Source organism: Hyla sarda, chromosome 10 (assembly GCF_029499605.1).
Source record: "Hyla sarda isolate aHylSar1 chromosome 10, aHylSar1.hap1, whole genome shotgun sequence".
NCBI classification, from domain to species: domain Eukaryota; kingdom Metazoa; phylum Chordata; class Amphibia; order Anura; family Hylidae; genus Hyla; species Hyla sarda.
In genome coordinates, this window is record NC_079198.1 from 57,057,561 (window position 1) to 57,201,739 (window position 144,179).

Genomic DNA, 144,179 nt, shown 5'->3' on the forward strand with positions numbered 1-144,179 from the left:
TTGGCCCATCTAGTCTGCCCAATAACCTGAATCCTATGAATAGTCTCAGGCCCTATCTTATATGAAGGATAGCCTTATGCTTAGTAGTGTTGAGCGGCATAGGCCATATTCGAATTCGCGAATATTCGCGAATATATGGACGAATATTCGTCATATATTCGCGAATATTCGCATATTCGTTATATTCCCGTTTTATTTTCGCATATGCGAAAATCCGCGTATGCGAAAATTAACATATGTGAAAATTAGCATATACAAAATTAACATACGCAAAAATTCGCATATGCGAAAATTCACATATGCTAATTTTCGTGTATGCAAATTTTTGCACGCCAGTCTCACACAGTAGTATTACAGCCTTCTTTACACCACACAAGCTGGAAGCAGAGAGGGATGATCACTGCGATGTGTACTGTGAAGAAGAAAAAAAAATACGAATATTCGTAATTACGAATATATAGCGCTATATTCGCGAAATTCGCGAATTCGCGAATATCGCATATTCGCGAATAATATTCGAATTGCGAATATTCGCGAGCAACACTAATGCTTAGCCCATGCATGTTTAAACTCCTTCACTGTTTTAGCAGCAACCACTTCTGCAGGAAGGATATTCCATGCATCCACTACTCTCTTAGTAAAGTAATACTTCCTGATATTACTTTTAAACCTTTGCCCCTCTAATTTAAAACCATGTCCTCTTGTGGTAGTTTTTCTTCTTTTTAAATATGCTCTCCTCCTTCTTTACTGTGTTGATTCCCTTTATGTATTTAAAAGTTTCTATCATATCCTCTCTGTCTCTTCTTTCTTCCAAGCTATACATGTTAAGGTCCTTTAACCTTTCCTGGTAAGTTTTACCCTGCAATCCATGTACTAGTTTAGTAGCTCTTCTCTGAACTCTCTCTAGAGTATCTATATCCTTTTGAAGATGCGGCCTTCAGTACTGAGCACAATACTCCAAGTCAGGCCTCACCAGTGTTCTGTACATTGGCATGAGCATTTCTCTCTTTCTACTGCTTATACCTCTCCCTATACTCCCAAGCATTCTGCTAGCGTTTCCTGCTGCTCTATTACATTGTCTTCCTACCTTTAAGTCTTCTGAAATAATTACTCTTAAATCCCTTTCTTCAGATACTGTGGTCAGGACTGTGTCAAATATTCTATATTCTGTCCTAGGGTTTTTATGCCCCAGGTGCATTATCTTGCACTTATCCTCATTAAATTTCAGTTGCCAAAGTTCTGACCATTCTTCTAGTTTGCCTAAATCCTTTTCCATTTGGCGTATCCCTCCAGGAACATCAACCCTGTTACATATCTTTGTGTCATAAGCAAAAAGACACACCTTACCATCGAGACCTTTTGCAATATCACTACTAAAATTGATAGGGATGACCCTTATGTTTCTAATGAATGATCAATATACTAATACTAAAATTCCATTGCAGCTGGAAAAATATATCTGTTACCTACCCTTTAACTCATATACATCAGAATGCTATCTGCTCGTGACTCTGAATATAGGCCTTGAAAATGACTCCATGCGGGAATAGAAAGACTAAACATCTGACGAACAGAGAACTTCTGCTAAGAAATTAATGGACACTAGATATGCTAATATATACGAACACAATAATCGAACAATCAATCAAAATGTAACATGCTAATTGTGATGTCATAACCAACAGGTTACTTCCTGTAATAAAGCAGAACTCCCTGGAGTCAACACCGAGGAGGGAACTCATACCAACCTGGCCTGGTGTGAATTTTTCTTACGTCGACACTCTGAAAAATAGTACAGCGGTAGTCAATCACAGATTAAGGCCGCACATTAACCTATCCTTAACAGTTGGTGGCAGCGGTGGGATCGGCCAGAACCACACTCGAGGGAAGATACGAATCCAGTGGAGCGACACTTTGAGTCGCACAAGGCAACCCATTATTACTCAAACTAGGGGCCTGATCAACCCAGCGAAAACACGGTAAGTCTGCTGATTTTATGAATCTGTAGTCTTAATTGTGTTTTTTCGGTAGTTTTGTGGGAGTCTGGACAGCCTAAGTTGACCCTCTAACATTTAACTCTTAGCGACAGAGATATTCCTGCTGTGTTGTTCCCTTGTTCTGTTTTTTTTTTTTTTTTTTTAGTGATTGACTGCCGCTTTAAATAGGTTCGGAAGGCAAAAGCAGAGATTTTTTTTCCTCCCGTTTGCCTGTCAGAAACTTGCAGGCTTATAAAAACAATTTTTTTTCTCTTTAAGTAGCTGTGAGTCTCTTATCAGCTAATGCTCTAAACAGTGTTCCGAAGCAAGGTCAGATTCGGCTCCTAATGCAAGGAGGATTTCATTTAATTTTGAGAGACTCAGTGGGTTTTTTGAGTCTTTAAAAATCCTTTTTTTTCCAGATTATTAGGATTTAATTTAATTTTTGACTTTTTAATCTAGTGGATTGGGTCAAGGAAGCAAAGTGACGTAGATTTTTGAGTTCTAGGTTCTCTAATAACTTCTTTGGGGTGTACTTGGGCTCGATAACTTTTCTGGATGTCAGACAAGCTTCAGATAGTATCAGCCAGTAACTTTTTCCAGATTAGAGGACTGCATTACTAATAGCTTCTGTGGTACTGGAGCAAAGACGGCTCTCGTAACTTTTGTATTGGATTAGTAATGCATAAGAGTAGCAGATTATAGTAGCATCATACACACTGTGGTTGTCACTCCGACACCCCCTTTTTGTTTAATGTTTAGTATCAATTGTTTGGCCAATCCACTGTGAGTTTTTGTTAATAGGGGTAATTTGCAACCCTCTCTCTACCTGAGACTTTAAAAGAGCTTTGAAATTGTTCAGTTTTTGCCCTTGATACTCAAATAAATACTAATACAAAGTAATCATCAAGAATTAATAATCTTTATTGCACAAAGAATAATACAAATACTGAAAACCCCATTTTCCCATAAAAACATAGACACATAAGACAATGCTAAAATAATGGATGGGGGAACATCCCGGCAAATATTGTATCACAATGATTATAAAATACACACCCTTAAAAGGTTTTGAGGGTGTGTATTTTATAATAATTGTGATACAATATTTGCCAGGATGTTCCCCCATCCATTGTTTACAAGATGACTTGGATAGACTAAATGTCTGGGCATCCACTTGGCAAATGAGGTTCAATGTGGATAAATGTAAAGTTATGCATCTAGGTTCTAATAACATGCATGCATCGTATGTCTTAGGGGGGACTAAACTGGCAGAGTCACTGGTAGAGAAGGATCTGGGTGTACTTGTAGATCACAGACTACAGAATAGGATGCAATGTCAGGCTGCTGCTTCCAAAGCCGGCAGGATATTGTCATGTATAAAAAGAGGCATGGACTCAAGGGACAGGGACATAATACTCCCCCTTTATAAAGCATTGGTACGGCCTCACCTGGAATATGCTGTTCAGTTTTGGTCGCCTGTTCATAAAAGGGACACTGCGGAGTTGGAAAGGGTGCAGAGACGCGCGACTAAACTAATATGGGGCATGGAACATCTTAGCTATGAGGAGCGATTAAAGGAGTTACAATTGTTTAGTCTTGAGAAGAGACGTTTAAGGGGGGATTTGATAAACGTATATAAGTATATAAATGGCCCATACAAAGAATATGGAGAAAAACTGTTCCAGTTTAAACCCCCCCAAAGGACGAGGGGGCACTCCCTCCGTCTGGAGAAGAAAAGGTTTAGTCTAAAGGGGCGACACGCCTTCTTTACCGTGAGGACTGTGAATTTATGGAACGGTCTACCTCAGGATCTGGTCACAACAGGAACAATTAACACCTTTAAAACAGGGTTAGATACATTCCTGGAACAAAATAACATTAATGCTTATGCAGAATTGTAAAACTACATCCCTTTCCCTTATCTTCTTACATCCTTCACTTCAATTCCCTGGTTGGACTTGATGGACGTATGTCTTTTTTCAACCATACTAACTGTGACTATGTGTATGTGTTTTTATGGGAAAATGGGGTTTGTATCATTATTTGTGCAATAAAGATTTTAAATTTTTGATGATTACTTTGTATTAGTATTTATTTGTATAATCAAGGGCAGATTGTTTTGTAGGTTTATATATTTGGTAGTATTCTGCCGTTTGCTATTTGGGGTCATTTCTATGTATCCCCATATATGCAGTGGTCCTATTTTGTAGGTTGTATGATTTTGGACTCTTGTCTGTTCCGCCTGGTAAGGTCTTCTTAAAACCCGGAGCCAAGATACCTAGAGTACCCCAGTATCCGCTCAAAGCAAACCAATAAACTTCTCTTTCTGAACAAATTGCAACTCTTCTCAAGAATGGAGCCTTAATCAAATGTGTTTCCCCAGCAAACACTCCTTTGTTTCCAGTAAAGAAGATGCAAAAAGGACAACCTGAGAAGTTCCGCATGGTACATGACCTTTGTGCCATTAATGCTGCCACAGTTCTGGATATTACCATTGTTCCCAACCCACATACTCTGCTCAGCTCAATACCACCAGATGCAAAGTTTTTTTTTACTGTTCTGGACTGCCAATACCTCTTTGCCTTTACTCACCAAGGAGGACAATACACCTGGACATGCTTGCCACAGGGAGCTCAAAACTCCCCCAATCACTTTTCTCAAGCCTTATCCCCTGTCTGCATTCATGGCTATGTGCCCATCCTAATGTGACTTTACTTCAATATGTGGATGACCTTCTACTCTGTGCCACATCACAAGATGAGTGTGCCACCATTTCGATTGATCTGCTATCTTTTCTTTCTTCAATCAACTGCAAGGTGACACTTGGAAAAGTTTAATGGGCATAACAAAAAGTTGTCTTCTTAGGACATTGTATCTCTCATGGTACTGAAAACCTCACGGAAGACAGGAAGCAAGCCATACAAGAGATTCCTGTACCTACAACTGTCAAGCAATGGGTGAAGAGGAGAGACAGCACCGGTCCAATCAGCATGTGCAGGTGATCATCCGGGAATGCAAACCCGGAAAGGCATACAGAAATTCAGGGTGGATACAGCACCAAATAGCTGAGGACTCAGGTTGGTAGATGGAATAAGACTTTATTTGCCATGGATGGCAAATAAAGTCTTGTTCCATCTACCAACCTGAGTCCTCAGCTATTTGGTGCTGTATCCACCCTGAATTTCTACAACTGTCAAGCAACTACAGGCTTTCCTTGGTATGACCACTTACTGCCGACAATGGATTCCGGATGCCTCAGCACTGATGCAACATCTATATGATGCCATTCCAGCTATGACTCAGAAGCAACCACTTCCATGGGAAGCCATACAGTGTTTGAACCGCCTAGAAGACCGTATCATGTCCGCTCCTGCACTTGACATCCCGAACTATGAACTACCGTTTTATCTGTTTGTCTCTGAAACAAAGGGCCATGCCTCTGGAGTCCGTGCACAAAAACATGGAGACAAATTGAGACCTTTGGACCCACCTGACTTTGAACTGTAATAGCTGCTAAATACATTTTGGACAAGACTTTGGACATCATTCTTAGCCATTCTATCATTATCCTCGCTTCATATGATCTGAAAGTTATTTTGACTCAATGCCAAAGAAATTCCCTTTCTCTACAAACACAAGTGAGGCTTCAATGTTCTCTCTCCTACTTCCGGATAAAGTCACTTTTCAAAGATGCGCAAGAAACACCATTGGACAATACAACCTTTACTCTCTATGCAGACGGGTCTAGATATACTGATGAAAGTGGCAACTTCCACACAGGATACTCAGTGGTCAGCCCATTAGAAGTTCTGCGAGCAAGACTAGTCTCTTCCCGTGTTTCAGCACGAGAGGCGAAACTCATTGCCTTAGCTGAAGCCTGCCGCATCTCGGGAGGACAAACCGCCAACATCTACACGGACTCTGCCTATGGGCATGGAGTGGCGCTGGACTTCAGAATAAAATGGGCCCTAAGGGGGTACATGACTTGAAAATCCAATCCCACAGTGGAAAAGAAAGTTATTGCAAATATCACAAGAGAATTTACAATGTCGGAGCAATGAGAAGAACTGGTTACATCTATTTCCTTATATTTGTGTTATCTTAGGTAGCAGGAAACTTCCCATAATAGATAAGATGACCAATGTACCTGTGGGGTCAGTAATTATGTATATGTTGAAATTATTCACATACTCTAATGTTATGTAACATTAATTAACAGTTACTATGAGTAATGTGTAATTATAGCATTTTTTCTCCGAGGTGGTTTCAAAATACACATCATTGAAGAACAAACTGGGCGTAGGTCATGTCTAATCAACAAAACTATTCAATAAATATGACTTTAGCTTCATCAGACTGTCTTATGGTTCAACTGGTCTTATTAAACAGCCAGGAAGAGTAACATATCAGTCTGACATTTACGTAGTCATGAGAACAGTACACAACATATGGCGAACATTCTATGACATGAAATCATTAACCTGCCATTTTTAGAATTTTAGTTGAAGACTGGTAAGTCGAGTCTGAAAAAGCCATATCTTTACATAATGTATTTTCAGAAGAAATATCAGCCTGTAGGCAAACCCTAGGGAGCTGAGTTATTCAAGTTGTATTTGTGTCTTATAAAATAAAGAAAAGGTGGAAAACTGACCATTTATTCATCTGCGAGGGCAGGAATAGGTTACCTGAAAGGCAATATATAAGTCTTTGGCTCTAGAAATGGTGGATCAGGGAGAGGAATTCTCCCAAATAAAATAGGTGTCTTTAGTGGCGCTCTCCTCCGGAGGGTAGGCGTCTGGATTGGGGCAATTAAACCGACCAAAGTGGACTTAAAAATAAAAAATATTTATTTGGGAGCATGCAGGGGAAACAACGCGTTTCAAAGGGTGGGACCCCCTCTTCGTCAGGCTTTCTGATTGGAAGTAAAAAAAATGATGTGCCTTATATATCCGGCAAGCCCGCGAAAAACATGTTTAAATGTTACATAATACATTACATGAAATCTATATAATATAAAATCATAAAATAATCATAACAATGGAAACACTGTTTGTCTGTATAGCTGAGTGTAATTTGGAATATTTTACACAATGTTCACAACTTTGCAGATGACACCAAGCTTTGTAGCACGGTACAGTCTATAGAGGATGTGTATAGGTTACAAGACTAAGTGTCTGGGCATCCACTTGCATCTGGGTACTAATAACATGCATGCGTCGTATGTCTTAGGGGGGATTAAACTGGCAGAGTCACTGGTAGAGAAGGATCTGGGTGTACTTGTAGATCACAGACTTCAGAATAACATGCAATGTCAGGCTGCTGCTTCCAAGTCCGGCAGGATATTGTCATGTATAAAAAGAGGCATGGACTCGAGGGACAGGGACGTAATACTCCCCCTTTATAAAACATTGGTACGGCCTCACCTGGAATATGCTGTTCAGTTTTGGGCACCAGTCCATAAAAGGGACACTGTGGAGCTGGAAAGGGTGCAGAGACGCACGACTAAACTAATATGGGGCATGGAACATCTTAGCTATGAGGAGCGATTAAAGGAGTTACAATTGTTTAGTCTTGAGAAGAGACGTTTAAGGGGGGATATGATAAATGTATATAAGTATATTAATGGGCCATACAAAAAATATGGAGAAAAACTGTTCCAGGTTAAACCCTCCCAAAGGACAAGGGGGCACTCCCTCCGTCTGGAGAAGAAAAGGTTTAGTCTCAAGGGGCGACACGCCTTCTTTACCATAAGAACTGTGAACTTATGGAACAGTCTACCTCAGGAACTGGTCCCAACAGGAAATATTAACAGCTTTAAAACAGGGTGAGATACATTCCTGTAACAAAATAACATTAATGCTTATGAAGAAATATAAAATTCCATCCCTTCCCCAATATCGCGCCACACCCCTACCCTTCAATTCCCTGGTTGAACTTGATGGATGTATGTCTTTTTTCATCCGTACTAACTATGTAACTATGTAACTGGTATCTGTGAAGGGTCAGTGTATTATTGAATTGCGGTATTCACCGGAGTGATTTATTTGATAGTAAAAACCAGCACACTCTGTTGGAGGCATCCTATTGTTGCATAGGTGACTCTACATTGCTAAACAGGTTAAGATCCGGTCATAAAGGTAATGGGTGACTCTTTTACAAAATTTGAATAGTCGGAAGGCTGAAAAAAGGAATAATCCCAGAGTGCTTCATATATATAATCCATAGGTTATTTTAAAGGGTAGCTCCCACCATTCTATTTTTTTTCTGTCCCTGCCTATTGCCAATCTATCCCTAACCCCCTCCCTGCTTTTCATTTTTATTTTTACTATATTAAAAATAACTTTTTGTCTGCCTTGTAGTGTGCTCGCTACCAGGCAGACTTCCCCAGCAGGCACCACGTCACTGATGCCTGCTGGGGACAACACTTCCGCCCTTAGTTTATCTACACAGGCTGCCTCCAGCTGTTTCACCACTACAACTCCCAGCTTGCCCTGACATCTATTGGCTGTCAGGGCATACTGGGAGTTGTAGTAGTGAAACAGCTGGAGGCATCCTGTGTAGATAAACTATAAGTTAGTGCCATGAGGCGCTAAGGCTCTAGCCTGTTCCCTCCATCATAACCCCCCCGCCCGCATACCCCATTCCCTCCATCACAAACCCCCCGCCTACATACCCCGTTCCCTCCGTATGCCGAGTCCGGCAGCGGGCATGCAGGGACAGCGGCGGCGACGACATGTGCGGGAGGAGTGGCCTCCCAGCCAGTGGCCGGGGAGCCAATGCGCTCGCTCCCGCCTGTCTGATTGACAGGCAGGGAGCGAGAGCAGCCTAAATGAAAAAGGACTGATTGCCAGTCCAAAACAGTCCTTTTTCAGGCGTGACGTCACGCCAGGCTGCAGCCGGCCACTAGGAGGGTGACCCCTAGTGGCCGGTTTTTAAATGTAAATTTCACCCTGATAATACAAAAAAAAATAATGACAATATATTAGAGAAATGTTGTAGTACATAAGTACTACAACATATCAAAAAATAAAGTTGGTGACAGTGCCCATTTAAGGAAATATTACATGAACAGCTAGAGAAAGTGCAGATGGGAAAAGAGGATTTCAATTCCATTTTGGTGATGCACTGTTGTAAGCCACGGAATGGTTCCGTTAGATGGGTGTGGGCTTATTTGGACTTAACGAGTTGGCCCCAGTAGATCAAGGCCGGCGCATTGCCATTGAATGAGATTTGCCATAGAATGAGATGGTCCGCTTCCATCACATCCTATTGGCTCACACTTGTCACGTGACATATTTAAACGTTACACATCGACGCGCACAGCAGTCTCAGTTTGGCTATCACAGGGAGAGGATCTCCTCTCCCTGTGATAGCTGAAGCTGCACGACGCTCTCATGGCCTCTGTGGCCCGACAGAAGCTCACACATTTACGCAGCTCATATGGCTGGCTCATATACATTTACTCTCTTATTACATGTACTGTTGATCCACAGCGCTATCGGGATCCCTATGCCCGATGGCGCTGTCATCAGTGTGCCTCCCCGCGAGCGCCCCACGCCCTCAGCTCTACTCCCCGTCCCCCATAGCTCTACTCCCCATCCCCCGTAGCTCTACTCCCCGTCCCCCGTTAATGCTCAGGGAGCGGGGAACAGAAAGTAGAGCATCGGGCGCAGGTAAAGTTATTTGCGTAGTGCTGCGCATACGTAGTGCTGCGCATGCGCAGTACTACTTTACCTGCGCCCGATGCTCTACTTACTGTTCCCCGCTCCCTGAGCATTAACGGGGGACGGGGAGTAGCGCTGCTGGCGTGGGGCGCTCGCGGGGATGCACACTGATGACAGCGCCATCGGGCATAGGGATCCCGATAGCGCTGTGGATCAACAGTACATGTAATAATAGAGTAAATGTATATGAGCCAGCCGTATGAGCTGCGTAAATGTGTGAGCTTCTGTCGGGCCACAGAGGCCATGAGAGCTACGTGCAGCTTCAGCTATCACAGGAAGAGGAGATCCTCTCCCTGTGATAGCCAAACTGAGACTGCTATGTGCGTCGATGCGTGACGTTTAAATATGTCATGTGACAAGTGTGAGCCAATAGGATGTGATGGAGGCGGACCATCTCATTCTGTGGCAAATCTCATTCTATAGCAATGCACCGGCGTGTATTGGATAACTAGATATTATACAGGGAAAGAACTGCTGTCAGCACCTTGCGCATCGATCCTGTAGTTATCATAGGTGAGTGGCTTTTGTGTTATTCGTCATGGTAAAGAAGAAGGATGAAAAATATAAATATGAACATTGCAGGAAACCTGCTAGAGGAGTTCAAGCTTAGATGGTGGGCAAGCATGATGCTCCTGCAGCGGTCCCCTCGACAAAGTTTCATTACTAGTCACTGCTATTAATGACAACAAGTGGGGTTTAATTTTTACTCCTTCCATTTCAGCAGAATCAATAGAATTTCTGGATCTAAAAATTTCACACCAAGAAAACATATTCAACACCTCAACCTTCTTCAAGAAGGTTGATTCCAATAATTACATTCCGTTTGCAAGTGGACATTACAAAAAGTGGAAACAGAACATCCCCTTTGGGCAATTCAAGAGGGTTAGGAAAATTTGCACAAATAAGTCCACCTTTATTCAACAATCAAATACCCTCAAATCTGGCTTTAGGGCGAAAGGATATCCTTTAATAGATAATGAAAAAACATCTACACTAACCCAGGATGACTGCTTGGACAGACTTGATTTGGAATCTACAAGTCTGGTGAACAAAAGAAAAATGGTCAAAGAGGATGAATACCAATGTAACTTTATTACTATGTATTCAGCAGGCCAACAAAATATCAGGAAAATTATGAAAAAACACTGGCAGATACTGCTATCTGACCCTTATTTGGCCAAAATCCTACCGAAGAACCCTGGTCTAACCTTTAGACAGGCCCCTACCATCAAAGGAATGATTGCCCCAAGCAATCTAAAACGTCATCATCCACTCCCAAAAGATCATTTGGAAAATCCTGGAGTTTTCAAATGCAAAAAATCCAGCTGCTTGTGCTGTAAAACAATTAACCATGTAAGTAAAACTTTTCCTAGTACACATTCGGGGGAATCGTTCCCCATAAAACAGCACCAAACTTGTCAAACCGACTTTGTCATCTATCTTATTGAATGCAACTGCAAAAAACAATACATCGGATGGACCACTCAACCCCTACACCTCAGACTCAATCAACACCGGTCAAATATAAAAGGAAATTTATCAAACATGGTTTATCCAGACATTTTGCATTGGCGCATGATGGAGAAGCTGCAATATTTTCCATCACACCCCTGGAACACATCCCATTGTAAAATAAGAATAGGTTTCAAACTCTGTCTCGCAAAGAGATGTTTTGGATTTACAGTCTCCAGACTTTGCAGCCTTTTGGATTAAATGAAGCTGTGGAACTGATATGCTAGAAACTTCAATTTCCACAATGGTCTTCTCTCCCAGTCCCCCCTCTTTTCCCTCCCCTTTCCTTCTCCACCTCTCCTTATGCCCATAACACCCATTTGTCTCCCACAGTTTCTCCCTCCACATTTGTACATTTCAATCATCCCAATAATTACCATTAATAACAATCAGCAAAGCATGCTGTCCTTTTTAGCAATCATCTATCTATCAAGACTAACATTTAAAGCACACGTCAGTCTGGCTAGATATTAGTCCACCATCGTCCCGACAGATCTCCTTCTCCACATATTAAAGTGTTTCTCTACAGTACCAAAAATATGCCCAAAAATCATAAATTTTTACCTGTGGACACACATTTTTAGGAGTGCTGCAGATGTTCAGCCTCATACATCCCCCCCCCCCCCCTATTTTTTGGAGCGCTGCAGGTACACTAGGCTTGCCCACCACGCAAGCCTATGTATTGCAGCCGGTCTCCTGTAGCGATCAGCCTCACACATCTCCCCTTTTTTCTAACCATTACTGTTAAAACCACTTACCTATGGAAGTTCCATAAATTGATAGATGCCGGCCATGTTACGTTCCTGTACAATATCTCGGCCACGATCTACAACTTGTCAAAAACACTAACACTTTTTCCATCTGCGGGCTCACTATTTGCAGTGCTGCAGGAGCATCATGCTTGCCCTCCATCTAAGCTCGAACTCCTCCAGATGGTTTCCTGCAATGTTCATATTTAGATTTTTCATCCTGCTTCTTTACCATGACGAATAACACAAAAGCCACTCACCTATGATAACTACAGGATCGATGCGCAAGGTACTGACAGGAGTTCTTTCCCTGTATAATACAGGTCACTATCTAGTTATCCACTACACGCCGGCCTTGATCTACTGGGGCCGACTCGTTCAGTCCAAATAAAGCCTGCACCCGTCTAACGGAGCCATTCCCTGGCTTACAACAATGCATCACCAAAATGGAATTGAAATCCTCTTTTCACATCTGCACTTTCTCTAGCTGTTCATGTAATATTTCCTTAAAATAACCTATGGATTATATATATGAAGAGTTGTGGGATTATTCCTTTTTTCAGCCTTCCGACCATTCGAATTTTGCAAAACAGTCTCCCATTACCTTTATGACCAGATCTTAACCTGTTTAACAATGTAGAGTCACCTATACAACTATAGGATGCCTCCAACAGTGTGCTGGTTTTTACTATCAAATAAATCACTGCGGTGAATACCACAATTCAATAGTACACTGACCCTTCACAGATTTCAGTTGTGAACATTGTGTAAAATATTCCAAATTACACTCAGCTATACAGACAAACAGTGTTTCCATTGTTATGATTATTTTATGATTTTATATTATATAGATTTCATGTGATGTATTATGTAACATTTAAACATGTTTTTCGCGGGCTTGCCGGATATATGAGGCACGTCATTTTCTACTTCCAATCAGAAAGCCTGAGGAAGAGGGGGTCCCGCCCTTCGAAACGCGTTGTTTCACCTGCATGCTCCCAAATAAATATTTTTTATTTTTAAGTCCGTTTTGGTTGGTTTAATTGCCCCAATCCAGACGCCTACCCTCCGAAGGAGAGCGCCACTAAAGACACCTATTCTATTTGGGAGAATTCCTCTCCCTGATCCACCATTTCCCAAGACCGTCCTCTGCCAGCTGAGAACGGGACCAGTGCCGGCTCCTCCTATACAGCACAGTCAGTGGTATCAAGTCTTCCATGGTGTTGTGCTCAAAGTACAACACCATTAGGTGAGCAAACCTCTTCCCATACTTTCACATTACACTTTAAAAGGATAATTGTGCTCAGATGCACATCGGTTCTTTTCTGTTTTTTCTTTCATAACTATTGTCTTTGGCTCTAGAGGCACATTTGCAAATGGTGGCAGCTGCTGTCATTGTGATGCATGCATAGGAAAACATTATTAAAAGGGTTATCCAGCATAAGGTGATTTTAATACTTACCTGCCAGGCAGTAATTGATATGCTTAGGAAGGATAAATGGCTGTGTTCTGAGTCCACCATAATGCTTTGGCTATCTTTTTGTGAACTGGCTATTTCCTGTTGAAGTTCTCTCCCTCAAACTACAAGTTCCATGATTCCTTGTTTGTAAGTGTGATATCATTTTTCACCCTCCCACACACCATCCACCCCACCCATTGAAATACACCTGTGCTCCCTTCAATGAATAGAACAGTGTTTTCTTACCAGGGTGCATCCAGCTGTTGCAAGACTACAATTCACTGCACAATGATCTCCTTCGCACCCAGCGGCTGCACGACCTATTGAAGCAAAGACAGGCTCCTTCTGAACACCTGACTAGTGATGTAATGTCTCGGGTCATACTACAATCTGGGCAAACCTGAGACGACAATCATTTTGTATGCTGTTAAAAATAAACATTGGGGCAAAAATCACAGAAGAATTGTGAGACCACCACGAAACACAGGAACAGACACTATACTATGAACTACACTAACTTCACAGCCCCTGTAGCATAGTTAAATTTAAAAAAATCCCAGAATACCCCTTTAACATTGTGAAGTACATTGAACAGATGGTTGAGATGATAGCACACTTGTACCCTGGGCTGAAGGTAATATGCTCTAACATTATTCCCCAAGGTCAGTAAAGAAGGGCAATCTCATCATTGGTCATGTTAAGAAGGTGGATTATTAGGACAGAGCAAAAGTATGCACTGTCTTAAGAGATTCTGACATGATGAACTAGAAATACACATTTCTTTTTGGGTATTAGACAAGATATTCAGCTCTTCATTTAAAGAGGTGGAGGTCAATAAAAAGCAGGTAAGTCTGAACAGTGCTCCAAGAGTGGAGCTATGGGCATGCTGTCAGAAGCCTGAGAGGTGGTGGCATAACTTGCCATTTTGTTTTTCTTCATTAATGGTCCTCTTACATGGGCCAACTGTAAAAAGGTCTTTACTAAGATGTACATGCCCCAGGAGTTATACTAGGGTATGAAGATCAGAGACACAGCCACAAAGGCATTTGTTTCTCCCTTCACACAGGAATACAAAAAATAAATAAATTGGACAACTGTAAGAATCTTGTGGAATGTGCCTGGTTTGAATTGTTTAGTACCGAACATAATACATGTAAGAAAGGAAAACTTCGCCAGCAAGTCCTGTTCGCCCAAGGCTAATTAAACTGCATGTGGAGCGAAGGCTAGCTTTTCAAGTTTGATTCCACAGAGGAGATGTGTTACATTGTGCACTCCGGCCGCGCACGCTGGCTGTGAGCGCATGGTCCCGTTACCTGCTGCTGCCGCGGGGCTGGGATTTGCATTGCGGGACGCAGCCACATGTAAATCCCAGTCCGTCATTCACCGGATGCTTCTCCTGCCCCCGCCTCTGCCTCTCTGCTCCGACATGCGTGTCACCTAGGGCACACGTGAGCCGGAGCTTTAAGATTTAAAGGGCCAGGGCGCCCATTAGTGTAGTACACCTGTGGCTCATTGATACATTTCTCCTCCTCCCACACTTCCCTGCTGAATATCTGTTGCCTTGTGCCTGAGAGAAAGCATTCCTGAGGGTTTCCTTGCCGTGGATCTGATCCGTTGCTCTGTGACCTGACCTTGCTCCTCTGCCACCTGCCTACTGACCTCCTGCTACGTCCTGACTACGCTACTGTGCCACCTGTCCTGACCTTCTGCTATCCTGACTACGAGCTGCCTTATCCCTCCTGTGCCTCGCATCTCCTCAGCCGCCTGTGTGGTTGAGCCGTGCCAGGGGTAGCAACCTGGGTGCCGCCTGCCGCAGCAAGTCCATTCCGCTTTGCAGCGGATCCACATCCACCAGTATTCCTGTGTTCTGAAACATGGGTGTTACAGTAAGATCTGGCCATGGATCCCGCTGAGGTACCCCTGCTTGAAGTCATGGATCTTCCCTCCGTTGTGGTATGTCAGTCTCAGCAATTGGCGCAATAGGCGCAGCCACTTACCCAACTGTCTACTTTGTTACAACAGCTATTGGCCTTGCAGCAACATCAGCAGCAGGTAACGCAACCTGTCCCACTCACTCCTCCAGCTCCTGCAGTGTCTTCTGGCTCCCAGCTACGTCTGGCTTTACCTTCTAAGTATGATGGGGATTCCAAGTTATGCAGAGGCTTCGTTACACAGTGCTCAATACACTTGGAGCTCATGTCTGAACAATTTCCGACGGAACGTGCGAAGGTGGCCTGGCAACTACTGTCCGGCAAAGTCCTGGCCTGGGCTGCACCCCTTTGGGATCCAATTTGTCGGCTTTCTTGGCAGTTTCGCAGTGTCTTTGTGAAATCCGCACTTGCCTCTTCTGCTGAGACGGCTTTGCTGAACCTCTGTCAATGGAATTCTTCCGTTGGTGACTACGCGGTTCAATTACACACTCTAGCCTCTGAACTTGCATGGAATGATGAGGCCTTGTGTGCCACATTTAAAAAAGGACTGTCAAGCAGGATTAAAGATGCTTTCGCAGCACATGATTCTCCATCTTCTTTGACTGAACTTATCCACTTGGCCACACGCATTGATGTGCGTTTTGCTGAAAGACAGGAGGAACTGCGCTTAGACAGCGAACCTGCCCGAACACTGAGATATCCTCGCCTGGCACCAGTCTTTCAACATTCACGTCTTCAGTTTCCTGCGCCTCTTGCTGAAGAGGCTATGCAAGTGTATCGTTCTAGTCTTAGGCAACAGGAGAGGTCCCAATGACACAGTGAGAATTTATGCTTGTATTGTGCTAGCCCAGTGTGCTAGCACTTCCTTAAGGACTGTACAGCTCGCCCACAGCATCCAAGAAAATGCTCGCATCTAGGGTTCGTGGGAGAGACATCCCTGGGTGTGAATACTAACTCTCTCTAACGCTTAATTTCTGTACAAGTCTTCGCTTCAGCCAAATCTTCCTTTAGCGCTACTGCATTTTTGGATTCTAGATCAGCAGGTGACTTTATTGATGCTTCTTTGGTCCACAAGTGTGATCTTCCCCTTATTCGGCTTGCCAAGCCCTTCATCATCTCCGCTGTTAATGGACAAAATTTGGACTGTATGGTTCACTTCCGGAGTATTGCATACAGAAAAGATTCTGGCTGAGCCACACAAAAACATTCACAAAGTTGTCCCTAAGCCTCTCCTGTTTTACAGTATCTTGGCTGTGTGCATAGTGTCATTTGGGGAGATTTATCAAAACCAGTCCAGAGGAAAAGTTGCCCATAGCAACCAATCAGATCACTTCTTTCATTTGTGAAAAAAGCTCTGAAAAATAAATGAAGATGGGTTGCTATGGGCAACTTTTCCTCTGGTGAACCTTTGGCCCAGAGCACTTTGATTCAGGTTTTGATGAAGAATATGTCTGTACTTTGCTCCACGCATTCCTTCCACTCTGACTAGTGGGCGGACTGACCAGCCAGTCCATTCGGACAATGGACACTACAGTGCTGCCTCCATCTGTGCCTGCTCAAAGCGGCAGTCCGCTGATACGAGCAGACGTGCTGCAATGTGCGAGTCACCATGCATGCACAGTGTACTTGCACACATCGTGGCCACTCCCCCTGCTACCTGAGCTAGGCCGAGAGTAGAAAAATCAGCTGCAGAAAATATACAGCAGATCCTGCAAGTGTGAACGTACCCTAAGGGCTCATTCACACGGACGGATCCACAGCGTATTTTACGGTGCACATCCGCCGACAATGGACCCTACAGTGCTGCCTCCATCTGTGCCTGCTCATAGCGGCAGTGCGCTGATACGAGCAGATGCGCTGCAATATGCGAGTCACCATGCATGCACAGTATACTTGCACACATCCCGGCCGCTCCCCCTGCTACCTGAGCTAGGCCGAGAGTAGCTGCAATGTGTGCGAGTATACTGCGCATGTGTGCGGCAACTCGCACATTGCAGCGTGTCTGCTCGTATCGGCGGACTGCCGCTATGAGCAGACACAGATGGAGGCAGCACTGTAGGGTCCATTGTCAGCAGATCCGTACATGTGAATGAGCCCTATGGACACAAGGGATACATGTATGCACTGTGTGTTGTATAAATCATTAGCTGGAACCCTCGGCTAATGCCAGACCCCCCCAATCAGGCTGATGTCTGACAGTAAACCTTTAGACGCTGCTATCAAAGTTGATGGCAGTGTCTAAAAGTGCTAAAACACATGTGCTAGTCAGTTAGGGAAACTGATCGGGACCACAGCGGCAAAATCAGAGTCCCAATCAGCTGAGAGGAAGGCTGAAGAGGCCCTACTTGGCTCAGTGCCGTCAGATCGGCGCTCCAAGAATATAGACAGCCTGTATAAATATATGTCAATAACACTGATCAATGCTGTGCTATGTGACAGTTCCCTAAAGGGACTAAAAATGGTGAGAAAACTTCAATATAGGACTATTTTCATTTTTGTACTTTGTTTTTTTCTTCCTCATCTTCTAAAAATCATAATGCTTTCAATTTTGTACCTACAGAACTATATGAAGGCTTGTTTTTTGCACCATCAATTTTGCTTTGGAATTACATCAATCATTTGTCCAGAATTGTTGAGTTTTGGTCACTTAACCCCTTAAGGACGCAGGACGTAAATGTACGTCCTGGTGCGGTGGTACTTAACGCACCAGGACGTACATTTACGTCCTGTGCACAACCGCGGGCATCGGAGCGCGGCTGATCGCAGCCAGGGACCCGCCAGCAATGGCCGACGCCCGCGGTCTCGCGGGCGTCCACCATTAACCCCTCAGGTGCCGGGATCAATACAGATCCCGGCATCTGCGGCAGTGCGCGATTTGAATGAATGATCGGATCGCCCGCAGTGCTGCTGCGGGGATCCGATCATTCAGAACGCCGCACGGAGGTCCCCTCTCCTGCCTCCGTCCGGCGTCTCCTGCTCTGGTCTGAGATCGAGCAGACCAGAGCAGAAGATCACCGAAAACACTGATCTGTTCTATGTCCTATACATAGAACAGATCAGTATTAGCAATCATGGTATTGCTATGAATAGTCCCCTATGGGGATTATTCAAGTGTAAAAAAAAATCCCCTCCCCCAATAAAAATGTAAAACGTCCGTTTTTTCCTATTTTACCCCCAAAAAGCGTAAAAAATAAATTTTATAGACATATTTGGTATCGCCGTGTGCGTAAATGTCCAAACTATTAAAATAAAATGTTAATGATCCCGTACAGTGAACGAAAAAAAAAAGTACAAAATTGCTACTTTTTTAATACATTTTATTTAAAAAAAAATTATAAAAAATGTATTAAAAGTTTTTTATATGCAAATGTGGTATAAAAAAAAAAGTACAGATCATGGCGCAAAAAATGAGCCCCCATACCGCCGCTTATACGGAAAAATAAAAAAGTTAGAGGTCATTAAAATAAAGGGATTATAAACGTACTAATTTGGTTAAAAAGTTTGTGATTTTTTTTAAGCGCAACAATAATAGAAAAGTATGTAATATTGGGTATCATTTTAATCGTATTGACCCTCAGAATAAAGAACACACATCATTTTTACCATAAATTGTACGGCGTGAAAACGAAACCTTTCAAAATTAGCAAAATTGCGTTTTTCGTTTTAATTTCTCCACAAAAATAGTGTTTTTTGGTTGCGCCATACATTTTATGATATAATGAGTTATGTGATTACAAAGGACAACTGGTCGCGCAAAAAAAAAGCCCTCATACTAGTCTGTGGATGAAAATATAAAAGAGTTATGATTTTTAGAAGGCGAGGAGGAAAAAATGAAAACGTAAAAAGGAAATTGTCTGAGTCCTTAAGGCCAAAATGGGCTGAGTCCTTAAGGGGTTAATATACCTTCATATATAAAAAATTATAAAAAAAAAAAAAAAAAGATCAAAAAGTCCAATCTGGACAAGAATGGTACTGACAAAAACTACAGACAAAAACACCCTCCTACATCCCCATATATAGAAAAATAAGAGTTATAGGGGTAAGAGGATGATTTGAAACTTATACATTTTCCTACAAAAAGCTATAATTTTTTAAAAGTAGTAAAATAATACAAAACCTATATAATGTGGGCATCGTTGTAGTAATTTCATATTATTATAAAGATAATGGTCCAGATTTATCAACCTGTGTGAGAGAAAAAATAGAGTGATTTTCCCACAGCGATGATTGATTGCTGTGGGAAAATCTCTCCACTTTTTCTCTCACACAGTTTGATAAATCTGGGCCAATGTGTCATTTTTGTGTAGTAACAAACCCCACCAAAAATTGCAAACTGCTGTTTTTTAAAAGAAAACTTGACGCACAAATAATTTTATTTGCTTTTGCCATAGATTTTATGGTAAAATGAGTGATGTAATGACAAGCTACCTAGCTAGTTACCTGGATACTTATATACCTGCTACCTAATTACACACTTACCTACATACCTGGCTTCTGGCTACCTACCTATCTGGCTAGTTACCTACCTACATACCTGACTACCTAGTTAGCTACCTACCTGGCTAGCTACCTACCTGCCTTTTACTGTGCATGAGGGCATTATAACAGTTTGTGGCCTATATATGGGGAGATTGTGTAGAGGAGGGGAGGGCACTGTAAAAATGGAAGAAGTATAAGAGCATATTTTATATGACCATGTGAATAGTCAGTAAGTATGGCGTGTAAGTTGGCCACACGTCAAAAAAGGATGTTGACTAGAGATAAGCGAATCGAAGCAGACGAACCCGAATTTGTTATGAATTTCAGGAAATATTCGATTCACAATGAATGTGAATATCGCCGTGATTCTATTGTGTGAATCACTTAATTAAACTCCATTTTACAGCGTTACATGCTCCCAGACACCTAACATGGCAGATCCACACGTCAGTACATGGGACAAGGGATGTTGGGAAGGCGGGAAGGCAAGGCGGGAAGGGAGGTAGGCGGGATGACCCTGAATCACATGCAGGATGCAGCCTATCAGCAGCCAGTCACCCCTGTGATGTCAGCCCTATATAATCGGCAGCAATTTTGTGGCTGCTCATTTCATGCCATACACTGCAGAGGGATAGGATGATCTGCATGTCTCTGTGTGTTACACAGAAGCTGAATTGATCATATCGCAGTGTTCCACTGCCAACTGCTAGTCAGATAGCTTTTCGTTGCCTCATACATTTCAACAAGCTGCCTAAACTTCATCAAACTTAGCAGAATGATTTTTCAGCGCAATTCTGTGAATTTATTCTACAAGAAATCATGTGCTGCTTATACTAGTCTGTAGACGGTATAATAACCAGCAGTTCACTCCATTCTTAATACCCTTTGACAGAGTGCAATTTTGTGTTTAACCCCTTAAGGACCCAGCCATTTTACACCTTAGGACCCGGCCATTTTTTGCACATCTGACCACTGTCACTTTAAACATTAATAACTCTGGGATGCTTTTACTTATCAATCTGATTCCGAGACTGTTTTTTCGTGACATATTCTACTTTAACATAGTGGTAAAATTTTGTGGTAACTTGCATCCTTTCTTGGTGAAAAATCCCCAAATTTGATGAAAAATTAGAAAATTTAGCATTTTTCTAACTTTGAAGCTCTCTGCTTGTAAGGAAAATGGATATTCCAAATATTTATTTTATTTTATTCACATATACAATATGTCTACTTTATGTTTGCATCATAAAATTGACATGTTTTTACTTTTGGAAGACACCAGAGGGCTTCAAAGTTCAGCAGCAATTTTCCAATTTTTCACAAAATTTTCAAACTCACTATTTTTCAGGGACCAGTTCAGGTTTGAAGTGGATTTGAAGGGTCTTCATATTAGAAATACCCCACAAATGACCCCATTATAAAAACCGCAACCCGCAAAGTATTCAAAATGACATTCAGTCAGCGTTTTAACCCTTTAGGTGTTTCACAGGAATAGCAGCAAAGTGAAGGAGAAAATTCACAATCTTCATTTTTTACACTTGCATTTTCTTGTAGACCCAATTTTTGAATTTTTACAAGGGGTAAAAGGAAAAAAATTATACTTGTATTTGTAGCCCAATTTCTCTCGAGTAAGCACACACCTCATATGTCCATGAAAAGTGTTCGGCGGGCGCAGTAGAGGGCTCAGAAGCGAAGGAGCGACAAGGGGATTTTGGAGAGTACGTTTTTCAGAAATGGTTTTTGGGGGGCATGTTGCATTTAGGAAGCCCCTATGGTGCCAGAACAGCAAAAAAAAAACACATGGCATACAATTTTGGAAACTAGACCCCATGAGGAACGTAACACGGAATTAAGTGAGCCTTAATACCCCACAGGTGTTTCACGACTTTTGCATATGTAAAAAAAAAAAAAAAAAATTTCACTAAAATGTGTGTTTCCCCCCAAATTTCAAATTTTTGCAAGGGTTAATAGCAGAAAATACCCCCCAAAATTGTAACCCCTTCTCTTCTGAGTATGGAGGTACCCCATAAGTTGGCATAAAGTGCATTACGGGCGAACTACAATGCTCAGAAGAGAAGGAGTCATATTTGGCTTTTTGAGAGCAAATTTTGCTCGGGGGCATGTCGCATTTAGGAAGCCCCTATGGTGCCAGGACAGCAAAATAACACCCACATGGCATACCATTTTGGAAACTAGACCCCTTGAGGAACGTAACAAGGGGTACAGTGAGCATTTACCCCCCACTGGTGTCTGTCAGATCTTTGGAACAGTGGGCTGTACAAAATTTTTAATTTGCGCAGCCCATTGTTCCAAAGATCTGTCAGACACCTGTGGGGTGTAAATTCTCACTGCACCCCTTATTACATTCCGTGAGGGGTGTAGTTTCCGAAATGGGGTCACATGTGTTTTTTTCTTTCTTTTTTGCGTTTGTCAAAACCGCTGTAACAATCAGCCACCCCTGTGCAAATCACCTCAAATGTACATGGCGCACTCTCCCTTCTGGGCCTTGTTGTGCGCCCCCAGAACACTTTACGCCCACATATGGGGTATCTCCGTAGTCAGGAGAAATTGCATTACAAATTTTGGGGGGCTTTTTTCCATAGTCACGGCAAGGAGAACTTGTCTGTCCACGAAAAATGTGGAGAGACTGATCTTTGTGAAGATGAATCAGGCATGGATCAGCCAGGATTTCCACCCATCAATGCCAGATGCATTAGAGTAGATTGACCAGGGTGCTACACCAACACTTCACAAATATGGATTCAAGGCACTGCTCCCCAGTTACAAACATTCCAGCCACCTTTATCACCAGGTACTGGTATTGCCACCCACAGCACCACTCTTTCAAGGGGTTACTTTCAGGACTCCTGATGCTGCTGCTGCCACCTCCAGGCTGTTTTATTCAGCCACTATTTTGTCTCCTTATGCTTCTGCCAACTCCAGGCTGTGCCATTAAGCCACTATATGGTCTCCTCATGCTGCAGCCAACTCCAGGCTATACCATTCAGACACTATATGGGCTCCTTATGCTTTCCCCACCTCCAGGCTGTGTCATTCAGCCAATATATTGTTTTCTGATGCTGCTGGGACTGTCTTGGATATTAACTTCAATTTTTGGATTATTAGCACTAGGTAACATTCATCTTGTATACAGATTTCAACATTAACATTTTAATGTTAGGGGTTGGGAAGCCCTCTTGTAAACTCATGCTGATGCCTGCTCCAGGCTGTGTGTTTCAGCAACTATATGGTTTAGTGATTCTGCTGGGCTTGGGCCTTAAATTCTTTGATGATAGCACAAGGTAACATACCTCTTCAATAGATATTTAAACATTGATCTTTCAGTCTTAGGGGTTATAAAACCCTCTTGAGTACTGCTGCTGCCTGCTCCTGACTGTATGTTTCAGGAACTACTTGGCATACTGATGCTGCTGGGCTTGGGCCTTAAATTTTGGGATGGTAGCACTAGCTAACATGCATCTTCAATAGAGATTTCAACATTCACCTTTTAATGTTAGGGGTTGTGAACCCCTCTTGTGTACTCATGCTGCCGCCTGCTTCTGTCTGTGTCGTTAAGCAACTACATGGCTTAGTGATGCTGCTGGGCCTAGGACATTACTTATATATGTTTATGGTAGCACTAGGTACCATACATCTTCAATGGAAATTTCAAAATTAATCTTTTATTCTTAGAGATTGTGAGGCCCTATTGTCTCCACGCTGTGTCATTCAGCCACTATATGGTCTCCTCATGCTGCCAACACCTCCACACTGTGTCATTCAGCCACTATATGGTCTCCTCATGCTGCCAACACCTCCACACTGTGTCATTCAGCCACTATATGGTCTCCTCATGCTTCAGCCTCATCCAAGTTGTGTCATCCAGCCACTATATTGTCTCCTCATGCTGCCACCACCTCCACGCTGTGTCATTCAGCCACTATATGGTCTCCTCATGCTGCCAACACCTCCACACAGTGTCATTCAGCCACTATATTGTCTCCTCATGCTACCAACACCTCCATGCTGTGTCATTAAGCCACTATATTGTCTCCTCATGCTGCCACCACCTCCACACTGTGTCATTCAGCCACTATATGGTCTCCTCATGCTGCCAACACCTTTACACTGTGTCATTCAGCCACTATATGGTCTCCTCATGCTGGAAACACCTCCACACAGTGTCATTCTGCCACTATATTGTCTGCTCATGCAGCCAACACCTCCACACTGTGTCATTCAGCCACTATATGGTCTCCTCATGCTTCAGCCTCATCCAAGCTGTGTCATTCAGCCACTATATGGTCTCCTAATGCTGCCAACACCTCCACGCTGTGTCATTCAGCCACTATATGGTCACCTCATGCTGCCAAAACCTCCACGCTGTGTCATTCAGCCATTATATGGTCTCCTCATGCTGCCAACACCTCCACGCTGTGTCATTCAGCAACTATATGGTCTCCTCATGCTTCAGCCTCATCCAAGCTGTGTGAATAAGCCACTATATGATCTCCTCATGCTGCCAACACCTCCACGCTGTGTCAATCAGCCACTATATGGTCTCCTCATGCTGCCAACACCTAAGTGCTGTGTCTTTCAGCCACTATATGGTCTCCTCATGCTTCAGCCTCATCCAAGCTGTGTCATTCAGCCACTATATGGTCTCCTCATGCTGCCAACACCTCCACGCTGTGTCATTCAGCCACTATATGGTCTCCTCATGCTGCAAACACCTCCACGCTGTGTCATTCAGCCACTATATAGTCTCCTCATGCTGCCAAAACCTTTACACTATGTCATTCAGCCACTATATGGTCTCCTCGTGCAGCCAACACCTCCACGCTGTGTCATTCAGCCACTATATGGTCTCCTTATGCTTCAGCCACTATATGGTCTCCTCATGCTGCCAACACCTCCACGCTGTGTCATTCAGCCATTATATGGTCTCCTCATGCTGCCAACACCTCCACGCTGTGTAATTCAGCCACTATATGGTCTCCTCATGCTTAAGCCTAATCCAAGCTGTGTCATTTAGCCACTATATGGTCTCCTCATGCTGCCAACACCTCCACGCTGTGTCATTCAGCCATTATATGTTCTCCTCATGCTGCCAAAACCTCCACGCTGTGTCATTCAGCCACTATATGGTCTCCTCATACTAATGCCATCTCCAGGATCTGTCATTGTGCCACTCTAGGGCAGTGATTCTAAAATCGGTAATCTGCATGGTATTCTGAATAACAGTATTATTTCACTACTGCAGCACACTCCCTATGCGTGTTAGAACACTGCAAAGTGTTGTACACCCCTATTGAGGTTTTCTGTAGGCCAGAAATAGCCATTTTTAATAAGATTCGCCACAAATAATTTCCGATCGAATCATATTTTTTCGAAAAAATTGGCGAATCGGCCGAATTGAATTTTTCAAAAGTTCACTCATCTCTAATGTTGACATATACTGCAGTGTACGGACAAGGGGGAGATTTATCAAAATCTGTGCAGAGGAAGTGTTGACCAGTTGCCCATAGCAACCAATCAAATTGCTTCTTGTATTTTTAAAAAGGCCTCTAAAAATAAAACAAGTAATCTTATTGGTTTCTATGGGTAACTGCACCACTTTTCCTCTACTTAGGTTTTGATAAATTCCCCCAAGGGGCCTATTGAGTTTATGTCTAATGTACAGGGCAGTCGTAATGTGAGCCTAGCTAAAGACCCCATTCAAAATACGTTTTAGGGGTATATCTGCTTCACCAGCAGTGCATTCATTGACTCACTAAACTGAACATAGTCTACTTGTGACTATATTTGGTCTCTTTTTCTGATGTATGTTCAAAAGCATAGTAAACTAGGGAGGTCAATTTTATTGTGATTTAAATTGCAACTAAAAAATTATAATCTGCATGTGTTTTCTTGTGAATTGTTCTTTAGCAAAGAGGTTAACCCCTTGGGGACCGAGACCATTTTGACCCTAAGGAGCAGAGCATTTTTTTGCAATTCCGACCACTGTCACTTTAAGCATTAATAACTCCGGGATGTTTTTACTTTTGAATTTTATTCCAAAATTGTTTGTGACACATTGTACTTTATGTTAGTGTTAAATATTTGTCCATTCTTGCATCATTTTTTGGTGAAAAATTGTTCTAACTTTGAAACTCGCTTATAAGGAAAATAGACATTCCAAAATAAATGATATGTTGATTCACATATACAATATGCCTACTTTATGTTGGCAGACATTAGAGGGCTTCAAAGTATAGCAGCAATTTTCCAAATTTTCATGAAAAATTCAAAATATGATTTTTTCAGGGACCAGTTAAGTTTGAAGTGGATTTGAATGGCCTTTCTGTGAGAACCCCCCCCCCCCCCATTATGGACCCCATTATGAACAGTGCACCCCTCAAAGTATTCAAAATGACATTCACAAAGTTTGCTAACTCTTTGTGTTTCACAGGAATAGCAGCAAACTGGAGGGAAAAAATCTAAATCTCAATTCTTTACACAAATATGTTCTTGTAGTCCCATTTTTTTTTACTGTTTACAAGAGGTAAAAGGAAAAAAAGACTCCTAAAATTTGTAGCCCAATTTCTCTCGAGTATGGCAATTAGAGATGATCAAACTTACAGTAAATTCGATTCGTCACAAACTTCCCGGCTCGGCAGTTGATGACTTATCCAGCGTAAATTAGTTCAGCCTTCAGGTGCTCCGGTGGGCTGGAAAAGGTGGATACAGTCCTAGGAAAGAGTCTTCTAGGACTGTATCCACCTTTTCCAGCCCACCGGAGCACCTGAAAGCTGAACTAATTTATGCAGGAAAAGACATCAACTGCCGAGCCGAGAAGTTTGTGACGAATCGAATTTACTGTAAGTTCGCTCATCTCTAATGGCAATACCTCATATGTGGATGGTAAGTGCTCTGCGGACGCACAACATGGCTAAGGAGGGAAGGAGCAGCTTTGCGATTTTGGAGAAAGAATTTAGCTGAAATGGTTTTTGGGGGGCATGTTGCATTTAGGGGTATAGTGAGCCTTAACACCTCACAGGTGTTTGACGACTTTGTGTTGAAGTTGGACCTGAAAATGGAAAATGTAATTTTAAACACTAAAATGCTGGTGTTACCACAAATTTTCCTTTTCAAAAGGGTTAATCAGAGAAAAATCCCCCCAATATGTGTAGCCCAATTACTCATGAATAAGAAAATACCTTTATATGTGATGTAAATTGCTCTGCGAGTGCACTACAGGTCTCAGAAGACAAGGAGCGCTGTTTGGCTGTAGGAGAGAGAATTAAGCTGTAATTGAAGTTGGGGGCCATGTGCATTTACAAAGCCCCCATGATGCCAGAACAGCGGAAACCCCCCACATGTGACACCATTTTGGAAATTACACCCCTTAAGGAATGTAATAAGCATTACAGTAAGAACTTGCACCTCCCAGGTTTATTGAACAGTGGGCTGTAAAAGTGAAAATTTAGATTTTTAACACTAAAATTCTGGTGTTACCCCACATTTCTCATTTTAACAAGGTGTAATTGAACAAAAATCCCCCCAAAATGTGTAGCCCAATTTCTCATGAATATGTAAATACCTTATATGTTGATGTAAATTGCTCTGCGAGTGCATTCTGGGTCTCAGAAGAGAAGGAGCGCTGTTTTGGCTGGAATTGTAGTTGGGGGCCATGAGCATTTTCAAAGCCCCCATGGTGGCAAAACAGAGGATCCCCCCAACTGTGCCATCTTTTTGGAAACTACACCTCTCGAGGAACGTAACAAGGGGTACAGTGAGTATTTACACCTTACAGGTTTTTGGAACAGTTGCCAGTAATATTGAAAAATTTGCTTTTTTTTATTTAAATGCTGGTGTTACATAAAATGTTGCAAATGCACAAGGGCTAATAGGAGAAAAAAAAATTAGCTCAATTTCTCAAGAGTAAAAAAAAATACCCCATATGTAGACGTAACTTGCTGTGTGGGCAAATAACAGGACTCAAGACTCATAGAGCTATGTTCGCATTTGACGGCTATGACATTTCATTACCTGGAGGAGAGAGCACGGCGCATTTGAGGCCGGTGTTTCTAAGTGACATATCAGTAACTGACAGTTACATACATTCAGAGGGAGAAAAAAAAAAGAAACAGCCACATGTGACCATATTTTGAATGGATGGGCGTTTCCTGTATTTATTTTCCAGGAATGGATGAAGGGTAGTTTTTTGAAAAAACTAAATTGCAATTTTCCTAATATTATACCAATTGGGTACCCAGAATGATGAACCAGAGTATAGCCAAGAGTAAAAATGATGCCCGCCCAAAACCCTATACTCTGATTCATCATTCTGGGAATGTGATCTGTGTGGGCGTCCCTATTCTGTTACCTCAAATGCGCACCCTGCTCAGGTGTAGAGAGAGCGCTGCACATTTGAGGCAACCTGAAAACCCCAGTTGCAAATTATTCTGACACATGACCCAATACCATCAGAGGTCTTAACAGGGGTATTATGTTAATGGATTTTTTTTTTCGGGGGGGGGGGGGGGGGTTAAAAATTTGGAGGACAATGTACTGTGGACAAGTACATTGGGGTCAAATCAATGGCAATTAAAATTGGGAAAGGAGAATTTAGTACTCCATGGAAGTGTGATACTCCCTGAAGCAATGCTTAATGCAGAGGTCTGGATGATCGGGGCAAGTGTTGCATTGAGTGGTGGTGTCCATCCCTATCCCCCTCTTGCAACACACTCTGCATTTTTTCTGGTGCATACAGTTCCAGAGGTGCTCGGGCAGCTCTCCTCTGATTGCCAAAGATCAGGGCCTTTATGAGCACCTCCTGAAACTGTAGAAATCTCCCAGTGCTGCCAGCGCTCTAGTATAGTACATATGTTTTGTACATGGCAACCTGGACCATGTAGATCGCAAACTTTTTTGTACCATGCAGGGTTTTGCGCATGGCATTATATGGCTTAAGTACTTGATCAGACAGATCAACTCCCCCCATATACTGATTGTAGTCCACAATACAATCAGGCTTGAGGACACTGACAGGGGTGGTGCCGTTACCATGAATTGTGATGAGCATAAGGACATCCCTCTTGTCCTTATACCTGACCAGCAACAGTTTTCATGAGTAAGGACACAAGACTCACCCCTGGGGATTGGCGCCTGGAGGGTATAGGTCGGGAGGCCTCTCCGATTTTTCCGCATGGTCCAACATGTGGACATATATCCGGCAGCAAGGGATTGGAACAGAGGGATACTAGTGTAAAACTTATCCATATAAAGGTGGTAACCCTTATCTAGAAGTGGGTGCAAAAGGTCCCACACGATCTTCCCGCTGACACCCAGAATGGGGGGACATTCTGGGGGTTCAATATGGGAATCACGACCCTCGTATATTCTAAACTTGTAAGTGTACCCAGAGGTACTCTCACAGAGTTTATACAGTTTCACGCCATATCTTGCCTGCTTAAATGGGATTTCATTTTTCATTTTCACGGACCACTGTTCCAAAAATCTGTCAGACACCTGTGGGGTGTAAATGCTCACTGTACCCCTTATTACATTACATGGGGGGTGTAGTTTCCAAAATGGTGTCACATGTGGGGGGGGGGTCCATTGTTCTGGCACTATGGGGGCTTTGTAAACATACATGGCCTTCAATTCCGGACAAATTTTCTATTCAAAATCCCAATGGCGCTCCTTCTCTTCTGAGCATTGTAGTGTGCCAGGAGAGCACTTTACATTTACATATGGAGTATGTTCTTCCTCAGAAGAAATAGGGTTAAAAATTTTAGGGGGCTTTTTTTCCTATTTTCCCTTGTGAAAATGAAAAATTTAGGGTAACACCAGGATTTTAGTGAAAAAAATTATTTTTTTCATTTTCCCATCCAACTTTAATGAAAATTAATCAAACACCTGTGGAGTGTTAAAGCTCACTATACCCCTTGTTACATTCCATGAGGGGTGTAGTTTCCAAAATGGGGTCACATGTGGGTATTTTCTTTTTTGCGTTTATGTCAGAACCGCTATAAAATCAGCCATACAAGTGCAAATCACCAATGTAGGCCTCAAATGTACATAGTGAGCTCTCACTCCTGAGCCTTGTTGTGCGCCCGCAGAGCATTTTACGCCCACATATGGGGTATTTACGTTCTCAGGAGGAATTGCGTTACAAATTTTGGGGATCTTTTTTTCCTTTTACCACTTGTAAAAAAGTATGGGGCAACACCTGTGGTGTAAATTTTTTTACTTTTTTACACTAACAGGCTGGTGTTGCCCCCAACTTTTCCTTTTCATAAGGGGTAAAAGGACGGAGGGCGTACTTGTATCGCCTCCGTATTTCCGATCACCGCAGCTTGCCGGGCAGTGATCGGAATGGGATGCCTGCTGAAATCATTCAGCAGGCATCCCGTGCCAATTCCCAGGGGAGTCCTGAGACCTGCCCAGGGGGGTCCGGAATTCACACCTGCGTTTTGCGGCGATTTCGGGTCATACGGGTCTCCAGTGACCCGGAAAATAAGGGGGATCGGGGTTGTCCAAGACACCCACAATCCTCCTGAAGGGATAGGAGTTAGGTGACAGGGGTGCCACCCCTCCTATCCCTGCTATTGGTCATTCAGAAGTGACGGCCAATAGCAGATCGGGGGCGGGAGGGGGGGTTAACATTCAGTTCCCCTGCTCTGCCCACCCACTGTAGTCCGGACAGAACGAGGGAACCGACGGTGACCGGTGCCGAAAGTCTACTCATTCATCGGCGGCGGCAGCGGTGGACGATCGGTGGGCGGCGATAATGTGCGGTTGGCTCCCTGCTGCAGACTACGGAAGGCGGTGAGTTGCCTAACAACATCTGGAGGGCAACAGTTTGAGACCACTATACAGTGGTCTCTAAACTGTAGCCCTCCAGATGTTGCAAAATTACAATTCCCAGCATAACCAGACAGTTGTTTGCTTTTTGGGCATGCTGGGATTTGCAGTTTTGCAACAGCTGGAGGGCTACAGTTTGGAGATCACTGTGCAGTGGTCACTAAACTGTGGCTCACTAGATCTTGCAAAACTACAACTCCTAGCATGCTAACACAGCAGTTTGCTGTCTGGGCATGCTGGGATTTGCAGTTTTGCAACAGCTGGAGGGCTACAGTTTGGAGATCACTGTGCAGTGGTCTCTAAACTGTAGCCCTCCAGATGTTGCAAAACTGCAAATCCCAGCATGCCCAAATAGCAAACAACTGTCTCGGCATGCTGGGAGTTGTAGTTGCGTACCTCCAGCTGTTGCATAACTACATCTCCCAGGATGCCCTTCGGCGATCAGTACATGCTGTTGTAGTTGTAGTTTTGCAACAGCTGGAGGCACATTGGTTGGAAAATACTGAGTTAGGTAACAGAACCTAACTGAAGGTTTTCCAACCAGTGTGCCTCCAGCTGTTGCAAAAGTACAACTCCCAGCATGCACAGTCTGTCAGTACATGCTGGGAGTTGTAGTTTTGAAACAGCTGGAGGTTTTCCCACCCATGTGAACGTATAGGGTACATTCACACGGGCGGGTTTACAGTGAGTTTCCTGCTTCAACTTTGAGCTGCGGCAAATTTTTCGCCGCAGCGCAAACTCCTAGCGGGAAACTCACCGTAAACCCTAGCCCGTGTGAATGTACCCTAAAAACTCTACACTATATACCTCACTAACACAAAATAAAGGGTAAAACACTACATATACACCCCCTTACACTGCCCCCCCCAAATAAAAATGAAAAACGTATTGTACTGCAGAGTTTCCAAAACGGAGCCTCCAGCTGTTGCAAATCAACAACTCCCAGCATTTCCGGAAAACCACTGACTGTCCAGGCATGCTGGGAGTTTAGCAACAGCTGGAGGCTCCGTTTTAGAAACACTGCCGTACGATACATTTTTCATTTTTACTGAGGGGTACAGTGTAAGGGGTGTATATGTAGTGTTTTACCCTTTATTATGTGTTAGTGTAGTGTTTTTACAGTGAGTTTCCCGCTAGGAGTCTGGGCTGCGGCGAAAAATTTGCCGCAGCTCAAACTTCAAGCAGGAAACCTACTGTAAACCTGCCCGTGTGAATGTACCCTGTACATTCACATGGGGGGCAAACCTCCAGGTGTTTCAAAACTACAACTCCCAGCATGTACTGACAGACCGTGCATGCTGGGAGTTGTACTTTTGCAACAGCTGGAGGCACACTGGTTGGAAAGCCTTCAGTTAGGTTCTGTTACCTAACTCAGTATTTTCCAATCAGTGTGCCTCCAGCTGTTGCAAAACTACAACTCCCAGTGTGTACTGATCACCAATCGATCACCAAGATGGGAGATGTAGTTATGCAACAGCTGGAGGTACGCAACTACAACTCCCAGCATACCGAGACAGCTGTTTGCTGTTTGGGCATGCTGGGATTTGCAGTTTTGCAACAGCTGGAGGGCTACAGTTTGGAGATCACTGTGCAGTGGTCTCTAAACTGTAGCCCTCCAGATGTTGCAAAACTGCAAATCCCAGCATGCCCAAATAGCAAACAACTGTCTCGGCATGCTGGGAGTTGTAGTTGCGTACCTCCAGCTGTTGCATAACTACATCTCCCAGCATGCCCTTCGGCGATCAGTACATGCTGGGAGTAGTAGTTTTGCAACAGCTGGAGGCACATTGGTTGGAAAATACTGAGTTAGGTAACAGAACCTAACTGAAGGTTTTCCAACCAGTGTGCCCCCAGCTGTTGCAAAAGTACAACTCCCAGCATGCACAGTCTGTCAGTACATGCTGGGAGTTGTAGTTTTGAAACAGCTGGAGGTTTTCCCACCCATGTGAACATACAGGGTACATTCACACGGGCGGGTTTACAGTGAGTTTCCTGCTTCAACTTTGAGCTGCGGCAAATTTTTCACCGCAGCGCAAACTCCTAGCGGGAAACTCACCGTAAACCCTAGCCCGTGTGAATGTACCCTAAAAACTCTACACTATACCTCAATAACACAAAATAAAGGGTAAAACACTACATATACACCCCCCTTACACTGCCCCCCCCCCCCCCCCAATAAAAATGAAAAACGTATTGTACTGCAGAGTTTCCAAAACGGAGCCTCCAGCTGTTGCAAAACAACAACTCCCAGCATTTCCGGAAAACCACTGACTGTCCAGGCATGCTGGGAGTTTAGCAATAGCTGGAGGCTCCGTTTTGGAAACACTGCCGTACGATACATTTTTCATTTTTATTGAGGGGTACAGTGTAAGGGGTGTATATGTAGTGTTTTACCCTTTATTATGTGTTAGTGTAGTGTAGTGTTTTTACAGTGAGTTTCCCGCTAGGAGTCTGGGCTGCGGCGAAAAATTTGCCGCAGCTCAAACTTCAAGCAGGAAACTTACTGTAAACCCGCCCGTGTGAATGTACCCTGTACATTCACATGGGGGGCAAACCTCCAGGTGTTTCAAAACTACAACTCCCAGCATGTACTGACAGACCGTGCATGCTGGGAGTTGTACTTTTGCAACAGCTGGAGGCACACTGGTTGGAAAGCCTTCAGTTAGGTTCTGTTACCTAACTCAGTATTTTCCAATCAGTGTGCCTCCAGCTGTTGCAAAACTACCAGTGTGTACTGATCACCAATGGATCACCAAGATGGGAGATGTAGTTATGCAACAGCTGGAGGTATGCAACTACAACTCCCAGCATACCGAGACAGCTGTTTGCTGTTTGGGCATGCTGGGATTTGCAGTTTTGCAACATCTGGAGGGCTACAGTTTAGAGACCACTGCACAGTGATCTCCAAACTTTGGCCCTCCAGATGTTGCAAAACTACAAATCCCAGCATGCCCAGACAGCAAACTGCTGTGTGGGGATGCTAGGAGTTGTAGTTTTGCAAGATCTAGAGGGCCACAGTTTAGAGAGCACTGCACAGTGATCTCCAAACTGTAGCCCTCCAGCTGTTGCAAAACTGCAAATCCCAGCATGCTCAAACAGCACACAGCTGTCTGGGCATGATGGGAGTTGTAGTTTTGCAACATCTGGAGGGCTCCAGTTTAGAGACCACTGTATAGTGGTCTCAAACTGTTGCCCTCCAGATGTTGCTAGGCAACTCGCCGGCTTCCGTAGGATCCAGGGAGCCGCATCACCGTCCTCTTCTGCCGCCGATCACTGCCAGCTGCCGATGGACCTTCGACGCCGGTCCTCGTTGGTTTCCCCATTCTGCCCAGCCTACTGTGGGTGGGCAGAACGGGGAACCCAAAGTTAACCCCCCTGCCCCCAATCTGCTATTGGTCGTCACTTCTAGACGACCAATAGCAGGGATAGGAGATGTGGCACCCCTGCCACCTCACGCCTATCCCTTCTGGGGGATCGTGGGTGTCTTGTGGGTGTCTTGGACAACCCCAATCCCCCTTATTTTCCGGGTCACCGGAAACCCATATGACCCGAAATGCCGCAAATCGCAGGTGTGAATTCATAGGGGGGTCTGATGACCCCCCTGGGCATTTGCGCGGGGTGCCTGGTGATCGATATCAGCAGTCACCCCGGTCCGGTCCCCGCGGAACGTCCCGGGTCCGTAAGTACCAGGATGTCAGGATGTACCCGTATGCCCTGGGTCCCTAACTGGTTAACCTGAAAAAACGCTGCACCCCAAAAGCCTGGTGGGGTGGGCGATTCACTAACAGTGGCCAGACACTCTTTACAGGGAAGAGGATCCGGCCAAAGTTAGAGAACAAGGGGGGGAGGGAAAAACTTACACCCAAAAAAATTATTGGGGTAAACCGTAGTGCCCCTGTAAGGGTAGGGGCATGGAAAAAATGCCCTCAGACAGCGGGCGCTGCACACAAAAAAATAATAATAATTTTAGTATAAGAAAACTCTGCTCCTGCCTGACACAAGCTTTCCCTGAAAGGGCAAGGGGACAGGGGGCTGCAGGGGGCTACAGGGGGGCTCTGGGGCACAGTATGGGTAGAGCTGTTGGTGGGCAGAACAGAGGTTTGAGGGGACCTGGAGGGGCTCCACTCCCACCAATAGATTTGATTGGACGGTCGTACAGGACCGTCCAATTAAATAGCTGTGGGAGGAGCATTGCTGTTGCCTCACACAGCCTAGGCTGCTGGATGATCTGGTGACTCTGTTACGTCACCAGATCACCTTTCACTTCCAGGTCACCGGGTCTAGAGACCTGAATGCCCCGGGATTGCTGCAGATTTGCAGCCCCCCCCCCCCCCCCGGCAATTTTACGGGATGCCTGCTGAATGATTTCAGCAGGCATCCCACTCCGATCCCCACCCGGCGAGCGGCAGGGATCGAAATTCCCACGAGTGTACTGGTACGCCCTTGATCCTTCAGTACCAGGGCGCAAGGGCGTACCTGTATGCCCTTGGTCCCCAACAGGTTAATACTAGTGTGCTCTTTTACAGATAAAAGACTTTTTTAAATAGGCACTGTCATTAAAACTAATGTTTTGATATTGCACTCCTTATGGTAAATAAAAAATCTTTCTACTGTACTTTGTTTAAAAAAAATGTAGTTTTCTATGTTTTACTGTATTTCAAGAAGCTGCCACTAGGTGTCTCCCTACTTTTCCAGAGCACATCCCCCCCCCATCTCTTGCATAGACTTTGGACTCTCCTGCTGGCCTGGCAGAAGTCTCACGTCTAAAAAAAATTTTTTTTTTTTTTTTGTGTGACCAATTGTACTTTGTAATGACACCTCTCATTTTACCATAAACCCCCAAAAAAATTTAGGGAGGAAATTTTAATGAAAACCACAATTTTGCTAATTTTGGAGCATTTTGTTTTCACACTGTACACTTTACAGTAAAAATTACATGTTTTTTTTTTATTCTGTGGGTCAATACAATTAAAATGATACCCTTGATTACATAGTTTTCTATTATTGTACCGCTTAAAAAAATCTCAAACTTTTTAACCAATAAAATCCCTCTAATTTGACAACCTATAACTTTTTCATTTTTGCGTATAAGCAGCAGTATATGGGCTCATTTTTTGCACCATTATCTGTACTTTTTATTTATACCACAATTGCGCATATATAACTTTTAATTCATTTTTATTCATTTTTTTGGGAATATGATGTGCTAAAAAAGCAGCAATTTTTTCCTTTTTTTTTTTTTTTTTTTTTTTTTTTTTTTTTTACGTTTCTGCCGTTCACCATACGGGATCATTAACCTTATATATTGATAATTCGGGGCAATACCAAATACGTTTATTAATAGTTTTTTTTTTTTTTTTACACTTTTTGGGGGTAAAATGGGAAAAAGGGATGATTTACATTTTTATTGGGGGAGGGGATTTTTCAAATTTTTTTCCTTTTATTTTTTCCTTTTTTTAAAACACTTTATGTCGATTGCTAATACTGCTCAGCGCTATGCATAGGGCATAGCACTGATCAGTATTATCGGTGATCTACTGCTCTGGTCTGCTGGATCACAGACCAGAGCAGAAGACCCCTGGAGACAGACGGAGGCAGGTGAGGGGACCTCCGTCTGCCATTATGTATGATCGGCTCCCCATGGCAGCACTGCGGGCGATCCGATCATCCATTGCTTTGACTGCATTGTCGGAGATGCCGTGTTGATCACGGCATCTGAGGGGTTAATGGCGGACATAAGCGAGATCGCTCATGTCCGTTATTACCAGCGGGACCCTGGCTGCTGATAGCGGGTGGTGCTCATGGTCATGTAGAGGACGTAAATGTACGTCCTGGTGGGTTAAGTACTACTTCACCAGGACGTACATTTGCATCCTGCGTCGTTAAGGGGTTGAGTACCTGTACGCCCTTGGTCCCCAATAGTTTTTTTTTTTTGCATTGGTTTTGCTTATGTGTGACACATTTATCATGCTTTCAAGGGAGGTTGATAAATTTGGCTCACATAAGCAAAAAACAGAACACCATTTACTATGATTCCCTTTTTTTTTTTTTCAAGGGAGATTTCTGCACAAAAAGTCATAGTAACTTTTTGAAAAGTGCCCTCCAAAGGCAGTTTTGTAAGCCAGGTTTGGAGGGGTTTGTAACTTTTTTAATGCTTATGTGCGACATTCACACTTTATAAATTCACAACCACTGCAAAGTGTAAACAGAAAGTTGCTTAGGTAAGGCTGTTTGATACTTTCTGCGTACCCACAAAAGTCACCAAAAAAAGTGCTTAGGTGCACATGCGACATTTTGTGCGCTTCACATGTGCAAAAACCCCTTTAAATGCAATGATAAATCTCCCCCAATGTGTTTTAATATTTCAACCTACAAAAAACTAATAATTTATTATTAACATTGTGGGGGGAATATTCAAAGGCTTGTGTTATTACGGCTTTTGAAAATTTGGGGCAAATAGCACATCATTTAAAGGGACACTCCACTGGAAAAAAAATTCTAGAATAGGAGCAAATCCCCATAGAGAACATATCCTGCTCTGGACAGTTCCTAAAATGGACAGAGGAGTCAGCAGAGAGCACTGTGGTCAAGCAGAAAGGAAATTCAAAAAGAAAAGAACTTCCTGTGGATCATAACAGCAGCTGATAAGTACTGAAAGTAATTTACAAATATGTTTAACTTTCTGGCACCAGCTGACTAAAAAAAAAAAAAAAAAAAACAATGTTTTCCATTGGAGTACCCCTTTAAAGAAGAAGTATCATGGGAAAAAAAAACGTATCCTCTATCTAAAGGATAGGCAATATGTTTTAGATTGCGGTGGGACCGAACGCCTGCACCCCCTCCCCCCTCGCGATCTCCTGTTTGGAGTCCCGACTCTCCTTCACAGAGGGGCATCCCGTTCCTGCATGAAGCGGGGGCCGCCACACCCCCTCTATAAAGCTCTATGGGCCTATTGACATACGGCTCTCCCATAGTGCTATATGGAGGGGGCGTGGTGTGAAGGAGAGTTGGGGCTCCTTCGGATAGGGGATAAGTTTTCTTCCATGATACTTTTCCTTTAATACCAGGTATACTTGGTATTAACTGCAACACTGTGCACCAGCAACTTGTACTAAACCTTTGAAAATAGGGTGCAAAAAAGAACAAAAAGCCTAGCCACGCCCCTTTTCTTTTTTTTAAACGGAGACCAGGTCACTCAATCAGGTGCTAATAGTGGCGCTAATAATGTGTTCCACATTTTAGGCAAATGTGGCGCAGCTAAAGCAAAAAAAGCGGTACTAAATTCTTTGAATACCCCCCCCAGTGCATTCTGCAAACCATTTTAGTTGTAAAGCATTGGTGCAGACAGTGCCGGTTCAGAGCGCCCTTTTGATGGGGGCGCCGCTCTGCATGCTGCAAGAAAGTTAGCCGAATCACTTGCCCAACCAGCACCACTGTTTCAACCCAGTAGTAAGGTAATTAAATGAGGACTTTTAAAAAATGAGTCTCCCCCGGTATCTCTACTGCAGTGTTATCCAGTGTGTCTCCAGCTGTTGTAAAAACTACAACTCCCAGCATGCCTGGACAGCCTTTGGCTGTCAGGCATGCTGGGAGTTGTAGTTTTGCAACAGCTGGAGACGTACGATTTGGAAAACGCTGCTCTATTGTGCCAAAAAACAACTTCAAGAAAGCACTGATGGCTAGGGAGGTAAAAATGCAGGTAATCAAGCTATTGGTGATCAGGGGGTTACGGGTGCATTCACACGTTCAGGTTATTAATTGCAATTATTACATTATGAAACATGAATGGTTTTGAAAAAGAGAAGAAGTATTTCCTTTAGTCTTTCCTTTAATAAATGTCTTTCTTTCATGATCTGTTTCTGAAGTTGTATTCAATAATTGAAATTGAAAATCGGAAAGTGTGAACACACCTTTAGTTTTTCCTTTAATGTGTTAACACCCCTCTCCCCCTTTACGATCAGTTCATGGCTTTGTGTTCAAACGTTGCAATTGAAAACCTGATCGTGTGAATGCACCCTAACAGAAGCCTACTAACAAAAACAGTTCCTCCTTAAAAGACATAAGGGGTTAATGGCTGCACAAGGCAGCGCTGTGCCACGTGATCAGAGCCGTCAGTCAGCACACAGCACACCCCCCAAGCAGACTTTTGCAGAAGGAATTAGGAGTCGTCCGATTTACAAAAGCTGCTTTTTATTGTGTTGGCGGCAGAATCCTAGCTGCTCTGTGCAGGCTGATATTTGTCTTTGTGAGCATGTGCCTGTAGCTTTTCTTCAAGGAGCAAGCGCACACTCACACTCACACACACACATGCCTGCACACACACATATAATCAGCTCTCTCTCCTCTAATCAGCGTCCCAGAGAGCACAGCCAGGTGACACATGCCCGTCCATGTGTACCTAACCCTCATCAGCACGCCCAGCCTCCACGCTCATTGGCTATAATTGGGTCAAGTCCCTCCTGCCTGCATGGTGATTGGGCAAAAATAGGTCAGGGTCCACCTGCCTCTCCCCATGTCACTGCCACATGACTATCCCAGTGAAACTTGGAAAACACAAACACATTGAGGCAGGCAGCATTGACAATACAGCAGAGCCACAGCTAAAAAACCGAAATAAATAAATAAATGGTGCAGAGAAAAAACGCAGCAAACTACGGAGCTGATTGGCTGCTCGGCACATCTTGTTACATGGATGTAGCTGCTGCAGACTCCTCCTTTATTCTCACTGCTGGAGAGGAAAAGAAGAAAATAACCAAACACTTTTCCATTGATCAGGAAATGGGGGAACTCCTGTCATCTCCCCCTTTCCAGTGCATCCTATGCCAGCTGCGACCCATCCTTGCCTGCTGAACTGCTGCTGATCTGCCTGCTAGCTCCTTGGAGACAATATTCTGATTTTTCTTTTTCCTTTTCTTTTTTTTTTTTTTTTTTTTTTTTTTTTTAATCCTTGGAAGTCCTTCTGATTAGAAACCGTTTACTGGCAGCACATCTGGAGCAAAAGAAGACATTCTATATAGGGAATTGGCTTTGGTGGTCACTGTATTCTTCAGAAAGGATCAGAAGAGGAAATGGCACGGCCAACAGCCCAGGTGGCTGGCAATGAGAAGATCCAGGGCCAACAGCAGCTGCATCCCACGCCTCCTATAGGGGTACCAGGGGCTGGGATGGTGAGCCTAAAGAGCTTGCTACAAGGACCCATCAAGGGGCAAGATCGCAGGGCAAAGGACCTATCTAATTGTAAGTAACATATGTAAGTGTGGGAGATATATATATATATATATATATATATATATATATATATTCATCGGAAAATGTTAGGGCTTGATGCTTGTGTTCCATCTTACCATTTGGTTTTGGCAGATCTGTCAGTCCCACTTCTGTGCATGTCTCTAACTTGGCTTTCTTCCAGCCATGTGTCAGATTTTATCATGTGACACCTTCATTGGTGTGGAAGCTTCTTGTGTTTGTTTTGCCATTTTTGTAACAAGACCTTGTTAACAAATATCCAATAAATACTTAGTGTTGTCTCCAGACATTCTCTCTTACTACTATATGTGCTGAAGCCACCATTAACACGACATGAAAAAAAATCGACATTTTTAAGCGTAATGTTTCCAGTTGGTAGTATATTTAGCAATATCGTTGGTGTGCAGGTTGACTTACATGAAATAAATCAGAAAGACTTACACAGTGAAAATATGTTAAAGAAGGTAATTTTCAGAAACATGTCAATGCAAACCATTGGATATGTATTGTATATGGAAAGTGTGATTTTCACTATTCTGTTATACTCATTGAATGGTTTATAGAGTATCTGTATATGTAAAATGTGTTTTTAACTATTCCAAGAGCTAACTGAATAGCTGGAGGCACAGTATATGGTCCTGTATTATCATTGTGCCCTTAAAAGTGGCCATGCATGTTAGAAATGTCTGCAGATCCCAATGCTGACAGTGTAATGTCTATGGACAGGCACAGTTTCTTAGCAGTTCTGACTAAATATCTATGCCACCATAGCTTTGCAGAAATAAATACGTATGGTTCATGAGAATATCATATATGTAAGGATAAGGCCCTGGGTGCATTTTGTGTCTGCAGGATGCAATCCAAATGGTTTACTCTATTATTAATCCAGCACACAGAAACCACCATTTAATATTCAAGCAATCTTGTGTGTTAGCTGAAGAAAAACATTTACCGTATTTTTCGGCCCTATAGGACGCATCAGGATATAAGATGCAACCAATTTTAAAAGTGCAAAATCTAGAAAAAAAAAGATTCTGACCCCAACAGTGATCTTCAACCTGCAGACCTCCAGATGTTGGCTGTCCCGGCATGCTGGGAGTTGTAGTTTTGCAACATCTGGAGGTCCGCAGGTTGAAGACCACTGGTATAGGAGGTAATACTCACGTGTCCCCGCCGCTCCGGACCCGTCACCGCTCGTCACCGCTGCCCTGGATGTCGCTCCATCGCTGTCGCCGCGTCCCCGTGGTGTCCCCGACGCTCCGGACGTCTTCTTCCCCGTCATCACGTCACAACGCATGCCGATCCTATTTGATGACGGGACGGTGTGCACGACGACGTGATGACGTTGAAGGAGAGCGCTGGCCATGCAGGGGATCCTGGCACGGAGCAGACACCGAGGAGGCAGGTAAGGTCCCTCCCGGTGTCCTGTAAGCTGTTCGGGATGCCGTGATTTCACCGCGGCGGTCCAGAACAGCCCGACTGAACAGCCGGGTTAGTGTTATTTTCAGTTCAGACGCGGCAGTCAGTTTTGATCGACGCGTCTGAAGGGTTAATACAGGGCATCACCGCGATCGGTGATGTCCTGTATTAGCCGCAGGTCCCGGCCGTTGATCGCCGCAGGGACTGCCGTGATAGGTGTGTATTCGCCGTATAAGACGCACCAACTTCCCCCCCCCAGTTTTGGGGAAGAAAAAGTGCGTCTTATACAGCAAAAAATACGGTACATATTTCATGGGTTTTCCCAGGAATAGATGGAGCCTATACACACCATGCATATGTACATCATTAGATTAAGTAGGTGATCAATAATAGTATTGGCTCCTTCTCACAATAATAACAAATAGCACATTTCTCAATGGTGATCAACGTACTCATGAGGCCTGTAGACACAATGTAGTTGGCAATAGTGCTAGTGTAGTCATTTCAAAACAATCCACAATTTAACTTTATTGATTTTATATTTATCATAGCTATAATATAATTTAAATAAAGACATATCAGCTAAATATAGAATCATTTGTACATAGATGCAATACTGCTCATATTGTACAGATACCTGCAGGAAAATTCTGTCTAACAAACGTACTGTAAATATACATACAGATGCAGGTTCAGATTTGGAGTTTCCCATTCAATTAAAATAGGGTAAATCTATATAATCCACAACTGATTTCCACATCACGTGAATGAGATTTTCAAAATCCTATTCACATGCACTGTGGAGTGTTTCACCTTAGGCTTCATGCACACGACCACTTATTCACATCTTGCTTTTTATTTGACGCATGCAAACTACCCAGGCCACGATACAGGGCAAAATGTGGTTCCATATTTTGCCAGAGAACATGCTGACATGCACATGTGTATGTTCCTAATGGGGTTTATCAAAAATTGTCCAGAGGAAAAGTTGCCCATAGCAACCAATCAGATGGCTTCTTTCATTTTGCAGAGGCCTTGTTAAAAATGAAAGAAGCGAGCGGATTGGTTGCTATGGGCAACTGGGCAACTTTTCCTCTGGACAGTTTTTGATAGCCTTTGGCCTGAAGCACACTACCATAATTTGCCTCCAAACAAGTTATACAGAATCCATTATATCTAAAGTGTAGGCTCATACTCATGGTTTTAATGCTTCTAAAGGAAAGGGTATTCTTCATAAATGCCATACCATTGTGACACACTGAGGGGGAGATATCAAAACTTGCCCAGAGGAGACGTTGCTGAGTTGCCCATAGCAACCAATCAAATTGCTTCTTTCATTTTTGAAAAGGCCTTTGAAAAAAAATGAAAGAAGCGATCTGATTGGTTGCTATGGGCAACTCAGCAATGTCTCCTCTGGACAGGTTTTGATAAATCTCCCCCTGAGAGCCTACTGCTCCATGATATGGCACTGTAGAGACTGCGGCGCAGAACAGGCTTTGTGCACAATGCATTTCTGATGTTTGTATGGCCATATGAGGAGTTTACAGCGGGTCCAAAGTAGTGCTCTAGTTTGTTTGGTATTTATAAAGAATCCAGCAGAAAAAAGCACTTTTTGTGTCCCTATAAAACAAAGACAGTAAGGAGGTACAGTAAGGGTTTGTTTACATGGGCAAAAACTCAAAAAAACTTAAAATCTGTGAAATCTGCCGTTTCTGGTGGCCTTTTTATATACTTTTTAAAGCTCTCCCATTGATTTCTATGTTATTTGCATGTTTTTATTGCATGATTTTTTTGAAAACCAGCCATATTTCTGTGCATTTACCTTTTTTTTATAAACACAGGAAGGGATACAAAAAAAAGGGAGAGAGGTATAAATAAGCCTTTCCTCTAGGCTGAACTCATATCTGGCAAATGGTGTTGCCAGACCCCGTGCGATCAGGCAGCTTATCCCCTATCCTTTAGATAGGGGATAAGTTGTCAGCACAGTAGTACCCCTTTAAACAAAGTCCAGCAGACACAATGGCCCTCATTTACTAAGCTCTTTCCAACAAGATCATGTGCCAGAAAAACCCACAAAACCAACCAAAATCAAATAAAACCCAACATAAGGGATGTGGAATCAAATCTGCATAAGAAACTTATATATTTTATTTTAATTTTTAAGTGTATTAAGTTTCTGATTAAAACAGAGAGATCTGTGGAAAAAGATTCTGACCAAAAGAAAGATGGTCTGAAAATAACCCTATAAAACCACATTACCCAATCACTTCTGATTTATGAGAATTTTGGTTGTTTTTATTCTAAGTGATTTTGCTTGGTACTAGGTTCCCTAGTTAAAATGTGTGTACAATTACTTATTTGGAAGGCAATTTAGAATTATCATTCTCCCTGCGTACACCAAAAAATCCAGCATGCACCAAAAGGGGCAGCCCCAGCGTTCTGGACATTTTGTTCAGAACGCTTGGAGCGGACGGCCATGATCGTGACATCACGGCCTCACCCCTCATGATGGCACACCATACCCCCTTCATTCATGTCTATGGGAGGGGGGGTGACGGTGATCACGATCATGGCCATCCGCTCCTTTAAAGAGAATGTGTCAGTTCTCTATCAGGTGCAAAGCTGAGAACATGGACAGTGATGGCTGACAGGGAGCTAAAACAAATCATACGTCTTTTTGCAAAGTTATAAAATCAAGTTTTTCTTCTAGACACAACTCAGCCCAGCTTCTACAGCTCTTGAGCTTAGAAGGAAAACATGGGTAGAGAAATGAGATGTGCAAGCTGCAGCTGAGCATGGCCTCTATGACTATTGAGATTAGAATTTAAAGATGATTTTATCATTTTGCAAACAGCCATCAGCTAAGAGATAGACGAGTCTGTGGCTCTGAGCATGATATAAAGTTAACAGATTCCCTTTAAATAGACATAATATACAAATCTATATAGCTTTATATCACCAGCTGATTTCAGATTTTATTTATCAAAATATTTCATGGAGTCAGTGATATCAGAAACTTTATTTACCATATTTTTCGTCATATGAGAGGCTCCAGCATATAAGACGATATCTAGAAAATAAAGATTCTGAACCAAATACAATGTAAAGTATAGGACAGTGATCTTCAACCTGTGGACCTTCAGATGTTGCAAAACTACAATTCCCAGCATGCCCGGACAGCCGTTGGCTGGAGGTCCGCAGGTTGAAGACCACTGATATAGGAGGTAGTACTCACATGTCCCCGCCGCTCTGGACCCGTCACCGCTCGTCACCGCTGCCCTGGATGTCGCCCTCCATCGCTGTCGCCGCGTCCCCGGGGTGTCCCCGTTGCTGTGGAACGTCTCTGCTGCCCGGTATCCTCGCTCTCCGTCGCCACCATCACTTCGCTACGCACGCCGCTCCTATTGGATGACGGGACGGAGTGTGCAACGACGTGATGATGACGAAGGAGAGCGCTGGCCATGCAGGGGATCCTGGCATGGAGCAGACACCGAGGAGGCAGGTAAGGTCCCTCCCGGTGTCCTGTAAGCTGTTCGGGACGCCGCGACTGAACAGCCGGGTTAGTGTTATTTTCGCTTCAGACGCGGCAGTCAGCTTTGATCGCCGCGTCTGAAGGGTTAATATAGGGCATCACCGCGATCGGTGATGTCCTGTATTAGCCGCGGGTCCCGGCCGTTGATTGCCGCAGGGACCGCCGCAATAGGACAGGTATTTGCCGTATAAGACGCACCAACTTTTCCTCCCCAGTTTTGAAGAAGAAAAAGTGCGTCTTATACGGCGAAAAATACGGTAGATAGATAAACTGAAAAGCAAAACGCTCACAGAACAGTATTCTCCACTGTTTTCATGTACCTAGTTTAGCTATTTCTCTGAATTTTAGAGATTACAGTGACATTTAACATATACTAATCTAAGAAGGTGTTTCCTGCATTGGGGAATGTAATTTAATATTTATTGTGATGAATCTGTTTGGCGTATACAAGAGAGCTGTATTGCACAATACCATGGAGCACTGCCTATAAACCATAGAGGGCATTCCAGGTGAGACAGGAAGCTGAAGCTAACCTTGTCCTGCATGTCTGCTACCTGACTGGATGTGAGCTGAGGTGTCACGTGTAGTGCTAGGCAGTTACAGCACAAACCATGTGGTGATTGTTATGTACCTAATAAATCTGAGCATTGTTTACAGTAGCATGTGTTTAACAAGTTAGTAATGTACGGCACACTATCAGCAGGTGTCATTGTAGTTACTTTACACTGAAGTTCGATTACATTAAAATAACAAACTATGGCAATTGAGGCCTAAGGCCCCTTTCTCACTATAAAATCACTTCCGTTACAAACGCCCATTAGGAAATCGGCAGTTATACGACCAGTACTAAATCACTAACGGCCGTTAGAAAATCCCATTATAGTCTATGGGATTTTTCTAATAGCCGTTTTAACACATTATCGGCTGTTATTAATAAAGGCTGTGATTTTGTGATGGGCAATAGTAACGGGAGAATTAGTTCATGCACTAATTCTACCGTTACTATTGCCCGTCACAAAATAACATCCGTTATTAATAACGGGCGATAACGGTTTAAAACGGCTATTAGAAAAATCCCATAGATTATAATGGGATTTTCTAACGGCCATTAGTGATTTAGTAGCGGCCGTATAACTGCAGATATCCTAACGGGCGTTGGTAACGGAAGTGGTTTTATAGTGTGAAAGGGGCCTAAGAATACAGTCTTACAAAACACTGAAAACAATAGTAATAGTAATAACAAAGTTTTAACATAGAAAAAAGTTCTAAACATATAATAAATGTCATAAATAGACACATTTTCTTTGAATGTAAAGTTTTGCAATTATTATTATGGTTTCAGTTTCAACTTTACCGAAACACATAAACTTATATCATTACATAAAGTAGGTACACTCAAGAACCTGACAGCTAAGTGCTCAAATGTGCACAATATAAACTTTCTACATCCATTGCACAGCGGATTCTGCTTCCAAATATCATCAATGATTGGCTGTGGTCCATGCATGCTCTAGAGGACAGGGCGTTCTGCTTGGCCTCCATATATTTTAGGGGAGCTAGCACTATAGAGTGTGATGTGAACCTACAGTGCCAGCTTCCCTGCTGGATACAGGGACATGTGAGACTGAGCAGGATGCTCTGTCACTTAATGCATAGATACGAACATACCACAGCAATGACCATGGATGATCATCACGGCAATTTAGAGGCAGCATCTTTTATGCAATGTAACAATTGGGCATGCTTCTACATTATTTAATATTATTTACAAAATATTGTACACAGAATATATACTATAATGATTTCTGTATATAATTGGAAGTATACTCTAGGTGAAAATTCCATATGGTTTAGAGGGGGGGGAGGAGCAAGTCTCAGCATGCTGCAATTTCTATGAACTGCCTCTGAGCCAAAAAACACCAATGAAGAGTGAAAGAACACCAAGTGGAATTGGCTCCAAGCAAACATCTGCCTGCAGAATTCCCCCCCCCCCCCCCCAAAAAAAAAAAAAATGGCATGCTGCAATTTCTTTTCTTTTCTTCTTTGAAACACCAAAAAGTTTGAGATAAATTTTGGTATTTCTGACAGCGCATTTCCAAGCGGTCTTAGTGCCAACATGTTATGCCAGAACCCGCTGTGTGCAAACTGACATTTTCCGGATGGACATTATGCAAAAAATCTGCTGTGTGAACTGTGGGCATGGTGTGACATCACGAACACGGAAGCTCCAAGCAGACCGCCCTGATCAGATATCTTATCCCCTATCCTTTGGAAAGGGGATAAGATGTTTTCCGGTGGAGTACCCCTTTTAAGCTTTTTTCCCTTGAAGCACTACCTCTTGGGGATAAAATCTCCTTACATATGACATCAGATGGAGCAACCCATTAATAAACCTCCATGTGCCAGTACATGAAATTGTAGGCCATGTCCTGTGGGAGAAAATTCTTTAACATACAGAATTACACAAAAAATATTAACAATACAGAATGCATTAATATACATTGCAATCTCTTTGTAATCTCCCAGTATTCCTTGGGGATGAATATCTAAAAAGAGCTTTTGCTGGTGATTTGCATTCTAGTCCAAGGAGATGGCCTACCCAGCATTCTTTCCCCCCATAATGAACAATCTTCACAGGTTCATGGTATTCTTATACAAACAAACAAAAACACTTAAAGCAGATCCACATTTTAAGTGGAGTTATTTCAGATCTCCAATTAGTAACCTTTAGGAAAGCCAGGAGCGTACAGGGTTGGTTGGTGCACATCCACTATTCTAGGCCTGTGCCAGCAGGTTCCTGGTTTCACCATACAATCCTTGGTACCTTCCCTTAGTGGGTTACTTGTAGGGAAGTGGTTACTTGTAGGGAAGCTTCTTTGAACAGTTAATAAGGTAGTGATATACCTCTGTCCTTTTAATTATGTTGTCAACATTTTCAGGAGTTTAGACATAGAATAGGCAAATCCATAAAGGACATACTCACAATACCCCAGTTGCTAGGTATGTGTGTGAGGCTCATGGGGGGGGGGGGGGGGGGGATATTAAGCAATTAAATTTTTAGTTTTGGATGTGGTTTTTCCCTCCCCTAGACAATTGATTTTTAATAAAATAAAATAAAAAAAACTCTTCTAAAAAGAATTTAATTTTAAATCCTGTGCTTCATTTGGTTTGAATAAATGATTATCTTCTATTTGTTTAATTCATAGGGACTATCCATCATAAGGCGATTTTAGTACATACCTGCCAGACAGTAATGGACATGCTTAGGAAGGATCTGCGCTTGTCATGGGGCTAAATGGCTATGTTGTGAGATTACCATAATACTGTGGCTTTCATTTTGTGAAGTGAGTGAGTATTTCCCGTTGGAGTTCGTTCTCTCAAAATACAAATCCCGTAGTTCCTTGTTTGTAAGTGTGAGGTCTTTTTCCTCCCACACATAAGTCACCTCACCCATTGAAACACAAATGATCTGCATTCCATTCAAAAGACCATTGGCGGACGCACCGCCTATTGAAGCAGGACAGGCTCCCTTTGCACACCTGACTAGTGATGTCATGTCTCAGCCGCACTGCAACCTAGGAAAACATGAAACCTGAGTTATTTTGTATGCTGTTGAACATAAATATTGGGGGGAAAAATCACAGAAGAATTGCAAGACCACCATCACACACAGTTACACACACTATATTATGGACTACACTAACTTTACAGCCCCTGTAGCAAAGTCAAATAAAAAAAAAAGCGGAATACCCCTTTAAACGTTCCTCCTTTTATCTTGCTTGCTTTTCTGAGAGTGATCCGTCACATGATGTGCGAGTCAGTGATTCTGGGTTCACCTAACTATTTATCAGCACCTAGTGGTTTGTCTGTTTCTGAAAAGAGTATATTTTCATATCAGGTACTGGACTAATTATGATTGGCCCTTTTTGTGCTTATCCTCCCTAGCTGTCTTTTAATCAGTCTATGGATCATTTCTATGAATTCTTTATATTGGTCTGCCCCCTAATATGATAATGTTGGTGCAATATCCCATCACCGTACAGCATTGCTTTAGTCAGGAATTATCGTCATATGTGTGGAGTGCATATTACATAATTTGTGTGCATATCTCTAATTATTGCTTTAATAGGTTTGTGATCTTTTGTTAATACCATAATTGTTTTTATTAATTTGTTCTTCCACCTTTGTGCCAGATCATGGCAGATGTTTCTCCTCTCACCTTTGATATAAGCCTTATTGTATCCTGCTACCTGCCATAGTGCAGGTGGACTATACATTTGAGACCACTCTCTACTGCGCATGTGCTTGATACTAGCCTGTTACGGGAGTGCCATCTGATTTTCAACTATGTATACATCAAATTTCAGTCTGTTATGGAAGCTCTGGTTCTACATTGACCTCTGTTGTGCATATATGATGGTCATTTGGCACACAGGCTTTTGTAAGTATCTCTTTTCTATTTGGCCTGTAGTCATGTGTGATTTCAACAGGGGGGGGGGGGTAGCTTCTTCCCAGACACAGGAAGTCAGTAAGAGCTCTTAACTATTAGGTGCTCTGCTCAAATAGGCTGGTGGATCTAATTAACTTGGCTAACCATAGGCAGAGCATCACGTTTCAACATGGTGTTTGACAATAGTTAATGCCGTACCACTGTTAATTTATTATCCTCTCATCTCATCTCCTAACAACAAATGTCTGGAGTAGAAAAAAATTGTTGAGTCTGATAGTATCACTTGTATGTGGTCTTTTTTGTATTTTTTTTATATCATAAAAGTGACTGACGCATTTGGTATCCGTTGCATTCTTTTGATTTTTTAATGTGGCATACATTTTTCTTTGTATCGAACTGCATATGTTCTAGTTTTCTATGCTTGTATTAAGTGTCATTCTTGAAGGAAATCCTTTTGGTGGGATTATCCTGGTTGTTGATTTACTGCCTGGCTTTGGTTTGGCATCCTGATATTAGACAGCCAGTAAGATTATATCACACTTTTCCAGAAGGCTAGGGTTAAAGGGGTACTCCAAATCCAAATGATAGGGGATAAGATGTCTGATCGCAGGGGGTCCGGCTGATGGGATCGCAATCTCTGGGCCGGCACTGTGGTGTTCTGAACATAGAAGCTTGGCGCTTTCGTGTTTGACATCACACCACACCCCCTCCATTTATCTCTATGGGAGGGGGCGTGGCAACAAGTACATAGCCTTCACGCCTTCTTCTATAGAAATGGATGGAGGAGGCGTGACGAATGGGGTGTCGCGCCAAGAATCATGGGGTTCGGCTGCTGGGACCCCTTACAATCTACGGTGTGATACCCCAGTCATCTGGTGCAGAGAGGGAAAGATGCTCCATGCTGGATGACAGACAACCACAGCCGTCACGCCCTCTCCATTCATGTCTATGGTAGGAGGAGTGACGGCTATGTACTAGGATAAGGGAATAAGGTGTTTAGAAGCAGAGTACCCCCTTTAAGTTCATGTATGGGGCCCTCTTTTTTTGGGATTACAATTTCGCATAGATGAGATGTAAGGTAAGATGAAAGGGGTACTCCAGCCCTTATAAATCTTATCCCCTATCCAAAGGATAGGGGATAAGATGTATGATCGCGGGGGTCCTGCCGCTAAGGACCACCGCAACCTGTCATTGCGCACCCACCTTTGTGAGCTCTCTGCAATGCTGGAGGCTTCGAGAGTGTAGCCTGAGGACCACAGGGCCGGAGTATCATGACTTCTTGACTCTGCCCCCATGTGACGTCATGCTCCACCCCTTAATGCAAGTCTATGGGAGATCACAAAATATATAGTTAGACCATGGGCCTTACTAGGGATATAAAGTAAAGCTTCTGGGTCCCAAAAGCAAAGTATGTAACAAGCAACATCATTTGTTGTACATCATTTATAAAAAACATCGTTGTTTTACTCCTCAATTTTCTTTTATAAAAAAAAAAAAATATATATATATATATATATATATATATATACATAATGTCCAAAATATAAATTTTGTTAAAAAAAACTTCAAACAGATGGTATATATCTATAACAAAAACCTTACTACCATTAACCAGCAAAAAGTAAAAAAAAATTGAATTCTGAAATTATAATTGAGCCCAGCTTGTTATGAGACTCTGAAATTGACATTTGTATGCCAATATGGTCCCGAAGCTGAGATCCTGGGGACCACAGCTGTTGGTTTACACATTCATGTCTGTAGCTTTCACAAATTACAACAATACACAATATGTTGTCCTCATTTTTGTCAGCACAACATGTAAAAGCACAGAATCCTCTTAAAATTTTGAGTTTTAGTTTTAGTTATTACAGCCACTACTGCATAGTACATACTAAGAGCGCATGTTTACTGAGTGAGCTGTTACATTGAAACCTATAAAGAGACAGAGCCACGGAATGGAAAAAATGAAATAGAAGGAAAGTTGGAAGCTTTTTGTAAATCGAAAAGAAGATGGTGTTTCCAGTCACTAAAATATTTTTTTTTTTACAAAAACTTGTTTCATAGTTGACTACAAACGTGCCAAACTGCTCTGCTTTGACTTGTCCCAGATTTCTAACACTACAAACCTGGAGAAAAGTAGAAAGCATAGTGTGGTGCACTACTAACTGCTTAAAAAAATGTATGCTCAGTCACTAGAACCTAGTGGATCGGCAGGTCGATAAGGCTGATACAGATGGTGCGTGTCAGTCCGAGCTTAACAAGAATGTAATCATATAGAAAGAACAGAAAGGACTTTGCACTCACCTGAGTCTTGCAGCTTTATTTTTTTAACACTTTATTTCTCAAACATCACGATCTGGATGCAGGTACACACTGACGGGACAGGGCATTGCCATCTGTGTGTACCTACATCCAGATTGTGATGTTTGAGAAATAAAGTATTAAGGAAATAAAGCTGCAAGACTCAGGTGAGTGTGAAGTCCTTTCTGTTCTTTCTATATGATTACAAACCTGGAGAAGTTACTACAATTACAGAGACATATCATCTGTTATGTAAGAAGGTGATGGCGATGAGTGACATTCTTAAAGGATAAATGTAGCTTGGATTGTAATTGGTTGCCAAAAGGGGCTGTGACAATTTATAAGGGCATAGTCACATTTCATGTGTAATGCAAGTGTGTAGCCTGTTTGCAAACCCCATTTGCGTACGATCTCAAAAAATGTAATTTCCTGAAGGCATTTTCACATATTTTACCTTTTGAGCTATAATAAATAAATATTGGCTAAGTAAACCTTGTGTTATATTCATGTAATTCTTATATCTGGACTGGAAAGCTCTTACAATACATAAGGGAAAGGTAACATTTGCCACAACCACATTCTGCGGTGCCATGTTTTACAATGTAATTTGTGTACAGTATCATAGAGTAGTTGTTGGGAGATTGACTTGTAGTGTAGGATGTTCAGACTCTCATCTCATTTTTACCTGATTTTGTTACAGGTACTGTAAAAGATAAAGAGAGAAAACTGGAAGACGAAATGGCTGGACCTCGTCCTTCTCATTGTGCATTCCTTGGATCACTTTTATGGGAACGCACTTTGCCATACAATGAAATAGAATATGTTGATCTGGATGAGTTCTTATTAGAAAATGGCCTACCCTCAAGCCCATCCCACCAGCCTTTTTCACCAGCTAACTTGACTCCACCACCATCTAACCAGTCAGTTGTTGACCTAAGTCGACCGGCCTCTTGCGCCTCTTCTACCTCCGCTTGTTCCTCTCCTGGGCAGAGCATGATGGGTAGTGAATATGAACACCCAAATGGCAAAGCAGGTACTACTAGAAATATTCTAGACTATTCCATTGTATTGCATTGAATAATTTACAATGTATTTAGAAAGTCTTCAGACCCTTTTCACTTTTTTCACATTTTGTTATGTTGTAGTCTTGTGCTAAATTAAAAAGAATGGGGGAGATTTATCAAAATCTGTCCAGAAAAAAAGTTGCTGAGTTGCCCATAGCAACCAATCAGATCGCTTCTTTAATTTTTGAAAAGGCCTCTGAAAAAGGAAAGAAGCAATCTGATTGGTTGCTATGGGTAACTCAGCAACTTTTCCTCTGGACAGGTTTTGATAAATCTCCCCTAATATATTTTCCCCACTATTTGTACTTAATACCCATAATGACAATAATGTTAGAAATATTTACTAATTTATTGAAAAGAAAAAGCTAAATTATTGCATGGGCATTAGTATTCAGACTTCAGCCTAGTCTGAGGTCCAGACCACTCTGGATCAGATTGTCATCAAGAATGTCTCTGCACTCCATTCAGCTTTCCCTCAAATTTGACCAGTCTCCTTGTCCCAGCTGCTGAAAAACACTGCCACAGCATGATGCTGCCACCACCACGCTTCACTGTAAAGATGAGTAGGTGATGTGCCTGGTTTCTTCCAGCCATTATGCTTAGAACTGAAGAGAGGCTTCTTTAAGGCTACTCTGCCATCTAGCCCAGATTGGAGGAGTGCTGCAATGATGGTTGACCTTCTGAATGTTTCTCCCATCTGCATTTCCACTGGGTTCTAGGTCACCTGTCTTACCAAAGCCACTCTCCCCCAATTACATAGTTTGGTTGGGCAGCCAGTTTTAGGGAAAGTCCTGGTTGTCTTCCATTTAAAGGGATGCTGACAGCAGGTTAGGGCATCCTAACCTATTAATAAAGGCTAATGGGGTCCGTTACCATTAGCATAAAAGTACGGTTTAATATGGTGCTCAGGTGAGGGGTTTATCTTTAAACTTTTATCTTTGATTAGTTTTATTGAAATACAAATGAGGCTCTGGTGTGCATTTATCTGTGATATCAGTTTTATTGATCACAAATTAGGCCACTTAGTGCACTTGGGGCTCCCTTTTACCCTTCAGTGCACCGAAATAGCCACCCAATGCTCCTCTTAACATTGCCTCTTCATGAATACTGAGCTGCCTCTCTGCAGTGACATAACACAAGGCCAATGCAAAGGGGGGACTCTGTATTCATGAGGGGGCATTGCTAAAGGAACATTTGGATGCTTTCAGTGCACTAAATGGCCGAATTTGTAAATCAACAAAACTGATATTACAGATATCCGTGCATTGGAGCACCATATTAAAGGTACAAGAAAAGTCATGGTAACAGTCGCTGTGCTCTTGAGAGCTAGCAGGGAGGTAGAATTTGTTTTTACCCTTCTCCAGATCTGTGCCATACAATCCTCTGAGATCTCTGCCAGACAATGTCTCTGAGCTCTACAGGCAGCTATTTTCTCCTCATGGCCTGGTTTTTGTTCTGATATAGATTGTCAGCTTTGAGACCTTATATAGAGAGGGCTGTGTCATTCCAATTCTTGTCTACTTTGCTGAATTTACAATAAGTTACTCCAAGAAATTATCAAGAGAAATGGGAGTCTCCAGAGATATAAATTTCAAGTGTTCTAGCAAAGGGTCTTAATACTTACAACCAGAGTGAAAACTCATAGGGGGAAATGTATATAATTTAAAGGGGTACTCCAGTGGCCAGCCTTTCGGTAGCCTTCCGAACGTTGTGTGCATGCTGACGTCATGAGTGGGCGTGGCTGACCTTAATGTTAATTTTAACTTAATGTTCCAAACTCAGACGGAAGGCTGGCCAGTGGAGTACTCCTTTAAAGGGGTTAACCACCATAAGGTGATTTTAGTATGTACCTGGCAGACAGTAATGGACATGCTTAGGAAGGATCTGCGCTTGTCTTGGGGCTAAATGGCTATGTTGTAAGATTACCATAACACTGTGGCTAGCTGTTTGTGAACTAGTATTTCCTGTTTGACTTTTCTTTTTTTGACTACAAATCCCACAATTCCATCTTCCTCCCTCCCACACATCAGCCACCCCACCCATTGAAACACAAATGAGCTGCATCCATTCAAATCAGTGATGTTTTCAATCAGGGTGCCTACAGCTGTTGCATTAGTTGCAGATTGATCCCTCCACCTATTGAAGCAGACAGGCTCCCTGTCATCAGCTGACTTGTGAGTCAGGTCTCGGATGCATTGCAAGATGGGAAAAATCCGAGACAACAGTCATTTTGTATGCTGTTTAAAATAAATGGTGGGGTGAAAATCACATAAGAATTGTGAGAAAACCGTCACACACAGGTACAGACACTATATTATGAACTACACTAACTTTACAGCCCCTGTAGCATAGTCAAATAAAAAAAAATCCTGGAATACCCCTTTAAGGCTGCAACCTAACAAAATATTAAAAAGTGAAAGGGTTCAAGACTTTACAAAAGCATGGTTGCCATGTTCAAGAGGTTGAAAGTGTTGAAAATGACCAGTATGATTTTTAAAGATGGTTTAGCAGTTGTGCTGTTTGTAGCCCCATTTTAACTGGATTGCCTCTGTCTATATGCCGTATTAGGACATGTGGTCATCATTATGGGGGCGTCCCCTAAATTGCTAATTTGTGGCTTGCTTATGCTAACTACTCATTGCTTGGGATTCTGCTGTTGATGGCTTGTTTTAGGGAAATAAGCCAGGTAAGCCAACCTATTTTTTTTTTGAGAGATGCTTTATTCAAGAAACAAAGAAAATGTTTGGGCAGAGAATCAGGACAACTGGATGTATACAGAATTGGAATTATTATAAAGAAAGTATATAATAGACTACATGTTTTTTTAAGATACAATTAACAAAAACAAAACATTTCAAAGGAGGTATGTGGCAATTCTTGAAATTGTGTGAGAACATAATAACAGCTGAAAATAAGGTGTGTGAACAAAGCAATAATAATAAAATGCCTAATACTTTAGTGCAAACTTAAACCTGGCACATTTGTAGACTGACTGGTCTATCACATTGGCTCAGACTGTTTCATAAATTTAATGCGTGGATTAACAGTTTTGTTAAACCTAATACCATCTATTGGTTGGCTTTATTTGCGTCAAAATTATGCTTCACATTGTCCCTTCTCAAGCTATGTCTATTTCCACAATCCAACACCCTTTTGCAACTTAATCACCCCATCTTGGCAAACAAGGTTCAAAAAGTATTTAAAGGTGGTCATACCTTTTTAAACAACTTTTTGCCAAAAGTTAACTCAGCCAATAGATTTCCCCCCTGATCTACTCGTACAGCCAAACATTCATGTGTTTGCTAAGAGAAGAAGTAAGTCACAGCCTGATTGCTCTTGTACTGGTTTATCCCTCCCAGAACTGGCTTATCCCTCCCAGAACAATAGTTTAAAGTTTATGTCTAAGACACTGGAACAGACAGACTCTTGCAAATATGCTAGAACTACAGTGCAAGTTATGCAAAAAACTAAAAAAAACATGTCTTGTTCCACATTTACTATGTCTAAGGTGTATAGCGGCCTCGCGACTCTTCACTAACAGACGATGTCCATGGAGAGAAGGGTCAAGCATGTTGGATTTTCACCGCCTGACCCTTCTCTCCATGGACATCATCTGTTAGTGAAGAGTCGAGAGGCCGCTATACACCTTAGACATAGTAAATGTGGACCAAGACATGTTTTTTAGCTTTTTGCATAACTTGCACAGCAGTTCTAGCATATTTGCAAGAGTCTGTCTGTTTCAGTGTCTTTGATATAAACTTTAACTATATTGGGAAATAAGGGTATAACTAGAGGATATTTCTAAAGAACCTCTGCTTTTCGTGAACCATACGTCATGCAAATAACAATCAAAAGATATACTAATAAAAAAACAAATATGCAAATAATGTTACAGATTATTTTCAACTACTATCTCTCCATTCATTCCACATCTACCCTATTAGTGTATCTTAACTTAAGGTCTGTTTATACTATGCAGCTATATATTATAAGCAATAACAATCATTGACCAGTGTGAATGAAAAAGAACATTGCACTGCAAAAATCATTACCATCTGTAGCACGAACAGTAATAGTCACTTATAGCAGCACTAACATATGGCATTGCAGTCTAATGCATGAGATAACAATGACGCTCTTCAAGCAGAGGGTAGAGTTTAGTTCCTGTTGACTGTCCGAACCTGAGTCACAATTTTTCAATCTGTGATGGGAGCTAAGCTGTAGTTTTCTGCACAGTGAGAGTTTCAGAAGTTGGACCCTCATTAATCACATAGTGGGACATTTAACATTGCTTCTTTGGTAAGCGAGTTCTAAAGGCACTTTATGTTTTGCTTTAGTTTTGCTTATGTGCTACATATTCATCATACTAACACAAGAGGTTGATAAATTTAGAGCACATAAGCAACACAAAAAAACCAGTTGAGACTTTTTTGCGACTTTTTAAAAGTGCTTACCACAGGCAGTTTTGTAAGCCAGCTCAGACCTGGAGTTGACCCAGGACTTTTTGAAGAGGTTTGCGTTTTTTTTTTTTTTTTGTCTACGTGTGACATCATAAATTTGCGATCAAAGTGAAAACTTAAAGTTGCTTAGGTAAGGCTGTTTACAACTTTATGCCTACTCACAAAAGTCGCATTAAAAAGTGTTTAGTCGCACTTTTTTGTGTGCCCAGGGTAAGCACAAAAAAGTCTCTAAACACCATGATAAATTTCCCCCAATATGATGGCATATCCTAGCATAGTGCCATTACTGTATGAGATGGTAATACCTCTTTAATTTCACTCCAACATACTTTCCCCCTAAAACGAGCATATACAGATATGGACAAAATGCTGAAAAATCTACAATTATCCCAAAAATAACTTGAAACTGGCAAAAGTAATAGGTAAAAATGTACTGAAGATCAGATCTTGCATTTGAACTTTGGTTCAACAGAATCATTACATAAAACAAAATAATGAAACTGTCCTGGACAAACATGATGGTCTCTGAACTTCATATTTTGTTGCTCAACCTTTTAAGGCAGTCACAGCTATTAAAGGGGTACTGCAGTGAAAACTTTTTTCCTTTTAAATCAACTGGCGGCAGAAAGTTAAACATATTTGTAAATTACTTCTATTAAAAAATCTTAATCCTTCCTGTACTTATTAGCTGCTGAATACTACAGAGGAAATTCTTTTCTTTTTGGAATGCTCTCTGATGACATCACGAGCACAGTTCTCTCTGCTGACGTTATTATAATAATAATGGTTTATTTATTGTTGTCCTTAGTGGGATTTGAACCCAAGTCCCCAGCACTGCAAGGCAGCAGTGCTAACCACTGAGCCACCATGCTGCCCTTAGCATACATCTGCTATGTATAGAAAATGGACAGATATGTCAGCAGAGAGCACTGTGTTCGTGATGTCATCAGTGTTCCAAAAAGAAAGGAATTTCCTCTGTAGCATTCAGCAGCTAATAAGTACTGGAAGGATTAAGATTTTTTTAATAGAAGTAATTTACAAATATGTTTAACTTTCTGCCACCAGTTGATTTAAAAGAAAAATGGTTTTCACCGGAGTACCCCTTTAAGTAATTCCTGTAACTCTCAATTAGACTTCTGCACTTGTCTACAGGTATTTTGGCCCACTCCACATAAGATACTGCTCCAGTTGTATAAATGGTGCCTTCTCCAGACTGCATGCTTCAGTTTCAATAAGATTCATATCTCGGCTCATAGGACACTTCAGAATAGTCAAATGTTTTGCTCTTTGCCATTCTTAGGTGTTTTTAGCCATGTGTTTTGGGTCATTATCCTGTTGGAGTACCTGTGTCTGAGACCAAGCCTACTAACACTGGGCAGCACATATTCTGACCTGCTTATTTTTGTCAATACTTATACTGCCCATGAAATAACAATTTCAATATGTGTTGTGCCATTCCTTTGTTATTCTTATTGGAAATGTAAGACCAATATAGACAACTGGGTGTTACCATTTCATGGCATGTCCATTGACTAGTTTGATTGGATAGATTTAGAGTGTATAGGGACACACCACAAACTGTTAACACTAAGTTGTCTATTTAGTCTTATATTTCCTGGAGAGTAGCATAGGAATGGCACAACACAGAGCTAAAAGAAAATGCCTTTGGTTATACATTTCTAGAATATATCAGAGTCAATCTTTATTGAAAAATCACATAAAAACTATTTAAAAGAGACCATGACAATCAGACAAATTTGACTGCTATGAGGGAGGAAACCTAATGTTGAAATGGCGTTGGGGTGCTGACGGACTGTGAGTGTATGTGCAGAGTGTAGTATTCTATTTCAGTGCATGATCTGTGGGAAAATGGCTTTATATACTTACCTGCAATACCGGAGGTTATGTTGTTATACATTCCTTATTTCCCATTGTGACTTACCTATTGTGCACTTATTCAAGTGTTATGTAGTGTATTTATATGGGTGATGTTTAGTATATGTGATCGATATACTGGTGGCCCTGTAGGGTTGATTTTTTACATTATGCACCTTGATGATTTAATGCCCTCATAACAGTCAGATTTGCCTGATTGTCATTGTCCCTTTTAATTGGTTTTATATGATTTTTCAATAAAGATTGGCTCTGATATATTCTATCTTGTGTCTGGTGTGAACTGTAGGTATTCTGGTTAGATATTTTCTACACTAGACAATTACATTTATACTTATGATTGACCTGTACATTTTGGGTTACATTAGACATTTCTAGTAAAAATAATATGAAAATGGCACCGCACAGACCTATAAGAACAGATGATCCAGAAGTTCTATTTCATGGGGAATACAAGCATTTTCTAAGGTGAAAGACCAGGGGAGGCCACCTGTCCTCTTTAAAAACTATAAAATGCATTGAAACCAGACTTGAAATTGTTAAAACTGCATTGGGATAGAAGTGAAGCAGTTACCAATAATTGTATCCAGTTGTAGTGTGGAGGAAACACTATGTGTTCCTGTTCCCCTGGCAAGCACATGGAAAGAGGAGAGAGGCCAAAGCTTTCTCTTCTACTGAGTTTATGTCACGATGCCGGCTGGCAGGTAGTGGATCCTCTGTGCCAGAGAGGGATTGGCGTGGACCGTGCTAGAGGATCGGTTCTAAGTCACTACTGGTTTTCACCAGAGCCCGCCGCAAAGCGGGATGGTCTTGCTGCGGCGGTAGTGACCAGGTCGTATCCCCTAGCAACGGCTCAACCTCTCTGGCTGCTGAAGATAGGCGCGGTACAAGGGAGTAGACAGAAGCAAGGTCGGACGTAGCAGAAGGTCGGGGCAGGCAGCAAGGATCGTAGTCAGGGGCAACGGCAGGAGGTCTGGAACACAGGCTAGGAACACACAAGGAAACGCTTTCACTGGCACTAAGGCAACAAGATCCGGCGAGGGAGTGAAGGGGAAGTGAGGTGATATAGGGAAGTGCACAGGTGTAAACACTAATTGGAACCACTGCGCCAATCAGCGGCGCAGTGGCCCTTTAAATCGCAGAGACCCGGCGCGCGCGCGCCCTAGGGAGCGGGGCCGCGCGCGCCGGGACAGAACTGACGGAGAGCGAGTCAGGTACGGGAGCCGGGGTGCGCATCGCGAGCGGGCGCTACCCGCATCGCGAATCGCATCCCGGCCAGAGGCGGTATCGCAGCGCCCCGGGCCCGGAGCGCTGCAGTGAGAGGAGTGTAGCGAGCGCTCCGGGGAGGAGCGGGGACCCGGAGCGCTCGGCGTAACAGTACCCCCCCCCTTGGGTCTCCCCCTCTTCTTGGAGCCTGAGAACCTGAGGACCAGACTTTTGTCCAGGATATTGTCCTCAGGTTCCCAGGACCTCTCTTCAGGACCACAACCCTCCCAATCCACTAAAAAGAAGGTTTTCCCTCTGACCTTTTTAGATGCCAAAATTTCCTTGACGGAGAAGATGTCCGAGGAGCCGAAGACAGGAGTGGGGGGAACAGATTTGGGAGAGAAACGGTTAATGATAAGTGGTTTAAGAAGAGAAACATGAAAGGCATTAGGAATACGAAGAGAAGGAGGAAGAAGAAGTTTGTAAGAGACAGGATTAATCTGGCGCAAAATCTTGAAAGGACCAAGATAGCGTGGTCCCAACTTATAGCTAGGGACACGGAAGCGGACATATTTGGCGGAGAGCCATACCTTGTCTCCAGGGGAAAAAATGGGAGGAGCTCTTCTTTTCTTATCCGCGAATCTCTTCATGCGTGAAGAAGCCTGTAAGAGAGAATTTTGGGTCTCTCTCCATATGATGGAGAGATCACGAGAAATTTCATCCACAGCGGGCAGACCAGAGGGCAAGGGGGTAGGGAGGGGGGGAAGAGGGTGACGGCCGTACACCACGAAAAACGGGGATTTGGAGGAAGATTCAGAGATTCTGAAATTATACGAGAATTCGGCCCAAGGTAGAAGATCTGCCCAGTCATCCTGGCGGGAGGAAACAAAATGTCGTAAATAGTCACCCAAGATCTGGTTAATTCTTTCTACTTGTCCATTGGATTGAGGATGGTATGCAGAAGAAAAATTTAATTTAATCTTGAGTTGTTTACAGAGAGCCCTCCAGAATTTAGACACAAATTGGACGCCTCTATCCGAGACGATCTGCGTAGGCAACCCGTGAAGACGAAAAATGTGTACAAAAAATTGTTTAGCCAACTGAGGCGCTGAAGGAAGACCAGGAAGAGGGATGAAATGTGCCATTTTGGAGAATCGATCAACGACCACCCAAATAACAGTGTTGCCATGGGATGGGGGTAAGTCAGTAATAAAATCCATACCAATCAGAGACCAAGGCTGTTCGGGAACAGGCAGAGGAAGAAGAAAACCAGCGGGCTTCTGGCGAGGAGTCTTATCCCGGGCACAGATAGTGCAGGCTCGCACAAAGTCCACCACATCAGTCTCTAGAGTCGGCCACCAATAGAAGCGAGAGATGAGTTGCACAGATTTCTTGATGCCCGCATGACCTGCGAGATGGGAGGAGTGACCCCATTTGAGGATTCCGAGGCGTTGGCGTGGAGAAACAAAGGTCTTTCCTGGTGGAGTTTGCCTGATGGAGGCTGGAGAAGTGGAAATCAGGCAGTCAGGAGGAATGATGTGTTGAGGAGAGAGTTCAATTTCAGAAGCATCTGAGGAACGAGAGAGAGCATCGGCCCTAATGTTCTTATCAGCAGGCCGAAAGTGAATTTCAAAATTAAATCGGGCAAAGAACAGAGACCACCTGGCCTGACGAGGATTCAGCCGTTGGGCAGACTCGAGGTATGAGAGGTTCTTGTGATCGGTGTAAATAATAACTGGAAATCTTGATCCCTCCAGCAGATGCCTCCATTCCTCAAGTGCTAATTTAATGGCTAGAAGCTCTCGATCCCCGATGGAGTAGTTCCTCTCCGCCGGAGAGAAGGTCCTAGAAAAAAACCCACAAGTAACAGCATGCCCGGAAGAGTTTTTTTGTAGAAGGACAGCTCCAGCTCCCACTGAGGAGGCATCAACCTCCAATAGGAAGGGTTTAGATGGGTCAGGTCTGGAGAGCACGGGAGCCGAAGAGAAGGCGGACTTGAGTCGTTTAAAGGCGTCTTCCGCTTGAGGAGGCCAAGACTTGGGATCGGCATTTTTTTTGGTTAAAGCCACAATAGGAGCCACAATGGTAGAAAAATGTGGAATAAATTGCCTGTAATAATTGGCGAACCCCAAAAAACGTTGGATGGCACGGAGTCCGGAGGGGCGTGGCCAATCTAAGACGGCAGAGAGTTTATCTGGATCCATTTGTAGTCCCTGGCCAGAGACCAAGTATCCTAGAAAAGGAAGAGATTGGCATTCAAACAGACATTTCTCAATTTTAGCATAGAGTTGATTGTCACGAAGTCTCTGAAGAACCATACGGACATGCTGGCGGTGTTCTTCTAGATTGGCCGAAAAAATTAGGATATCATCAAGATATACAACAACACAGGAGTATAACAGATCACGAAAAATTTCATTAACAAAGTCTTGGAAGACAGCAGGGGCGTTGCACAGGCCAAAGGGCATGACCAGATACTCAAAGTGTCCATCTCTGGTGTTAAATGCTGTTTTCCACTCATCCCCCTCTCTGATGCGGATGAGGTTATAGGCGCCTCTTAAGTCCAATTTAGTAAAGATGTGGGCACCTTGGAGGCGATCAAAGAGTTCAGAGATGAGGGGTAAGGGGTAGCGGTTCTTAACCGTGATTTTATTAAGTCCGCGGTAGTCAATGCAAGGACGTAGAGAGCCATCTTTTTTGGACACAAAGAAAAATCCGGCTCCGGCAGGAGAGGAGGATTTACGGATAAAGCCCTTTTTTAGATTCTCCTGGACGTATTCAGACATGGCAAGAGTCTCTGGGGCAGAGAGAGGATAAATTCTGCCCCGGGGTGGAGTAGTGCCCGGGAGGAGGTCGATAGGACAGTCATAAGGCCTGTGAGGAGGTAGAGTCTCCGCTTGTTTTTTGCAGAAAACATCCGCGAAGTCCATATAGGCCTTAGGGAGACCGGTTACTGGAGGAAGCACAGAGTTACGGCAAGGGTTACTGGGAACCGGTTTTAGACAGTCCTTGGAACAAGAGGGCCCCCAACTCTTGATCTCCCCAGTGGACCAATCCAGGGTTGGGGAATGAAGTTGAAGCCAGGGAAGTCCAAGGAGAATTTCCGAGGTGCAATTGGGGAGGACCAAAAGTTCAATCCTCTCGTGATGAGATCCGATGCTCATTAGAAGGGGTTCCGTGCGGAAACGTATGGAACAGTCCAATCTTTCATTGTTTATACAATTGATGTAAAGGGGTCTGGTGAGACTGGTCACTGGGATGTTGAACCTGTTGACGAGAGAGGCCAAAATAAAATTTCCTGCAGATCCAGAGTCTAAGAAGGCCACAGAAGAGAAGGAGACGGCAGAGGCAGACATCCGCACAGGCACAGTGAGACGTGGAGAAGCAGAGTGGACATCAAGGATTGTCTCACCTTTGTGCGGAGTCAGGGTACGTCTTTCCAGGCGGGGAGGGCGGATAGGACAATCCCTCAGGAAGTGTTCGGTACTAGCACAGTACAGGCAGAGGTTCTCCATGCGGCGTCGTGACCTCTCTTGAGATGTCAGGCGAGACCGGTCGACCTGCATAGCCTCCACGGCGGGAGGCACAGGAACAGATTGCAGGGAACCAGAGGAGAGAGGAGCCGAGGAGAAGAAACGCCTCGTGCGAACAGAGTCCATATCTTGGCGGAGCTCCTGACGCCTTTCGGAAAAACGCATGTCAATGCGAGTGGCTAGGTGAATAAGTTCATGAAGATTAGCAGGCATTTCTCGTGCGGCCAGAACATCTTTAATGTTGCTGGATAGGCCTTTTTTAAAGGTCGCGCAGAGGGCCTCATTGTTCCAGGATAACTCAGAAGCAAGAGTACGGAATTGTACGGCATACTCGCCAACGGAAGAATTACCCTGGACCAGGTTCAACAGGGCAGTCTCAGCAGAAGAGGCTCGGGCAGGTTCCTCAAAGACACTTCGAATTTCCGAGAAGAAGGAGTGTACAGAGGCAGTGACGGGGTCATTGCGGTCCCAGAGCGGTGTGGCCCAAGCCAGGGCTTTTCCAGACAGCAGGCTGACTACGAAAGCCACCTTAGACCTTTCAGTGGGGAACTGGTCCGACATCATCTCCAAGTGTAAAGAACATTGGGAAAGGAAGCCACGGCAAAGCTTAGAGTCCCCATCAAATTTATCCGGCAAGGATAGTCGTAGTCCAGAAGCGGCCACTCGCTGCGGAGGAGGTACAGGAGCTGGCGGAGGAGATGGTTGCTGGAGCTGTGGTAGTAACTGTTGTAGCATAACAGTCAGTTGAGACAGCTGTTGGCCTTGTTGCGCAATCTGTTGTGACTGCTGGGCGACCACCGTGGTGAGGTCAGCGACAACTGGCAGAGGAACTTCAGCGGGATCCATGGCCGGATCTACTGTCACGATGCCGGCTGGCAGGTAGTGGATCCTCTGTGCCAGAGAGGGATTGGCGTGGACCGTGCTAGAGGATCGGTTCTAAGTCACTACTGGTTTTCACCAGAGCCCGCCGCAAAGCGGGATGGTCTTGCTGCGGCGGTAGTGACCAGGTCGTATCCCCTAGCAACGGCTCAACCTCTCTGGCTGCTGAAGATAGGCGCGGTACAAGGGAGTAGACAGAAGCAAGGTCGGACGTAGCAGAAGGTCGGGGCAGGCAGCAAGGATCGTAGTCAGGGGCAACGGCAGGAGGTCTGGAACACAGGCTAGGAACACACAAGGAAACGCTTTCACTGGCACTAAGGCAACAAGATCCGGCGAGGGAGTGAAGGGGAAGTGAGGTGATATAGGGAAGTGCACAGGTGTAAACACTAATTGGAACCACTGCGCCAATCAGCGGCGCAGTGGCCCTTTAAATCGCAGAGACCCGGCGCGCGCGCGCCCTAGGGAGCGGGGCCGCGCGCGCCGGGACAGAACTGACGGAGAGCGAGTCAGGTACGGGAGCCGGGGTGCGCATCGCGAGCGGGCGCTACCCGCATCGCGAATCGCATCCCGGCCAGAGGCGGTATCGCAGCGCCCCGGGCCCGGAGCGCTGCAGTGAGAGGAGTGTAGCGAGCGCTCCGGGGAGGAGCGGGGACCCGGAGCGCTCGGCGTAACAGTTTAACAGGAGGACACCCGCCCCAACCACAAACAAGTAACCGGTTTGCCATGTTGAGCCAGCCAGAATGTGCTGATAGAGACTCCTTAGAACAGAAACATGAACTTTACAGCTAGGCTCAGGACACTATCTGTCATAAGATTTTCTAAGAATCAAGTCAAGGGTAATTTCACCAATGAGGCTTGATGAGATTTCTGGTTTAATTCCTTAATTTCATATATTCGCAGAAAAGAATTAGAGATCAATATATTCAGCACGTTAACTGATCCCAGAGACAGACAATGTGTAAGCTGGTGTCATTTGGCTTATATCAACAACTAGGCGGTTAATTCTAGTATGTCATTGAATTAAGAGAGAAATGCTTTGCCCTGGCTCCTCCCTACACTCGTGTCTAAAACGTGAACGTAGAACTGAAGAGACTCCTGCTGCTCGCAAGAGTGCACAGTCCACGTGCCGTCTCAGCACTCATCTTCATGATGCAACTCATGAGTTCTAGCCTGCACTTATAGTCAGTACGGCAGGGTGAAAAAGATAGGAGGAGGTTTACAGCTGCTTGTGAGTGTGTGAGGCTTCTCCATGTATATACCTTTTGTATACTAGTTTCTTTACACAGAGAATGTATGTAAAAGACTGAATTAATGTGTTCTCATGGTTGGCACCATGCATGTATCTACCTGCCAGTTTTGGGTGCAGTGTGTGCATTGTGCTTCCTTCTTAAAAGCCAAGAAAATACTTCTGCAGAGGTGATGCAGGGTGACTTGGCAGGAATAATGCTCAGCAGTTAGTAAAGCAAAATATGAGAAAGATTTTGGTTATGAGACTGGCATTACATCTGCACAGAGAAAAGCAGATGTTCACAGCTTTCCAGTCACTAGTAAACATACTGAAAGACCTGCCATTTGCATAAACATCTGTAAATCATAATTTACACAATTCAGCCATAACATTAAAACCACTAACAGGTAAAGTCTGTGGCGTTGATTATCTTCTAACAAGGGGTGAGATATTAAACAGCAAGTAAACGGTCAATTCTTGAAGTCACTGTGTTTAATATGGACCAAATTGTTATGGCTACAGGAATAGGTTAGGGCCTCTTTAAAACCGCAGGTTTTGTGTGATGTTCTTGGTATGCAGTAGTCTTGGTATACACCTTAGGATAAAGTTGTCTGAAACCGCAGGTTCAGCCATCTGTCTAAAGTGTATGAAAACAGGCCAATGTTTATTAAAAGTGTATGGTCACCATTAGACAGGTCTATGCACAATGATGCCTATGGGAACGTCTGAACACAGAAAGGACCTGCTTTAGCATTACTTGCTGAAAAAGTTAAAGGAGTTATCCACCATAAGGTGATTTTAGTACATACCTGGCAGACAGTAATGGACATGCTTAGGAAGGATCTGCGCTTATCTTGGGGCTAAATGGCTATGTTGTGAGATTACCATAACGCTGTGGCTAGTTTTTTGTGAACTGGTATTTCCTGTTTGAGTTTTCTTTTTTGACTACAAATCCCATAATTCCATTTTCCTCCCTCCCACACATCAGCCACCCCACCCATTGAAACATAAATGAGCTGCATCCATTCAAAAAAGACCTGTGGTTTTCAATCAGGGTGCCTACAGCTGTTGTATTAGTTGCAGATTGATCTCACTCCCACCAAGCGATCTCTCCAGCCACTGAAGCAGACAGGCTCCCTTTCATCAACTGACCAGTGAGTAAGGTCTCGGTCACAATGCAACCTGGGAAAATCGTTGACAACAATCATTTTGTATGCTGTTAAAAATAAATATTGGGGTGAGAACTGAGAATCGTGAGAAAACAGTCGCACAGGTACAGACACTATATTATGAACTACACTAACTTTACAGCCCCAGTAGCATAGTCAAATAAAAAAAAATCCTGGAATACCCCTTTAAGGCTTCAAATCTTTAGAGGTCTTGTTTTGTCTATGTCTTGATGGGTCAGGGATCTTTTGGTGGAACATTAGGGGCTTTTTTTTTTTTTTTTTTTTTACAATTTTTACGTTTATTTGATGCTGTATTTGTAGCCGTTTTTCCAAAACAGTACTTTTAGTGCATGTGTTTTATGGTTGCATTTATTTTTTCTCTTGCATTTTTGGCATTAAGGTCATGTAATTCTTCAATCATGGCATTTAACCTCTTGAGGACCAGGCCATTTTTCATTTTTGCAATTTTCTTTTTTGCTCCTCCCCTTCTAAAAATCATAATGCTTTAAATTTTTCACCTACAGACCCATATGATGGCTTGTTTTTTGTGCCACAAATTGTAATTTGTAATGCCATCACAAAATCTACCGAGGAAAAAAAAATAGTGGGGTGAAATGTAAAATTTTGTAGCTTTTGGGGGCTTCCGTTTCTACGCAGTGCACTTTTTGGTAAAAATTACACCTTATCTTTTATTCTGTTAGTCTATATGTTTACAAAGATACCCAATTTATATAGATTTTATTTTCACTATATGCACCAAAATTAGTATGTTTAAAATCGTCCTCTTCTGACCCCTATAACTTTTTTATTTATGTGGCTTATTTTTTACACCAATTTGTAGTTTTTATCGGTACCATTTTTGTTTTGATGGGAATTTTTGATCACTTTTTATTCATTTCTTTATGGTATTTGAAGTGACCAAAAATGCACAAGTGTACACCATCCACCGGGCGGTTTAATTTACATTATATTTCAATAGTCTGTCCACAGTGTGTTTATCACTAAAAATGTTCTTTATGGTATTTTTTCCTCTGTTTTTTCAGACAGATAGAGTAAAATGTGACATCATAAGAAATGTAAACTCTAAGCACCCTAAGTAAATGCACCAATTTTGAGACCAATCTAACTAAAGATAACAAAATTTAAGGTGATTTTTGTATTTTCCTTGTGACATACAGGGCCTTAAAGCATTCCTGTTGCTTTAAAAGCTTAATTTGTTTTTTTGCTGGCGGAACGTCCATCTCTGAAATTCCGTAGTGGGCACTGTGCAGCAGAATCCCTTGCCAGCAATGGAATTCAGAATTTTCGACCGAAATTCCTAAGCAGAATTCTGGATGGAAATTCCGTTATGTGAACTTAGCCATACAGAGCTGTGGGTTCTGATGCATATTATAACTGAATGGGGCACTGAGATTCATTATTTCTGAGTAGTGGGGCACTAAGGGACAATATTACTGAGCTGGTGGCTCATTTGCTGTGTGGAGGACACTAAATTGGCACCAACAGAGAGCAAAGCACTTTGTGGGTGTACCCTTTCTGTGAGGGAATTAAGGGGTCACCAGTACTGTGTAAGATACAAGGGGGCACTACTGCTACACTACAGAGGGGCAGTAATGAGCCTTTTTGTGTGGGTCACTAAGGAAGGCATAACTACCATGTAATGCACCAAACACTGCCAAGACAAGTTGTGACTGAGTGAAGATGCCATGGCACTCTGAGGAGGAAAGTGCCTACCTCTAATTAAATAATATGCCACTGGTTATTACTGTACTTTAATAGATATATCAGGTTTACAGTGAGATTATATCTTGCAGGAAGCCACAGTCTGTGACCTCTTTATTGAAACTGTATGGTAATATTATTGGTTACATATGTGGTCTTAGTGTTGAGGGATTGTTTGGTCCTTGTATAGTGCTATTGTTTAGTAAGTGCAGTACTGTATTATTCATAGATATGCTGTTATACACAGAAATATAGGCATTTGTTTTACACTTACGGTGTCTTCCATATGTTTTTTGGTGATTCGGGAGGAAGAAAACCAGTCCCTTGGGGCTTGTGCCCCTGATCTTTTTTTTTTTTTAAACTAGCAATGCCATTGTAGTCCATAATTGACCCAGTAAAAGAGCAAAAAGCACCTTATGATTGTGTAACATAAATGTAGTCCAGTAATTTACTTTCTAGTCTCATGACGCTGAAGGATACAGTTCATTCTGTGGCACAGGGGCAGTACTGAACCTGGTGACCCACTTCCTAGATGTTCTGTTTATAGTACCGGAATTGTTTAGTTTTTGTCCTGTTTTTTTATTTTGGTCCATGTACTCAAAAGTTTTACATTAAATGTGGAAATAAGTAAATTAAATCATAGTTAAGGAGGATAAGTATGACTGATTGGGTGCTAGGAGGATAAACCGGCAGATACTGCACTGTGCGCAAGGGTTTACACAAAATCTAAATTATGCTGGCAACAAACAGAAAAGGTAACCAAGCTAAAGGAAACAAGCAGTGTACAAGAGAATGTTCAGGTTATACAAGGGGCATTGCTGGGTAGACAAAAAGTAGATCCTTACTGATCATAAAATGTTTGTCATTTCAGGTAAATACATAAATGCCAATTACTATTTCATATACTTGCAGTTGCGAATTACTGGAATACAAGTTGTATGGGGATATTTATTCTCACACACACACCCACACACGTGATTTTGAGTCTTTTCTTCATATATGCCTTACATTGTTTAACTCTCATCTAACCGCTTAGATGCTGCAATCACTGCTAGCCCAGGAATTTTGGTGTTTAAACACCATGCTAATGGGTTGTTATGGAAGCTAAGGCCTTCAAATGGCCCATAGGTCTTCCATGAATGGAAGCCAAAAGCAGGGCCTAGCCCTGTTCTTTTTACACTTTTTCATTTTTTATTGAAATCCATTAGAAATCGCACATCCTGACGGGGAGAAAGAGCTAATCAGCCGGAGCTGAACGTTTAGCTTCAGCTGATGCGATCTTTTTTCCCCTGTGCTATTTTTAATGGATTCCAATAAAGGTTGATTTTTATAGGTGATTCCCAGTGAACACATTTTCTAAAAAAAAAATTCCCATTTATTAAAGCTTTTCCCAAGTCACACAGACACTTCAAAAGTTTATATCAGCCCTATCTCAAGATATAACTGGCTAAGGTGTGCAGCAGCACGCTTCACACTCTCTGGCTTGGGGCTTAGTCCATTGCAGGAGACAGGCTAAGCATGAAGCCAGGGAGTAATGCCTGTCTTCCTGTGCTTCTTTGGCTATATCTATATATCAGAAGGAGTCTCGGCACGAAGACGCCTTGCCATCTAACTGTTTGACATGTCTGTGTGTCATGTCAAATGTATTTATAAATGACAGAATTAAGGAATTTTCCCTCAATGGACATCCATCGCCTATCCACTGCTGTGACATCTTATAGTCAGAAACAGTGCTCTCTACTGCCACCTCTGTTAGTGTCAGAAACTGTCCAGAGCAGGAGAGGTTTGCTATGGGGTTTGCTCTTACTTGCTACATACTGGACAGTTCCTGACCCAGACAGAGGTGGCAGCAGGAAGCACAGTGTCTGACTGAAGAGACTACATGACTTCCTCTAGGACATACAGCAGCTGATAACTGGGAGGCTTCATATTTTTCAATAGAAAGTTATACAGATTTTCAAATTACTTCTGTCACCAGTTGATTTAAAAACCTCTCTGGCCTACCCCTTTAAAAGGAATCCCAAGCCACCTATATATCGTTGATGGAGTCAAGCATGCCTAGCGTTACTTCATTCAAAGTCTATAGGACTGCTGAATGCCTCACTCTGTCTCCATCAGTCTTACAAACACTGAAAGCATCCACATTAACATCTATCCATAAGGCTATATATATATATATATATATATATATATATATATATATATTATTTATTTTTTGTGATCATGGGTGTCCCCAGCAGTTGGAGTCATAGCAAAACACTTTTATCCTGTAGATGGTTGATAAATGTCAACTGCAGAGAAACGTAATGGAAAATTCAAGTTTTGGCCTATGGTGATCAGCTATATAGCTATAATCCCAGTTCCCAGTGATTTAAACATTGTGTTCTTCTTCTAATGGCCATTGATACTGGTGCAATGCTTTGTCCAAACACTGTGGCACAGCTAGCATTCCACTATTACGATGTACTGTAGTGTTTGATCACAATGACAATGACTCACACAGTTATACTGTAATATTATGTCAATGGTTTTACATAACAGGTCTTTCTGGACTTGATGAGTTTCCTTTTGACTAAAGAATGTGACATAAGAGTACTAGCGCTGGTGCAATCCTCAAACTTTATATTTTCCTGTGACAGGTTTGCCAACAATGTTACAGATAATATATCTGACATCACCTTAAGTGACCAAACCCCTTCAACAGCTGTTGACTGAAAATCCAAAAGAACAGCTATTTTTCCTGATCCTCCTTTTGCACATGAACACTTGGCTGAGCATTTGTGTGTACTGAATATGGATGGGGGGTAAGCCACTGCCAGACTCCTAGAATATAAGGATAAGGAAACTGACTAAAACATGCCCAATCCTTCTCCCTTCTGACATCACCTGGGTACAGCTAAAGTTTCTCCAATGTGTATAAGGGTTTTAACATGGAATTAAGAGAGACTTCTGTTTAGTTGGGCCCTTACCTATTTTTCTACACATTTTAGTAGAAAATAGACAAGTTAATGTTTTTAGTCTCAAAAAGGCTTCTAAAGGAATGCTATGGGGAATTGCATGACTTTGTACTAGTTTTAATATAACTGGAGACATTAGCCCTGATTTACTATTGTAAACCCAGCCTGTTTTGTCGGGTTGTTTGCCAGAATTTGGGCATTGCGCCACAAATTGTCTGCACCAGATTTAGTGCCAAAAAATGTAAAAACTGAACAACTCTGTTTACTCAGAAAACCCTCGATAAAGGGCGTGACCACAGAAAAAGGGGCATGGCCTATGAAAAGGGGGTGTGTCCCCCAACATTTAAAAAAAAAATCACAACATATTTACTTAGGTTTCCATAGAAAATGTGTTGAATTTGAGAAACCCCACAGCTCAGATCAGTTGTTAAAAAAAATAAAATAAATGTAGGGAAAAGCTCAAATCATAGGGGAACATTAGTAAATACCGTGAAATATCGCCTTCCTACGTTCCCCCGTTGCTCCGGTATCAGCCCTATGGTTCTCTTGCTGCTTCCTGGGGATAGGAACGTCACAGAGCAGTCAGCGTATCACCAGCCGCAGCGATGTCATGTAAGAAGCCGTCCAGAGCTCCTTACATGACGGCCGAGGCGGGACATCGCTGCGGCTGGTGATACGCTGACGGCTCTGTTACATTCCCGTCCCCAGGAAGCAGCAGGAAGATTGAAGCAGCGGACTGTGAGGCTGAAACCGGAGCAACGTGGGAACAAGACATAAAGCAATGTTAGTTTAGGGCAGTGTCACACACTGAGGAAATGCTAGAGATTATCAGCCGCAGCAGAAAACCCACAGCTATTGTGCAGCAACAGGTCCACACATAATGTGCAGCTGCAGATTTGGGGAGGAATTAGTGGAAATAGTCATTGTATTTAAAATCTGCAAGCGTCCATTTTGTGGCAGATCTGCAGCATATGTACCTCACCAGCAGATTGTAACTTCCCTATTGAATCCAATCAACCACAGAAACACAAGTGAATGTGACTCTGTTAAAATGAGACACAAAGGAACCCACTTTAGCTCAGAGGGCCACCAGGGGATTCACCTGCTACCCTGTGGGCCAAGCATGTATCCTGCCCATCATCTATAATGATTAGACAGTGGAATGATATCAGCCTCCATTAGTTAGTCTTCCTCTTTTACACTGCCATTAGGACACGGAAATGGCGTCTGTCGGGGGAGCCGGGAGAATAGCGGGAGAAAAAATACTGCTTACGCTGTCTTTTCCTCCCGCTATTCCCGTAAAAAATAAACGATGCCTGACGGCCCAATAGGAGCCGTCGGGACCTGTTGTTGCCCGTTAAAGGTACAAAAAAAATGTATGCCCATTTTTGTAGGGGAGCAACGGCAGTGTAAGAGGGGCGTTAAAGGTGTTTCCAGGAAAAATAAATTAATTTGATATATCAACTGGCTCCAGAAGGTTTAACAGATTTGTAAATTACTTCTATTAAAAAATCTTAATGAGCTGCTGAAGTTGAGTTGTTCTTTTCTGTCTTAGTTCTCTCTGATGACACGTGTCTCGGGAACCGCCCAGTTTAGAAGCAAATCCCCATAGCAAACCTCTTCTACTCTGTGCAGTTCCCGAGACATGCAGAGATGTGAGCAGAGAGCACTGTTGCCAAACAGAAAAGAACAACCCAACTTCAACAGATGATAATTATTGGAAGGATTAAGATTTTTTTAATAGAAGTAATTTACAAATCTGTTTAACTTTCTGGAGCCAGTTGATATTTAAAAAAAAAAGTTTTTTTCCTGCAATACCCCTGTTGGTTTCACAAGAAGGGATAAAGAAACAAAAAAACAAAAGTAGAGCCAAGGAGATGGCACATGCATGGGATGGGACACAGGGCTCAAGTCCTGCAGGAATGCACGGGAACGGAGTTCCTGTACTTTTTTTCACAGCAGGAACACTGTTCCCATTAGCAGGAGTCATGCAGGACTAGCCCATGAGTGGAAATCTTGGGTGAGTACCCACACTCTTGTTTCCAGGACTTGACGACTGATGGGCTACCTGTGCTGTGACAGTGCAACTTGCAGCTATGTGAGAGAGACTTTACCACTTTAATCTCAAATTTACTATGGAAGGTAAAGCACAGCCTTTAAGTTGTTCCTTATAGACACCACTGCGCAGTCCTTCAGCACGTGAAGACATTGATAAAATCTGATGGGCTGGAAATTAAATGGGTGGGCCAATGTAGTTATAAATAAAATGGGTGCAGCAATGTGTGGAATGAATCAATGTAGTTATATATAGCTGGTTCCATACCGCTTAGCCTTAGTTAAGAACAGGTATAGTTGTCCATGTACCCAGAGTTGTTTATGTACCCATGTATACAATTAGCAATGATTTAACAATCACTGAAAACCAGAGTGGTAGTCATCAAAGTAATATTTACTTCCTACTGACTCCATCTATAGTTACCAAACCTACTCAAAGGTCCTATGCACATCACATCTGAATCATGCCGCTGATGTAAAATGTAAATCTGTCAATATGGTATACTCCTTGTGTGATGTGAAAACTGACTATATGGTGATAAAGAATCTTGTATGTTTAATGCATTTGATTCATTTTCTCAATACTTTTTTTTAAGTCTCTTCTAAATGACAGCTTTCTTCTGGTTACTGATGTTCACACACACCTCATGTCCCTTTTGCACTCTTCTACCACTGTTATTTGTTGGTGGTATGAAAAATGATGCCATTCTCCAACAGCTTATCTTGCTGTTGACAAACTTTATTACTTGTGCTGTTCTGTATGTTTTAGGGACATGATATGTCAGACCCGACGGAATTCCAATGGGGAATGATTTTTGGTGCGCTCCTGGTTGGGGTATCTGTGACCAGAAATGATGGGTGTGTCAAGGTCTACTGCTTCCTTGTTCACATCCCGGTATGCACAGACCAGCAAAACACAAGAAGTAGCTGTGGTTGAAAGTCAAAACTTGACCTGACGGACACAATAGCACGTTGTCAAACAGCAGCAGAAGAAACACAAAACTACGGCTGCAAAGTTGAACGCAGGTTTAAGGGCATCGGTGTATGTGAAAACCATCAGGCATGCACTGCACAAAGATGATATCCAGGACAGACCTGCAACAGCCAAACATCAAACATCGTGTGGTGTCACAAAAGACCACAAAACATGGAGCTACTGAAGAATGTCATTATGGTCTGATGAGTTTTGCTGTTTTTTCATATTTCTGGTTCTGTGTACAGCATAATATTGCACCAAGAAGGAGCCGTTGGAATTGAATCACACTTTATATTTTTGAATGCAATGATGATACACTGTATGTAAGCAAAAGGATATGCTAATTGGGGTAAACTGTACAATTGAAAAGAGACTCTATTACCCTATTGGGCTGCCTCTATTCTGCATACAAGATGAGATACGGTTGGGCATGTTGGTATCCAGACTCTGTATGGCATCCTGTAGCAGCACATTTGCTCACACATGGTGCTGCTGGCCCTGTATATCCTGCACATTCATAGGTTGCTGAAGCTGGTGTTCACCACGTGGTCCTCTGCTTGACTGGCAATATATCTGGTGATAAAGTAGGCCAAGAAAGTGTTGCAATCTAGCAGACATTCCTGGGAAACCTTGTTTTGTTGGGGTGAGCATTATTCTGCTGAAAAAGGCACACTGGAAACCCTTCCCTGAGAGGTAACACATGAGGCTGCAGGATGTCCTGCACATATCACTAAGCTGCTAGCTTTCCTCATATTAGTACTAGGGGTGACTGACTGTCATGTGCGATGGCTGCCAAGATCATCACATCAGCAGTTGGGGCAGTGTGCCGCTCCACAGCAAGGCCAGGACTGAAGCGATTACAACAAAGCCTCAAAACTCGAAACCCAGACAGAACCTTAAATTGTTGTTGAAGACAATGCAGTTCCAGCTTGTAACAATCCAGGATTCTCACAACTACAAACTAAATAGATTGTGACTGGCTGTCATTGGTAGGACAGATAATGGGTTCTGTGACACCAAATTGACCCACTATGGATGTGTGCCCCTGTATTTGTGCCCCACTATGGATGTGTGCCCCTGTATTTGTCCCCCACTATGGATGTGTGCCCCTGTATTTGTCTCCCTCTATGGATGTGTGCCCCTGTATTTGTCCCCCACTATGGATGTGTGCCCCTGTATTTGACCCCCACTATGGATGTGTGCCCCTGTAATTGTCCCCCACTATGGATGTGTGCCCCTGTATTTGTCCCCCTCTATGGATGTATGACCTAGTATTTGTGTCCCCCTCTATGGATGTGTGCCCCTGTATTTGTCCCCCACTATGGATGTGTGCCCCTGTATTTGTCCCCCACTATGGATGTGTGCCCCTGTATTTGTCCCCCACTATGGATGTGTGCCCCTGTATTTGTCCCCCACTATGGATGTGTGCCCCTGTAGTTGTCCCCCACTATGGACGTGTGCCCCTGTAGTTGTCCCCCACTATGGACGTGTGCCCCTGTATTTGTCCCCCACTATGAATTTGTCGCCCACTATGGACGTGTGCCCCTGTATTTGTCCCCCACCATGTATGTGTCCCCCTGTATTTGTCCCCCACTATGGATGTGTGCCCCTGTATTTGTCCCCCACTATGGATGTGTGCCCCTGTATTTGTCCCCCACTATGGATGTGTGCCCCTGTAGTTGTCCCCCACTATGGATGTGTGCCCCTGTAGTTGTCCCCCACTATGGATGTGTGCCCCTGTAGTTGTCCCCCACTATGGATGTGTGCCCCTGTAGTTGTCCCCCACTATGGATGTGTGCCCCTGTAGTTGTCCCCCACTATGGATGTGTGCCCCTGTAGTTGTCCCCCACTATGGATGTGTGCCCCTGTAGTTGTCCCCCACTATGGATGTGTGCCCCTGTAGTTGTCCCCCACTATGGATGTGTGCCCCTGTAGTTGTCCCCCACTATGGATGTGTGCCCCTGTAGTTGTCCCCCACTATGGATGTGTGCCCCTGTAGTTGTCTCCCTCTATGGACGTGTGCCCCTGTAGTTGTCCCCCACTATGGACGTGTGCCCCTGTATTTGTCCCCCACTATGGACGTGTGCCCCTGTATTTGTCCCCCACTATGGACGTGTGCCCCTGTATTTGTCCCCCCCTATGGATGTGTGCCCCTGTATTTGTCCCCCACTATGGATGTGTGCCCCTGTATTTGTCCCCCACTATGGATGTGTGCCCCTGTATTTGTCCCCCACTATGGATGTGTGCCCCTGTATTTGTCCCCCTCTATGGATGTGTGCCCCTGTATTTGTCCCCCACCATGGATGTGTCCCCCTGTATTTGTCCCCCACTATGGATGTGTGCCCCTGTATTTGTCCCCCACTGTGGATGTGTGCCCCTGTATTTGTCCCCCTCTATGGATGTGTGCCCCTGTATTTGTCCCCCACCATGTATGTGTCCCCCTGTATTTGTCCCCCACTATGGATGTGTGCCCCTGTATTTGTCCCCCACTATGGATGTGTGCCCCTGTATTTGTCCCCCACTATGGATGTGTGCCCCTGTATTTGTCCCCCTCTATGGATGTGTGCCCCTGTATTTGTCCCCCACTATGGCGGCCACACAGCATTAGCTCTACGGGTTGTTTGTACAGATCTCCCTGTATAAGAACAAGGCCGTACAGCAGGAGGAGGATGGCGGCAGCAGCTCTCTGCCCCCTCCCATTTCCCCCCCAGGAATTTGGGATTTCACATCCATTAGACGCGCTCGGCCGCCTTCCTTTGTACGGGCCCTCTCCCTGCGCCTCCCTCCTCCTCCTAGCTCCGCCGCCCTCCTTTGCATTCCCTTCCCTGAGGCCACCTCACACTCCGGCTCCATGTGCGTGCTCACCGCAAACAAACCCCTCCCTGCCCGCCTCCAATAGAGCGCGGCCGGCCAAGGAAATCCGCTCTCACGGGGAGCAGCTGCAGGAGCAGCCATGTGCTCGCCCTGTGAGGGAGGCGGGGAGGACGCGGCACATGGCACGACATGACTGAGCTCCACTCCACAGTACCGCACTCCTCCTTCAGGGGGCGCTGGACCAGGCTCGTCACGCGCAGCTTGTTGTCCTGTGTTGCGGCTCTTGCCCTGCAGGGGGCAGTCATCCAGCTGGAATGTAGTATCTAATACCGTGTGGGAGGATGACCCCATAATATGGGCATCTATCCTATTTATGTGTGTACATAGATAAAATAAATAATAATAATAGGTTTAAAATGTTTTATAATCCTATATTTTGTCTGTCCTCTATGGGCATCCCAAAACCTGACCCCAAATTTGGTGCATATGTACAAGGGGTGTTTTGAAAAGGTTTTGATAAAAGTCCCAACCTTGCTCTCTTACTGTTGTTCTCTGTTATCAGCCATTGTCACAGTCTCTCCTATTTGGCATCCGAACAACCTGAACCGTATATGGCGGCGGGTAGGTACATCAGGTCTGAGGATATTGCCAAGCCTCCATCTCGCCATATGTATACAGCCCTTGCTAATTGTTGTTGTTCTCTGTTATCAGCCACTATCACAGACAGGACCTAAACCAGTGTTTCCCAACTGGTGTGCCTCCAGCTATTACAAAACTACAACTCCCAGCATGCCCGGACAGCCGAAGGCTGTCCGGGCATGCTGGGAGTTGTAGTTTTGCAACAGCTGGAGTCACACTGGTTGCAAAACACTGACCTAAACCATTTGAGCCCAAAATTTGCAAACATGTACATCAGGTGTCCGAATGGGTTATTGTAAAGGCCCCAAACCATGCTGTACAAATTCACCACTCGCCCACTGCTGTTCTCTGTTATCAGCCAGCTGCCTCTATAGGCATCCACGCACCTGAACCATTTGACCTCAAAGTTGACCCTTATGTACATCGGGTGTCCAGAAAGTTCTTCATAAATGTCCCGGCCTGTTCTCTGTTATCAGCCATTCCCTAAGTCTGTTGAATGACCTGATCTATGATGCTGTTAGGTTATCAGACCACTGTGCATCCAGAATTGGCACCTGGAGGAGATCAGTGGGCAGCAGGAGATTTATAGAGTACCTGTCGCCAAATAAATTTGCAAAACTAAATTAGGCTATGTTCCCTAACTACTCCTAACACCCCTCCCACCCTTAAAAATCTTTTTGGAGCTTTAAAAAGCTCTGTATCTTACCTTTATTCTTGCTCACATAGTGCAATTTCCCAGCAGAAGAAAGTGGGCGTTTCTCAGCAGGCATGACATCACTGAAGCCTGCTGGGGACCACTTCCACCCTCACATGGTTGCAGTGCTGTGATGAATAGAAGCCCTCAGGCTCTGTACATCTTTTAGTGAGGCTTTATGCATGTTTCAGTGAGGCTCTTTGCATGTTTCAGTGAGGCTCTTTGCATGTTTTAGTGAGGCTCTTTGCATGTTTCAGTGAGGCTCTTTGCATGTTTTAGTGAGGCTCTTTGCATGTTTCAGTGAGGCTCTTTGCATGTTTCAGTGAGGCTCTTTGCATGTTTCAGTGAGGCTCTTTGCATGTTTCAGTGAGGCTCTTTGCATGTTTCAGTGAGGCTCTGTACAGAGAAACACTTCCTGGGTTTGGACTCCTACCAGGCTAGGAGGAGACCAAACTCACTGTGTTAATTGTGGCAGGGAACAGAACAGAGCCACCTAGTGGCCTTTATTTCTATTACATTTTAAACATTTATGTTGATAATTGTAAAAGCAAGTGAATGGGAAAGTGTATGCTAATTACACAAGGAACACTATATTAAAAGTTTTATTTGGTTACAGGTACTCTTTAAATTCTGTGGCCATGCTAGACAGCTCCTAAAGCTTACCAATGCATGGGGGTGATTGGTGCAGGCTTCCAGGGACTCTGTATCTACAATCAACCCCATCCAATAAACATCAACAGATTATGCCCAGCATTGCCGTAGAAGTCAAAACTCCCACTGCCCACATGCCAAACAGATCCTCTGCGGGGTGATCCTCTGGTCCATTGATCCCCTGCGGGGTGCTTCAGATTCATGCCGGGAGCTACACTACAACCACCATCATGCACTAGGCAGCCCCCAGGAGGCATTTGCCATAGACATAAGTACTGACTGATTGCCAAACGGGACTGTACTGAAGGATTCCAGCAGAAATTAAAGGGGTATTCCAGGAATTATTTTTATTTGACTATGCTACGGGGCTGTAATGTAAATGTAGTTCATAATATATGAACCTGTTTGCGACGGTGGTCTCGTAAGGCTTCTGTGGTTTTCTCACCAATATTTATTTTTAAAGGGTACCTCTCATCAAAAAAACTTTTGATATATTATAGATTAATGTATGCAGAATAACTTCACAATTGCATGTTATAAAAAAATATGATTCTTTCCATTTAATTTTCCACTTTGAAGAAATGACCACTAGGGGTCTTCCTACCAGTCCTGGCAGCAAGCATTTCAGACTCATGCTGGAGTCCTAAACACTACGAGCTGCCAGTCTGCTTTGTTCACAAAGGAGAACACTCAGAGCTGCCAGCCTGCTTTGTTCACAGCCTGTTTGGCTGTGAACAAAGCAGGCTGGCAGCTCTGAGTGTTTAGGACTCCAGCATGAGTCAGAAATGCTTGCTGACAGGACTGATCGGGAAAAATACAATAGAAAGAAGCATATTTTTCATTAACATGCTATTGGAAAGTTATTCAACATTCATTAATCTAAAATATATCAAAAGTTTATTTGATGAGAGGTACCCTTTAATCCTTCTAGTACTTATCAGCTGCTGTATGCTCCACAGGAAGTTTCTTTTCCTTTCTGTCTGACCACAGTGCTCTCTGCTGACACCTCTGTATGTCTCAGGAACTGTCAAGAGCAGGATCAGCTTGCTATGGGGATTTTCTCCTACTCTGGACAGTTCCTAAAATGGACAGAGGTGTCAGCAGAGAGCACTGTGGTCAGACAGAAAAGAAATTCAAAAAGAAAATAACTTCCTCTGGCGCATACAGAAGCTGATAAGTACTGGAAGGATTAAGATTTTTTAATAGTAACTTCCAAAATTTTTTAACTTTCTGGAACCACCACGACGTGACCTCGCATCACACCGGGTCGGTCCCGGGACCCAGGGCTAATGGCGATCGTTGTGCCGCGCGCTATTAAGCCGCCAGACGCGGCGATCAAATTGACCGCCGCATCTGAAAGTGAAAGTAAACTCTTCCCAACAGCTCAGTCGGGCTGATCGGAACATCGGATGTCCCGATCAGCTAGGACGCGAGCGGAGACCGCCTTACCTTGCTCCGTCACGTCCGATCTGGGTTTGATTGCTCCTAGCCTGAGCTACAGGCTTGAGCAATCGAGCCCCTATCTCACTGATCCATGCAAAGCTATGGCTTTGCAGGGATCAGCATAATAGATTAGTGTGTGCAGTGCTATAGGTCCCTATAAAAAAGTTAACAAAGGTCATTTAACCCTTTCCCTAATAAAAGTTTGAATCACCCCCCTTTTCCCATAAAAAAAACTGTGTACATAAAAATAAACATATGTGGTATCGCCGCCTGCATAAATGTCCCAACTATAAAAATATATAATTAATTAAGCCGTACGGTCAATGGCGTAGGCGCAAAAAAATTCCAAAGTTCAACATAGCGTATTTTTGGTCACTTTTTATATCATAAAAAAATGAATAAAAAGCGATCAAAAAGTTCAATCAATGGAAATATTTCACCGATAAAAACTTCAGAACACGGCGCAAAAAATTAGCCCTCATACTGGCCCATACGCGGAAAAATAAAAAAGTTATAGGGGTCAGAAGATGACAATTTTAAACGTATACATTTTCATGCATGTAGTTATGATTTTTTTATATAAGTAGGGAATCATTTTAACCGTATGGACCTAGAGAATAAACATAAGGTGTAATTTTTACTGAAAAATGCACTGCATAGAAACGGAAGTCTCCAAAACTTACAAAATGACATTTTTTCTTCAATTTTGTCGCACAATGATTTTTTTTTTCGTTTTGCCATGGATTTTTTTTTTTGTAAAATGACTAATGTCACTGCAAAGTAGAATTGGTGTTGCAAAAAATAAGTCATCATATGGAATTTTATGTGCAAAATTGAAAGCGTTATGATTTTTAGAAGGTGATGAGGAAAAAAATGAAAATGCAAAAACGGAAAATGCTGAGTCCTTAAGGGGTTAAAGTGTTGCTTCTGCTGCGTCATGTTGTCAAGCACGCCCAATGTACTTTTGGAATCAAACCACAGTATCCTGGGTATCTATCCGAGAAGGGAATGTCCTTAGTGTTTGGGTGTGTGTGTGTGTGTGTGGATTTACTGGAAGGAGCATAATGTACAGTAAGCTCAGGAGCGTCTCATCCTGTGTGTGTCTGAGCCCGTGCAGCGTGTGATGGTTTCCTCCTACACACGTGCACTGCCATGTCTCCCAGTAATATGACAGCACTCCAGCTGTTCATCTGCACGCTGAAGGTTTGCTTATCACTAAAGAAGCTGCAATGTGCAGGACACAAACCCGTGCAGCACGCATATGTTTAAAGGAGGAAATATAAATACAGTGGTCCCTCAAGTGACAATATTAATTTGTTCTGGGACTACCATTGTATGTTGAAACCATTGTATGTTGAGAACACAACTCAATGGAAACCTGGTAACTGATTCTAAAGGCACCACAATGTCATCCAAAAATAGGAAAAAGTGAGAATTAAATAAAAATAAGTAGATAATTAATATAAATAAAGCAAGAGCATACATATAAAAGTAATAAAGATCTGCTGGGAGCTGTAAATCACTGTCTATGTCAGTGTTTCCCAAGCAGGGAGCCTCCAGCTGTTGCAAAACTACAACTCCCAGCATGCCCGGACAGCCTTTGGCTGTCCGGGCATGCTTGGAGTTGTAGTTTTGCAACATCTGTGGGCACCCTGCTAGGGAAGCACTGGTCTATGTCAAGGACAGGAGCTTCTTCGGGGTCCTGTACAGTAGACAGTGTCCTAAAAAAGTCACATGGAGCCGCCCTTACCTGGTGTCCAAAAGAGCGGCTAATCCTGGCACAGGTAAAGAGTAGTACAGAACATGTAATACCTCCCTGTACTGTAGGGGGCACTACCAGACACCAGGCAGTGCATACGCTTCAGTAATACAGGAGTTTTACCAGTGAATGCTCATTCTGATTGGTCGGTTCATTGACACATTTCACAGATCTGGACTGTCTGTAACATTGTATGTTGAGTCTGGTATCAACTTACAATGGTCCAGAAAAGACCATTGTATGTTGAAACTATTGTATGTTGAGGCCATTGTAAGTTGAGGAATCACTGTATATGTGTGTGTATGTGTATATATATATATATATATCTCATTGCAAAACTATAATTGGTAAGTCATATTTGTGTCTGATACCCCTGTTGAAAGAATGCATGCCAGTGCTTATTCGCACACAACTGACCATTTATCATGCACATTAAATAGCAATTTTTAACTGCATGTTTTTGAGTCCCAGATGGATTTTATTAAAATAAAATATTGAAAAATAAAAATGAAAGCGTACCTGTCAGATCCCACAAAAAATTTTACTCAGTACCTAATCCTACCATGTACATCTAATCTTTATGCCTCTATCACCTATATATGTTATAAAAATACCTCTTTACTAACTTAGGGTGCATTCTCACCAGGTTTTTGCAATACAGTTCCCGTATACGTTTTCAATGTGAAAACCGTACGGAACCGTATTGAAAACCGTATGCATTGACTCTCCATTGAAAACTGTATGCATTGACTCTCCATTGAAAACCGTATGCATTGACTCTCCATTGAAAACAGTATGCATTGACTCTCCATTGAAAACCGTATGCATTGACTCTCCATTGAAAACCGTATGCATTGACTCTCCATTGAAAACCGTATGCATTGACTCTCCATTGAAAACCGTATGCATTGACTCTCCATTGAAAACCATATGCCAAAAGATGCATCAGCTTGTGTCCGTTTTGCATCCTGTATGGTTTTGTCAGTTTTTTCTCCCGTACCAGAACAGTGGTCTACCACGGTTTTTGGTCCGGGTGAACAACTGTATTAAACCGTATACGTTTTTTTAAACATGGGAGTCAATGAGAACCATACAGAACAGTATGTGCATACGGTTCCATCCGGTTTTTACCATACGTTTTTTGACTTTTTTTTCTTGGGATTTCAATCAAGGACGTGAAACTTTATTCAAAATGGAGTGAAAAGTTAAAAATGTATACGTTTTTTTCTTAAAAAACGGATGCAACCGGACATAATTTTTCAAACTGTATATGGGTTGAAATTTGTACACACATTTTGATACTGTTTTTAGTCAGGTTTTGAGGAATCTGTTTTTCATCAAAAACCTGATACAGGGAATGTATTGCAAAAACATGGTGTGAATGCAGCCTTAGTGTTAGAAATCCTCTCAGGGGACAGGGCGTGTCCCTCCCTTGTGGTAGTGGGAGGTGATTGGTGTGTCTGCCCATGTGTGCACATTTGTGTTCAGAAGGCTGGGTTCGGGCGGCCGTGGTCAGGATGTCATGCCACACCCCCTCCATTCATGCTTATGGGAGGGGGCGTGAAGAGCGACCACAGCCATCATGCCCCCTCCTCCCATAAGCATGAATGGAGGGGGTATGGCGTGATGTAACAGGCCCCCGCACAGAGATCGCAGGGGGTCCCAGCAGCTGGACCCTTTGGATAAGGGATTAGATGTCCAGGGGAGGAGTACTCCTTTTAAGGCTAGAGATTTTATTCTATACTTTAGCAGACAGCATTGAATCAGGGCTGCTGAGTACTGTGGCATCCTCTCTGTATTATGCAGTTGTATTGGTTAATGTATTTTTTTATTCTGCTCTGGGTATTTGTCAGCTCAGTTGGTACTAAATGTTCCAAAAACTTTCTTTAGAGAGCAAGAATGAAGATTCTAGCGTCACAGAAGATTTTGGCCTTCATATAAAGAGACATTGTTTTCCTGTGAAAGAATAAATACAAAATCACTACAATGTCATAGTGGCCAACATTCCTGAAAAAAATCCAGAAAGTAAGAAGTAAATTTGCAGAACACAAAATGTTTTGCAAAGGGTTGTGACTTTAAGGGTGCGTTCACACGCTATTACTAGCAGCGGGTTTCACACTGCGGGAAACCTGCTGCGAGTTACACTACCATTGAATTGAATGGGTCCACAGACAGTCCGCAATAGTGTCAGATTTGTGGACTGTCCGCGGACCCATTTAAAACAATGTAGCATAACTCGCAGCGGGAAACTATCTACTAGCGTGTGAACGCACCCTAAAGGGGTTTTGCAGCATTAGCGAAACAGAACTAATTTCTTTAAAAAATAAAAAAAACGCACATTTATCTGCAGGTTGGGTATTGTTTTGCAGCTCAAATCCATTGAAGTGAATGGAGTCAAATTGTTATACCACACACAACCTGAGGACAGGTGTGGTTCTGTTTTTGGATGACATTATCTCTGTTTTACTCTTTCTGGATAGCACCATTAACTTAACTTTTCTTTGTTAATGGTAAGGTCACACGTAATGGATCAGCAGCGTATTTTACGCTGCGGATCCGCCGGTGACCCAACCCATTGTGTGCCTCCAGCTGTTAGAACTATACCCGGTTGCTCCTCGATGTCTGACAACAAGCAGTGTCACTCAGGCCCCCTGTGTGTCTGCTCTAACCCGCTGCTCTGATCCATTGAGTGTGACCCTACCCTAATGGAGAATTTTATGGATTAATCAGGTTATCTCTACAATGTTGCCTCCATCATACTGTATTTGCTTTCCTATCATCTCTATTGTGAACTTCAAGACAGGGAGACATGTAAGCCAACTTTGGGCATATCTGCTACGACAGGTCACAGGACACCAAGGTCCAAAGAAGATTATCTGTATTAATGTAACCCCATTATATAGACTGAACAGATTAGTATTGGGTTCCACTTGGATAATACCTCCGCTCCATAGCAAGGAATGTATTTTCTACAGCTGCACCCTGAAAACAGATAGCCAGGGTTGTTTTAGGTTACACTGGCATTCACGTTCATGTTGCATATGTTCATTTTTTAACTAAAAATTAGAACAGATCCCAGCAAAAGAAATAAGGGAATCATTAGACATTTGGAAAGATTTTCCTTTTTCCCTCTCTTGGGATCTGTTCCCATTTTCATTTAAAAAAAAAAAAAAAACGGCACCTGATGTGGACTGGGTTAATGTGGCTTTGAATAGGGTACAAATCTAGATTGTATTTCTATATTGTACTGGTCCTTTCATGCAGAGAACCTATGGAAGCCATTGGGTTAAGCTTTGTGATTGCTAAAGTGCAGCAGTACTGTACACTCCGATGTAATACTCCCGCTCCTCAGCTCCTTAGTATTGTTGGCGTGGGAGTTTCTCCTCCAAGCAGAAGACGGTGGGAATAAAAATAGACATGTCTTCCATTTTACAGGCTTTATCTGAATTATGCACACTTGAATTACTAGCATAGTTGAAGTAGAGCTCAAGCATATAACATTTACAGCCTAGCTAGTCTGAATGGCACAGATGTATGCCTGCTATCCATAGGATTTGTTCCACCTTAACAAATACTCCCTTTTTACAGTTCACTTGTAGTGTTCCTGCTCATGTACACAATCCATTGCTTGAGTGTTTTAACCATTTGTGAGGTTGTCTGTATCTCTTGCTTATGATAAACAATTTTAAGACAAAAAGCAATTAAATAATTGAAGCCATTTGTTGTAAATACTTATTTATGCACAGTTTATGCATGGGCTTTTAATATTCTGATACTGTTCTAATAGTTATTCCTATAAAGGTTTATTTACAAGAATGGTAAACTAAGACAAGAATGTAGGGAAATTAAAGGAGAACTCCAGAACATAAAAATTGTCCCCCATACTGCCGGCAATAAAAAAAATAAAGATGTACATACCTTCCTCCGCTCCTCCGGTAACCGGCTCCGGTCTCCACCGCAATCCACTTCCTGGTTGCCGGTGGTCGGATGAATCAGCCAATCACCAGCCGCAGCGCAGTCCGACTCGGCCAGCGATAGGCTGAGCGGCAGTGTGACGTTTTCGACCCCGGCCACAGGTGACGGTGTAGTGAAGAATTTTGTGTCCTGAAGCGTTCACACACTGCCGCTCAGCCTATCGCCGACCGCGTCGGACTGTGCTGCGGCTGGTGATTGGCTGATTCATCCGACCACCGGCAACCAGGAAGTGGATCGCGGCGGAGGCCGGAGCCGGTTACCGGAGGCCCCGGGGGAGCGGAGGAAGGTATGTACATCTTTATTTTTTTACTGCCGGCAGTATGGGTCACAATTTTTATATTCTGGAGTTCTCCTTTAATATGAGCGGGGTACATATTGTATGTGTATGGGGTGTCCCCACTGTCCTCTAAAAACAAGTGTGGAGGGAAAGATGGCTTGTTATATTCCAGCATGTTCCAGCCTTTGTACTTACAATAAATAAGCCACTGTCAAATATCTTTTTCTCCTCTACACATTGAAAAACAAACAATCATTTGTATGGTAGAGTTGGTAGAAATTGCTGTCAGCCAATTGTGGATTGGACAGCAGCTCCAGTAGTATCTCAAGTTTATTGCCAGTTTTGGGTATATTGTGAAGAAATGTTTATTGCTTAGAGCAGATGTTTCCAACATTAAAAACAGATAGCAAAGGTTGTTTTAGGTAGCCACACTTTCGGGAGCCACATTTAACTCAGAAAAGATATATATATGTATAAAGGTGGAAAAAAAAGAAAAAAAAACATAAATTTGCAAACATTGCTGATATTTTATAGGTGAATAAAATAATATAAGTGTTAAAATTGACACTAGTATTAACTCAGAACATCCATTGGCACTGTTTGGTGGTTTTGATATGTCTGCAATAATGCCAGTTATCATTGCATATGGCAATAAATCAGTGCTGCACACAGCATGGGGTCATGAGACACATGGGGCTCCTAAGCTACTGGTTGAGAGCAATAAGTTTAGAGTACAGTATATTTTACCAGCAGTTGTTACATAAATGCTCAAATGCCCCTCCTCACCTTAGAAAGAGCTGTGCCTCGCCCCTACCCTCTCCAAAACAAATCCACCAAGATCAGTTGTAATAGATGGAGAACATGAATTTAATTATTGGCTATAATGGTATTATTGAGTCAATGTTTGGGAAAATTTAAGACCAGCAATTCTTGCAAACAATATTTATCCAGAGCGGAGATGGCAAAATGCCTTGGTGTTTAGGGCAATGGCAATATAGTGCCTAGTAATTTATGGTCTAGAAGGATGAAAGGGGCAATATATCTGGGATAACGGAGCTGTAATATCTGTTGTATATCCTTCATTTGTTGCATTACTTACTAGCATGTAATTTTTACTTATTAGGTCAAATTACTCCTGTATCAAGAGAAAGTCCGAGTCCTGTTGATCCAGAGTCAGTGGAAGTAATGATGAACTTTGACCCAGATCCTGCTGATCTTGCTTTGTCCAGTGTGCCAGGGCATGAAACATTTGACCCTAGAAAGCATAGATTTTCTGAAGAAGAACTTAAACCTCAGCCAATTATGAAAAAAGCAAGAAAAATCCAGGTGCCAGATGAAATGAAGGTAAAAACAGGCCCCACAACATCCCTGTGCAATTTTTTACCTTAGGTGCTGGTTTACCAATTGTCCTTAGTTGGACCACTTTTGGTTGGTGTTAACCATTGCATAGCAGAAATGGTCCATTTTGATGCTCAATCCTTTCCAGAAAAAAAACATTACAATAAACAAAAAATATGTTGTTCAGTACTGTTGTATTATCCACAAATGTCATGCAGCTGAAAATATTCAATAAAATATTGTGTCACAGCTTTATCACAGAGACCTTTCTCACAAGGAGGTTAGTGTCCTTCTCGCTCCTATAACAGTTTTGAGGGCTCTACCCCCTTCCTCAGACATGCAACGTGAAACAACCCACCACCATAAATACTCTTCTGATGGATAATTTCTACAAATGAAAACATATATGCTTTTTACATACAAATAACATTAAAAGCACATAGGCCCTTTTTAATCGTCCCATTATTAAAGGGTTTACAAAAACTTTTGACACATTGCCCACACATGTCAAAAGTTTTGATCGCATTGGGTCTCACTCCTAAGATCTACTGAGATCGCTACTTAAAAGCAATACCCAATTAAAAAAGACAGTAAATTTAGATTAACTATTTTGGAGATTCAGTGACCCAATCATCTATCCATCACTTGGTCAAAATCACTCACATTCCTATGCTTACACATTTGTCCTACTTCTAATGCATCAATTTTAGGAACACATTGTTCACGGTCTATAAAATCCCATCTGTAAACAGGATCAGTTATAACAATATAATCAATGTCATTCCTTATTATTGGTATATATGCACTGTAATTGTTGTTTCATTTTTTTTTTTCTTCTTTTCTTTTTAGGATGAGAAATATTGGAACAGGCGGTACAAAAATAATGAAGCTGCCAAACGTTCACGGGATGCTCGTCGGCTGAAGGAAAACCAGATAACAGTCCGGGCGGCCTTTTTGGAGAAGGAGAATGCAGTTCTGCGCCAAGAGGTAGCCAAAATACGCCAAGAACTTTCTCGCTACCGAAACATTCTGTCAAAATATGAGTCTCAGCATGGAGCCTTGTAAAGAACTGAGAAAATGTGTAGCTGTCCCACCAGGTTGCACGAACTAACACAACTCCACGAGAATCTACTCCCACAATCCCTTCTTTTCTTTCCTGAAGAAATGCTCTTATTCACTCATAAATATCACAAGATTTAGAGGGCATGAGAGACACATGGAAAGCAGGCCACTGTACAACTTTTTTATTGCCTTGCTTTCTTTCTTCGATTTTCAGCATTCCATCTTGACCTCCTTTTCTGCAGGACAAAGGTGCTATAGTGACTAATAAACACTATGGGGTATCACCAGCGATTAGGCAAATAGGCAAGGAAAAGGAAGCCAAAGCTGATTCCGAACACAGGCACCATCCAATACACCAGCCACCACGTAAAGGCCAATCTCCTTGTATCTGACAATCCTTGCACACAGCTGTCTAGTAGCATTGTATTTTTTATCATTATTCCATCAAAGAAAGTTTGATGGATATAGCATGGATGAAAAACCATTGTATAAAAAAAATCTGTAAATATGTAAAATGAATATGCTAAATGAAAAGGTATTACAAATATACAAGCAGGAAAGGGGTGAACAAATTTCTTAAAAATCTTGCGTTAGGCCTGCAGGGATTTCATGTTATAATATCTAACTAAAGCAAGGATGGACAGTCCTTCAGCATCTTAGCTATTGCAATCTGCATGCTCCACCTCTATAAGCCAGACACTGACCACTACTGTGACAAATGACAAATGAGCACTATTCATTACTTCATTGCTAGTAATTACTAGGCCTAAAATAACTAAACTGTATGCATGAAAACAATAATGGTGGTATGCCCATCATGATAATTCTCTTAAAAGCCCAAGTATAATAGTAAATAGTAGAAAAGTTTTTTGAGAACTCAATGAATTGATATCGTGCCATACATTATAAAGAAATTCATAATACCGTTTTTACCCACTTGACTTTAAATTTGACATTTGAATACTGTAAATCCAGGTATGAAGTTTTTTGAGAACTAAGCTAAACCTTCCATGAAGTGAAGAACACGAAAACTCTCTTAGGACTGTGTAAGAAAAGTATCTTCTATGGTAAATGCACACTAGACGGATTTGTTGCAGATTTCAAGAGTGGAAATTTGCACACAGATAACAATTCGAGCAAAATAGATGTGATCTATACAAAGCGGAAAATTTGTGACTCAAACTGACTTGGTGTGGATTTTTGAAATCTATTGTCAATTCATGTTGCAGATTTTTCTTTCCTCATTGAAATCAATAAGAAAAGTTAAATCCGTACCAAAGCCGCAGAATTTGTACTCCAACACCTGCAACCATTATAAATATCATGCAAATTTGCACCAAATTCTTGCCGAAAATAATCCATCTAGTGTGTACTTAAAAAGGTTGTCCTGAATTCAAAAAATATTTTCACTAGAACAAAGCTAAGCAGCAAAATAGGACAGCTTATAGATGACAATGGCGCAGTTGATAGGAGAAAAAGCAAACCTACCCCTTTTTTCTAACTCCAGGCAACCTGTCTATTTTTTTGGAAGTCAATATACTATCTAGAAGTCCCCAAAAAACCTTTCTGTTTCACCATTAGTCAGTGGATTTAACACACAATTATTCTAGGTAAACATACTTCATGGCTTTATTCAAATACAATGCCTTTGTCACAATTTTTGCTTTTTTTTGTTGTGTTTTTTAATTAATGAAAATATTTAGCAAAAATCTTAGTGAAAAGCATAAGCGAATACAGCCTTAATGGTTTTCATTAAATATTATATAAATATTAAATCAAAGAAGCACAAACTGATTATATCATCTTGTAGGTGAGGAGTATTACTACAACGATATAATTACTAATGGGTTTATCCAGTCCCAATTGATGAATTATAAATAACTGGGTGTAAAATGCTAAAAATACATATGAGGTATGCCAGTATATGGTCTGCCTTGAGCCTGATTATGTTTGATAGCATGTATCTATGCGCTTTAGAAATACTGTGGCAAATGAATTATTTCTCATGTAAATCTTGTTACCTAGAAGACCCAATAATATATAATATGAAATAATGTATCAATGTGGTTGAATAACAGATAATTCTCCTTACTAAATGCCCTTTTCCATGGGCCAATTATTGGCTGAGTAAGCATTTATACAAACATTCATCCAGGATTGGTCCATGTAAGGTTGCTCTTACATGTGACGGTAAGAGGTTGCAGCTGCCGCGTATGTGTAATCATGGCAGTCAGCAGTTGGAGTTGCCGCTTTAAGCAGCAGCAAGTCTGCGTGCCGGCAGCAATTATTACATGTACGCAGCAGACATAGGTTCTTACCACAGTGAGGAAAAGCGTCCTGAGCACATATTTTGTGCAGCCATTGTCACGCCCCCTCCCATAGACTTGCATCAAGGGGGCGGGGCTATGATGTCACAAGCTCCCGGCGTCGGCTCCAGCAGTCAGAACAGTTTGTTCGGAGTACCCCTTTAATATCTATGATTCATCTTTATAGCTTCCACATGATAGGGTAGGTCACTGCAATATTGCAAAGTGAACAGAAGGTCATCCTCTCCTACAAGTACAGATGTTAAGATGGTTAACACTATTACCAGCCATAGATTGGGAAATTAGCTTTTTTTGTGTATACATTACTAGCAAGAAAACTACCTAACACAAAATGTAAAGCAACATAAGACCGGCTAATAAGATGTTTGGTTATCTTACATTTACACTGCCTAAGGAGTCCCTGTCATTTAACAACATCTAACAAACGGTGGGGGTCAGAACATCCAGACAGATCAGAAATTTTGACATGTCTTTGAAAAGTTTTGTAAATGACAGAGACACTTTACGCATTTTGCATCTTTTGCACTTTAAAAAACACAAAATATAAAGTCATTCATAGTTATATCTACAACAACCACCTTCTTGAGCATTGAGAAATTTCAGAAAGCATTCGTTTTACTAAGATGTGTCCCATGAAATTTCCAAAAATTTTCAGTTTCTCCTAACAGATTAGATGTTGCTTATAGCACTCTGTTCCTAGATATCATCCAAGAGACTTTAAAATAGTATGTGATAAATCTCTGCAAAAATCTGTACAATAATGGTTGCCCTGTAGCTCCTATACAGAGGCTACCGGGGAGCACCACAAGAGCCTGCTGCCTTGAAGTGCCGCCACAGGGGTAGAACAGCCCGCTGATTTTGGATTGAAGTTTTTTCTAATGTTGGACGAAGGGCCAGCATTTTGAAAATTCTGACAACCTCAATGAACCAAGTTGGTATTAATACGTTACTGCACGTGCAATATCTTATTCCCTGCAGTTTACCTTGGCATGGCTGTGTATCCACATAGTGTAATGTAAATGAGTGTTACAGCCAAGGCCTAAATTTATGGACAGAATACAGAGGAGGGATATTTGTAAAACTGTGGGATAAACCACATGTCACTAAATTGAAAACCATCATGTTATAAACACTGTGGATAACTGAGACTGTATGCCCGGGTCCAAACTACACTTTACTAGACTTTGGAAAGAGTTTTTAAGGGCACTTAAGATATTACAATTTTTTTTAGTCTATCAATTTTACCTATGTGCTACTCATTTAGATGATATATCATGGGTTTATATAGGAGTCTGCATTTGGCACTTTATGTAGTTTTATAGGCCCACACTGGTAATTTGGCAACTCTAGTACTCTGAAGGGCTGATTGTTGGCAGGCTGGTCTTGGCCCTGACACCCTTTTATAAATGGGTCTCAAAGACTTCACATTGAACATTTTGGTCCTGCTTTTTTATGGTAATCTTGTGCCCTATTCTTTGTACTCACAAAGTGTATCATGAAATTGTCCTTTTAGCTGAAGAACTTTTTATGTCTGTTTGAGTCTGGCCTGGATCATGTCCTCCTTCTCCCCTTTTGAAAACCTGAAAGACAAAGAATTCCTCTACATGAGGGCTTGTTGTGTGTATGGACTGTGTGTGCTTTTATCTGTGATTTGCACTAGTTTATAATGGATACAAAATAATGATTATAGTTATTGGTGTTTCCACTTTTCAAATATAAATAGAGCATGATTTTTTTTTCTAAAATAATGTTTGCATTTTATAGATACTTTCTATATTTACAGAAGTCTCAGATGTACTTGTCTTTAAATGGCAAGACAAAAAATATATTTGACTCGATTTTTTTTGTTTTTTTTGCAAGAGGCACTTTTAAAAACTATTGTACGTGGTTGTAGGTGGATGCACCTTATGCACTATTAACAGTTGTCATAGAGAATCACTTGGTGACAAATATGAAATTATTGATAAGTACTTTACAATAAGAATTTAGCTCTGTTGTATGTCAATGACTTACCCTTGTGATAACTGGAATTACTGCAATAACAAGCGATAGATTTTATTGCACATTTACTGTAGTCCCTACTTTTGATACTTATGATAACCAAACAATCCACAACCCTGGGTGCCTTATTGTATGGTACAGATTGTATGATGGTCTAAAGTAACCTTTATGTCTTCTCCCCCTATACAGACTGCATTTAATATGATTATATATATATATATATATATATATATATATATATATATATATATATGGAAATGCAGTAAATTGACATGCTATAAAGCAAGTTCTGGGAAGACAGATGGGGGACAATGTAGAGATGTGAGCACCCCCCTGTGCACAAAGCTTAACTATGTTACCATACAATGTGTTAAGTAAACTCTCTTTTTTTTATTTCAATGCAAAGCCACACAGTAGAGCATGTATGTTTTAAGTCTCTTTATACAGATGACTAATGTAATCTTTATTATCATGCAAATGCCTGACAGTATCAATGATTAGTATGAGGGGGACTCCTAAGTTTCACTAACTGCAACTTAAATCAGTGCTGGGACCTGTTCCATTTCTACATTGGTAGGGGCCCCAGCTGCAGGGCTTCCACCAATGTGACCCCTCTGTTGTGTATTTTTATTTTCAGGGGAAAGCCTATTAGTATAGATAGGTAGTCTCTAGAACAAAAAAAAGACCAAGTGCTTCCTTGGATAGTATTTCCAAAAAGGGAATTGACTCTGTAAGGAACCAATCAAAGGTTCTCCCCCTTGTTAGTAAGATCTAAAGAAAGGGCTTGAACCCCATAAAAAAAAAAAATATTTTAAAGGCTATGGACACCTTTTTGAATTTAAAAACATTTGTAACCTCCCCCTGCTGGTATCTAACCATACACTTTCAATAACAGTCTGCCAAACATTTATTCAGCCAGCCGTTATTTCTCTTGACCTCATTGTACACATAAACATTTGGCATGGCAAAACATTTGTTTCCTCTATGGGGAGGGGTAACAATAGGGTCTGGAGGTAAAAATTCAACACTTCCAGCCCTTTTTTCAACTGACATCTGTCAGTGGAGAGTCGGGAAGCCGCTATACATTTTAGAAATTTTGTCAAACTGCTGAAATCGACAGATTGAGGAGAGCCAAGCCTGTTGAAGTCGGCAGACCTTAGTCTAAGGTATCTGTGCACATTTACGATGAGAGATCAGGAAGTCCATCAGACTCTGATAGACTTTTGTGATCTTTCTCTCATTAGCAGCTACATGGTAGGACATTTCAAATGAAGAATAATTACAAAGTTGCTTAATTTTGCATTCAGAAAACAAATCATCAAAATAAAAAAATTAAAAATCAGTGCAAAGCTGTCCATAGCCTTTAGAGAATCATTGGTGATAAACTTCCCATCTCGAGAAATTGGAAAGTTCATTATCCTGGTTCATTCCTTTTGAGCATCTTGGACACTGGCTATATAGTTAAGAAATTGAAATATTAGCATCTGTGTAACATATCTTAAAACATTTTTCTGTTCTATTTCTCCATTTGTTTTATTCTGCACCATGAAAAAATAAAATCTTGTGTTGCTGTATGGAAGCTATCAGTAAGCTATTGTGAATGTGTTTTTTAATGTGTTTATATATTATTTCAAGTACATAACTTTGTGCAGTTACAAATGGAATGTGAGTCTGACTGTCTTAACCTCTTAACACTCACCTCCAGGGCCATATTTGCCACAAAGGCCAGCGCCTAGGACAAGAGTGTTAAGGGGCAGCAACACTTGAGAGTAAAAAACAATAGATACTCTTGACGTAGCTGTGCAATCACCTGAATGGGGTTTAGGAGTTGTAAATATGGCGCTGCTCACTGCATTAAGAATAAATAACCAGTGCAAGTATTAAATCCTGCTTGTTGATGGGTTCCAGATAGTAACAGGAGAAATGTGTAGAATTTGTTGTTATATTACACACATACAATTGAATGTTTGGGCTTGTTGGAAAATGTTGGAAATCATTGTGCCTCATTTATAAAATCAGGTGAAATTGAGAAGTTACCCAGATCAAACCAATGGAAAAATTAGAGCCGTAATCTCATTGGCCACCAGTTTTTATAGATGATGAATAATGCGTTTATTACATTTTTAAGTTAGTTGTTGTTATGGGAAATGCTTGAACCAAACTGAAAACAAAGAGGTGCAGTATTTTATTAATCCACACATTTTAACATTTTTAAACATCATTTTAAATTCTTATTTTTATCTCTAATTCTTGTTCAAAACCCATCAAAAAGTAGAAACATGGTCACAGGGCAATTAATCTTATGGTTCTAGTGGTTTAGGGTGCCTGCATGTTAAAATGCTATATAGCTGTGTCCTGTTCCAATGTGTGGACAGTAGGACAAATAAAAGTTCTCAGGGAAACTGAGGGCCACAGAAAAAACAGCCTTGAACTATTACAATAACCTCTGTGATATCTTTGACATTTCTAACTGTATGCCTATTGATGTACTTGAAACTATAACTGCTAGTTTATAGGTGGCATAGTTTTCCCTCATAATACAATCTTAATGCTTTTTGGTATCTCTGCATTGTAACCATTAAATACTGAGAACATGTGACACTCTACACAAGGGCACCAGTGATATGGAGTTCAAGTACATCTAAGTTTGCATACCTCTTGCCCTTATATCTAGATCTTCATAGTGAGGATGGTGTTAGTACTGATAGTGCTGATGGTGTAAAGGAGACCTACAAGAAGAAAACTTAATAAAAGGCTCTTACTCAAAGTGTAGACTGTGATGGTGCTAATGATGTAAAGGAGACCTACAAAGAAAAAACATAATAAAAGGTTATTACTGCTATGGTGAAACCATTTAATATCTTCTTTTCTGAATTATGGTAAGAAAATGGCAGCCCAAAACCTGAGGCTGCACTATAGAGACATGGGGGAAATTCATAAAAAGTGACTAATCCTTAACTTAGACTCTGCAAATGCACCAGATTTTTAAAAGTGTTGCAGACTGTTTAAACATCGGATGCACCATGTTTAATTTAGCTTATTTTTTTTTTTTTGTTTTTTTTTTTGCCTATTTGTTGGCATACTTTTGGGGCATTCCTTGGCACATTTGAAGCCACGCTTCCCTATATGCAAAGCCACATTTACTTTTTGCTAGGTCCTTTTCCCTGCGAGACAGAGTGCATTTGTTCAGACATTGCTTTTAAAACCTTCTTTTGTACCAAAAGAAACTGCAGTTTTTTGGCAATTGTGAGGTACAAAAGATTACCAAAAGTCTGCCATATTTTTCCAGTTATTGAGTCCAATGGAACTGAATGGGAAAACTGCTTGTATTGCAGACATTGTATTATTTAACAGTTGTTATTGTAGCTGTTATTAAAATATGGTTATGTAAAATTGTTTTTGGTGCAAACCCCACCGAATTTCTGGTGCATTTAAAATAATAAATCTTCGTCAATGTCACACAGTTACCCGATTGCATTCACAAGGGGACATGTTGTCATAAGAACTTGCTTCAGGCAAGTTTCATATCTGTATACTAAAGAGCCTTTTGTAAATTCTCCTCTAGTAGATCTCCTTTAAGTACTTAATTCAAAACAACGTATCATGTTTAGTGCTCTCATAATGCCTTCACCTGTCACCAGGTATCTACCATATTCATGAACAGATATTGAGTTGTATGTAACCCTCTTTATCTCACTACCGTTCACGCACCACTGATTCTATATTTTAGGTGTAAAAGAGTTACCTGGATCACTTTACTTTTTTGTTTAACTAAGCTGCCAAATGACGGTTATATTTAGCACAAGATAATATATTCAGAGAAGAGAACAATATATATATAGAGAGAGAGATATAATATAGATGTATAGATATATTTATTTTATCATTCAAGAATTATATTTGTAAGCAATAAAGGTTACAGATGTGGGTCATGTTTTTCCTTTAAGATAAAGATGTATGGTTTGGTGCTTGTGTCTTGTGTTTTTTCCTTTGCTGTTGTTATTGCTGAAGAATATTGTGGATGGAGCATTTTGTACCAATTATTGAAACCTTGTAATACATAGTAAAGCTTATGTGTTTTGTGTTTTCCTGAGTTATGCTTTCATTCTTATAAAAATTCTATTTATGTTGCTTCATGTCTATATTTCCACTGTGTTCTTACACTCAAAGGGTTAACACTAAAGATCTAATTAAAGGGGTTATCTGTTTTTTTATAAGTGGCTGGCTCTCCTAAGGACAGGCCATTAATGTTAGAACATTGACATTGTCATCAATTTTCATCTCATGGAAGACCTACCACTTCTACATTTGCAATCAAAATAATCCAACTTCCAGTGTAAATACGATTTATTTGCAAACTTTTGCAACAATTACAATATATATATAAATAACTCAAAGTGTGTATGTGTGCGTGTGTGTTTGTATGTTCCAGCTGAAGATATTTCAATAAAACTTGGTACCCATGTTACTATTATGCCAACTGAAAATATAGGATAGTTAAATGAACCCTAACCCACCCCCCATTAGTAAGAGTCAGGGTTTTTGTCTGAAGTCCCATGCAAGTCTATAAGACGTCCGGTAGCTTACTCTACAAGCTTCGCTGAATGTTTCAGTCCAGCTTGAAAGCCACACCCCTTCCACAAGCCATGTCCCTTCTATTTTTGGCCCTTTTTTATACCCACATCACAGACACTTCAACCACATTCTCTTCAACACAGCTTAGTGCCACTTTACTTCACAAGCTCTGTTTATTCAATTAATTGTGGCGGTCCAGCATTGCAAGCCATGCCCCCATAATTTTAAGCCTTTTATTGCCCCTTCCATAAAACTACGTCTCTGGCAAAGCCACACCCCCTTATATTTTAAGTCTACAATTTCCTCCTCACAGCTCAGCCGCACCTGAGGATAAGATATCAGGATATAAGGACAAGAGCGTCCTCATATGTTGCTTTTCCTCTCCCACAAAGTTTTGGTATGGAGACCGGGCCACCATAGGTACTCTTCTAGTAAATAATAAACATTTAATATATATGTGTACACACGTTACTTTATATGTCAACTAAAAATATAGTGGTGTTAAATCATTCCTAACCCACCCCCTTATGTGAGGGTAGTGGGGTTTTCTTTGAAGTCCCATGATAGTCTATATTACCTTTAGGGTACGTTCACACGTATGCAGATTTGATGCACAGGATTTTCTGCTGCAGATTTCAATGTAAAATAAATGACTGAGCACAGCTTCTAATTGGCAGTTAGAAATCCTGCGCATCAAATCTGAGCAGGATCCTGTATGTGTGAACGTACCCTTAGGGTGAATTCACACGTACAGTGTCCTGGGCATATTGATGCGCAGGATATCAAGCTGTATTCAGTAATTTATTTTACATTGAAATCTGTAGGATCAAATCCTGCTCATCAAATATGCGCAAAATACTGTATGTGTGAATACATTAAACATTCTGCTGTTGGACCAACTGGATGGTAAAGTATGATTTAACTGTCTGACAAGCAGGGGAAGAGAAAAGTAAGTGTGGGGAATGAGATATGAGAACGAGAGCATCATTCTTGCTTTTCCTCTCCAAGGTTTAGGTAGGAAGACCAGGCAGTGCCAAGTACCCTGCTAGTATATATAATTTTCTGTTTTAATAATAATTTTTGCCCTTAATATCATAGGGAGATAAGCTGCCACTAAAGCGGTCTGGCAGAAGCTTTTTCTCCTTTTTACTTTCCAAACTGTAAACTGAAAACCTTAGCATACCACGGTTTTAGGTCTGGCCACAAAACTGGATATGGGGCAACAATGAGTTACTGTCTGACTCTGGTCGGCGCATTTCAATTAATGAGATTCAGCATCGGTCTGGGATACGGGAGCGCCCGATTTTGAAATTTCTGGATCTTGCAAAAGTGGTGTGAATGCACCTTAACAGTTCTTGTCTTCTCTGCTCTCCAGCTCAGCCTGTTAAGACAGGTTGCAAATATAATGCATAGCCAGATACCATCTTCTGGGAGTGTTCTCCCAGCAAGCAACAGTGACAGCCACTTCCAGGACTTCTTTTTTCGGGGGGGGGGGGGGGGGTATGCTTCGGATCATTTGAGGTATGCTGGGAATCTTTGTACTGCAGGAAGGTTCAATGGCATCTAAGCTTTAAAAGGATAGGGGATAAGATGTCTGATCGCAGGGGTCCCGCCGCTGGGGACTCCCATGATCTTGCACGCAGCACCCCGTTAAAATCAGTCCCCGGAGACGGAGCATTGTGACGTCACACTCCGCCCCCTCAATGCAAGCCTATGACAGCTGTCATGCCCCCTCCCATAGGCTTGCATTGAGGGGGCGGAGCATGACAACATGGGGGCGGAGCGTGACGTCACACAGGGGCGGAGCCGTGACATAACAATGCTCCGTCCCCGTGATCGCCAGTAATCAGACCCGGAGCAAACACGCTCCAGGGACTGATTCTAACAGGGTACTGTGTGCAAGATCACGGGGGCCCCAGCGGTGGGACCACTGTGAGCAGGCATCTTATCCCCTATCCTTTGGATAGGGCTCAGTAAGGAGATGCTTCAGAGCCCAAAAAGCCACTTCTTGGTCTTCGCCCCACTGTATAGGGAGTCTCCTATTATAGTTCTCTTTGGCAATTCCCCGTAGCAGTGTAGTCAGGGGACTGGCAATCTGAGCAAAATGGGGAATGAACCGTCGGTAATAACCGGCAAACCCCAAGAAGCTTTGGACCTCATGTACAGTTCTGGGCGTAGGCCAATCTTTCACGGCACTCACTTTATCGGGATTAGGTTGCACGCCTTCAGCACTGATGACATGCCCCAGATAGTGGACCTTGGGCTTCAGCAAGTGGCACTTGGAGGGCTTTACTTTCAGGCCATGTTGTATCAGCACTTGAAAGACTTCTCTGAGATGTTCAAGGTGTTCTTGGTATGTCCGAGAGTAGACGATGACGTCATCCAGATAGAGAAGGACACTCTGAAAATTCAAGTGCCCAAGGCATCTCTCCATCAGTTGTTGAAAGGTAGCCAGGGCGTTGCAAAGCCCAAAGGGCATACTCTTGAACTCGAAGAGCCCCATCGGGGTCACAAATGCCGTCTTTTCTTGATCTTCTTTGGCCATAGGAACTTGCCAGTAGCCACTCGTCAGATCCAGTGTAGAAAAGTAGGCCGCGGATCCCAGAGCAGTGAGGGACTCTTCTATCTTAGGAAGAGGGTAGGCATCCTTATGGGTGATGTCATTCAACTTCCTGTACTCCACACAAAATCGAATGGGTCAATCCGTTTTCTTAACAAGGACTAAAGGAGCAGCCCAAGAACTCTGGCTCTCTCAGATGACATCAGCTTCCTTCATCTCCTGCAGCATTATTTTCACGGTCTGGTACATCGCAGGAGCAACCGGCCGGTGCCTTTCCTTGATGAGGGGGTTATCCCCAGTTAGGATCCGATGCTCCATCATCTTGGTCTGGCCAAAGTCGGTGGGGTGTTTGCTGAAGGCTTCTTGAAACTGTTTAGCCACCTGAATGACTCCCCCAACCTGGTCCGGGGGAGTATCGTCGTCCACCAGGGGTCCTTCAGGTCCTTGTCGGCCCCCGGGGCAATCTGAGCAGTCCACTGTCTGGCCACTTGAGGCTTGGACATCACATCTCGTGAGTCCAGATGGTGCAGCTGAGCAGCAGGAGTATACTTGGCCAATCTGGTGACAACTGGGGAGAGGTTGACCACTCGAACCGGAACTCATTCCGCACAGTGACAAGGCTTCTAGCTGCACGTACCAAAGGGTAGTCTTCCAATTGCAAGGGTTACAAGAGTGCCTGGTAATCTTGATTCTTCAGCCCTGGTCGGGCTCGACACCAGATAATAGTCTCTGTCTGTGGCTGCAGCGTGACGGCCCGTATGTTTTGAATTCTCACCGGCAGATCTCTCCACGAGGATTGACAAACTTTTGTTCAGCTTGGAGTGTCCTGAGGTGGTGTTGCTCTCCAGCCAGAGGGTGACATGTAGGGAAGAGAAGCTTGTAAAGAGTTAACTATGTCGTCAAAACAGTGTCTCATGATGTTCATTCCCAGAATAAACTCAGCTGCATGATCATGAACAACACTAGTTACAATAACACCTTGTCCCCTAAGAACAGGGTTCCCCACTCGCACTGTGGGCTCCCAGTAGCCATGCTTGGGTACTGGTTTCCCATTCCCTGCCATTACACGAAAATCTACGTCATGAGGCTCACACAACATTTCAAGACCCCAATACTTGTAAAACACCCCTCAAGGAATAGTGGACACCTGGGACCCAGTGTCAATCAAAGCTTGCAATTTAACCCCTTCTACTACTATTTGTACATAGGGGCAACATACATAGAGAGTCCTGTTTTGGTGCTGGTTGATTCCGGACCTTCTGTGATTACTCCCGGGGTGCGGTTCTCGACCCCAGGGGATGCCCGTTTAAAGCCCAACATTGGCTCTTCCAGTGTCCAGTCTTGTTGCAATGGCTACAAACAGGCCGTTGAGTCCCAGGGGGCCGCACAGGGGGGTTATTAGGCGGCCTGGCAGAATGAGGGGCATTCTCTTTGGAGGACGGAGAATAAGTTCTCCCCACCATTTCTTTCACAGCTTTAGTTAACTGGTCAATGTCTTGTCGGACATGTTGTAAGTCATTAGCCCAGGGACTAGAGGGAGGTGACACACCAGTCGGCTGGGGTGTAGTTATGGCTGGGGCCGAGGCCCCCAAGGGTTTAGTAGAAAGGAGGCTATTTTCTTCAGCTTCGGGGCCGGATTCAATGAGACTCAAACACTTGATAGAGCCCCTCAAAAATCTTCTCCACTGTAGCCTTGTCGGCCGATGGCCATGTGCGTACTTCCTCCAATGCAGGTCGCTGCAGCTATCCAGTAAGTAACTGGACCTGTAGATGGGGGGAGAAAGCATAAAAAGAGAAGAGGCTGGATATCTTCTCTTTGAAGTCCCTCAGTGTAAATGGATCCCCGCTATAATGTGGGAGAACAGGGTTCCCCCAAAAAGACAGGAGTAGCCGCAGGTGTCCTGGAGGTCAGAGCAGCGGCTGGAGGTGAAACCACTGGAGCACCACCATCTTGCTGGTTAGGGAATGCAGGTGACGCTGGAACAGGTACCGGAGCAGGGTCCGGTGGTGGAGCAGGTCCTGGAAGTGGTACTGCCCCTGTGGCATCCGACATCTTGGCAAACGGGATTGTCCCTTTAAATGAAGCTCGGGAAAGTCGGTCCCTTTAAGAGACGTAGCTGTTCTCTGATCTGGAACTTGAGTGCGTAGATTTCGAACTTGAGAGCGTCGATCTGGAAGTTGAGTGCACTGATCTGCAGCTTGAGTGTGACGATTGGGAGTTGAATAGAGTACAGCCAGGACTTTAATTTGGCGATCTGGTGCTTCAAGGTTTTACACTGGGCTCTCCGTTTCTTTTTCGCACCCGCTCGGTCTGTCTGCAGATCTTCTGTCCGAGACTCCGCCAAATTGGCGGCCACGGCTATGGAGACTTCGGTGGGCGGAGTTTCAGGATCGCGTGTGCGGAAAGGACTAGCTGTGCCCTTAACCCCTTGCGCTGCGAATTGCGGCTCCGCAGTATTTTTCGCCTCCCCCTTACGAGACTGTGCTGCTGGTGCGGTGTGCAGAAAGTGGACACGAAAAGTATCTTCGCAGAAGATTCACAATACATTAATAAAGTCTTTTGCCTAGGGGGGGAGTACACTTTACTTGGTGGCAACAGCTGGAGGCACACACCCGTATCCTGTTCGTGATGCCAAAAAGCTATGTGATAGCCTGGGGGGTGTAGGGTATGGGGAGTGTAGCTGTGCGGTAATCAAAGGGTGGTTGTTAACCCTTGCTATTTGTGACGCCAGGGTGAAGGCTCCTCTATAAAGCTTTTCCTACCGCAGCCCTTCCCTGGAACAATAGGGAGGTTACATTTTTTTTCATTTTTTTTTTTTTTTTTAAACAAAACAGAAACCATATTCTTTGCTTGAGAATAAAAAAAAAATAAGGTATGTGTGAATTTCTTTTTCAGTACAACTTATCTTCTTTTTCTTCTTGGTTAGATATCTGTTTACAATTGTAAAGAAAAGAAGTATATATAATACAATGGGCTATAATGTAAAACTACTCGTCTAGCTTGTGGCACTCCTCAACATTGCAACTTCAACCCCAAGAAGGACAAGCCATAAGGTTATACAACTTTTGAAAGTAGCAGCTGTCACTAAGATCTGCACATTTTCAGGCACCAATCTCCAATCTTTGTCATGTGGGATGGGCTTCAGTGATATAAAAACCAGATCCAAAGCAAAGGACCAAAGCCTTGAATCGAGAGACCTTGGTTTATCAGATTGCTATGCATGTAGGCCGAGATGTCAACCCACATTGAACCTGAATGTCAGCTAGGAGGAGCTGCACTCGCTTCATGCACGGCGAGTCGAGTAATGGCAGATATCAGCAATCGCATTGATGTTCACCAATAACCCCTCAGATGCCGTGATCAATACAGACCACGACATTTGCGACAGTGCAGCACTTTAAATGGCTGATCTGATCACCAGCGACACTGCTGCGGGGATTAGATCAGCCAAGATGGAATACACCTGCCTCCACTGCTCTCCCCGGGTCTTCTGCTCTGATCTGCCTTCACCAGACCAGAGCAGAAGATCGCCAATAATACTGATAAGTGCTATGTGCTATGCATAGCACTGAACAGTATTAGCAATCTGATGATTGCTATAAATAGTCCCCTATGGAAACTTAAAAATCTTTAAACTAAAAGTAAAAAAAAAAAAAGGGATAAAAATTTTAAAAAGCCCCTCCCCAATAAAGATTTAAATCACCCCTTTTCCCCATTTTAATCAAAAAAGTGTAAAAAAGTGATAAACATAATTGGTATCGCCGCATGCGTAAATGTCAGATCTATAAAAATATGATGTTAATGATCCCGTATGGTGAATGGCGTAAATGTAAAAAAAAAAAGTCCAAAATCTCGTTTTTTGGGTCACATTACATTGTGAGCCCTCACACATCCCCTTTAATGGAAAAATGTGAATGTTAGAGGTGGTCAAAACAGAGTGATTTTAAATGTACTGATTTTGTAAAAAGAAGATTGAGATTTTTTAAAAGCAGTACAATAATAGAAAAGTATATAATCATGGGTATCATTTTATTCGTATTGAACCAAAAAATAAAGAAAGCATGTTATTTTTACCGTAAAGTGTACAGCGTGAAAACAAAAACTTTTTTGGGGGGTTTATCATACATTTTAGGGTGAAATGAGTGATGTCATTACAAAGCACAATTGGTCATGCAAAAAACAAGCCCCCAAATTGGTCTGTGGATGGAAATATAAAAGTTATGGATTTTAGAAGGCGAGATGGAAAAAATGAAAACGCAAAAATAAAATTGGCCTGGTCCTTAAAGGGGTACTCCACCCCTAGACATCTTATCCCCTGTCCAAAGCATAGGGGATAAGATGTCTGATCGTGGGGGTTACGCTGCTGGGAACCCCCGTGATCTCTCCTACAGCACTCCCTAACATCTGGTGCACGGAGTGAGCTTCGCTCCATGCCTGATGACTGGCGATGCAAGGGCCGGAGGATCGTGATGTCACGACCATGCAAGTCAATGGTTGGGGGCCTGGCGGCCACTACGCCACCTCCCATAGACTTGCATTATGGAGGGGGGGCGTGACTTCACGATCCTCCGGCCCCTGCATTGCCAGTCATCAGGCATGGAGCAAAGCTCACTCCGTGCACCAGATGACAGGGGGTGCTGTATGAGAGATCACAGGGGTTCCCAGCAGCAAAACCCTCTCGATCAGACATCTTATCCCCTTGCCTTTGGATAAGGGATAAGATGTCTAAGGGCAGAATACCCCTTTAACCCCTTAAGGACATAGGGCATAATGATACGCCCTGGCTCCCTGGTACTTAAGGACCCAGGACGTATCCATACACCTGTGGGAATTTCGGTCCCCGCCTCGTGCCGGCGATCTGCGGCGATTCGGGTCATACGATTCGGTCATCAGGAGATACATGGTGATCGGGGGTGTATCTATGGGGAGGTGGCGCTTTCGTAACCATCCCCCCCCCCCCCAGGAGCGCTGCAATTGGCTGGACATTCGTCCAGCCAATAGCAGCCGTCAGGGGAGGGGTTAACAGCATCTTCTCGCAGCTCTGCCCGTTTACTGAGTTCAGTCAGCAGGCAGAGCTGCTCGAAGGTGCCAGGGACCCCCCCTCTGCGTGATCAAAGCCCCCTCAGGGAAGAAGATCTGCAGAGACAGAGCAGGGAAAGAATACAATCGAGGGCAAGGTAGGAGTGAGTGTAAAATAAGTAAAGAAAAGTTTTAAAAAAAAATCCACTCCCTGACCCCCTAATAGGTCCCCAAGGGTCCGCCATTAATTTTTCAGCTTGACCCGGGCCCTATTAGGGGTTCAGAGTGCTGCATTTGGCCCCCCCATTTTTTTTTTTCTCTGCAGCTTTCCCCCCCCCCCCCCCATATAACGGTGTGTGATTTCTAGTCACACACGGTTATATCTAATAGTTACACCAAGCACACACTACATACTTCCCTGCCCCCCCCCCCCCCCACACACACACACACACGCCCTCCCCCCCTGCCACCTTAGAAAAAGGCAATGGCTTGCTGGGAATTTTCGGCGGCGGAGGCATATGCCTTACTTGTCTCCGACTCCGAATCTGCCAGTGAGGATGAGGAAGATCCTACATTCCTGTGTTCTTCCTCGTCTTCCTCATCATCTAACAGTGAGGAAGAGCCCCCTGTACGACGTCAGAGACACCGCCAGGCGAGGCCATGCACCCCCTATGAAAGTGACCATGTCCGACCCCCCAGGCAATTTTACCGGAGCTCCCTTCCAGTGAACCTGTCTGGAGACCGCCAGAGTGTTATCAGCCACGGAGTCCGGAGTTTGTTGGCGACTCCGGAATCCGGATTTACGCGGCCGGGTTCACTGAATTTGACTATTTTTGTTATTTTTTCAGTGACAGCTTTGTCAATCTAATGGTGGAGCAGACAAATCTGTACGCCCAGCAGTTCATCGCCCACCACCCTGATTCTTTTTTGGCTAGGTCCAATGAATGATACACCATCAGTGCAGCCAAAATGAGGACATTTTGGGGCCTCGTGCTGCACATGGGCCTAGTAAAAAAAAAACAGTGTCAGGCAGTACTTCAGCGGGGACATCCTCTACCAGACCCCACTTTACAGTATGGCCATGGCATGGAAGCGGTTCGAGGCCATTCAGAAATGCCTTCATTACGCTGATAATGAGGCATATCCACGCCGAGGTGATCCCGCCTATGACAGGCTTTACAAAGTGAGGCCGGTCATCGATCACTTTGGGGCCAAAATTTTGGAGGCCTACGTCCCGCTCAGGGAGCTCTCTGTAGATGAGTGTCTTATCAGTTTTAAGGGGAGACTCATATTCCACCAGTATATTCCCTTGAAGCAGGCGCGGTATGGTGTGAAATTCTACAAACTTTGTGAGAGTACCTCCGGGTACACTTACAAGTTTAGAGTATATGAGGGACGAGATTCCCGTATTGAACCCCCACTCTGGGTGTTAGCGGGAAGCTCGTTTGGGACCTTATGCCCCCATTGCTGGATAAGGGTTACCACGTATACGTGGACAAATTTTATACCAGCATCCCTCTGTTCACTTCTCTTGCCGCCAGATCCATGTCCGCTTGTGGGACCGTAGAATCAGATTGGCCTCCCTCTAAATTTTCTTCAGACACCTATCCCCCGTGGTGAGTCCCGTGCCCTTACCCATGAAAACCTGTTGCTGGTGAGGTATAAGGATAAGAGGAATGTCCTTATGCTGACCACAATTCATGGTAACGGCAGCTCACCCGTCCCTGTGCAAGGTACCACAACAATGGTCCTCAAGCCTGATTGTATTCTGGACTACAATCGGTATATGGGGGGAATTGATCTCTCTGATCAAATCCTGAAGCCATATAGTGCCATGCGGAAAACACAGAAATTGTACAAAAAAAGTTGCGGTCTACTAGGTACAGGTTGCCATGTACAACTCTTTTGTACTGTACCAGAATGCTGGCAGCACAGGGACATTCCTCCAGTTGCAAGAAGAAGTCCTAAAGGCCCTGATCCTTGGCGACCAGGAAAGAGCAGGCCGGAGTTCCCAAGAAACTGGAGTTATAGGTGCCAGGATTATCCCAGGCCAACACTTTCCAGTTGAGATCCCCCACACTGGAAAGAAGGGATGAACCCAGAAAAAATGCAGAGTGTGTCACAGGAGGGGGATTCGGAAGGACATCACCTATCAATGTGACACTTGCCCCGATCATCCGGGCCTCTTCATTAAAAACTGCTTCAGGGAGCATCACACTTCCATGCGGTACTAAAAAACTTTTTCATAAAAAAAAACAAAACTGATAAGACCTCTGGGGGTATTTTTTCAAAAAAATGGGTCATGGGTCACTGAGTCACTATCATCGGGGACTTTTTATGTTGCCTCAAATGTGCAGCGCTCTCTCTCCACTTGAGCGGGGTGCGCATTTGAGGCAACAGGTTAGGGACGGCCACACACATCACATTCCCAGAATGATGATTCAGAGCATAGGGTTTGGGGTGGGCATAATCTTTAGTTTTGGCTATGATCTGGGTCATCATTCTGGGAACATAACCAATTTTATGATTTTACGTCCCACTGTACCCCATTTTAGTAACTTACCCCATGTAACGCTCCTTGCGGGGGGTCCCACTGTTCTGGCTCCATAGGCAGAGATGTCGAAGCTCAAGGTCCCTGGCTGCACTCCTGTTCTTCTGTGACCGGTGTGCACCCACAGAGCCATTCTACGCCCAGATATGAGGTATGTCCTTACTGCAAAGAAATGTATTTACAAATGTAATTTTTTTTGCTGTTCTGGCACTAAATGCGACATGCCCCCCCCCATTTCAGCAAAATTTGCAAATGTGACTCCTTCTATTCTGGGCATTGTAGTGCACCCGCAGTGCACTTGACGTCCACACATGGGGTATTTCCATACTCAGAAGAGATGGGGTTACAAATTTTGGGGGGCATTTTCTCCTATTACCCCTTGTAAAAATGTAAAATTTTGGGGAAAACCAGCATTTTAGTGAGAAAAAAAATCATTTACACATCCAACTTTAACAAAAAGTCGTCAAACACCTGTGGGGTGCTAAGAATCACTGGACCCCTTGTTACGTTTCTAGAGGGGTGTAGTTTCCAAAATAGTATGCCATGTGTTTTGTTTTTTTTGCTGTTCTGACACCATAGGGGCTTCTTAAATGTGACATGCCCCCCAAAAAAACGATTTCAGAAAAACTCACTATCCAAAATCCTATTATCACTCCTTCCCTTCTGAGCCCTCTTCTGCGCCCGCCGAACACTTGACATACAAATATGAGGTATTTCCTTACTCGAGAGAAATTGGGTTACAAATTTTAGGAAGATTTCTCCCCTTTTACCCCTTGTAAAAATTCAAAAACTGGCTCTACAAGAACATGCGAGTGTAAAAAATTAAGATTTTGAATTTTCTCCTTCAATTTGCTGCTATTCCTGTGAAACACCTAAAGGGTTAACACACTTTCTGAATGTCATTTTGAATACTTTGAGGGGTGCAGTTTTTATAATGGGGTTACTTATGGGGTATTTCTGATATGAAGGCCCTTAAAATCCACTTCAAAACTGAACTGGTCCCTGAATATTTTTGATTTTGAAAATGTTGTGAAAAATTGGAAAATTGCTGCTGAACTTTGAAGCCCTCTGATGTCTTCCAAAAGTAAAAACATGTAAATTTTATGACAATTTTATGACAATTTTATGATGATGCAAACATAAAGTAGATATACTGTATATGTGAATCAATATATCATTTATTTGGAATATCCATTTTCCTTATTAGCAGAGAGCTTCAAAGTAAAAAAAAAAAAAAGCTAAATTTTCACCAATCAATGATGCAAGTATTGATTAAATTTTACCACTAACATAAAGTAGAATATGTCACGAAAAATTTATCTCGGAATCAGAATGAAAAGTTAAAGCATCCCAGAGTTAGTAATGCTTAAAGTGACAGTGGTCAGATGTTCAAAAAATGGCTGGGTCCTTAAGGTGAAAATGGGCTTGCGTCCTTAAGGGGTTAAACAATGCACTAATGAACAAAACATTGTTTTGTGTCATGTCTGTGATTTCTGTATTTGCTATGGTGACCAAACAAGGTGACCGCTTATTGGTGATCATAGGTGAATTTTGGTCTTAACAGGATCATATAGTAATAACATACTAAAGATAAAATGATAATATATCTACACAATTATTCAGCTCTTCATAGTTTTTGCTGTTACTAAGCACTTGTACTACATACTGTAACATACAAGCCAACTTACTCTAACGTACAATGAAGACATGAATTTCACTGCCATCTAGTGGAAACTTTGCATATTACCTGAACACATTAAAATTTTACCTGTCATTTCAAAATACTTTTTACAACCTGCTTGGTTTTGTTAAATTTACCCTTCCGACTGGTGACAAGGGGATTTTAGTGCCCTCATTGTTGTTATTGAGCCCCTGAGTGTTCCCCATGGTGCCCAGCTATTTCTTAGTCTCTCTAATTTAAGTAATAGGACCTGAGGTGGGCTGTTTGCCAGTAGTAGACTTTAGCTATACTTATAGGATGTGCCATGTATGCACGTCTATATCGGCCTTTTGGCTAAGATCAAGTGTAGTATCTGTTCTTATGAGTTTTCATGCTGGTGGGGATGGGTGCTGCATGGAGGATGCAGGTGTACCGGGGCTTTCCGGGGCTGGTTCTGAGGAATCAGCTCGACGGCTGCCCCGATGCGACCTGTTCCCTCCGATCTCGCCATGAGGCTGAGAGGGTCTAGAGCCGAGGTACTTTTGTGCCTCGGGGAGTGGTGACCCCGAGGTGCCGAAACTCACTGGGAGGATGGACTCACTGAGTTGAAGTACGGGCACCATAATCTCTTCACCTTGTGGCACTCACCTCTTGATTCCCGGCCTTCTGGCTAGGATCAGAGAAATTTTTATAGATCCGGACGGATGTCCGGGCAGTATATCTGCACACATTCACTTATTTATTTATTTTTTGTCTCACTGTGTCACTTTTTGCGTGTTGTGTGTTCAAAGAATTTGTCAGGATGCGGTAGCCCTTCTGGGTGTCCCTCCTGGCGGTCTAGGGGAGGTGTGTGTGGCCATTAGGTTCTGCACCTCCCTGCAAACACCCCGGGTACTCCTGCTTTGGCAGGGTACCTACCGTTATCGGCTCTGCGGGCAGATACCTTGGCTAACGCCAAGGGGGATGCCGGGAGCATTTGTGGTCCCCTAGTAGCTTCGGCGAAAAGGGACATCAAACCTGGAAGCTCGCAGGTACCTTTTGGTCCAGAGGCGAAGGGTAAGGTTTGTTGGGGGGCCTCTCTCCTATCGGAGAAGGGCTTGCGATAGACCACATCCTTTGTGCACGTTTTTTTAGTGTAACACGTTTGCACTTTTTCTTGCACTTTGGGTGATTCGAGAGCACGTTCCTCGGCTTTAGATAAAAAAAATATATATATATGATAGAGAGAGAAGCCCCTGTTTGGAGCCTGGAGGAGGTATGGAGCCTTTCTTTCCCTGCACTCCAATAAAACAAATGACTCGGCACTCAAGAATATGCTTGTGTGTAATTTATTTCATACGCAATCCAAGTAGATAACGTTTCGGTCAGGCATTGACCTTCCTCAGATCTAAAGGATATGAAATCAATATTCTTATATAAGTGATAAATAGATTGGTGAAACACATCTTATAAATAGAACCAAGGTGACAAATCCATACCGAGATGACAGATCAATATCTAAACTATATGGTAAGGGAATATAAATTCAGTACATTTGATATCCCAAGTAATCAAAATGGCATAAGTAATAAAATGAATGAACAATGAGAGAGCAGTACACTGTGACAAATAGTATATAGAAAAACATTCTATGCAATGTGGCAAAGCAATGCCAATAGGGTCTGTTAAATTTAAGAGACAAACAGTATGTCATCAACTTAGGTATAATGGAAACCTAATGTGGGGTATGTAGTTCAATCACAACTCATAACTGTCAAGATCTATTGTTGTCACGATGCCGGCTGGCAGGTAGTGGATCCTCTGTGCCAGAGAGGGATGGCGAGGACCGCGCTAGTGGACCGGTTCTAAGCCACTACAGGTTTTCACCAGAGCCCGCCGCAAGGCGGGATGGTCTTGCTGCGGCGGTAGTGACCAGGTCGTATCCACTAGCAACGGCTCACCTCTCTGACTGCTGAAGATAGGCGAGGTACAAGGGAGTAGGCAGAAGCAAAGTCGGACGTAGCAGAAGGTCGGGGGCAGGCGGCAAGGTTCGTAGTCAGGGGAGATAGCAGAAGTTCTGGTACACAGGCTTTAAACACACCAAACGCTTTCACTAGGCACAAGGGCAACAAGATCCGGCAAGGGAGTGCATGGGAGGAGACCAGATATAGCCAGGGAACAGGTGGGAGCCAATTAAGCTAATTGGGCCAGGCACCAATCATTGGTGCACTGGCCCTTTAAGTCTCAGGGAGCTGGCGCGCGCGCGCCCTAGAGAGCGGAGCCGCGCGCGCCAGCACATGACAGCAGGGGACGGGAACGGGTAAGTGACCTGGGATGCGATTCGCGAGCGGGCGCGTCCCGCTGTGCGAATCGCATCCCCAACGGCCATGACAGAGCAGCGCTCCCGGTCAGCGGGACTGACCGGGGAGCTGCAGGGAGAAAGGCGCCGTGAGCGCTCCGGGGAGGAGCGGGGGCCCGGAGCGCTAGGCGTAACAGTACCCCACCCCTTAGGTCTCCCCCTTCTCTTTGTCCGGTAACTGCCTCCCCTGGGATGAGGACAACGGGAAAGGATGGAGGGATTCCTCAACGGCAGGCAGAACAGCAGGAGTAGGAATGGGGAGAGAGGGCAGAGGGCGAGACCTGGCACGGGGCAGTGTGACACCAGGACGAGGGCCATGAGGGGACACAGAGGCTTGCCTGATGGGACTGGGAGGGGGGGAGAGGCATTTCCTGTGGCAGGCAGAGTCCTTAATGACCTTAGGGGGACCGGATACAGGAGGAACCACAGGGTCACGGCAGGGAGTACTGGGAACCGGTTGAAGGCAGTCCTTGGAACAAGAGGGACCCCAACTCTTGATCTCCCCAGTGGACCAATCCAGGGTTGGGGAATGGTGTTGAAGCCAGGGTAGTCCAAGGAGAACTTCAGAAGTGCAATTAGGAAGGACAAAAAATACAATTTCCTCGTGATGAGGTCCGATGCACATTAGGAGGGGCTCCGTGCGGTAACGCACGGTGCAATCCAACCTGGCTCCGTTGACCGCGGAAATGTGGAGTGGCTTGACAAGACGGGTCACCGGAATGCGGAATTTATTCACTAAGGACTCCCGAATAAAATTCCCAGAAGCTCCAGAGTCCAGGCAGGCCACGGCTGAGAGGGGAGAGCTGGCTGAAGTAGAAATCCGAACAGGCACCGTGAGACGTGGAGAAGCCGACTTAGCATCAAGAGACGCCACACCCACGAGAGCTGGGTGCGAGCGTGCGTTTCCCAGACGTGGAGGACGGATTGGGCAATCCACCAAAAAATGTTCAGTACTGGCACAGTACAGACAAAGATTCTCTTCCTTACGGCGATTCCTCTCTTCCAGGGTCAGGCGAGACCGATCCACTTGCATGGCCTCCTCGGCGGGAGGCCTAGGCGCAGATTGCAGTGGAGACTGTGGGAGAGGTGTCCAGAGATCTAAGTCTTTTTCCTGGCGGAGCTCTTGATGCCTCTCAGAAAAACGCATGTCAATGCGAGTGGCTAGATGAATGAGTTCATGCAGGTTAGCAGGAGTCTCTCGTGCGGCCAGAACATCTTTAATGTTGCTGGATAGGCCTTTTTTAAAGGTCGCGCAGAGAGCCTCATTATTCCAGGATAGTTCAGAAGCAAGAGTACGGAATTGTATGGCGTACTCGCCAACGGAGGAATTACCCTGGACCAGGTTCAGCAGGGCAGTCTCAGCAGAAGAGGCTCGGGCAGGTTCCTCAAAGACACTTCGAATTTCCGAGAAGAAGGAGTGTACAGAGGCAGTGACGGGGTCATTGCGGTCCCAGAGCGGTGTGGCCCATGACAGAGCTTTTCCAGACAGAAGGCTGACTACGAAAGCCACCTTAGACCTTTCAGTAGGAAACTGGTCCGACATCATCTCCAAGTGCAGGGAACATTGCGAAAGAAAGCCACGGCAAAACTTAGAGTCCCCATTAAATTTGTCCGGCAAGGACAGGCGGAGGCTAGGAGTGGCCACTCGCTGCGGAAGGGGTGCAGGAGCTGGCGGAGGAGATGGTTGTTGCTGCTGTAGCTGTGACTGTACTTGCTGTAGTTGTGACTGGAGTTGCTGTGTCATGGTGGTCAAGTACGACAGCTGGTGATCTTGTTGGGCGATCTGACGAGCTTGCTGGGCGACCAGCGTAGGGAGGTCAGCGACAACTGGCAGAGGAACTTCAGCGGGATCCATGGCCGGATCTACTGTCACGATGCCGGCTGGCAGGTAGTGGATCCTCTGTGCCAGAGAGGGATGGCGAGGACCGCGCTAGTGGACCGGTTCTAAGCCACTACAGGTTTTCACCAGAGCCCGCCGCAAGGCGGGATGGTCTTGCTGCGGCGGTAGTGACCAGGTCGTATCCACTAGCAACGGCTCACCTCTCTGACTGCTGAAGATAGGCGAGGTACAAGGGAGTAGGCAGAAGCAAAGTCGGACGTAGCAGAAGGTCGGGGGCAGGCGGCAAGGTTCGTAGTCAGGGGAGATAGCAGAAGTTCTGGTACACAGGCTTTAAACACACCAAACGCTTTCACTAGGCACAAGGGCAACAAGATCCGGCAAGGGAGTGCATGGGAGGAGACCAGATATAGCCAGGGAACAGGTGGGAGCCAATTAAGCTAATTGGGCCAGGCACCAATCATTGGTGCACTGGCCCTTTAAGTCTCAGGGAGCTGGCGCGCGCGCGCCCTAGAGAGCGGAGCCGCGCGCGCCAGCACATGACAGCAGGGGACGGGAACGGGTAAGTGACCTGGGATGCGATTCGCGAGCGGGCGCGTCCCGCTGTGCGAATCGCATCCCCAACGGCCATGACAGAGCAGCGCTCCCGGTCAGCGGGACTGACCGGGGAGCTGCAGGGAGAAAGGCGCCGTGAGCGCTCCGGGGAGGAGCGGGGGCCCGGAGCGCTAGGCGTAACAATTGTATTATATTAAATAAGTAAGTGATCATAATGGAGGGTGACAGAAACATGGAAAGCATTCATAGCAGTGGATAACCAACACAGTACAGGTATCATCTACAAAAGCACATAAGGAACTCTGGAATATGAGTAAATGAGGTATTGAGCTGATTGGAGTACATAAATATAACAGGGGAAGCACTCAAGACATGGTTAATTGAATAATCTATAGGCAGAGAAAGATCCCAATTGCATACAGTAGAATACATAGAACATATCAAGGATCAATAATGGAGATGGTGGGAGACTCACCCAGATTGCTGCGGAGTAAATGCTGGAGATCGCAGCTAAAACCGCCGTGGCGTGGGTCATATGAGGAGCGACCGCAGTCGCTAAGGCATCTGCCCAGCTTGGAGTACAGCCGGCACATATCGGAGCCGACCGGAAGTCACGTCGCAAGCAGCACGACGTCACTTCCGGTACGGCATCCAGGGGAATGTAATGAAAAAGGCTAGAAAAAAAGAGTTAGATAGCGGAAGCACTAGGTGTGTATCGATAGGAATAAAGTTCAGATGGGATGAATAGAAAAAATAAAGAAATGGAGTGTGGAAACAAATCGTGGAACCGGAAGTGGGTGTAGATAAGGATAGAGAAAAATAGAGAAAATAACCTGCTAATATGGCAATGTCTAGCAACAACATAAGGTGGGGTACATAATGTAGAAGATGGGGAATGTAATAGAGAAAACACCCATCGATCTAAAAAAAACCTTGGCCTACGTATTCCTAGTAAATTTAATCCCCCTAGAGGCTCTGCTCCTCTTGAAACATTCATTAAACTTATCGAGGGAGATGTCAAAAAACAGAGAATCAATATCGAAAAAGGCCATTTACATTTTCCACATAACCTCAGTGGATCAGACTTTCAGACCATTCAATCATTACGTCAGGACACCAGAATCACAACCAAACCTGCTGACAAAGGGGGCACAATAGTTATACAGGACACAAAAGATTACATCAATGAAATAAAAAATCAATTATCAGACCAAACAGTTTATAGAGAACTTAACAGTGATCCCAACCCCTCCATTACACGCAAAATTGCTGACATAGTCCATAAATTCCTCACATTAGGAGTCATAGACAATAAGACCAGTGACTACCTGATTAATCAAAATCCTGTTACACCAGTTATTTACACTCTGCCCAAAATTCATAAGAATCTAGAGAAACCTCCAGGCAGACCCATTGTAGCCTCTACAGATTCCATTTTGTCTCCGTTATCCATTTTGCTTGAAAAACAACTCACTCCACTAATCCGCAATACCACTTCTTTTTTCCTTGAACCCAGTGCATTTTTACAACTGATTCAGAACATGGACACAGTCGGACCCGGTACTTTACTTGTCACATTTGACGTAAATAGCCTATATACATCCATCAAACACGAGAAAGGCATATCAGCAGTTAAACGTCTCTTAGAAGCCTCGGATACACCACCACAATGCATTGATTTCTATAACTCTCTACTTGAATTAGTACTACACAACAATTTCTTCCTTTTCCAAGACACCTTTTTTCTACAGATTCAAGGTACAGCAATGGGGTCCAATGTGGCGCCCCTTTACGCTAACACATACATGGCCGACTTTGAAGAAAGATTCATATATCCCAATGTTATCTTTACCAGATATGCTATTGTCTGGAAGCGTTACATAGACAATCATTTTTGCATCTGGGGCGGCACATTGGACTCCTTACTTGACTTCCATCACTTTCTTAACAGTATCTGGTCTGAACTACAGTTCACAATGCACCACAGTACACTATCTGTTGATTTTCTGGATACCACAGTCACTATACAACAGGATGGCACACTTATCACAGATTTTTTCAGAAAACCCACTGATAGAAATAATCTGCTACATTACTCCAATTTTTACCATAAAGCAACTATTAAATCATTACCCATCTCCCAATTTAACAGAGTGAGACGTATTGTCTCTGACGATACCAAACAGAAACATAGACTGGATGAGATGTCCGACAAGTTTAGGATGAGAGGCTATCCCCCTCACATTCTTACAGAGTGTCGTAATCCTTTAAGATCCCGTAACCACAGAACAAATGAGAATAGAATTCCCTTCGTCCATACATTTCATCCTTTTGCGTATAAGATTCATAGTGCCATCAGGAGACATTGGCTCTTATTACATGAGGCATATTCCGAAGTTAAAGAGTTCAGTGAACCCTTTCTTCCCTGCTTTAAGAGACCGAAGAATCTTAGGGATCACTTGGTTAGGGCTGATATAGGTTCCTCCACACGGACTATACAACAGACTTTGACCAACCCCAAATGGGGTACTTTCCCTTGCCTTCACTGTGTCCAGTGTAACAGTGTGATAAAGGGAGACAAAGTGTACCATCCTCACACTGGTAAAATGTACTTAATTAAAAATTTCTTTACATGTGACGCATCGTATGTCGTCTATCTGATCAAATGTCCATCTGGACTGGGATATGTAGGCGAAACCATTCAACATGGGAGAGATCGGATCTCTCAGCATAAGTCCACCATTCGCAGGAAAAACACTTTACTTCCAATCCCTCATCATTTCCATCAAGCCAACCACAACATTTCATAGCTCCGTTTCCAGGTACTAGAACAGGTACCTCGACTGCGGAGAGGGGGAGACCGACGTAAGACACTCAAAAGACGGGAGGCCTATTGGATTCACACCTTGCAAACTCTTGAACCCCATTGCCTTAATAGAGAATATGAGATCACACAATTGACATAATTAGATACGAATTGCTGCGGAGATGGATTTCACTTTGATTTGGATGTATCCTTTTTCCCAAAAATGTTTTCCATAGTTTGTCCCTGGCATCTGTTTTCTTTTTGCATTCTTTTTTTATGTTGTTTTCTTCTTCTCTATCAAACCAACCCCCCCCCCCCCCCCCCCGTTTTTGTTTCCATATTTTTTCTATTACATTCCCCATCTTCTACATTATGTACCCCACCTCATGTTGTTGCTAGACATTGCCATATTAGCAGGTTATTTCCTCTATTTTTCTCTATCCTTTCCATTCATCCATTTCCATTAGTATTCATCTATACCACTTTCTCACAGTAGCTCATTGAAGACACTCATTCTTTTACCATATACGTATTATTATCATACATTTTTTCACACTACAACATTCCTCTGCGCCTTAGTATGTCCTTTTAACCCTATCATGATTTTTAGTATTAGTATTGCCATTATTTGTGTACTATTGCCATTTTGTCCCTTTTTATCCTGTCTTTTATTATATTCTTGTTTTTCTTGTTTTCTTTCTTTCAGCCCCCATCATTAGTTAAGTTCCCATGCTCTCTACTATTTGCGTTCCACGTGACGTAATTTTCGGTCACTGTGGAACGCATCTACACCCACTTCCGTTTCCACGATTTATTTCCACACTCCATTTCTTTATTTTTTCTATTCATCCCATCTGAACTTTATTCCTATCGATACACATCTAGTGCTTCCACTATCTAACTCTTTTTTTCTAGCCTTTTTCATTACATTCCCCCGGATGCTGTACCGGAAGTGACGTTGTGCTGCTTGCGACGTGACTTCCGGTCGGCTCCGATATGTGCTGGCAGTACTCCAAGCTTCTCAGATGCCTTAACGACTGCGGTCGCTCCTCAAATGACCCACGCTACGGCGGTTTTAGCCGCGATCTCCAGCATTTACTCCGCAGCAATCTAGGTGAGTCTCCCACCATGGGTGTTATCTCCATTATTGATCCCTGATATGTTCTATGTATTCTACTGTATGCAATTGCGATCTTTCTCTGCCTATAGATTATTCTATTAACCATGTCTTGAGTGCTTCCCCTGTTATATTTATGTACTCCAATCAGCTCAATACCTCATTGCCTCAATACCTCCACTGCTATCAATGCTTTCCATGTTTCTGTCACCCTCCATTATGATCATTTACTTATTTAATATAATACAATAGATCTTGACAGTTATGAGTTGTGATTGAACTACATACCCCACATTAGGTTTCCATTATACCTAAGTTGATGACATACTGTGTGTCTCTTAAATTTAACAGACCCTATTGGCATTGATTTGCCACATTGCATAGAATGTTTTTCTATATATTATTTGTCACAGTGTACTGCTCTCTCATTGTTCATTCATTTTATTACTTATGCAATTTTGATTACTTGGGATATCAAATGTACTGAATTTATATTCCCTTACCATATAGTTTAGATATTGATCTGTCATCTCGGTATGGATTTGTCACCTCGGTTCTATTTATAAGATGTGTTTCACCAATCTATTTATAAGATGTGTTTCACCAATCTATTTATCACTTATATGAGAATATTGATTTCATATCCTTTAGATCTGATGAAGGTCAATGCCTGACCGAAATGTTATCTACTTGGATTGCGTATGAAATAAATTACACACAAGCATATTCTAGAGTGCCGAGTCATTTGTTTTATTTGAGTAAGGATTTGGACCCTACTCGTGCACCCACCATCTTGATGAAGAGTGCCATATCTTGCTTCTAGTATATGATTTCCCTACACTCCGGCACCCAATGATGTCATCATGAGTGCCTTAAGAGCTGGGAAAGACAGAAGAGGTGCCGGACATCTAGAGCCTAAAGCCTTAGTGAGAATATTTTTTTTTTATTAATCTTGGTGAGGGAGGGGAGGGACACTAACTTTAAAGGGAGCTATAAATGGGAACTACCTATATACAGGGGTAGGGGGAGAAGGTCCTTAGGGACTATATACATTGGGGACCTACTTACAGGGGTGAGGGGGCTAAATTTATTGGGACTAGGGGGTGCAGCTCACGAGGCAGGACACGAGGCAGGACACAGGGAGCTCTGTGCTAATCTTACTCTAATCAGCTTCTCTCAGCGTCTTTTTGGCTCCTACAGCTGTGGGTTTTGCTCCACTTTACCCTGACTATGTCCCGGTCCACAAGGAAGAGAAATAAGAAGCTTTCCCTGGGTCTCTCGCAGTCCACTTTTTCAGGGCTTCCCCTGGGCCCAATATGGCGGCGGCCTCCCCTCAACGCTCAGATATGGCGTCTAATGAAGATGATGGGATGGCCAGGAGGACATGTTCCGTAATATCCAGCAGCTTTTTCGGGCTGAATTGCAGAAGGCGGTCACAGACTTTACAGCCCAGATCCAGGAGTTGGGTCAACGGGTCTCTGATAATGAGACCAAGTTAGACGAGCTGGCGGATGCTGCCGAGACTGACCGTATGGACATTGACTCTCACACTGCTAAACTAGAAGCAATGGAGCTCAAGCTAGAGGACTTCGCGTAGGGCAAACATTCGGACCTGTTTCAGGCCCTCATGCCACAACTTGAGCCTGAATTGCTCCGAATGGACCGGGTTCACCATGTCTTGGCCCGCTATCGTTCTCTGGACATACCGTGGGACGTGGTTCTCAAGCTTCATTACTCTGAGGTGAGAGATCAGATACTCTCTGCTGCCTGCCACCCTACCTGCTTTACTGGGCATGCTGCCCGAGGTGAGACTTTATTCTGACCTCTCTCCGTCTACCCTGGAACAGCAATGCAGTTTTCACCCTATTACCCTGGCCCTCACCCATGAGAATGTTAAATATCATTGGTTCCCATTTTCCCTGGCCTTCCAGATCAATGGACACTCCTACCATGTTCGCTCTCTACCATGTTCGCTCCCTCTGCTTTACCTCCATGGGCTCCTCGCCCAACCGGATCCTGGACCCCTCGCCCAACCCAATCCTGGACCCATGTTCCTTCTTCATGCCACAACTCCCGTCCGCAGCATGACTCACCCAGAGAAACCTGACTGTGCTCTTTGATGTGCCTTGTGGACGTTTCTTACCTGCTGCCCACTCCATGAGTCAGGAGCTGAGTGTGACCGGACTATTGTGCCCTCTACCCGGTTTGTGGGCTTGTAAGTATGCCAGTTCGTGTTTATATATATGTTCTGGCTTTCTAGATCTTTGTTGTTTGTTTTGTATTGTTCCTCTTTTTCCTTTTGTTTTTATGGGCCTTTTCTATCCCTTCTTTCTTCTTTTTTGTCTGGTGTCTGTCAGTTTCTTATGCTTTATTGCTCCCTATCGCATAAATGTGTAAGATATTGTCACATAATGTTAGGGGATTCAATTCCCCATCTAAACGCAGGAAAGGCATTCAGGGACTTTATGAAGCATTGTCCTTAAAGGATTTTCCAGAAATTATCTGTATTCATGAGTCTCATTTTACACCCTCTTCCTGTCCTTAAGTTTTTACACTCACAGTTTTCCAAGGTTTATATGTCTACTTTTCACTCAAAATGCAGGGGCATCTTCATTTGCATCCGTAATACTTTGCCTTTTGAGATTGCACATTCTTATAATGATTCAGATGGTCGCCATGTTATTTTGTTGGGCTCCCTTTATGGGCACCACTTGTGTCTTGTCAATTCATATGCTCCTAATGTTAACTCCATCTCCTTTTTTCGAACTATGTGTACTCGTCTGTCCTCCTTTATCTATGATGTTTTGATGTGGGCAGGGGATTTTAATTTGGTTTGAATGGGAAATTGGATAGGTCGTCCCCTACACCCCTTGTGAGGTCTATATCCCAGCAAAAATCACTGCATTCCTCATTTTGCTCCTTACAACTGGCTGATGAACGGCGCAAGCATAATGGTTCGGCTCGGGGCTATTCTTATTTTTCCCCCTCGTAGAAGCTCGTAGTTGCTCTTGAATACTCCTATGCTCCCTATGTTACTGTACGCTCGCAGCGCCCACTCTGCGTGGTCAGATCACAACATGGTTATAGCTAAGCTGGACCTTGTGGGCGGACCGGTTACCCCTTTTAAGTGGAGTCTTAAAGAGTCCCTTCTTACAAACCCTTCCGTTAAGACTATTGCGGAAGACCTTAAATTGTATTTTGCTTCTAATGTCACCTCCGATTCTGATCCTATTTGGGTTTGGTCCACCCACAAGGCCTACATAGTTAGTACGGTCTAAAAGAGACATATGTCCATCTAGTTCAACCCGGGAATTGAAGGGTAGGGGTATGGCGCGATATTGGGGAAGGGATGGGATTTTATATTTCTTCATAAGCATTAATGTTATTTTGTTTCAGGAATGTATCTAATCCTGTTTTAAAGCTGTTAATTTTTCCTGCTGTGACCAGTTCCTGAGGTAGACTGTTCCATAAGTTCAAAGTTCTCATGGTAAAGAAGGTGTGTCGCCCCTTGAGACTAAACTTTTTCTTCTCCAGACAGAGGGAGTGCCCCCTCGTCCTTTGGGGGGGTTTAACCTGGAACAGTTTTTCTCCAAATTTTTTGTATGGGCCATTGATATACTTATATACGTTTATCATATCCCCCCCTTAAACGTCTCTTCTCAAGACTAAGCAATTGTAATTCCTTTAATCGCTCCTCATAGCTAAGATGTTCCATGCCCCATATTAGTTTAGTCGCGCGTCTCTGCACCCTTTCCAGCTCCACAGTGTCCCTTTTATGGACAGGGGACCAAAACTGAACAGCATATTCCAGGTGAGGCCGTACCAATGCTTTATAAAGGGGGAGTATTATGTCCCTGTCCCTCGAGTCCGTGCCTCTTTTTATACATGTAGAGAAAGAAAGGAAGGCGCCTCATGTGCGGGATCAGTAGATCTTGCAGGTGGGGGTAGGGGAAGGTGATTCCCAAGCCGCTTACCGAAGTTGGTTGTGCGCCCACACACAACAAGGTTAAGAGCAGAAGAGATATGAAAGAAGGTCCACTGCAGCCCTCCTGGGTAAGAGTAGAATCAAAAGTGAATGACCAGGGAGTCAGGAGTTTATCTGGCGCAGAGAGGAACCATCAGACAGCCGAGTAAAATCAATGGATTTATTAGATGCAACGCGTTTCGCTGCGCATGCGCAGCTTCATCAGGCATGACAAGGGAAGGCTGGTAACAGGTATATATACCTCCAGGAATTAACCATTAGAGTGCTTTTTGAAGAGAGTTGTTACATAGAATTACATATCCATATGACAATGTATGAAAAAAATATATATAAATAGATATAAATAAATATAAATAGATAAACAGAAATCACAAAAATAGTAATAAGATAGCAATATGAAAGCACAATGCAATCCTATAAACATATATATATAAATATATATAATATAATATAATTATAATTATCGCATGTGGTGTGAATATAACACCACAAGCGACTCAAGAAGTCACACCGCTTAATCGCCGATGCGGCATTCAACAACACAAGTTGGATATTATTTCAAAAAATGTATATGATATAAAGAGTTATGTCTATTGATTCAAGAGATTATTTAACTAACTGTTAAATAATTTGATAATTTGGGGTTTAAAAATTTCCCATTTTTTCATATGGATTAATTTCGAAAATATTATACCTTGATTTTTCTTCGTTCCTTCTGTGCTGTTCATCCTGGAGCGCCCCACTGTGTATTTATTATTTCTTATGTTTTATTATCTAAGTTCTGTTTATTTTTCTTTCTTTTCTACATATAAATACTTTTGTATTTTTTATTTATTTATTTATTGTTTGTTAATTTGGATTTTTGTACGAATATTCACACCCTGCGTTTTCGCCGGTTGCTGTATTCAATACCGCACTAGTTAATCGAGTTCATCTTATTTTCTAAGTAGTGTTCATATAATTCCTTTTGGTCAGTTGCGATTTGGTTTACCGCACTGTCATTTATTTTTTATTTATTTTTTAATAAGGCAGCGATATACAATTAAATAATTTCTCTATCTCTTGAATCAATAGACATAACTCTTTATTTCATATACATTTTTTGAAATAATATCCAACTTGTGTTGTTGAATGCCGCACCGGCGATTAAGCGGTGTGACTTCTTGAGTCGCTTGTGGTGTTATATTCACACCACATGCGATAATTATAATTATATTATATTATATATATTTATATATATATGTTTATAGGATTGCATTGTGCTTTCATATTGCTATCTTATTACTATTTTTGTGATTTCTGTTTATCTATCTATTTATATTTATTTATATCTATTTATATATTTTTTTTTCATACATTGTCATATGGATATGTAATTCTATGTAACAACTCTCTTCAAAAAGCACTCTAATGGTTAATTCCTGGAGGTATATATACCTGTTACCAGCCTTCCCTTGTCATGCCTGATGAAGCTGCGCATGCGCAGCGAAACGCGTTGCATCTAATAAATCCATTGATTTTACTCGGCTGTCTGATGGTTCCTCTCTGCGCCAGATAAACTCCTGACTCCCTGGTCATTCGCTTTTGATTCTCTTTTTATACATGAGAATATCCTGCCGGCTTTGGAAGCAGCAGCCTGACATTGCATGCTATTCTGTAGTCTGTGATCTACAAGTACACAAAGATCCTTCTCTACCAGTGACTCTGCCAGTTTAATCCCCCCTAAGACATACAATGCATGCATGTTATTAGTACCCAGATGCATAACTTTACATTTATCCACATTGAACCTTATTTGCCAAGTGGATGCCCAGACACTTAGTCTATCCAAGTCATCTTGTAACTTATGCACATCCTCTATAGACTGTACCGTGCTACAAAGCTTGGTGTCATCTGCAAAGATAGAAACAGAGCTGTTAATACCATCCTCTATATCATTGATAAATAAATTAAACAACAGTGGTCCCAGTACAGAACCTTGGGGTACACCACTAATTACCGGGGACGGGACCAATCAGAGTACGAATCATTGACCACCACTCTCTGGGTACGATCCATGAGCCAGTGTTCAATCCAGTGTGGCAGTGTGGCAAGGAAAGGGTGTATTTCCCTTGCTAACTCTGCTGAATGCTCCACCTGTGGCCTGATTAATGAGGTATCAGGAAGGGAAAGTGTGTTTAAAAGGAAAAGAAACAGAATAGTTGGGGCTCTCCCTGGGTAACAGCATGTCGCTGTAGAGGGAGACACACGGACCCTGTTGAGGAAACACACAGCGAACTGTGAGCGGTCCAAGAAGTGAAGAAGTGGTGTGAACTGTGAGTAACAGGTTGCAGGGGCACATGTTTTATGCTGGCTGAGGGTAGCTCACTAGATAGTAGTAAGGGCATGCTGATATGTGTAGTCAGTGACCAGACGGTCTAGGACTTTGGTTTGTTCCTGAGTTATGTTTCGTTTTACCTGCAACCTGTCTAAATAAAGCTGACAAGGTGCCAGGCGTGCATGAATAACCGTTGTCTGTGGGTTTATTGAGTGGAAATGTGTCCCGTGGCAGTGTCCAGGACGATCCCGGAGCTATCCCCAAGGAGGAATCCTTACAATTGGTGTCGGATGCGGGCAAACACGTTGCTAGGAGCAACCAGTGGTCAAGTTGCAGTGGAGTTGTTGCCGGGAGCAACCAACTGTGCATGTTACAAGTGGAGCAGGACTGAGCCTGTGGTGAAGGCGTTGCTAGGGGCAACGGATCGTAACACGATGGAATTGTTGCTAGGGGCAACGATCCTGCCGACAAGTGACTGTTGGTACAGCAGGAGTGTCTGACAAGAGTGTCAAAGCCACGGTGAGCTGTGCAAGATTTTGTGCAAAGATGGGTTGACGTCGCAAGGCCGTTGCTAGGAGCAACCGACAAGGACGGCAACCAGATATCGCCAAGAGGCATGGAGTGGTGAGCACCTTAAAGAGATCAGCGGCAGCTCAGCAAGAAGATGTCTTCACACCTGATAAGTCTCTGGCCAGGAGGTCAGAAAAGATGGACGTGAGGACTCGTGAGATGATAGTAGGTGGTATCCCGCTGTTTGTGGAACTGGATTGTCGCCAGGCTGTATCCAGAGTCATGCCGGACATACTACCCTTTTTGAAGACCCGACCAGCGACTGGTAAGACTGTTCTGATTGACTTTGAAACTTGTTATGGGACAGTGAGCCATGGTATGGAGGTGTGTGCAGAGCTTAATGTGGAGTTTATACTGGGCAGAGACTTCCCATATTTTTGGCCTTTGTGGAATGGGGAGAATGTGCCAGAGAAATCGCACACAAAGGTTCCTGAGGTAAAGGTTGGCGTTGTCTCGCTAGATGACTGTGTGAACTCTGTCCAAGATGTCTCCAACCTGTGTCTAAGTGCAAAATCATGTGAGGGTGGGGAACCCCTCATGAAGGCTGATGGGACTGTTCACACTGTGCAGATCGGATTGAAAAAATCTGGTGAACAGAAAATGTTGAATGCAGGACTGGGAGAAAATGTAACAAACCACACTTTGCCTGAGTTAGGTCCTAGTGCCATGAACTGTCCTGTACTTTTTGAACATGTGCAATCTGATAATGTTTTTGTTGAAAAACGTATGTTGTGTTCAGATGTAAAGAGTACTGCTGCCACCTCTGACAGGACAAAAGAAAACCTGTGTGAGCTGGAAATAGAAGGTAAAAAGATGACGGTTTTGTTAGACCCTAGATGTGTAATAAGTCTGGTAAAGTCCAGCAGCAGAAAGCCAGACCCAGCTATAATGTCTATGCAGGCTGGTATTTGGGGTTATAAAACGGTTAATGTCTGCATTTCTACTCCGTATGGTACTATAGGTCACAAGGTTGCAATAGCGCCCTCCTTGGAGAATGATGTAGTACTGGGGACGGATTTTCCATTTTTTCAGCAATTATGGGAAGACTGTCAGGTGACTAGAGCAGGTACACCTGATAGGCTCACAACACTTCACTTGCACCACACACTAGTGGAGAGTTACTCAGCAGATGCTGAGGATGGGCAATGTCAGCAGTCACTAGATGTAGGTCAGATAGGGGTCTGCCAGACTGCTGGGGGAGCTGAAGACCAGACCGTGAGTCAAGTCCAAGAGGATCCAGCGACTCAAGTGACAAGTGTGCCTCTGACTGAAAGAGAATCTTCAGTGAAACCAGAAACGGATCAGGTACAGGAACATGGGATCCATCCGCCAGCTGAAGATGAGCCCAAAGGGGGGTTGAAATTGCGTGGTCATCTGGAAGAGGTGACTGGAAAAGAAGCTACAGAGATGTCTGTGGATAATGCAGAAGTACTGAAGAGAGTACATGTGGAGCTGGGTGCTGCGCTTACTGTCACAGACAGAGTCCTGAGTGAAGGAGATCTGACGTCTGTGGATAATGCAGAAGTACTGAAGAGAGTACATGTGGAGCTGGGTGCTGCGCTTACTGTCACAGACAGAGTCCTGAGTGAAGGAGATGTCACATCTGGACCAGAGATGGATCGTGACCAGGAAGGTCGAACCACTGGACCAGATGTTGTTGCAGACCCAGGAGCCCTAGACTTTTCTGCTGGGCAGCAGAGAGACAGTGTTTAAGTGAAAGAGAAGTCTGCCAATGAGCAGAGAGACAGTCCAGAGAGACTGTCCGGGAACTACCCTGAAGCCCAAGTGGCCAAGACCCTTGAAAAGGGGGAGACTATTCCTAAAGGTGGAGAAGAGTATGAACAAGTTGGTTTGAAGGAAGAGACAGGCCAAGGACAGGTGACTGTCAGAGGACAAGAGAATGTCTCAAGGTCCAGCAGCGAGAGTAAGGAGACCACTGTAAGTAAGAGATCTTGGAAAAAACACGCTGGTCTTGGTAAAAAAAAGGGAGCAGATCCAGATCCTTGAAGAAACCTTACAGATGGTTTCTGCTAAATTGTCTCAAAAGGAAGAAGAGGTTCATCACCTGAGAGAGGAGAAAGAAAAAATGCTTGCAGACTTGAATAAAGAGCAGGAAGCGACGCTTCAGCTGCATAAAGATATGGAGCACCACAAAAGTGAGTTTGCGGCTCTGCAGGAGGAACTGTCTCGCTCCCAGGGTCTTATGACCAGCAAGGAGAGAGAATTGGAGATTCTGGCCAAGCAGATCTCATTCAAGGATGAAGAAATGAATGTCCTGTGTGGGGCATATCTGGCTCTACAAAGTGATCACAAGGCTAGGTTGGTAGTCATGAAAGAGCTGGAGAAAGAGAAGGTGTTAATGGCTCACAAGGTGCAGAGCCTGGAGGCGCAGAGCGAAACACACATTAAGTCTCGTGCAGCTGCCTTGGATTCACTGGGTACTCAGCTCTCTGAACAAGAGGCTCAGCTAAAAGTCTATGAGCAGAAAGTGTCCAAGATGGCGCAACTGAATAAAGACAATGAGCAGATGAGAGAACAACTGCTGTCTCTGGAGGATACTGTCAAAAACTTGACAGAATTGCTGGAAAGTGAGAAGAAGAACTCTGCTAAGCTCAAGAGTGAGCAGCAGAAATGTTTAAAGCTGGGATATGAAGGTCCTAAAAGAAAGCCGTGACCAAGGTATAGTAGAACTGGCTAACGAGAGGTTAAAAGTGTCTCAGATGGAAACTGAGGCCAAAGCCACAGCCGTCCGTGTAAAATAAGAAAAACTGCTTGTGGGGCAAAAGCTACTGGAGACAGGGATGCTTTCTCTAAAAAAGGCAGAGTCTGAACAATGGACGCAAGAAACAGTAGAGTCTGAAGACCATGAGAAGAAGCCATATGAAAGGTCCTCTAAAGCTGAGACTGAGGTGAAACCATATGGGAAGTCCTCTGAAGCTGCAGAGATATTGACATTGCATGGTGAAAATTCTGAGGCAGAGAAGTTCTCTGAGGTAGAAGTTAAACCAGAGATAACTGCAGAAGCTGCAAGTAAAGTCAGTGACACATCTGAAGGTGCAGGTGAAAAACTGGCTAAAGGAGCCAAGAGTTCTCAGCCTAAAAATGAGCCTGTGAAGGTTGGTGTCCCTAAAGAAAGGGCTAATAAGAAAGCAGAGTCCTTAAAAAGAGGTCACTGTGATAGAAGACTGGGTCGTGGTAGAAACCCTGAGAGGCACTGGATTAGTTCCAGAAAACACTGGAAGAAAGTCAGCAGAAGTAGAATTTGGAGAAGAGTCCCTCTCAAGGAAAAGATGGACAGGTGCATTAAAGGGAAGCCTCCTGAAATTGTGGAGGATGTCTTAGAAGTCCTGCAAATGGGTGATACAGGCTCGGTTGGCCACCAGCAAAGTTCGGGCGATGGTCATATCAGTGACAGAAGAAGACAATGGCCTGGAGCATCTGCCTTGTCCACACCTAGTGTCCAGAGCACTGCACAGACCAAGATGAAGAACCTGGTGTTGGAAAGGTGTGACATGAATGGAGCTTTTTACAAGGAATTTGTCAAGGATGACCAAAAGTCTTGTGCTTGGTGGCTGATGAAAGTGCGAATGAAAGAAGGGTGCACCCTTGAAGTGGTGCAGATAAAATCTACTGATGAAGGAAGCAAAGTGCCTCAAAACCTGTTGGATGTAGTTGTTCAAGGAAAAGGAAAGGCAGTTGGAATCTGCCTTTTGAATACAGGTGCTCCTTCCCGGTGGTCTGAGCAGAGGGGGGGGGGGTATGTGGCAGTGTGGCAAGGAAAGGGTGTATTTCCCTTGCTAACTCTGCTGAATGCTCCACCTGTGGCCTGATTAATGAGGTATCAGGAAGGGAAAGTGTGTTTAAAAGGAAAAGAAACAGAATAGTTGGGGCTCTCCCTGGGTAACAGCATGTCGCTGTAGGGGGAGACACACGGACCCTGTTGAGGAAACGCACAGCAAACTGTGAGCGGTCCAAGAAGTGAAGAAGTGGTGTGAACTGTGAGTAACAGGTTGCAGGGACACATGTTTTATGCTGGCTGAGGGTAGCTCACCAGATAGTAGTCAGGGCATGCTGATATGTGTAGTCAGTGACCAGACGGTCTAGGACTTTGGTTTGTTCCTGAGTTATGTTTTGTTTTACCTGCAACCTGTCTAAATAAAGCTGGCAAGGTGCCAGGCGTGCATGAATAACCGTTGTCTGCGGGTTTATTGAGTGGAAACGTGTCCCGTGGCAGTGTCCAGGACGATCCTGGAGCTATCCCTAAGGAAGAATCCTTACACCAGTTACAAACTAAAATTTCCAAACCCAAAGACCTTAACTTACCTGTCAGACGTCTATGAGGGACAGTATCAAACGCTTTAGCAAAATCCAGAAACACTATCTCCACAGCCATTCCTATGTCAAGGCTTCTACTCACATCTTCATAAAAGCAAATTAGATTGGTTTGACAACTTCTATCCTTAGTAAACCCATGCTGGTTATCACTTATAATACAATTATCCCCTATGTATTCCTATATGTAATCCCTTATAAATCCTTCAAACAATTTACCCACAATGCACGTTAGACTTACCGGTCTATAGTTTCCTGGGGAAGACCTAGAGCCCTTTTTGAAGATTGGCACCACATTCGCCTTGCGCCAGTCCCTTGGCACAATACCAGACAGCAGTGAATCTCTAAATATCATGAACAGGGGTACAGATATTACCAAACTTACCTCTCTAAGAACTCTTGGGTGTAGTCCATCCGGCCCTGGAGATTTGCTTACATTTACTTTACTTAACTTACCTTGTACCATCTCTACATTAAGCCAGTTCAGTACATTACATGATGTGTTACCAGCACTGACCTGTCCAATGTCAGCTCCTCCTTCTTCCCTAGTATATACAGAACTAAAGAACCCATTCAGTAGCTCCGCTTTCTCTTTATCGCCTGTGACAACCTCCCCATTATCATTATTAAGGGGTCCTACATGCTCTGTCCTTGGTTTTTTTGCATTTATATATCTAAAAAAATATTTAGGATTAGTTTTGCTTTCTTTGGCCACCTGTCTCTCATTTTGAATGTTTGCTGTTTTTATTACATTTTTACAGATTTTATTAAGCTCCTTGTACTGTTTAAATGTTATAGCTGACCCATCAGATTTGTATTTTTTGAAGGCTATTTCTTTGTTGTTTATTGCACTTTTAACATCATTTGTCAGCCATGTAGGATTTAGTTTTAATCGTTTATATTTGTTCCCCTTTGGTATATATTTAGCTGTATAGTTATTTAGAGTTGATTTAAAGATGTCCCATTTACCTTCTGTATCAGTATTTGAGAACACCTTCCCCCAATCTATGTCCTGTAGTGCAGCTCTCAGCCCAGGGAAGTTTGCCTTTTTAAAGTTATATGTTTTTGCCTTCCCCGCCTGTCTTTGTTTTCTACATTTTAAGTCAAAAGTAACTATATTGCGGTCACTATTACCAAGGTTTTCCCGCACAGTTACATTACCAACCAGCTCTGCGTTGTTGGAAATGATCAGATCCAACAAGGCATCACTTCTTGTTGGGTCCTCCACAAACTGGCCCATAAAATTATCCTGCAATAAATTTAGGAATTGTCGCCCCTTTGTAGTTTTAGCCAACCCCGGACCCCAATCTATATCTGGATAGTTAAAAACTCCCATTATTACCACTGTACCTGCCCCGGCGGCCCTCTCTATTTGTTTATGCAGCCGACCTTCTATCTCTTCAGTGATATTAGGGGGTCTGTAGATTACACCAAGTATTATTTTTTCAGTATTTCCCTCCTTTTGTAATTCTACCCACAATGATTCCCCATCCTCAGAATCATCACACACTATGGCATCGTTCACACTGACTTTCATACCACTTCTTACATACAGACAGACTCCATCACCTTTTCTGTTCATTCTATCTTTGCGAAACAATGTAAACCCCTGCAGATTGACAGCCCAGTCATGCGAGGAGTCCAGCCATAAATTGTATTTTGCTTCTAATGTCACCTCTGATTCTGATCCTATTTGGGTTTGGTCCACCCACAAGGCCTACGTTAGAGGGAACGCGGGAACATGATCATCAATCGGTTACCTTGGAGCATAGGTTAGAGCAGCTTTCCCTGGCTCACCAGCAAAACCTCTCTCTTTATCTTCTGAGGGCAATACGGGAGGTCAGGGTTCAGCTGGACGCTGTGTTATTGACTCGAGTGAAGAAGGCTCTACGCTGGTTGAGATCCACTTACTACCGCTTTGCCAATGAACCGGACAAGCTGTTGGCTAGAATGCTCAAGCAACGTCAGCGTCTAAATTATGTTCATGGTATCCAGCTGCGCCCTGGTTCTCGCTCCTTTCATCCCTGTCGTATTCATGAGGCCTTTCATTCTTTCTTTTCTAATCTTTATTCTGCTCCGGACCAATCGCCTCACTTTGATTCTCATTTGTCCTCTTTTCTTCACTCTATTAATTTGCCTTCTCTTTCATCTGAGGATAGGGACTTTCTCAATGCTCCTATTTCTCATACTGACGTCTCTTCTACTATCTCATTTTTGAAGCTTGGTAAAGCCCCAGGTCCCGATGGACTTTCTGCCCAATATTATAAGAAATTCTCCTCTATTCTTTCCCCTCACTTTGTCTCTCTCTGTAATCGTCTTTTTCAAGCTTGCTCCCTTCCTTCCGAATATATTGACGCCCTTATAACAGTGATTCCCAAACCCCATAAAGATCCCTCTCTTGTATCTAATTAACAGCCAATATCTCTCATTAATTTAGACACTACTCATTAGAGGCTCCCCCCGGATGTTTCTGGGGTCACGATTGGTCAACAGTGCTATAAACTTAGCCTATTTGCCGATGACCTTCTCTTGTCTCTTACTTGGCCTTTTACCTCTCTCCCGAACCTCTTTCGCCTTCTCTCTGACTTTTCTGTTTTTTCTGGATTACAGGTGAATGTCTCAAAATCGGAGTCTCTTTTCTGTGGCATTTTTTTGCATAGGCAGAAGTTGAATTGTCTTAATTTTGCCTTTCCTGACCCCTCTCCTAGATTGTTTTATCTTGGTGTTTCCTTGACCTCTACTATTTCTTTACTTTATTCTGCCAACAACTTGCCTTTGCTCCATAAGGGGCGGACCTCCGCTCTTGGGATATCCCTTACTTGTTCTGGATCGGTAGGGTTAACACAGTTAAGAAGGCAATCTTACCCCGGGTTCTTTACCTCTTTAGGACCCTACCGATTCTGGTACCAGCGGCAGACCTCAGGATGCTTCAGTCGGACGTCTCTAGCTTTATTTGGCATAACAAGCCCCTAGTATATCCCCTTCTATTATGCATTATCATAAAAGTTTGGGTGGGCTATCTGTCCCTAACTTTCTGAAGTACTATTATGCCTCACATTAGAGCCAACTTGCTTGGTTTTTGCTCCCTGAGTGGGTACCTTTTTGGGTCCACTTCGAATCTTTGCTGCTCCTCCCTCATTCTTTCTCTGCCATTAAGTGGTCTGTCCCGCCTGTTTCTGGTTATGTCCCTTTCTCTGCTCCATTTACTTTGTATTCACTTTCCTTGTGGCGGTTGGTCCGTTTCTGGTTTCTTCTTCAATCGTGTTCTTCCCTGCTGTCCCCTCTCTTGGATAACCCCTGTTTCTCTCCTGGACTTCACTCTTCTGATTTCTTTTGGTGGTCCTCTCTTAATCTAACTAGTTTTTATGATTTTCTGGTTCGGGTGCGCCTTCTGACTCTGGAGGAATTCAGAGACCATTTCCGACCTCCAGCTTCAGAATGCCTACAGGTCAATCAGGTGTTTTCATTACTCCACTCTCTTTCCACTCCTCTTATTGCATCCCTTTCTAGATTTGAGCGTTTGATGTTGTACTCACTTGCTCGGAAGTGTCTGCTTTCCGTGATCTATAGCCAGTCAAATGCCCCTCCCACAGATGTCAAATTGCCATTTATGTGGGTAGCGGACTTTCGCACCACATTATCCCTTCCTGTATGGCAGTCTTGTTGTGAATCCCTTAGTAAAGGTCTCCCTTATGGAAACCTCCCTCAAAATTCTTCATAGGGCCTACTATGTCCTCACTCGATTGCATAAGCTTTTTCCATGGTCCTCGCCACTATATTTCCGAGGTTGCGCTAGCTCTGGCTCTATGCACCACATTTTGTGGTCCTGCAAAGTGGCCTGGACATTTTGGTCCTCAGTGGTCTCCCTATTACGAGAAGTTACTGGGTTCGCTTGCCCCTTCAACCTATGTTTTGCCTTCTTAGTAGACAGCCTTCTCAAATGCCAAATAGACTGTTCCGATTAGCCCAGTTTGTCCTTATGACAGCTAGGATTCATGTGGTATTGACCATGTTAATCTAATTATGCTCTCTGAAAGGATAAATGCCATGAGGGATGATGTGGTGGAACGCTTTGATCGTGTTTGGTCCCCCTGGATGTCTTCCTCATATTGCCCTAACATTCGCTATACTATGTCATTATATTGACCTTTTTGTGTTCTGACAGTTCCAATACCTTGCATGTTGATATTTGTACCTCTTTGTTTATTTATGTGCCAACTGTTTTGGTTTTATTGTACTATTTGCTGATATTGCTCTATCTCGGTTTGTGTCCCGAAATGTATGCTATTATATACATCTGATTTTTGTTCCTAAAAAAATTTATACATTTGTTACTAAATTTATTGGGACTATATACACAGAGAACTAACTACCTACGGGGGGGGGGGGCCTATATGTGGACCTAAATACTGTACTTGAGACCTACTGGGGGAGAATCACCTTACAGATAAAGTGATCCTGCAAGAAAGCTTAAATATTTAAAGGGAAAACCTGAAAATTAGAATTAGAAAAAATTTAATCTGAAACATCATGGAGGTAGATTCCATTAGTGCAGGGTACAAGAACTCAGACCCGTAATAATCTCAGGTTGGGGTGTGTTGTAAGATCCTTTGTATAGAATATAATAGAGATGTTATATTATGGGGATGTCCAGTGATTGTATTATGTTGGGGGTTGTAATGTTCTCTGTGTAGAGAAGCGTTCCCCAACCTCTGGTTTTCTGACATGCTAAACTACAATTCCCATCATGCATGGACAGCCTAGCTTTGCAATAGCCACAGAACCACATGTTGGAGAACGCCGGTATAAAGCATACCAAAATTATATTATGGCCATGCTCAGTACTCGTGTTGTGAGTTGTCATTTTTAATACATAGATTATAATAGATTTGAATTATGATCATGTTATGTTGGGGGTTGTAGTGTTCTATGCAGATTATACTAGAAATGCTTTATGGTCATATTGGGGGTTGTATTGTTCTATGTTCAGAGTACAGTGGTCCCTCAACATACGATGGTAATTCGTTCCAAACGACCCATCGTTTGTCGAATCCATCGTATGTTGAGGGATCCGTGCAATGTAAAGTATAGGAAGCTGTACTCACCTGTCCCCGTCGCTCCGGACCAGGTCCTCACCGTTCCAGATGCTGTCCCAGGGGCTCCCGATGCTGTCCCGCTGCTCCGGTGTCTTCTTCACGATCCTCCGGTGTCTTGCGCATCTTCTGCAGGGTCCGGGCCTCGCTTTCTGGTGACGTTATTACGCTGCTGCGCCGGCGCGGCGTGCGTAGTGACGTAATAACAACGCCGGAAAGCAAGGCCCGGACCCTGGAGAAGATGCGCAAGACACCGGAGGATCGCGAAGTGGACCCGGAGCAGCGGGAATAGGTTAGCGAACCTGCCAGGGATGCTTAAACTGCTATCCGACAGCAGCTTAAGCATTTTGCGCTGTCGGATAGCAGTTAATGCGATGGCCCCGACATATAAAAGCATCGTATGTCGATGCTGACATCGACATGCGATGGCCTCTGAGAGGCCATCGTATGTCGATTTCATCATATGTCGGGGCCATCGTAGGTCGGGGGGTTACTGTATAGTAAAATTTCTTTATGGGAATGTCCATGTACTGCTCCCAATGAATTTCTGACCATTACTGCGTGTCCCCGCAGTGAGACCCTGTAATGACTTTGAAATCATGGCACAGTCTGACTGTTACAAACAGCTATAAGCAGATATGCCATTTAGCTGAAAAGCTGAGTGAGACATTCTTACCTAGCTTTACCATGTTTCCAAATGGCATATCTGCATTTTTCGCCTACTATAGAAATGTCATGCAGAACATGAGTACAACTCATGAGCAGGGCACTGTTGGGCACTATATTGACTCGGAGTGTGCACTTGTGCAGTCAGGCAACCTAAAGTTCCATTGGCATCCTCTAGTATTATTCAGAAGTAATACAGTAGTTCAGTAGACTTTACGTACCTTGCACAGGGTTCAGTTTGTCAGTTCAGCAGCTGTGTATGTACCAGGTCCTACTAGTACTGATGAAGCTATATAGAAACCTAAGTAAAAACACAAAGGGAGCCAGCACTGGATGACCACTGGGGATGTGCCCGTAATCCACCCGAGTGCCAAAGGCGGGTAAACTTCACACTCTCTCCAAAGGAAACAGCAACAATCGCCAGGTCCAGTATAGTAGCAAACTGATATTTATTGCATCGCTGTTATTGATGCAATAAATATCAGTTTGCTACTATACTGGACCTGGCGATTGTTGCTGTTTCCTTTGGAGAGAGTATATAGAAACCTAAATACAGGGGGAACTGCTTACATGAGGGGGGGGGGGGGGGAACTACCTATATGGGGACCAAATACAGAGAGGGAACTACAGAACTACCTACAAGGCAGGGAAGGGGGGGGGGAGAAACTGCATATATACAGAGGGACTACCTACGAGGGAGGGGGAGAGCTACCTATAGGTGGACCTATATATGGGTGGAAACTACCAACATGAATAAGGAGGACCTAAGGACTTCAATAAAGCTGTGATTTTATCCTCTATACAAGGAGCGCTGGATTTTTTCTTCTGTCAGTACCATTTGTTCCATTGAGTGTGAGCTGAGTTTTCATGCATATCTTAAGTTTCCATGTTTTTGGTGGACAATCTTGTTCACTTAGGCTAAGTTTCCACTTGTTTTTTTTGTCCTGCGTTTTTAGGGATTAAAAAAACACCAGAAAAAACGCCAGTGCAATCTACGCCATCATCCGTTTTTTCTGGCGCTTTTTCCGGCGTTTTTTCCATTTGTGTGGAAATTGCACCTTGGCGGTTTTTTTTTTGGTACCCCCCAAAAAAAAAGGATGCAGCAGTGATGGAAACATTTTTATTAAACACAATGTATATATTTTATAACCCAATTTTTATTAAAGTGTGTGTGTTTCACTTTTTTTCTCAATTTTTAAATTTTTTTATGAAGTACTACTACTCCCAGCATGGAACAGACTGTTCCATGCTAGGAGTGGTAGTACCTGTACTATAGACATATTGCCCCGGGTCTCAGTCCTGACACCCGATGCGATCATCCATAATATAGCAGAGAAGCGGAGCGGCTCTATACAGCACTCGCCTCTCCGCACTATACTCCGGCCAGTGATGTCAATAGAAATTCATATCACTCATTCATATTTTCCGCCCAGAGCTGTGATTGGCTGGATGGTTGCAGCCAATCACAGCTCTGAGAAAATGATGAATGAATGAGTGGCCGGCCCGGAGTATAGTGCAGAGCAGGGATGTGAGCGATGTATACAGCCGCTCCATCTCTGCTATAGACAGGACGATCACAGCGGATGTCAGTAGTGATACCCGCTGTGATCTGTTCTTATCTGCAAGTACTACTACTCCCAACATGGAGCACACTCTGCTCCATGCTGGGAGCTGTAGTACCTGCATTAATAGACAGATCACAGCGAGTGTAACTTCTGACACCTGCAGCGATCTGTCTATTAATGCAGGTACTACAGCTCCCAGCATGAGGCAGAGTGTGCTCCATGTTGGGAGTAGTAGTAGCTTCAGTTATGGAAAGATCACGGCGGATGTCACTCCTCCTGACACCCGCTGTGATCCTCCTGTATAATGTATGGATGCGGCCGGCGCTCTTCTATGGTCCCCTGCACGGCCGTATATACACATGTTCCTATTTCTCGCAGAGAGCTGTGATTGGCTGGAACCATCTGGCCAATCACAGCTCTGCGGGAAATATGAATAAGTGTAAATATACGTCAGGGCAGGGACCATAGAAGAGCGGCTGCCGTATCTATATATTATACAGGAGGATCGCAATGGGCGATCTGTCTATTAGTACAGGTAGTACTTCTCCCATCATGGAACAGTGTGTTCCATGCTGGGAGTAGTAGTACTAACTAAAATAAATGTAAAAATAAAGCAAAAAAGTGAAACACACACACACAATAAATTTTTATAATTGTCGTCTACATTTTTATCTCCCCGCACACATAAATTGATCCCTGTTTAAAAAGTAATAAAACATTTTTTTTAAATAATAGAAATTTCGTTAGATACAATTTTTTCCTTCACTACTGTATATTTTTTTTATTTTTTTTATTTTAATGGTACCCTACAAAATGTTATCTCCATCACTTTTTTGTATCACTAAAGTCCAAAAAAGATTAAAAACCGCCCGCAAAAACGCCAAAGTTAAACCCCACATATCGTTTTTCTTGGCGTTTTCTCACTCCCATAGACTTCTATTGGAGCAAAACACAACGATTTTGCGAAAAAATGACGGTTTGAGCGACATACAGCGTTTTTTTCAAAACACCAAGGAGCTGAAAAAAAACGCAAAAAAAGTGAAAAAACGCCAAAGTGAAAAAACGCCAAGTGGAATTCGAAATTTGCGATCTCTCATTGATTTACAGCTAACATCTGGCTGCAGCGTTTTTTGGCCAAAAAAATGCCATGCGGCAGAATTGGCGTTTTTCTTGGCGTTTTGACGGAAAAAAAAACAAGTGAAAACTTAGCCTCAGGGTCCCGAGTCAGACACCATCCTGCCATTCTGAATACCTGCCGTGAAACTATACTGGAGTGTGGAAAAGACAATATAACCATATAACCATGGCAAACTGAGGCAGTTCTTCTTAATAGTCTAATCTCTTGACTCAAAGTCCAAGGGGCTTCTTATGTAACAAACATACCTGTGCCATGTCCAGCGCCATCTCACATCTCTGCCAGGAACCAGCTGAACTTTGTCTGTATTTTGACTGCTGATCTTGTGCTATTCTGCCCTCCTGGTTTGACTCTGATTTTGGTTCTGATTTTGTAACACGATCCCCTTTAGGTTTTGACTCACTGGCTTGCCGGTGGTTTACCCTTTATCTACTGATTTGGCCATGCCCTGTGCCCTTTTCAAGTGTAGGGACTGTCGCCAAACTGGGGGCCACCAGTTAGGGTAGATCATCCAAGTAGGTAGGGGCAGTGGTTTGGAGTGAGCTCAGGTCTGTACTGCTCCCTAGGTGATCTGACATCTCCCCTCCATTCTTAGTAATCCTTCCTTTAACCCTTGCTTGATCACAGCTGTGAACATTTGCTCCAGAAGTAACATCAGCGGCATTATATATCAATCATTCCACTGTAACCCCTGATGACAAATCTTGTTGCCTCTTCAGCTGTCACGCCCCCTCCCATAGGCTTGAATTGAGGGGGGGCGGAGCGTGACGTCACAATGCTCCGGCCCCGTGATCGACAGTAATCAGACCCGGAGCGAACACGCTCCGGGGATTGATTTTAAACGGGGTGCGGCGTGCAAGATCCCCTTTGGGGAGGGGATAAGAAGTCTAAGCGCCAGATTACCCCTTTAAAAGAATGCAGACTCTTCTGGAAAGGACTGGCACATCCTTCAGACTGAACTACATTTTCAAAAAATGTCTTACGACCAGATTTAGCACGTGTTATGCAACCTAGATGCAGTGCAGCCACAATACTCTGTTATCTGCAACCATATTGCCCAATCTAAACAGCCAACGTGAGACTTTCTCTTGCAGGCAATGTGACAACTCCACTGACCTGGCAGATTCATTGCACCTGTGCTGTTAGTCATGATGGGATCCACATTGCCAGAAGTACGGAACGTGACTGCTAAGGCTGCTGATTGGCTGTGACAGCCTTGTGGCACCCACTGCTGGAGTAACACCGTAGCACTGACCAAAGGCCAAACAGGGGATCTGCGCAGGATCGAAGGGGAGGAAAGTAACAGTTGTTACTTATTAACCCCTTTAATGGTTCACAGATAACAAGCTGTCCCCTTCACCTACTGTTTCCCTCCCCTCCCCTTGTAGATTGTAAGCCCTTGCAGGCAAAGCCCTCTCTTCCTCTTTATTAGTCTTTTACTCTGTTTGCATGCATTGTACTTGCATTTTTGTTTTGATATGCATTTTAGCCTCTTATAATAAGCTCTGGAATGAAGGGTGCAATAAAGATAATAATGATGTTTGACAACAATAAATATACCACAAAACAAAGCTGGCACGCTTGAATTTCCGATTAAACGGATTGGCCCTGATGGACCGTGCGACAGAAAAAACCTGACCGAATCTGAAACACTCAGAGTGAAAAACAAAAACCTACAAAATGTAGGGAAAAGGGGCGTGTTCCCTACATTTCATCCAAAATCACTCGTCTTTTCTGAAAACCACTTGGAAAATCATGTGAATTTTCTGGGAAGAAAACCCTACACTTTAAAGCATGTATAAAGTTTCCGAAAGCGGAGTAAATTAGTAAATACCATGGAAAAAAAAGTCAGAACAGCAAAAAACACAACAAAACCTACACTCCACTCTTAATAATTCAGAGCCATTGTGAGCAAAAGTGACACAAAATCTCTATGCAATGCCTTGTTTACAATTACTGTACCCTTTTGCGCCATGATCTGTAGTTTTTTGGTGCCACTATTGCAGACATATGTGACTTTTTGATAAATAAATAAAAAAATATTTTGCAATGTGATGTGACCAAAAAGCATTAATTTGTGACTTTTTTATTTATTTATTTTTACGTTTACGCCGTTTACCCCATGGGATCATTAACATTATATTTTTATAGTTCAGACATTTAAACACGGGCAATACTAAATATGTTTATTATAATTTTTTATGCTTTTTTGATTAAAATGGGGGAAAAGGGATGATTTAAATCTTTATTGGGGAGGGGCTTTTCACTTTTTTTTTACATTTATTTTACACTTTTCTAGTCCTCATAGGGGACTATTCATAGTAATCATCTAATTGCTTATACTGTTCAGTGCTATGTATAGGACACAGCACTGATCAGTATTATCTGCAATCTTTTGCTCTGGTCTGCTGGAATGCAGATCAAAGCAGAAGACCTCGGGAGAAAGGCAGAGGCAGGTGAGGGTACCTCTGTCTGTCATCTTGGCTGATCTGATCCCCACTGCAGTGTCGCAGGCGATCAGATAAGCCATTTTAAGTGCTGATCGCTGATGTTTGCCATTACCGGCGGGTCCGTGGCTGCTGACAGCAGCTGGGACCCGCTGTGCATGAAGCAAGTATAGCTCCTGCGCACGCTTCATTGCCGCGCCGTAAATGTATGGTGCTGTTGCTCGCTGCAGAGCTGTACATTTACGGCACATGTCCTTAAGGGGTTAAACAAGCAGTTAGTTACCACATGTCACCATAATTTTGACTTATCCCCAAAACTAGTTATTGGACAGACTCCTAGGTGACATGACACTTTTATACAGGGCTTTAGGGCTCTTAGGCAGTATTATACACAAGTTTTAGGGTTATTGCTGAGTTCCAGGTTCAGTACGAATTTATGAAAGATTATCAAAAGGTTTAGCACAAGGTAGTCATACAAGACCTGACTACTGCACCTCTGTAATCTTAAATAGGTACTCCGGGGAACTTAACCCATAGCCCATCCTTTCCCTCTCACCAAGCTATGTATTTGTCTAAATATCACTCATTAGCTATATAGAGCAGTTTTACTTACATGCAGGGAGTGAGAGAAAGACGTCATAATCTTATCCTGCTTGTCCTTGTGTAAACCCCTCAACAAGCCCCCACCCTCCTGCAAGACAAACACCATGTAATTTCTGGCTTCACAGCCACAGCTCCCCTCCCATCTCTGTGTGAGGATCTTGCAGGGAGTAAAACAGTCTCTTCAGTACATAACCCTGCTCTTTTCCTGCTGTTGATCGTATCACTGACTGCTGCCATTCAGAGAATATCATGATTTATTAATGTGGGAAGGATAGTTTGAAAGAAAAGATATGTACAGCATGTACAACACAGCATGCACACAGATAGCAAAAGCAATTGGTTGGCAGCCATTACACAGAGCTGCACTGATTGCTGGGAGTTGTAGTCTGGGCTGCAAGCAAGAAAAAATAGTATTTAGGGGCCACAGGAGCTGTCAAAATCACATGGATAATTACAGGGGACACAGAACAGGGAATGTGGTGGCTTTGAGGCACACTTATTTTTCTTAACTTTCCCGGTAACCCCTTTAAGCATTCATAGAACCCTACAGAGAGCTGTCATTTTAAAGGGGTTATCCGCCATAAGGTAATTTTAGTATTTACCTGCCAGACAGTAATGGGCATGCTTAGGAAGGATTTATGCTTGTCTTGGGGCTAAATGGCTATGTTGTAAGATTACCATAACGCTATGTTTTTTTATTTTGTGAAATGGCTATTTCCTGTTGGAGTTCCCTCCCTCCAACTACAAGTCCTATAATTCCTTGTTTATAAGTATGAGGTCACTTTCTCCCTCTCACACATCAGTCACCCCACCCATTGAAACACACCTGAGCTCCCTTCCATGCAATAGACCAGTGTTCTCTTAACAGGGTGCCTCCAGCTGTTGCAAAACTACAAATTCTTGCAGAATGATCTTCCCACCCAACGGTTGCTCCACCCATTAAAGCAGCACAGGCTCCCTTTGTACACCTGACTAGTGATGTAATGTCGCGGTCGCACTGCAACCTGTGAAAACCTCAAATGACAATCATTTTGCATGCTAGTAAAAATAAACATTGGGGCAAAAATCTGAAGAATTGCGAGACCACTATCAAACACAGGTACAGACACTATATTATTATGAACTACACTAACTTTACAGCCCCTGTAGTCAAATAAAAAAAATACTGGAATCACATGTATTAATGCAGAGTGTGGGAGGATAAAGCAGGGGCATTGAGGCTGTGGCTTCCAGCACATCAATAAGGCATCCCACATGTAAGTCGCTGAATGCCAGCTATTAGAACTAAGGGTTGGTGTGTCTGTTTGATAATTATGTGCATTATATGAATGCCAAGATAATATATTAGTGGAAGAATTCAGAAAAATAACATGTAAGTGTTATTACATAAATATATGGACCTTATGGGAGACCAGGAAAAAGCAAGGAGTATTGTACAAGAGCGGCAGGACACAATAAATTAGGCAAACATATGTTTTCTTGTCAAGGTAGGATGACAGCTGGGTGGCACCACTATGGTAGCAATAATATCAGTAATATATGCCATTTAATCATAAATAACAGGAGGGAAAAAATATTCTGGGGGTGCACATGACCAGAATCAAATAGACCTATTCTCTCCGTCAGGATGCCAGATTCTAAAGTGTCTCAATAAAGATGATGTTTTAGGGTTAGTGCTATTGACATTTTTCTACATTTTCCTATGTTTTCTTGTGTTGGCACCTATTAAAACTGCCTGGTGACTTCAGTGGGGTTATGTAATGTTATGTCATGTTCATATTACTGCTGAGCACCTGCCAAACCAGGAGACATTTTGGGATGCTAGGAATCACAGGCACTAGCTAGTGTGAGTGATTCCTAACATCCTAAATTCCCTCCTGGTTCGGAAGGTGCTCAGCAGTAACATGAACATCCATCCCCCAGCTCCTCACCACTTTTTGGCATACAGTGACCCCCGACCTACCATGGCCCCGACATACGATCCTTTCAACATATGATGGCCTCTCAGAGGCCATCGCATGTTGAAGGCAGCATCAACATACGATGCTTTTGTATGTCGGGGCCATCGCATAAACAGCTATCCTGCAGCGCAGACTGCTTCAGCTGCCGCCGGATAGCCGTTTACGGTGCCCCGTGTGGTCCGCTGACGATCACTTACCTGTCCTCGGGGCTCCGGCGCGTCCTCTTCGGGATCCCCTCCATCATCGGCGCTCTCCATCGTCGTATCACGTCGCTGCGCACGCCGTCCCGTCATCCAATAGGAGCGGCCGGCGTAACAACGTGATGGCAGCGACGCTGAGGCTGAGCTGAGGCCTTTCCGGAGCGTCGGGGACACCCCGGGGACGTGGCGACAGCAATGGAGGGCAACATCCAGGGCAGCGGTGACGAGCGGTGACGGGTGTGGAGCGGCGGGGACACGTCAGTACAACCTCCAATACCAGTGGTCTTGAACCTGCGGACCTCCAGATGTTGCAAAACTACAACTCCATACACACACAATGAACAATTTTTATACTCACAAACACTGTCCGGAAGGATGAAGGCGTCCAATCCAGATGCATGGCAGGTTGTTCCTCTTCCAGTGAAAACCTTCAGGCCATGTGATCCCAGCCGGACCACATGATCAATCGTCATGCGGTACCAGCGTTAGGCACACGTCACCCGCAGTCATTACCCGGAAGCCGACACTGTCA

At 43.2% G+C, this 144,179-nt stretch overlaps 1 protein-coding gene across 1 annotated transcript; it reads left to right on the forward strand.

Annotated features, from left to right (window-relative positions):
• Positions 1–38,867: 38,867 nt before the first annotated feature.
• Positions 38,868–97,840, forward strand: DBP (D-box binding PAR bZIP transcription factor). The gene is made up of 4 exons (XM_056542135.1): positions 38,868–39,921; positions 52,333–52,665; positions 88,150–88,370; positions 89,214–97,840. Exons 1-4 carry the CDS (start codon positions 39,753–39,755, stop codon positions 89,427–89,429), a joined length of 939 nt encoding a protein of 312 aa, XP_056398110.1. The 5' UTR covers positions 38,868–39,752; the 3' UTR covers positions 89,430–97,840.
• The last annotated feature ends 46,339 nt before the right edge of the window (positions 97,841–144,179 follow it).

Coding starts and splice junctions, on each gene's coding strand:
- DBP (XM_056542135.1), top strand. CDS start 39,753: ATGGCACGGCCAACAGCCCAGGTGGCTGGCAATGAGAAGATCCAGGGC. Junction 39,922..52,332: donor GGCAAAGGACCTATCTAATT/GTAAGTAACATA, acceptor ATTTTGTTACAG/GTACTGTAAAAGATAAAGAG. Junction 88,371..89,213: donor AGGTGCCAGATGAAATGAAG/GTAAAAACAGGC, acceptor TTTTCTTTTTAG/GATGAGAAATATTGGAACAG.